We start from the raw sequence: 138,394 nt of genomic DNA on the forward strand, positions 1-138,394 counted from the left end.
TCCTGAGTAGACTATGGAACTAACCCTGAAACCGTTCGATTCCAGAGACTACAGAGTAGGTTCCAGGTTTCAAAAATTAGGAACCGATCCTGACATGGTAGGCTTCAGGTGAAACTTGGATCAACCCTGAAATCGCTTACCCTTCAATTTTACTAACCCATATATGACCTAACTTAGACCCGCCTCGAGCTAGCCAAATGGTTGGATTGAGTTGGATTTGGGTTAAATGGGCGGGTATGAGTATTATTGAAGTAATAGATCGATAATCGTGGCTACGTTCAATCTAGTTCTAGAATAAAGAGAAAATCGAAATTTTACGAATCAATCTCCACTCTTCATAATCCTTATAATTAGCACGTAGAGCATAGCAGAAACCGAATAAATGGCTACAACACGAAAACGAAAAAGGTCATGCGAATCAAATGGGCCTTGAGGAGCTAAGGCGTAGAAGGGAAAGGAAGTGCGATGCAATCCCTATATGGGCTGAGCCCACGGCCCGTGGCCCGACCCGGGAGCCCGGACGGCCGGGCATTGGCGCCACTCGGCTCGCTCGTTATTTACCGAATCCCGCAAAGTGGCGCCAAAACAGCAATTTCCGCGCGAAACCTCGCGGGCTTAAAATGACCCCCATGCCCCTCGACCGCGCTCACTGTACGGCCACCTCTCTCTGTCTCCGTCTCTGTCTCTGTCTCTCGTTCGCTCGCGTTCTTCGAGCTCACCGACGATCATGTCTCCATCGACGACGACGACGACCAAGACGCTGCTGGGTCGCCGGACCCGGGCGCCGAAGCCGCGCTCTCGACCCCCGTTCGAGGAGGACGACGGCGGCGGCGGCGGCGGCGACCGCTACGGCGACGTGCGGTGCGAGAGGTGCGGGTCGGGAGATTCCGGCGAGGAGCTGCTCCTCTGCGACGGGTGCGACCGAGGGTACCACCTGTTCTGCCTCCGGCCGGTCCTCGTGGCCGTGCCCAAAGGGTCGTGGTTTTGTCCCGCTTGCGCCAAGCGCAAGCATCTCAAATGTATGTTCTTTGGCTTTCGTTGCTTTAGCTCGATTTTTTTGTCGCTTGCTTGATCTGATTCAGGGTCGGTCTTGTTCGTTGTTTTGATCTGGGTTTGGCTTGGCTGGCTTCTTGAGGTCTGTGTTTTTTCTGGGGTTGATGTCGGGCGATTCTCAGTCGTGTCCGATTCGTGGAATTGGTTGCTTAGCTCTCGAAGATTTGATGGGTATTTTATTAAGATCTTGCTCAGGTTGATTCCAGCTGGATGTGATGCGCATTTTTCCTTTTGAATCGCCTTGGTGGTCGGATTGATAGATATACAGATCGACTGATGGTTCTCTTTACTTGTTGTTAGCTAAGAACTGATGAGATGCCCCTAATACCATCTCTTCAGTAGACCCTGAATTGAAACTATGTGATTGTCCTCTTTCAATTTTCAACCGCTAGAATGACAACTGAAAAAGGACGTGGATGCATTGAGTTGGAGCGATTCGGTTCTCTTTAGTATTCCTGTAGGCTCTATGAATGACCAAAAATGAATAATTGATGGGTTATGTAGATGGCTTCTCTTCATCCTCGAAATGACCGGATACAGAAATCTCTGCTCATTCATTGCCATCAATCTCGTTTTTGCAAACCCTTGTGCGTTTCTAATATGATTGTTTTGATGCAGCCTTTCCTCTTGTTCAGACCAAAATCATCGACTTCTTTCGCATCCAGACGACAAAGGAAGCGAGCCAAAAGTCAATTCATGGTAAGAGGATGTTTTACATCTCGCTCTGTGTTCTTCTGCACGCACTGGCGGCCCTGTCTCATGATTCACTGATATTTTGGCATCTTCTTCCATTTGCTTTTAAGATACCCATAAGAAGCGTAAGCGAAGCAGCAGCTTAGTGGTGTCGAAGAAAAAGAGGAAATTGCTTCCGTTCAATCCGAGTGAGGATCCTATTAGGAGATTGAAACAAATGGCTTCACTGGCAACGGCATTAACAGCTACTGGAGCTGAGTTCAGTAATGAGCTTACTTACGTGCCTGGCATGGCGCAGAGATCGGCCAACCAAGCAGCATTTGAACAGGGAGGGATGCAGGTAACTCGTTGACTAGCTATTTTAGGAAGAGATTTGATGCAATCGTGCAATGCGAGTCTTCATAAACCCGACTTTAGACAAGAAACCTGAATTGTATTGCTGATCTGCAATGAAAACTTTTCCCAATAAAGCAACAATAAATCAAGGGAAATACTATACAAAGCAAGTTGACTAATCCTTGGCTGCTGTTAAGCATTTTCTGTGCAAATTCCTGCTGGTCAACAATTATTGAACTTCTGGACATACTTGAGAATTTTGGTCTTCAAGTGATTATGCTATGTGGGATTTATGTTGTGTTGCTTTTATTTTCACAATGCGTAGAGTACTTTCATGTTCGGCAATCCATAGTAAAAACTTGCACATTCCAGGTCTTGCCAAAGGAAGATGTTGAAACCTTGAATTTGTGCAAGAGCATGATGGGAAGGGGGGAATGGCCGCCGCTCATGGTTGTGTTCGATCCTCAAGAGGGGTGAGAGCATACTTCTTGTTTACATTCATTGCCAATTTGATGTCTGTTCCTTTCGACGTGGTAGTTTTTCTCGATGCTTGCTACTCACAGCAGAATACTTAAATTAAATGTCAGGTTTACTGTCGAGGCTGATAGATTCATCAAGGATCTAACTATCATAACAGAGTATACTGGTGATGTGGATTACTTGAAGAATCGGGAACATGACGATGGGGATAGCATGATGACACTGCTTTCTGCTTCAAATCCTTCAAGAAGCCTTGTCATCTGCCCAGATAAGTGCGCCAACATAGCTCGATTCATCAATGGCATTAACAACCATACTCCGTAAGTCCATTACTGGTCGGCAATATATCTCTTACGGCATAACTATTCTAATAAACTCCATTTTGATGCAGGGAAGGGAAAAAGAAGCAGAACCTCAAGTGCGTGAGATTCGATGTTGATGGGGAGTGTCGGGTGCTACTGGTTGCTAACAGAGATATATCGAAGGGGGAGCGATTGTACTATGATTACAATGGACATGAGCATGAATACCCAACTGAACATTTTGTCTAGCCTCTGCTGCCGTTGTTCTCTGTCATAAGATGTAGGAAGAATTGACAACTAACAAGCCAATTGTATGCACACACAACACAAGGCACAACTCCACCTGTTGTTTATCAATTCACAATCTCAACACTGATAAATCAATGGCAAGAGAAATGAGGACCTTTTTGGTCAGACCGGTTTCTTCCATTTGACTGTTGTATGCGTTCTGTCCATCCTCACAGTGGATTAGCTCAGTCACATCATGACTATGCATGGGAATCATTATTCAGGCTATCTTGAGATCGTTTTACCTCACTTTGTATCGAAACTAAACACAGCATGTCCAAAGTTGAACCGGACATTAACAGGTGTATGTCACGCAGCAAACAATGGAACCATTGCAGTTGCCTAAATTCTCTATCAATTTCCACTGCTCTGCAATCTGTGATCATGATGCTGTTAGGGGACAACGTTGAGGCCCTTCTAAACTTGGTCCTGAACTAAATACACACAGGTGGTCGATTGCGGAAAAATGTTAGTGGCAACTTGATCACTGAAGGAAAATATTGTAGCTAGTGCATGTGAGTGTACCATTGTACCTCATGATGTGAGATCAGAATTGCAACATACAAGTTAGAACCAATGAGTTACAGACCAACTTTATTCTCAAGTCCACGGTCTAGGGCAATCAATAGCTGGGAATTGCCTGGCCATGTCGGCCCCAATGACTGCGCCACATTATGGGCCGAACTATCAACTTCACCAGTAATGAATCTGGGCTGATCTTTTGTCGAAAACTGGTCATGGTCATTCCTACAGTTGCTCAAGTTCTTGGCCCAACAAGAGAAGATGCAGTCTACTTATCGTTGCTGTGGATGGAGAAAATTCAGTGAAGGGACTCGTTGGATTCCTAGGTTGGGAATGGCGATGTGATTCATTCATGCATCAGTAATTGAGTTGTACAAAAGTGACTGTCAGTCCACTGAAGCACTTTCCTGTCCTCTCTTTCTCATGATGATGATTATTGATCAAATTTTGGACCACCCTGATTGGGTTCAAACCCAGCGCTCCTCTTATAGGGTGGTCCTAGAGATGGGCGACTTACCCATAAAAACCAAATTTGTACAAAATACGTAGCTGGCAGAAGCAAACTCGCAAGCACGGACGTAGGCTGTTATTAGCATTTGCCATTGGATCTGATCGTACATCAGAAAGCCATGACCCCACTTTGAGATGGAGATGGTCCCATTCGATTTTGTTGTTGCTGTGGAATTGAAAGTGGCCAGCGTTCGCCGTCCGATTTCGATCCGAATGTCGCAGCGAAAAAGAACTGGTGGTCCAAATTGAAGTTAGGATCTTCAGAAATCAAATGTGCTCTGTTTTTTCTTTTGGGAGTTTGGGTGTTGCATGGTGCCGGTGGCGGAATGCAGGTGATATTATGTCACTCTGAGAGACTTTTGATTAAATCAGAAGATCAGATCCCATTGACTATGAGCCCTCTTGCGCTTGCCCTTCGCTCTAGATCTCCTGTTTGTCTTGGCCCAAAATGACAGCAGAGTCCTTTTGTTTTGCAGAACTCTGTGCGGCTCCATAATTGCTGTTGGTTCGTTCGGGACAAAATGCTGGAAATCATGGGCTGCTGGTTACAATCCTGTGAACACTCGGTAACATCTAGTAACTGTACAAGAAAAAAGAGCATGGTCGTTAAAAAGTTCTACGCGGTTTACTTGGTCGTTTCGTTTCATGTGAACGAGTCCTAAGCGATAAAAGCTATCGTACGTTATCCGTTCCGCGATTACTCTAGTTTCTACCTAGGTAAACCAATAAATTCGTGTATCAATGACGTGACGTAGGTTCAAATTCTTCAATGTTTCTGCAGCATCTTTTCCCGATTCAAAAATGCGCAACAGGAAAGGAACACTTTCGCGAGAAACAGAGTGACAAAAGGTCCCAAATGGTTAAAGGACAAACGAGTCGGGTATGAGTTAGTGGGCAGTGGGCACTCATCACATTAAACAGAGCACTGCAGGCAAATGCACCCATCAACCCCACCACCTCCTTTTTAGTGGCAAACCAGCAGTAGTCTCCAAGCACCACCACCACCACCACCACCACCACCACCAACACATGTTAGGCACCACGGTTTAGTTCCTAAAGAACTGTTCAAGAAAAGAACCGCAAAAGCATGTAATCACATGTTTCTTTGGAAATCTCCTCCGGTTAAATCGGATCTTTACACGCGAAAGATTCTATACATTATGTAATGTAACCCCATTAGTTAAAACAGATGATGGGACTCGGTGAATATGGTAATGCGAAAATGGGTTAGAGAAGCACACAGAATAACGAGAAGAGATGGTGTCGATAGAGGCGATATTGGGCATGGCGTTTGACTAGGCCTATCTGGGCTCAAGAAGTTAAATTTTTCCTTTTCGGTCCGGCCGCCCGCCCGAGTCCGATCAGTCTTATGTGGAAGCTTTCGGTTTCTTTGATCACGGATGGGCCCAAGCAAGAATTTACAATCCTGGTATCAGCACTTAATCGGGTCTAAAGTATTCGAACTCTCTAATTCCCGTTTAAAATACCGCGTTTTCCTATAGTACGAGGCATTCAGGCCTTTCAAACTAACATCATCACATGTTTCGAGTCATGAAGTGGACCACAATGCCATATCAAGCATGTGTTTGGCCATAGGACGCATCCAACCGTGGTATGTGCTAGGCTCGACTCGCTTTACACGTCGATATCAAAAGATCTCTCTCTCTCTCTAAACTTAAACTTGTAGTTCTGCATCTTGCAAGGCATGCTTTTTTTCCTTTTTTGCCTTTGTAGATGAGGAGCATCCGTGCCCACAATGAATTCTTGTCTAAAAATAGGAATGGGAGTGGCACTTCGCCCTAAACAGATGTGGGCAATCTCCGGAAAGTCAACTGTTTCAAGCTGTCTATCGGCCGACTGTCGATTGATGGACGTATTCAATGCATTGAGAGTACCCCCCCAAGAGCGCCAGCTTTCGTGTAGTTTTTATCATAGCTTTGGAAGAAGGTAGTCCTTGGGTTCGAGCATGCATGCATGTGCTTGGTCCCCGTCTCTTCTTTTTAGGGATACAATCCCTCCTAGTTGGCGCAGTCGATTGAGACGACGCGGGCATTTTTATTTAAGGATTGTAGATCGCAAATTTGGACCCTACCGGTCACGCGCAAGCTGCTCTGGATTAGAGCCACCTATATTAAGTCAAAGGCCCGAGCTTAATTTAGCCCATACAAATTGCGGCCCTTGAGAACTATTGTGATATGGACACCGAATGTGTCGCATTCAACGCATTCAACCCGATCCCCCGAACTTTGTAGGTTAGTTACTTTCCGTTTTTGAGATAACATTAGCAAAAATACTCTTACCTATGATCTTCTGGATAGTTTTTTTTATCTCGTGACCCATAACGAACCTAAGTTCTACCTTCCACGTAAACATTGGAATCCCAGATGTGAGTGGAACTTCTTAAGTGGTTTTGATATACCTTTCAATTGCCTCTCTTTCTAATCTTACATTATACACGTCCCGTCTTATTATCTTTTTTTTTTTAAGTAACAAGATACTCTCTTTAAACTGTCAGTTCAATCGAATGTTAAACGGATGCATGCAAGCCGCTCCACTCACCCGCATCAGATAAAAGCTCCATGCGTCCGTAAACTGATGAATGCGAGAGTTTATTTTGACAGATTAGACGTCGCGATTTAGACACAAAATCTGGAGCATCCAAATCGACCTCTCGACAAGCCCTCCAAGAGATGATGACATGGGATGGAAAAAAGGGTATTATTCCTAAAGCTCCCATCTCCCGCAGTATCCGACGATAAGGCTTGACTTAAGAGGTAGATATCCACAGCAGATATATATTAATGAACAGAAAGCTAGATTTGTCTCCACCCAGTTCAGAACAAACAAAGCTTTTTTTTCCGACTCGAATAACGCTAGGTCACTGACTGAAGGGAGCGCTGTCCAATGTTTGGTTGGAACATGTTACCGAAGAGTCACTGTTCATCAATCAACCTGCGGAAAATGGAAGCGAATCGCACCTCCTCTTCTCTTCATCGCATCGGCCATTTCTTTAATGGTGTCGGCTGCCAACTTTGTGGAGTAGATTAGGGACATTCATGTGGCCTGTATGAACCCTTCGTAGAGAGAGAGAGAGAGAGAGAGAGAGAGAGGGGATAAGACGAAAACGGTGGATTCATAAAGAAAGAGGAGAAAGAACGTAGGGGGTGGTGAAGAGGGGACCCGCAAACCCTAGAAGAAAATCTTCGCGATAATGCAATCTCGAAATTTTTTTTAAAAGGTGATAAAAAGGAAAGAAGAAGGAAGTGGGGGTACCCGGAAAATAAATTTAGGAAAGGGAAAGGAGGAAACCTCCTAAGCAAGAGGTAAAACTGCTTCGTCTGAAATCTCATCCGCACCAGCAAGAGGATATTCCTTCATTATTCCATAAAGTCATGTGCAGAATTTTCCGATCTATCTTGGCTAATGTCCAAATTTATATTGATTATATCCTCCTTTACAGCCCCGATGAGGATTCTCATTAACTGTTAGACGAATGGTTGGTTGTAGTAAAAGTACTGTAGCATTGTACTGTAGCAAAATACTGTAACAAAGTATTGTAGCAGTCACTGTTAATTACTGTAGCTATACAAACATACAGGGAGAGATTAGGGAGTTGGGCATGCGGGTACCGGCACGTTAAAATAAGGAACACAATCTGGCAGCCCGCCGCCTTAATGGACAGGCACATACAGCCCCAATTGGTTAGAAACAGCCCCTGGTCTGGTGAGTTTATCAGTGTGAAGAGGGGATCCGCAAACCCTAAAAAAAAAAAATTCATGTGATATTTTTTTAAAAGGAGATAAAAAGAAAGAAAGAAGTGGGCGGTTCCCGAAAAATAAATTTAGAAGAGGGAAAAGGAGGAAAAAAGAAAAATCAAAGGGAAGTCAACCGTGGGGATCGAGAATCTGGTGCTGGTATGATCGAGCAAAAGCATTGCAGCACGAACAGGAACGAAGTACTCCGAATATGCGAAGACAGATTATTAAGGCTAGAATCTTGGGAGGGCGTGGATTATACCAAAAGGATAAGATTTGTTGCTTTCAAAAGAAGGCATACTGAATTTAGGGTTAAATAGATAATTATTCCGTGTGCCGACAGTGGAAACGACCCTTTTTCGCGAAACCCATGTTCGATTCGGTTAAAAAAGAAGAAGAAGAAGAAGAAGAAGAAGAACGAGTTGGTGTTCGATGAACGGAGTCGGTGTGAAACGACCATTTCAACTTATATGGTGAAGAAAGTATGTAACCTAAGTACCGAGGTACATGTTGCTTATAATCTTTGAAGATGTAAATCCTTGAACATGTGGCGGGTTCTTGTCCGAAAGTATATATGGAAAGTCGACACTCCTATCATTCTTATTCCAAAGATGAGGTGCGATTTGAGCTTTAGCTTGAGGCTTACGCCCACCAATGAATTCCCATTTTTGTCGTGCCAAAGACACGACAGCATCGCCAAGGTCTTAATTCCCCTAAAGCTAGCTTCATCATTGTGTTATTTATATCATCGGCATCCATAAAAGTAGGTCCAGTCACATGGTTTGCGGCCTCGGATCAAGTAAATGAAAAAGACACAAGAAAAATTGTCCAAACGGTCCTGTACCTATAGTATAATCGGTAATTCAATCCTAAACTTTTTAATTCGACAAAAAATGTTGGCTTAACCTTTTGACGGTTTTTCAATGCAATCCATTTGGCCAATTTTTTGTCAGAAATCGGTAATTAATGTGAAAGTTCAGTCAGTGACGACTGTCTTACGTGGCACGATTGATGCTAATGTGGACGATTTTTGCAATTCCTTCTAAGTTTTCTAAATTTTTTCTTTTTTTTTTCTTTTTTTTTCTATCTTCTTGTTTTTCCTATTCGTCTTCTTCCCTCCGCTGGTCATCGGGGCCTCAGCAAAGATGATTTAATTATTGTTGATTATGGTTTGAAATTAATCTCAATTGCTTTGAATTCAGACCCATAATTGACGTGCAAGGATACCCAGCCCCATTAAGAAAGTCCAAATTGAACTCTTGCTAGCAAAATAGTGATGCAAAAAGGACAAATTAATTTTCCACTTACTGTTTTTGACTTATTGAAGTTGAAGTCTGTGGTCAATAGGAATGGCTCATAGGTTTTTGCATATAAATATTTGAGATTGGTCTGGTGTGCATAACGTGCGTGCTTAAAATGTGTGAAACTCGCGACACATATAGAGGATTAAGACCCGTCATCCAAGAGTGTCAAGAGTGCGAGAAAACTCGTTTCTTGCTCGGGATTGATCTAGGATTTGAAAACACTTATATAAGTGAGTATGCTTGAGCGATTGTATTCTCGTATCTGTCGATTACAGCGGAACCATCTCGTCGATCTCTTCCCATGAATTGGCCAAACTGCTGACAGAACACGCAAACCCGCTCGTGTTCGGTTCTTAATTCCCAAATTTATTTCGTACTCGAATCGTTTCATCCGCTCGCATTTTCGCGTCGGTCATAACAATTAAGGAGATAATTATCGTAACCTCAGTACCATAGTAAGGCACATGTCTTCTTCGTTATTTCGAAACTAGGGTTTTCTCTGGTCTTGTGGGTGAGTTGTCCTCCTCTATTGAAGAGGTGATGACCAGTTGTTGGGAGTTAAGATGCATTTGCTCAGGTGGCTAGCAAAACCCATCTTCTTGTCGTTCGGGCGAAAGCAACCAACATCCCTTTCGTCCTTTGAAAAACGTCGACAAAGATGTGCAAAAAAATTTTTTTTTTTTTTTGGGCACACTGACATGACCCGATTTTACCCGAGAAATCGACGTGATTTGATCAATTATCTTACACAACCAAAAAGGACATGGGAAAAACGATGATGGGTTCGCCGTTGCTCCATGCGCCTTTGCCGACAAAGAATAGCATCGCTCGAGGCAGCACCAAGAGGAAGAACGCGACCCTAATTTGGGTTAACATTCGATCTTAACCTTATTTAATTACTCTCCCCCTCTCTCTCTCTCTCTCTCTCTCTCTCTCTCTCTCTCTAAGGTAATGCCAAGAAGAAGCTGGTTCAGATATTACGGTAACCGCAATTAAGAATGCGTTTATTTCACATTTTCCATGAAGATCGTTTTAGAGGAAATTGGTTAATTTTCATCTGTTTGGTGGATGATTTCCTTCTTGTCAAAGTGAAAACTTGTTTTTTTCACCGATCTAAACTTGTTGTTTTCGGTTATTGGAAATTTTTTTCCGTAAATCGGTTAGTTTTTTGTCATCCAGATACCGGAAATTAGCAAATAATTTCTCGAAAATAGTTTTCCTTCAAATAGACGGACCCTAAGAGTTGTTTTCAGTCCAGTTTTCCTCAATATTTCAAAAAAATTTCCCGAATATCAAATTGGATTCGGAATCAACAAGTTATACGGGCCAGAAAACCATGTCAAAGACCGGAAGTAGAGTTGAGCCGGTCCGACTGAGATTATTAAAACGGAAATTTCCCTTCGATACTCGTGGATCGTGTATCGATCTCTCTTGGCTTAGGCCCTTTCTTTCGAACTTGTACCATAAATCCGGGTGCACATTTCCTCTCAAGTTCGTATTATGATGTCTCCGCATCACCCCCGTGACGTCATAAAAGCAGCATGTAAAGAAAGGCGAGATATTCGTCTCTTTGGTTTGTTTTGCTGACTTTTAGGAGCTTAATCGAGTCGATTTCATTATCAACTTAAGACCAGAGAAGAAAGAGAGAGAGAGAGAAAGAGTTTGGAGAGACATGGTGAAAGCAATTGGTCGGATTAGTCGGGAACAAAGTGCTAATTATTCACCCTTTCGACTTTATTAACTTGTTCTTTGTATGGCTCTAATGGTGGCATAATCCCTTTGGCCCCTTGACTTAATTAGCACTAATGATTAACCCGATTCGAAAGCTCCCACGTATTCCAATTAACTTAACGCCGACCTCGGATTATTGCGATAAAGTCCCGGCCGACGGTCCGAAAAATCATCAACATCGAAGTGGGGTCGGTGTCTGCTGGCGCCCCGGCTGTCGCGATCTGGCTATTCGACCTCCCAAACTTTTTTCCCAGGTCCCAATTAAAGACACGAAGCGATCGATTCCCGATGATCATTGGTGAGGATTACGTGGCTAATCATTTCCAAACAAAATGATAATCGATCTGTCAATCGCGTGTGTCATTTGTGGTCCGCCGAGCGTTTCGTCGCTCCGTTGAATAATGCTCCACGATGGATGTATGTCGCAATGTCGCGCCGATATTAAGCACCCACGTATTCAAATTACCATAACGCCCACTACCTCGGAAAACTGTGGTAAAGCCATGGCCGACGGTTCGAAACATCATCATTATTGAAGTGGGGTCGGTGTCTGCTAGCCCCCCGGCTGCCGTGATCGAACTATTTCATCCCCAAACTTTTTTCCTGGTCACAAGACCAACACGAAAGTGATCGATTCCCCGGGATCAGTCGTGAGCATTACGTGGCTAATCATTTCCAAGCAAGACGATAATCGATCTATCGATCGCATCTGCCGTTCGCGGTCCGCCGAGCATTTCGTCGGCTCTATTGTGTAACGCCCCACGATGGACATACGTCGCAACATGGCGCCGATATTAAAGCGCCGACGCCGACGGGGGTATCGCCGACCGACCGAGCGTTTTCGCTAGACGGCATACCGAGCGATGTTGATAATCGATAACGTTATGTCCTGGCAAATCGGAAATTGATTTAGCGTCCTATCGATGTTGGCGCGCGACACGAACGTGAAACGAGGACCCGATGATTGATTGTTTCGGGACGATGTGGATGGGCGAGACGTCCCAGCCCATGCCCTGGAAAAAGACGACGAGAAAGCTTTGACTTGACAGGGCGGGTCATTTTGGGTATTATTTGGAAATCCCCGGGGACAAAACTGTCAATGAAAAATTGTGGTGGGTTTTGTTTTATGGAAAATTCAAGATTTCCGAAAATATTTTTCGAAAAATGATCGGTTATATTGTTTATAAAAATTAGTAAAAGAAAAATATTTTCATTATTGATAAGGACCCTTTATTCGTTCATTTTTATAAGCGATATAAGCAATCGTTTCTTCGGAAAATGTTTTCCAAATCTCGAGTTTTCCGTGAAAACTAATAGATTCGCCGAAATCTTCTTCGGCTAACATAAGATCGGAACTTCGTCGGCCCCGTCAATTTTCCGATAATTCGAACTCGCCACTTAAAAGCTCGATTTTCCCGCCTCCTCCGCGTCGCCATGAATTTTCAGACACCGAATGTCTGATTTTTATGAACACACGCGATAATTGGGCTAACATGGTTTACGAAGAGAGCGGCTAATAATTGGCTCGATTAATCCGGCACCATACCTACCCACTAGGAACGCGACCCGGCGGTAATAGATTGTAAGGAGCGGGAATATTTAGTTTCGGATGCGGGGTTCGACTTTTACGCTCTGCAAAGAGGCAGAGTATAAGTCCGAGAGGGAGAGGGAAGAGTTAGAGCATGACAAACTAAAAAAAAAAGATCCGGAATTATACCTCGTAATTAAGTGACTAACCTCTCCTTAATGCACGCCTACGTACATGTACTCATCCCCATCCATCTCCATCTCCATTCAACGCCGAGTTCGGAGTCAACGTTTTTGACGCTTTGACCCTAGGAGGAGAAGGAGCTCGCTTTTGCTTTTTTGCTTAGTGGGGAGCAAAAGTTCGTCGTGCCCACCCACTTGCTGATCTCATCTCGCAGTCCAATTCCACAGTTTTGTCTCTTCTCTCGGGCTACGTTCGTTTGGCGGAAAATATTTTCCCGAAAGTCATTTTTCTGAAAAATATTTTTTCGGAACATAATTTTCCGGTGTTTGGCGACCAATATGAAAAAGTTTCGAAAAATATTTTTCGCCGGCGACCGGCGGCGGCGGCTGGCGGCTGCGGCGACCGGCGACCTTAGTGAAGAAGAAGAAGAAGCTCCGGAAAATGATTTCCGTTTTTTAAGAAGCGGAAGTCATTTTCCGTAGACTTAGGCTATTTTGTGAGGGGGGGAAGGAAAATATTTTCCCACGGAAAACGTTTTCCGCCCCCCGAACACCGGAAAACCCGGAAAATATTTTCCGGGAGAATATTTTCCGCCAAACGAACGGAGCCTTAGCCACTTCCGCTTCCACTTCCGCATTCGTAAAGTTGCCTTAACATATTGCCGTGGTCCAAAACTATTAAAGAGAGAATATAGTTTCGAATTTTCAACTATTCGCATGTCGAGGAAAAAAAATGATTTAGATGAACGTGTACTGATATGTGTGCGCGCTCGCGCACCGTGCAATGCATATATATTATAGGGAAAAAGCCGCAAAAAGCCCCCAACACTATGTCTATTGCGACATATTCACTCTGGAATTTTTTTTTTGTGACATCAAAAATCCCAAATTATTATCGTGACACGTTTACTCTAAACTTTTTTTTGTGACATGGAACCCGAAACTTGTATCCACGTGATACATTTACTCTCCGTTAAGGTTCCGTTAGATGGTTTCTCAGCCAAAAACAACGCCGTTCTTATTTCACTTAAACCACGTGAGCGCCATGTTAATACCGTTTACCTTCTGGGGTCCATGCAAGCGGCTTTTTAACGGTTCTAATTGACAGAATTTTGACGGAGGATAAATGTGCCACATGGGTACAAGCTTGGAATTCTCGATGTCACGAAAAAATCAGGATAAATGTGTGAAAGCAGTCATAGTTTAGAATTTCTGGTGGCTTTTGACCTATATCTTATACGATTGAAATAAATCACGACGAGAATTTCTAATCTAAATGCCATACTACTCTCACCTCGGCTCATATCGTATGTAATAATAATTATAGCTTTATTTCAATAAGATTTGGCTCTTCCTTGCCGTCTTTCTTGAGTGTTGAAACACTTGAAGTTAAATATGATAAACATGCTTTCTTTTTCTCTTTTTTTGGTTGAAGGAAAAAGGCCATATTGTAGTTAGTAATTAGTATATAGTTTCACATATGTATTGTTATATCTTAGTTGAGCGGCCTGATTGGGAAGGTAATTGCATTAGGCAAAACTGTAAAGGGGAATTTTGAAAAATAAAGGAAAGTAATATGAAAGGATATGGAGTTAGATACACTAAAGATCTTACGACTGAAATAATTAATCTCTCGAGTGATGCGACGCATTTTAATTCGTGACGATTTACTTATACGAGATATAAAATTCACACGCCGGACAATATATCCGGTTTGAATCCGCGACATCTTAACTAACCAATGGAGCATGGGATACTAAATATGATGTCGCTCCAGATTTTCGAGCAGGCAAAGCTGATTTACCGTTTTTACATCCTTAAAACACAATAGAGCATACTTTTTTCGGTGCCTTCGAGCAAGAGCATACGAAGGGAAACGGAATCATTCAAAAACATTGTTTCGAAAAATTATAAAAATGTTTGAATATTTCGCGTTATTAAGAAAATGCATAAACCCATGTGCCAATGTTTTTATACCGTAATTTAGTTTTCTTGGTTTAAAAAAGAGTCGAAAGTAAAAAAACTTGCACAAAATTACTAATTTGTAGAAGGGATGATTATACAGATGGTCTATCAACTTTTACTTAATCCCGTTCTTGAATTTTTAATTTATTCAATGTGATTCTTGAACTTCAGCCTATCTTGCAATGTCGTCCATGAACTTTCAATCTGTTTAATGTGGTCTCCCAAAATTTCGGTAGATATTCAACCCATTCCTCAGATTATATGATAATATTCAATATTAATCCCTAGACTTGAATTAATAGAAGGACAATATTGAATATTTTCATATATTCTAAGGATTATATTGAACGTGTATTAAAAGTTCGGGAACCATATTGAATAAATTGCGCTTCGGGCTAAAGTTCGGGGACCATACTCAATAAATTAAAAGTTCATGGACGACATTATCCGTTAAGCTAAAAGTCAGTGATTATTCGTGTTATTTTCTCTCTTCGGAACGCTTGCTAATATATCTCATTACATGATCAAGAAAGGAAATTCTCGACCAAAAAAAAAATAAAATCAAGAAAAGGGATTTAGCATTAATGACGTCGTTTTAAGAAACAAAAAAGCAAGACGACCTTTTTCATGACATATGGTAAAAATATCGAGAGCCGGACACGAAAACACAAAACATCTACTCGCGAAATCTCGTTTCTCGGGCCAACCCGTTCACGAAAATCAAGGTATTTTTAATTCCCCGTTTTCCTTATTTGCCCCTCCCCCCTCTCGTTTCCTTTCCTCCTTTTAAATCCCCAAAAAAAACAAAAAAACAAAAAAATAATAAATATATATATATATATATACATTTTTTTATGTCCATTGGTTTTCGTTCAGTGTCTCTTCCTGCTTCCTCCACAGACGCAGACCGAGAGGGAGAGAGAGCGCAAGAGCGAGCGAGTCCCGGAAAAGCTCCCAGGAGAAACGCCAATGGGCGCTTCGATCCGCGCCCTCCTCGCTCCCGAGGGGACGCCTTGACGGTGGGGCAGGCTCGGGTGAGGGAAAAATCTCCTTTCCGTCTCGCTCTGGGAACGGCATTTCATCTTCGTTATGTGGTTTGACATTCTTGCTTGCTCGCTCGCTTGCTTCTTTTCTTTGTTTCTTTCGGGTTCTGGATTTCTTTCTTCGTTTGCAATTCTGCCATGTTCGATTCCGGGTACTGGGTTTCTTGATCCTCGCGGTCCGAGGGGTGCTGGGTACATACACCCTAGTTTGCTGCACATACTCTGTTCGCGGGTGATTCTTTATTGCCCGAGTTTTGCGTATAATTGCGGCTTTTTCGCGGCGTGGGGGGACTAGGTTCAATGGGTCTGGGTTGGGATCTATGTTGGATCTTATTGAGTTTTGTTTTTTTAATAATGGGAGGAGATCAGAATTGCTGGGCTTAATATATTTCTACTGCTTATACTAATGCTGGGATCTGTGCCCTGTGTTTTTTTTTTTCTCTTTCTTTTTTCTAGTCTTGCTGGTTGGCTTGTCTGTGGGGGGTTCCTGATCACAGCACGTTGGCCTTGGGTATTTAAGGGGCTATTTGGAGGTGGGGGGTTTCATGGGTTGAACTCGAAGAACGATGGAGAGCTCCGGGGAAGAGGAAGATTATCAATTTTTCGATGCCCGCGAAGAAATTTCGTTCACAGACAATGTACATGGCGATCGCCTTTGTGGTGTCGAGATTGCTGGTTCTCGTCATGTCCTTGGTGACAGTGCCTCCACAACTTTCGCGTATGATGTTTGGATGCATAGCCCCTGCAGTGTAGAAGAGCGGCGGACTAAATTCTTGAACTGGATGGGTGTCCGTTCAGATTCCGTTGCCTGTCAAAGCTCAGCAGATGTAGGTAGGGATCTGCCGAAGGATGTGGATAGAGTTAAAGGGAGTAGTGGGGCCGTGTTGAGGAACTCGGGTTTCAAGGACGAGCTTTGTTCCAGTAGATCTTCAGAGTCGTCTTCGTCTAGTGATAATTCAGAATGGGCAAGAGAGTTAGTTATGGGGGAGGAAAATTTTATATGTAGAGCAGGGAATGGGGATGGGGCAAGGGACGGTTATGTACATGATCTGGATGTCAAGATGAGTGAAGGTCAGGATATGGGATCAAATTGGTTAGATAGGGTCAAAGAGACTGAGAGCAAAACTGGTTCATCTCCACTAGCAAACCAGTTTGAGGAGAGTGAACCTGCAGAAGCAAATGGCAAGAAGGAGGTTACGAAGAAACTTAGAAAGAGGTGGCTTACTAAATTGCGTTCCGTGACTTGTGTCATGGATAGGCAGGTAGAAGTGTGCTCCAGCAAAAATGAGGCATTAGAAGGTCTGAGGGTTCGGAGGGTGAAGGTTCGGCATTGTAGGAAGCGATTGAAGGAATTGTCGGCATTGTTCATGGGGCAAGACTTTCAGGCTCACAGTGGTGCTATTTCAAAGATGAAATTCAGTCCTGATGGGCGGTTCCTTGCAAGTGCTAGTGAGGACAAGCTCGTGAAAATATGGCAAGTGGTGGAGGACGACAGATCTGATGATCTAGACATTCCTGAAATGGACCCATCATGTGTATATTTCACTGTGAATCATGTCTCTGAATTAACTCCACTCTATGCCGAGAAAGAGAAAATGGGCAAACCAAGGAGTTTGAGGAAGACATCAGATTCCGCATGTGTCATTTTCCCTCCAAAAGTTTTCCGGATTTTGGAGAAGCCATTACACGAGTTCCGGGGGCACAAAGGCAAAATATTGGACCTTTCGTGGTCGAGCGATAATGTAAGCAATTGTATGCAGTCATGATTGAAAGACAATAGTTGGAAAAATTTATCTTTAACTCATTCTTTGATTGATGGTACAGTATCTGCTTTCCTCTTCCATGGACAATACCGTTCGTCTGTGGCAAGTAGGGTCTGACAACTGCCTCAGAGTCTTTAAGCATACAAGTTATGGTGAGCACCTTGATGTACCGCGTTTTCCTAAATCTACTCGGTCTGGGCATTGTCCCTACTTGGCCAATACTCTTGATTTCCTCTCTTTTGTTCGAAACAAAGACTCAGGCCGTCTTTTCATTTTTTTTGTTGCTTGTATGGTACAGTAACTAGTGTTCAGTTCAATCCTGTGGACAATAACTACTTCATAAGTGGTTCAATAGATGGCAAAGTGCGCATATGGGCGGTTCATGATTGCCAAGTTGTTGACTGGACTGATGTTAGAGAAATTGTGACTGCTGTTTCTTATCGTCCAGATGGACAGGTATAGAGCTCTCTCTCTCTCTCTCTCTCTCTCTCTTATATCGAAGAAATGAGAAATTTGGGATATAGAGGTGAGAAATTCCTGCAAAAAAATGTTCCATCTTAACAGGGGATGATTGTTGGGTGCATGTCGGGAAGTTGCCGCTTTTACAGCGTGTCAGGTACATCCTCTTAATTACTAATGCTTTTTCATTCTTTCATCAAGTTTGGCATGGCAGGCAGTATCTTGTTTAACCCCTCTTTTCCCCTTCTATTATTTTGTTTTTTCTTGCCAGAACTCTTTTCTCCTTCTTTGCTCAGGCAAATTTTGTGAACTAATAAGTGGTAGCTTAAAGTGTTGATTGAGGGTAGTGCAGTTTGGCTCTTTTGGCTTTTCTTTTTTTGTCCTTTTCAATCCCATCAATGGTCCGCTGATAAGTTTTATTTTAGCCTGGGGATAATGAAATTGCTCTAGTCTTGCTGCATTATGATGGAGTTGTTATTTATGGTGCCTTTTGGTCCCATCGTTTCACAGTAGACTGTTGCTTGATGAGATAATTATGTCTGTTTGGTTCAGATAATCATTTACAGCTGGAGGATGATATATTTCTATGCAGTAAGAAGAAGTCGCTTTGTAAAAGGATAACGGGGTTTGAGGTAGTGATGCTTGCTTCCTTGCTGCTTCTGGTTCATTCTGTTTATTGCATTTTGTGGGATTGTGTTGAAATCTGTCTTGTGATTCCATCCAGTTTTTCCCGCACGATTCAAGCAAGGTAATGGTTACCTCCGCGGATTCACAGATAAGAATTCTAGATGGAATTAATATAATCAGCAGATACAGAGGTATGTTTTTTCTGTTTCTTTTTAGTATTTTATTTATTCGTCATTCCTGATTATGTTTGCTTGTCTCTCTAGGAGCCTCATAACAGATTTATGTCTCATTGCATATCTGACAGATCTGTTTTAGTTGGTACTTCCTAAGCTTTTGTTAAAACAGAACAGAGTTGTTGTAAATGTTGGATGCAAGATTATTCCTTCTCGCCTTTGAAGTCTTACAGTAGTAGTTCGTTCATCTATGATCATTGAGTTCTAATCATGAGATCTTGAAATGCTCTGCTGATTGCAGGTTGCCGTGGGGCTGGTAATCAAAACTTTGCATCTTTGACGTTGGATGGGAAGCATATCATTTCAGCATCTGAGGACTCAAGTGTATATATCTGGAAGTGCCTTGATCAAAAAGGGCTCGTTCCTTCTGAGGCTAAAGTCATCAGATCTTGTGAACGTTTCTCCTCTAATGCATCGGTGGCAATACCATGGTGTGGGTTCAATTACAGTAATTCACCCGATGGATTGAAGTTGGATGACTTGGTTGGGAAGTTACTGGAAGCTCTCTCATCCTCACCAGCTTGTTTCTCCCAGGGCCCTGAATTTTTATTGGAGTCTTTTCCCAAGGGCTCCGCCACTTGGCCCGAGGAGAAGCTTCCCACTTCTAGCCCATGGGCACCATCACATGCTATGCACAAAACCCAGTCCAAGTTTCTGAGGAGTTCTTGCCAGAGCACATCGAATGCCCACGCATGGGGATTAGTTATTGTGACCGCTGGTTGGGATGGAAGGATCAGATCCTTTCTCAATTATGGGTTGCCAGTCCCTCATTGAGATTTTGAGTGGCTTTTCTAAAAGTTCCTTGGAGCATTATGAGTAGCCCTTAAATTGGCTTGTTCATGTCCTTAGTCTATCTTTGGTAGACAACACCTTGTTCTGCATGTTCAAATGATTGGTGTCAGCTGGTTCAGGTTCAGGACTCATCGAGCATATTTTCAGTGTATAGTAATCCAAGTTGGCTACGACAGGTGTCAACAATTCATCGGTAGTGATCATAATCCAGCTAGGAATCTGCAAGTGGTCGAGGTGGGCTACTTGGATTGCTTGCTTAATTCGCTATTGATTCCTTAAATCTGAAAGGTCATGCCAGGCAGCCCTGAAAAGACGTGCAATACATACTGCATTCCGAGAGCCCGTCTCTGGATATCGTTGGGTTATAATGGATGATTGTGCTTGAGTTGTGGGGCCTAAATTAGGAGCTCTTCCTTATGCATGCCCCTTTAAAAGAAGATTGAGATAGGGCATATCCTGATTTGTGGTTGGAGTTGATACTTGAAAGAAAATGGTGGGGGAGGTTCACCATGGTATCATGCTGGCTGGTCTGATTGATTGAAGCAATTGTCTGCCATTTCGGTCAGTTTTCAGCGTAGGGTCAACTGCACCGGATCTTGTCCAGAAATGGGGTCGCTGGCTTGTCTTGGAGTCGAAATGCTTATATCTTGGGCCATGCTCGGACAGATTGATTTCTTGGTTCAGGCAAGCAGAGGACCGACCTCCATTAACGAGCTCCAAAATGTGCTGGAGCTTCTGCTAACTTAAATTGAGGATGTATGTTCTCTTAGATAGTTCCAAGTACATGGAATTTTTTCTTTTTCAATTCCAGTAAGTATAGGAGGAAATATCGTCCAGTGTAGCTTACATCCCAGTGTAATTCTCAAGTAGCTAGTTAAAATTTTAGTGCAGTGAAGAAGGATTGTATATGCTTGTCCCTTTGTGAAAGAGAATGGGTTCAGCAATTTTTCTGCTAAACTGGTGTCCATTTGCCTTGAATTACCGCTTTTGTAATTACTTACCGGGGTTTTGACTAATCACAATCAAAGCAAATGCAGAAGCAAGCATGGATATGAATCGGGATTGAATCTTTACGAGCAAGAGCTATCAAAAAAGAAGGACGTAATTAGCTATGTGTCGGCGCAATGTGGATAATTTCCTGCTCCTATTCATGCTCGATGCGAATGGTCATAGCACAGCAATTTTCAGGGTTTAGCATGTCTTGGGCATTAGGACAAAGCGGACAAGTCCACAGCATCATTATTAGGCATAAAGGGACAGACACAAGCCACATGAAAGGCTGGGGACGCCGTGCGACCAAACGTAGCTGTCTTCTCTTTTTCCTTGAGGTGAAGTGCCAAAGCCAATCGAAAACCACTGATGTTACGCAAAGATTGGTTGGCTATCGCGTGCTTTATCATCATTCATGGGCTTTTTTCGAAAGAGTATATTTCCTCCCCATTATATTTGGTTGATTAAGGCATAAGATGCAATGCGATACGTCGCTTTTAACTTAGAGAACGAGTGCGAAGCAGCATCCAAAGACCCAAATATCAAATATCTCGGATTCTTGATTGAGAAACTCGTTGGAAGAGATAAAGGAAACGAGAAAGAGTAAGAATGTCTAAGGCTGTGTTTGGTAACTGGCCAAATAGTAACTGATTCTATTATTTTGTTCTCAGAATCAGTTTTGGAACAGAAATTCGTTTAGTAAATTTTTTGTTCCCAGAATCAGTTTTGGAACAGAATCAAGAAGTAAAAAAAAGTTACTTCTTGATTTTGGGAATAAGAATAAGAAATGGAAAAGAAATTTTTTTTCTTCTTCTTCTTGGCCTGCGGCCGGTCGTCGGCCACCGGCGAGGGCGAGGGCCGCCCTCGTCGGATCTGGCGTGGGCAACCCTCGCCACCGCCCTCGCCTAGGCTGCTAGCCACCCTTGCCGGATTTGGTGAGGACGGCGGCAAGGGTCCAGCCCTTGCCAGATCCGGCGAGAGCGGCGACGAGGGTCCAGCCCTTGCCAGATCTGGCGAGGGCCACGACATCCTCGCCGGCCCTGGCCATGGCCAAGGAAGGGGAAGAAGAAAAATAAAAAGAAAGAAATATTAAAAAATTCAAAATATTATTAAAATATTATTAATAAAAAGAAATTTTGTGCAGTTGCCAAATGCATTTATGTTCTTTTTCTATTCCAAGAATAAAAATTTTGGGCACTTACCAAACGTTTTTAAATGCTTAAAATTATTCTTGGGCAGGGAATAAAAAAGAATCATTTTTTAACATAAATTATTTCTGAGAATAGTATGGTTAGCAAACATACCCTAAGTTAGTCCATTTATAAGTTGGGTTAGAGCAGGTTGCTTCACATGTACTAGAGCTGGAAGCTTTCCCATTAAACAAACATGGGTATTCTATCCATTTTGGTCGGAGCATGACTGTCTTAGATCAAGATCTTAATCGATGATTGAATGCATTCAGATTTAGTATGAGGACAAGAGGGGGGGTGCTCGAGGGTGATTAGGAGATCTAAATATAGATATAACAATTTCCCTTCTTAGGGCCCAATACGCTAGAAAAATCCCAACTTTAGGTCTGACCCCAATTTTACTGTAATTTTTTTTTGTCTCATAAAATATTATTAACTTTACTTGAGTTTTAAATCTGCCCCGTTAACCCTTTGCCGAAAATTTTTCATGGGCAACCAAGAGATGAAAAACTCTTGAGCGTGAGCTGTTTGAGCATCCCAAGCCAAGTGTCCTGAGTGTAAGCTCTCCGACCACGAGAGATTGAAGACTCCCAAGCACGAGAGATTAAAGACTGAGCGCAAAATCGAAGATCCTCAAGCGAGATGGAAGGAAGGCTCTCTTAAGAGTAAGAGCAATTGAAGAAAGCTAACCTCAATTGCTCCGGTTCGTCCTCAAATTTCAAATCCAAGAAGACGTTTTTTTGGATATGAATTTTCATGTCAGCCCAAACCACATCTTCTTAGATCTGAAATTTGGGGAAAAACTAGAGTAATGACGTGAAAATGCCATGTAGGTGCAGTAAAGCCGATCTTGAATGGAGGGTTAACGGGGGCTGATATGAGACTCAAGTGTAATTTAATAGTCTTTTATGAAACAAAATAAAGTCAAGTGAAGAATTGTGAATGGATTTAAAGTTGTGAATCTTTTATAAAATAAAAAAGAAATTTAGGGTAGAATTGAGACTGAAGCAAATATTGAGGATTTTTTAGGGTATTCGGCCGATGGTCATTTGCCACTCCTTGGGACTAGCTTGGTACAGTACCTATTAGGCCTCCAACTGATGGGGGCCTAGAACAACAACTTCAACAAAAGTTCAGAGGGTGAAGCCCAAAGTAGAGAGAACTGCCAGATACATGTGTAATCTGGATCTGAGAAAAGCGACCCAGAAGAATCTTTGACGGTTCAATGTGATATCTAAGTGGAGAAATTAAAAGACTTGCAAAGCTTGTACAAAGAACGAATAGGGAAGAATCTGGTCTCCTAACCTCGTTTGGAAGTTTCATACGATCTGAGAAATGTGGTCGATTTCCATGGAGACTTTGAGTACATTTCACAGTAATTGCGCCGGACAAAAAAGGACCGGCGACAGACAGGTTCAAAGTGAGAAAAGCTCAAAAAGATGCCCACAAAATCTTCCTAAAGCAAATTCCCAATTCAAAAGAACAAAGCTCTGTCTTTAAGCATCTGCAGCAAACACTCAATGCAAAGAAAAGTATCTCAATTCCCACTTTTCTGGCTTTTAGACATGGAGATCAAACTTGCCATTCTCAAATTGTCATGCTACGCCTTCGTTCATCCTTTGCACCCTCACATTTGCAATTGTTATGATCACGGAGATGGCAATGATCATCCCCAAAATGTTGTCAGATTCAGTCTTCGGCATTGTCTTCTTGCTTCTTTCTTCATCCTTCTTCATGCAAGGTCTGTTCTGTCTCTCTCTTTCTCGAACCAAAAGTTGTCCAAATTTGTACTTTTAGCGCTGCAATTGTAACACCCTTGACTAATAACCGAATGCTCTCGTTTTTGTCTTCAGGAGCTCATGCTAACATTGGGGTCAACTATGGCACGGTCGCAAACGACTTACCTCCACCTGCCCAAGTGGCCCATTTCCTCCTCGAGTCCACCACGATCAACCGCATCAGGCTCTTCGATGCGAACCCGGACATAATAAAAGCCTTTGCTCACACCGGCATCGCCGTCACCATCACCGTCCCTAATGACTTCATCCCTCAACTTACCAAGCTGAGCAATGCCCAAGATTGGGTGAGAACTAATGTCGAGCCTTATGTTCCCGCCACCAACATAGTTCGAATTTTGGTTGGAAACGAAGTGCTGTCGACTGCAAACAAGCTGCTGATAGGCAGCCTGGTGACGTCGATGCAGATGCTGCACACAGCCCTCGTCGACACGTCACTGGACCGTAGGATCAAGGTTTCCACGCCTCACTCCTTAGGAATTTTGTCCAGTTCGACCCCGCCATCCAGCGGGAAGTTCCGGCAGGGCTACGACGTGCATGTTCTGAAGCCGCTGCTCAGCTTCCACAGGGAGACCGGCTCACCTTTCTTGGTGAACCCATACCCGTTTTTCGGCTTCTCTGAGGACACTCTCGATTATGCACTGTTCAGGCCGAATTCCGGGGTGGTGGATGAGAATACCAAACTTGTTTACATGAACATGTTGGACGGGCAATTGGACGCCGTCTACTCAGCGATGAAGGTGCTGGGCTTCACCGATATCGAGATCGTGATAGCCGAAACGGGATGGCCCTCGATGGGCGACTCGACCCAAGTCAGCGTCAATACAAAGACGGCGGCAGAATACAACAGTAATCTCATCCGCCATGTATCATCGGGTGCCGGCACGCCCCTCATGCCAAAACGGACATTTGAGACCTACATTTTTGCTCTCTTCAACGAGAATTTGAAGCCGGGACCGTTGTGTGAGAGGAACTTCGGACTCTTCAGGCCGGACATGACCCCGGTGTACGACGCCGGGATCTTGAGGCCCACGGTAGCCGCCGCAGCCGAGAGTTACCGTCCTTTGTTCCTGTTAGTCATCGCCCTTATAAGTATGCTTGTTTGATTGCTTTGTCCACTTGGCTCTGGCAGGCTAGATCATCAATTCCGGTTGACCCCGTTCCAGTCCCGAGCTCTGTGACACCGCCGACAAGTCCGGCGTCCATGTCACCGCCCAACGGAAAACAATGGTGCCTGCCCAAAGCAGGAGCAGACCCAGATGCTCTGCAGAGAAATATCGATTACATATGCGGGCTCGGGTTGGACTGCAGACCGATACAAGAAGACGGCGCGTGCTTTTTGCCTAACACGGTCCGTGCTCACGCGGCATACGCCATGAATGCGTATTACCAAGCCATGGGAAGAAACGACTACGATTGCGATTTCAAAGAGACCGGAGCTGTTACCACCCTCGATCCAAGTTAGTCCATGGTCTTCCTCATTGCTGATTATTCAGGGTAAGATAGATTTTCATTGATTTTCATTGACTGTTCTGCTTCTTTATCATTTTCAGGCTATGGAAAATGCACATACCACGGATGATGGAGTTTCTCTTACTCAAAGATTAGCAAGAAGAACAACACAGAACATCCATCTCCTTTTCTTCTCCAATTTTGAGACAACTACATCTCTCATCTAGTCCTGCTACGTAGCTCTAAACTCTACATTTGACGTCTCATCTGTCACGGTAGATTCAAGACAGTTAGAAAAGGCAAATGCCACGAAAAGTCTGCTAGCCAAATGGAATTCTAGTTCGTAGACATAAATTTGCACTTTCTTGTTTCGCTTGGCAAATCGGTCTCAAGTCGCTCAACTCGATTAGTCACGACGACTCGTTTTTTGCGATGTAACTCGTTATGACGACGGTCATATCGGACCAGCCTCAATGCAATTAGCAAAGGAACTTTGTCTGCAATTCAATCTCTCTTTATCGTATTTCACTCGAGCATAGGTGCGATAACTTAGGCTGAATTCTCAATCGATTGCTTTCTATGGAATTATAGGAATCATAATTGACTGGCAAAGGGATCAGCAGAAAAAGGAGAAGAGAAACAAAAGATGCACTTGAAATGAAAATATTGGTGCATGAAAAAGAAAATATATGAATCGCATAATTCTAATTTTCTGCACCATACAATATGGACTGTTTTTGTGTTGGTAAATTTCAGTAAGTATTGGTAAGTATCGAAAAACTGTCAGTAAAAAAATGATAAGTGACTTTTTTTTTAACTTGCCAAATTTTATGAAATTACCAATTTTTTATGGTATGGAAATTCCTAACTCGAGTCAATTACAATGCAAGTCTTAAATCTTGTGAGGATGATTTATTGAAATCCTAAAACTTTCAATTCAAGCATTTAATTCCTAAAATTTGCAACTTTGTGGCACTTTGGGTCATTCCATTGATCATTCAATTTCAAGTGAAGGAAAAGTACAATGTGCCTTTATTTAATATTTTTTTGTCCTATGTGGCCGTCAATAAATAATGCCACGTGGACTTTCCATCCATTGACAAATAACCGAGCGAACCGAAAGACTAAGGTGGGTGACCGTGATAAATTTTAGGACATTAATGTATGAAAGGAAATTTTAAGGACTTAGATACATCATCATGACAGGTTTTAGGACTCATGTTGTATTTGTCTTTACTAAATTTTATATTAACTTATTAACTTTTATTTACATAACTTACTAAACTTTAAATTTACTAGCTATTATATGAAATTACCAACCTTAATTAGAGCCACTTACCAATTTTTATCGCATTGAATAACTAGCTAGTTTTGGATTATCACCTTTCATTTGAGCTTCCTTGTCAATGTTCAGTTTTTTTAATTTATCAACTTTTCATTGCCCTGGATGTCAAACTCTCAATTGCCAATTTTTGTTGTCTTTTATAAAATTTTGTTTATATTTCTTAACTACACCTTATATTTACATAAAATCACTAAATTTAATTTAAGTGAATTATCGAATTTTCTCCAATTAAGTTATCAACTCTAATACGAATTAGCTACCAACAGTTATTTGTTTTTTTTTTCCAACTTTTCTATTAGGTTACTTAATCGGGAAAAAATTGGTAATTCACTCAAAGAAAAGTTGGTAATTTCATATCAGAGTTTGTAACTTTAAGGCGTTAGTAAGAAGTAAATGAAAACTAGTTAAATATAAGAAACCTTTTTTTTTGTCAAAGAAAAGAAAAGTCCATAATTCAGAAAAATTAAATTTAAGCTGTTGATATGAATTATAAATAAATTATTTTATAAAAGATGAGAGTCGGTAATTCGAAGAACGTAAGAAAAAATGGTAACTTTTTTTTTTTGAAAGTGCCGGTAAATTTTTCCTGAAAATCGATGAATGACAAATACAGTTTCTTGGCACTTACCAACTAAGAAACATGCGACAAGAAAAAACAAACTTTTTCTTTGAAATTGGAAAGGTAGAACATGTTCTTGCCTTCGGTTGAACATGTCCGACGAAGTATGAGGACTTGCCTTTTACTTTTCCCGCTTTCTCCGTCAAGAATATGTTCTTGCCTTCGGGAAAATGAAAGAGAAAAGGATAAAAAAACAAATGTTCAGCTTCGAAACTTTGTCCTCAAAACGTGCACAGAAGCCTCAACCCTCTCCTGTTAATGATCAATATGATCTGTCATCTTCCAAGGTGACAAAGGTCACTGAGAAAAACGCAACAACTCTTGTTGGGACTCCACACGAATCCAGTCCTAAAAAGAATATTCGCGTGGCGACTTTGCCCGGTTGAGTTCCTACTGAATCAAGCATTATCGTTCCTGCTTCGGCTCAGCACGGAAAAAGGCGATCCCGGAACACGACGGGCACGATAGCTTGCCAACAGGGAGGGCAACAGAAAAGTGGGGCGCGAGTGGGAGATGTCGACATCGTCCTCTTTTGTGGTCGAAGCGGATCGAAGAAATAGAGAAGCAAAACGAGAGCGACATGCTCGTGCTATAGTAGTACTGCTACAGTTGAGCGCACACCAGTATGGGGAAAGTTCCTCCAAACATGGATAAACATGGAAGGGAAAGGGACACGAATTTGGTCTTTCCTTCCTTAGTGGCGTGGTTCAGATGTGCCTTTGTGGTGTGCTCTTTGCTTTTGTGACATGACCTTCATGCTACAACCTAACCAGTTTCTTTTGATGAATTTGGAACTTCTTATGTGGCTCAAATTCATTGCTCCCATTATTTTCGAGTTTCCATTCGTTAAATCTCACTCCGTGTGAGCTCATGCTGTGTCTGTGCACGACAGGGATGGATGAAGAAAGCTGGGACGTTCAATGGAAGAAACGAATTCAAAGTAATAAAGAGAGAAAACCGAAACCCTAGTTTTCTTTCTTGAGTCAGCTTTGGAAGTGAATAGCACTCACCATTCACTTGTGGGCGGTGGCGTTGCCATTGCCATTTTTCTATGCTCTCATTTGCACAATTGCATGCGCACCATGTGCTTTGTCCAATTTCACAACACTTTGTTTGTCAGCTTGGCATGGATTTGACTACAAGCAAAGTATACGCTCCAAGAAAAATCAGAACAGAAGTCCGTTAGAAACTTCGCAGGTAAGCAAAACTAAGTTACGACGAGGGCGGCGACGACCACTACGGCTTGATGACAGGGGTCCATTTGCGTGGCTAAATAAGGTGAATGTTTAATGTACATGTCATTGATCCGACGTAGCTCGTCAGCTTGGATAAATCTCATCATTTACCGTCCACAAAATAAATGTTCAAAATCAATGTATGCTCAGAGGATGGTTATTTGTTAATTTCTGATCCTAAAAACAGTATATGTTAAGAGTTCAAAATCCTTATTAGTAGGGCCCGTCAAATGGGTGGGATGAGTTGGGTCGAGTCGAATAAAAAATGGCCCGATCTAATTTGACCTATTTATATGTAATACAAATTCAGTGACCAATACCGGATCCACCATGTTACTAAACTACTTCCACACTTAATCCAACCCATGAAAATTCATATCCACTTATTTAACCCACTTTAATCTCTTCATGTGTTTATGTTATTTGCATAAAATCGCTATTTCGACTATAATATGTTAAATAATTGGATTTCGACATTACATGGAATTTTCAATTTTTGTATTGATTCACAATGAAGGATAAAAGAAAGTTAGTACTTAGTAGAGAATTTATAAAATTACAGCAACAAATAACGTGAAGGAATTGAAATTTTAATTAAATGGAATGTAAGATATTGAAGAATATAATTTATGCTGACCATGGATTAAAATAATAAGATTAAGATTAGAATATTACTTAGAAATAACAATGCCAAATGCAACCAAGAAAAGATATACTCCAATAACTAGCAAACGAAACTTTAATAAAAATAAAAAACAACGGGAAAAAAAAGAAGCTGTCTTGATATTTTTAATAAGGGTAAAGTTGAGCTCACCTTGCGGGCCCACCAAGACTTCTTTGATCTTGGAATTGTCCAAGGAGTCAATTATTTTCTCTTAAAGGGTGAAGAAATAATCATAAAGGCGAGTTGAGTTTGGGAAAATTTTTTGGACTTTGCCATTCTAAATCCATTTGCTGAACATAGTTAACCCATATAATAACTCAATCCATCACATATGAGTTAAGAAATAGGTCAATGACCCATTTTGACAGGTCTACTTATTATGTTAATGCTTTCCATAGATTTTTGCTTGCTGCAAACTTTCAATGCTTATGTTTTTCTTGTCACCTAAAAATGACATTAAGGGTCCATTTTTCTGACGGAAAACTGTTTCGGGGAAAGTATTTTATGATTTTCCAGTGTTTGGAGCACAGAAAACTAATCAATTTACGGAAAATATTTTCCATGGACTAAAAATAACAAATTTAGATTGGGGGAAAACAGTTTCCTCTTCTGGCAAAAAGGAAATTACTTTCCTTAAATCACCAAACAAATGAAAGCTTATGAAAAACATTTTCCTTTATTATAAAGGTTTCGGTGAAATAAGTGTGCATCCTAAGAGGAGAAATATGTAAGGATAAAAAGTACTAGCTTCATTGGAGTAGCGTCAAGTGATTTCTAGGGACGATAACACTATATATTCTATATTCGTTTCAAATCATTGGCTAATTCGAGGGATAGTCACTTAAGTTCCTAAAGGCTTCCCCTTTGATTTTGTCCTCTGTATTTGTAGCCCATGGTTGCCAACTTTTATTTTCTCATAATGTCATAAGAAGCCTAGATATGAGGATCACAGGTAGACCAGCTCGAATGGAAGGCCAAGTTAGGCCCAAGGTCAAACTTACCTTTTTACCCTTAGTGCCTCACTCATTTATAAAGAAGAAGAAGAAGAAAGAAACATACATATTTTTGGCATAATTCCCTAAAGAAAACCCCAAACTTTAGGTGCAAACCTAATTCTATCCCAAACTTCTTTTATCTAAAAAAATCCCCACATTCACTTTAATCCCAAATTTGCCCACTTGTAAAAAAATCGTTACTAATTTCTTTAAAGTTATCAACATCGATGCCGATTAGAGGTTTATTATCAGAACCGATGTCTTCATCAGCACCTTTGCAGTCATATGGAACAATAACAGCCTCCCGATGCCAATAATCTTTAAGAAATCAGTGGTGATTTTTGAACACGTGGGCAAATTTGGGATTAAGGTTAAAGTTGGAGATTTTTTTTAGACAATAAAATGTTTTGGAAAAAATTAGGAGTGGACCTAAAATTGGAGTTTTTCTAGGAAATGAGGCCCATATTTTTAGAGAGAGAAAATGAACTATGCATAGTTGGGTCGAAAGTAAATTAGAAGATTGGCTAGCTTCGAGAGTACATGCAAACGGAAAGTAATAAAGGGGCGATTGAGTCATTGACCCATTATAATTGAGCCCTTTTTAGATTGACCTAATAGAAAAGCTGGCCCATAATCTAAGTCCCACCACGTAGCCCACATTCTTCCTCTTTGTGTAATGGTCAATTGGAAGTTATGGAGTCATGTACAGGGCAAAGAGAAAAAAAAAAGACGTGAGGTATGGATGGCTTCTCTCTCTCTCTTAACTCAATTAGCTCTCTTTTGCTTCTCTCTACCTATGTTGACTTAAGCAATGAAAGGTCTCGTAGTGTAAATTCCGAGAATCTTCCCTATTTATGACGAGCAAGATATAAACCTGCAAAGTGCTATCACTGATCAATCAACGACTATCGAGTTTGCGCGTCAAATTAGTAATAGTGAAGAAAACATAATCAGCAGGGCGGAACTATGCAAAGTGCTCCCTGTGGTGATGTAACGTGGGAACAGTATAGTTGACTCTTTGGTGCCTGTGACACAAAGAAGGTAAAGAAACAAGGAGTTGCAATTTGCGCTGAAATTGGTGGGGGAAGCACAGTCGCCATCACAGCTTTTATGTGTTGCTGCTGAGTTCATATAAAAGAAGACCCTTACCATCTCCAGCTCCAATACGACTCAACATCGAGAGAGAGAGAGAGAGAGAGAGAGAGAGAGAGAGAGAGAGAGAGAGAGAGAGAGAGAGAGAGAGAGATTGCATTTGCACGAGCCATGGCTCTGAAGGCCTTCCCTGCTGCCCTTCTCGCTTCCCTCCTGATCATGAGTACTCTCTCTTCAGGTGCAAGTCAAAAAGCATTAGTCAGTAACTTAAAGATCATGTTAAGATTGAGCTTGCAGCACATAGTTTAAACATCCTTTCCCTTTTTCTTTTCTCGAATGCAGGAAGGACAGAACTGGATGACAAGATCTCTGGCTCTTCACTTCATAAGGTAAGCACATACCATCATAGTTTCTATTGCTAAGAATACAAATAGAATATCTCTTGCGCGCGCCCGAATTATCCTACCACACCATTAAGCCATTACGGCTTTGGGTAATAGAAAATGTTCGGAACTCCAAGCTCCGGACATGGAATATCATTATTTTTTAGCACATCGTATGGTCATTCATTCATGTCAATCGTCAGATGACAAGTGTTATGAATTTTCTCATTTCCCAATAAAGGAAAGGGTAAGAGCCCAAATATATTTCTCATCGCTATGCAATGAGATGATGCGATGCTTACCTCCGGATTGTGCACTGCGCGAGGAAAACACTTAAGAATCGTGGGGGTACAGTACAAAATGCATGCATGCACGCCTTTGTCAAAAAGTGGGAATTTTTCATATCGCCAGTAAAGGTGAACATAACATAGCGGGAATTCATTAGTTTCAGCTGATAACTAGCATCTCTCTCTCTCTCTCTCTAAAGGATGGCGTTGTTGCTGGGATAAAGGGAAGGAAGGTGATGGGGATGGAGGCGATGCCGGATTATGACGACGTCTGTGCCAACACCAAGCACGATCCCAGGAAGAAACCTGGTTGCTAGAATCCTTGACGCTCATCATTTATCTCACTCTCACCCCCACCCCCACCCCCACATTATTAACTTCCTTCTCTCTCTCTCTCTCTCTCTCTCTCTCTCTCTCTCTCTCTCTCGATATATATATATATACTCTGTTTTGCAAGGCATTCTACAATAAACGACCCCGACGAATAATAATTTGGGTGAGTGATGATACCCCAATACGTCGCACGTTGCCTATATGCAGTTGTGTACCTCTCTGTAATATTTGTTTTACGTGTATGAAGGCTCAATAAATGTTGATTTTGATTGCTTAGCTTTGATACATCTCAGTTCTCTCTCTGGAGATCTCTCTCGATCTCGATCTCGTAAGGTAGTAAGAAATCCTGAGTCTGTATCCGTGGACTTTGTACATGCTAATAATAATACTTCCCAAACAAATATCAATCTGTCAAAAATTACCCAATAGTGAAAAACTCGAAATTCATTAATAAAATATAGACCAAATACTGTGCATACATACAAGGCATACTTGGAAACATGAAGTGGTAAACGAGATGAACAAAGACAAGAACGTCAGTGACTGTGGCGGTGATCAACCATACAAACTGTCCCGAGTATCGAACAAAAGATGTGTGGCATGGTTCTCTTCGTAGGTTCTCTTTGTCGGTTTTTCATCCACATAGTACGTCGTCACGGCTTCAGAAATTATGGAAGGCGGTAAGAGATCCTGAATCTGTATCCGTGGATTACAACCTAATTACTTATGTCAAATTTTACTTGAGCATGATAGAAGAACTGCTACGCCATGTGAATTTGACGGAGATGATTTACGTTTTTGAGAGTTGATGGGTGTTTGGTGGAGCCATCCCTCCCGCAATTTCACCTTCTCTCGGGATGAACCGTAATTTTCAGGGCCCTCTTGATCTCTCAAAAGCATCTCGCATAAGTTGTCTATGGAGTTTCAATGGGTATTAAGTCCATGGAATATCCCTAACCTATCAATTTAAATTTTTGGGTGGGAAGAATTTGTGTTAGTACACTTGATTTATAGCCTAAACTCCAGCTTTCTCCATAGCGCAATCTGGAACTGAGGATAGGATGGACCACATATAAACATACCTTCATAACTATGGAAAAATTGCATGAAGAATTTTGTATTGTATTACTCTAAGATGCGCTATATAGCAGGTTTAAGTGAGGTTATCTAAAATAATATTACATGAAAAGAGCAAAAATCGAAGCTCTATGTCGACTTATATACATTTGGGGAATTGAGCATGCTCCAATTTCATCAAGACAGCAGGGAAAACATCCAAATTCCAAGAGACACGAGACCAACAGTGGCAAAAGCTTGGCCGAATTCAAAAACTACATTTGGTCGCTGCACTGGTAAATTGCGCCAGTCCGTTCGCCTACACAGATTGATCAACAACAAGGTTACAACAGACGTGCAAAATAGAAACCGTGATAGATTTTATTATTTGAATTCAAGTCGATGACTCAGGTAGTTGAGAACCGATTTGATGTTACTCAACAAGGCATGGCTTTTCTTGTAGTCCGGTCATAATCAAATCCAATCCATCTAATTAAGTAAAATAAGTACTAAAATCATGTAGATCGACGATGCGCATACCCCAATTCAGCAATCACAATGGTGATATTATCTTGTGAGCGCCGGTCCTGCAAATGCATGCATTATCGAGTTAGTGGCACTGCCTTGGAAATTATTTCTAGGAGATGGAATAGTTTTTGCTGCGAGTTATAATTACCAGAGCTGCTTCTGCAAGTGCTTCAGATGCCAGCTGCATTAATGAAAAGAAAGGAACTTACAGTAAGATCAGAATCAACTATCAAGCATGATAGGGAAAGGAGACGATCAGCAAGTAAAGTAGATTTAATATACTGAGGAGTCTAAGGCAGATTCGTCATTGAAACAACATGACTTAATTACCTGAACATTTCCATGTTGCCGAAGTTGGTTTCTGACAAATTCAATGGCATCTGAGCTGAAAAAAAAAACAAACGATAACCAGAAAGTTATTTTTACCTCCTCACTTAGGAAGAAAGAGAAACCAAAAAAGAAAGAAAGAACTTCACCGTATTACTGTACTTCATCAACAAATAAAGAGCAATACCTATTCATGTAGTCCCATAAGCCATCAGATGCTAGCACTATGAACTCTGCATCAGAACCAAGAGCTACCTGGTATATGTCTGGAGATGCAATGACCAAGTCCCCATTGAACTGAATGCTGAAACAGAATTAATTGTGTCTGTGGTCAAAGCTATGAAATCTAAACCGTCAGCAACTAGGAAAAGTTACAGTCCAAGTGTACATGTACACCTGTTGCAAGCTTACAACTACCAAAAGGATTATTGCATATTTAACAACCCGTGCTCATTTTGAGTTCATCAAAATGAATGAGCAATAGTTACACAATAAGTTTATGAAGGTGCTAATCACCCTTAAGCCACTGGGGCAAAAGGCACACTAGATTGGTCGAGAGCATCAGAACACATCTTCATCCTAAAAGCATCTCTCAGTGAAATGAACCAACCAACTCGCTTCAACTGTGTTGCGCTACAACAAACTTCAAGATCAATTCTTTAGATATGCCGTTTGTTTGGTTGGAGGAGCAATAGAGTGAATTCACGAAAAGACAGTTCATTTGAACCCCAAGCATTCCGCCTCTCCTCAGTAGGGGGGAGCGAACAATAATGAACAGTTAGGTGGTTACCTACCGAGAAATAAATTTCTCTGACCATCTTCCTTCCTTGACTCCCTTCTGAAGCATCCTTCTCAATTATCAAAAAACGTTATGAGGTATGATAAGAGGTCATTGTTTACGATATTGCACAAACACTATCAACATAAAAATGAGAGTTGCAGAAACTAACTCGATCTTTTTTGTCTTGTAACGTATGTCACCAAAAGCTCGAGAGACGGAGATGTCGCCACAAATCCTTCCATTACTAACCTACGGTCCCCGTGCACAAGAGTCACCATCCACATATTGTATAGTAACTATAAGTACTACAGAAAAAAAACACAAATTCTAGAACTGGATTGAAAGTCATTTATGACTTATGTGAAAGTCATGATGCTTCAAATTACTAGCCAGAGAATCATCCGCAGTATTACTTAATTAAGAACTCATAACCAGAGAAAGAAAACAATGATAAAGCTAGAAAATCCAGTCTGCTTACCATCAAGTAGGTACTTTATGAGTTCAAGATTATGCTCTAATTATTGGACACAGAAAAAGAACTTATCATTGAGAAGACAAAGCAAAACGGTGTACAGAAAAACACACCCATCCACCTGCTTCTCTGATTCTTCTGATTTCGTTAAGAGAAACTTTGCTGCTTCCATATGGTCGATGGGGATTTGTTAAAACTTCCGGCTTTCCAGAACGGGAGAGGACCTGAAGCAGAAGTTCAGAGGGTTCATTGTGGTTGATGCAATCAGACAAATAAAAAATGACATCATAATTAAACGCTTTTGTGCCAGATATCGTTATCGGGAGCAATGTAAAGTTCATTCAAGAAATTTGCTATAACAGAAGCAAATGCAACCCTGCATTATCCAACACATTACATATCTCACATTGGCCCGATACATATTTTGGAATACAATAAATTCCTTCAATTCTGAATTCCATAAGCCTGGAGATATTATGACCTATTATATATTCACGAAAAGATTACGTACCACACATGAGTCCCCAACATGTGCAATGAAGATCTTATCACTCCCAAGGAATATAGCAGTGGCTGTTGAACCTGATTCATCTTCTTCTTGTGTCGTCTCAAGCCTACCCAAAATGAAAGATCATACAAAACTTCAATGCCACGACTTGAGAATACTTTATGGGGGCTTATTCTCTTTGGTTATCAACTAAAACCGAACAGAAACAAAGCTTACCAATTCACTAATTTCGCATCTGCATTTGCAAAAGCCTCCCGCAGTGCCTCTTGGATGGAGTTGATGTCCTGTTTACTCAGGACCAAACCACCTTGTAGGGACATGACACATTCTTTGAACAGTTCGTCCCTGTACTCAGAGCATCAAATTTAAGCTAAGGATTGAATTGAAAGCCTATAATATCTCTGCAGAACAAATCAAAACCCGAAACAACAATGTCGCCAACTCTAGATTATTCAGGCTTAGATGCGAAACAGAGTTATGGCAATTTGAAGGACAACATCAACGGCAGCTTCAAACTTGTCCAGAAGAGCAGTGTCGATCTTATTTACGTGCCTCGGACGAACAAAGTGGTTAGAGTGAATTGTACGCGTGCTACGCGCTCCACTGAAGCTCGGAAAGAAACAACAATTGAAAGCTAGCTCTAGCACCAATTCCAGACAACACATTCTCGCAGCCAGAAAATCGCGAGGTGAAGCAACTAGCATTACCTTAAACGAAAGAACAACAAGTGCATTCGCACTCATGGTCGTCAGGAAAATATAGACTAAGACTACAACGGCATATTATCTTAACCTGAGGAACTTGGCTGAAGCGAAACCTCCGTGGCCATCGAAGACGGCGGCGAACGAGTAGCCGTCCAGGCCCTCGGTCCTCACGACGACGTCGTCCTCCATCTCCTCCCGGGCCCCCTGCAAGCTCGCGTAACCCCATCGGACGCCGGACACTTCCGCCAGCGACGGCGGCGCGTCGATCGCGATGGCGGAGCAGCACCGGCTCTTCGGCCTGGCGGCGGCCTTGGCCGGGGACCTGGAGGCCGGGTCGCGGGCGAGCTTGGCCGAGAGGAACCGCTGCAGCCGCGGGCTCAGCAGCGCCATGGATGGACCGAGTTCGAGGACCGAGTTTGTCCTGGCTCCCGGCGGATTTTGAGGAGCAGAGCAGAGCAGAGGAGAGATTCTTCGTTTGTGGTGGGTAGGGATGGGGGGCTGTGGAGAGATAAGAGAAGGAGAGGAGGATGCTTGGCCACTAATAACTGAAAATTTTTTTGTAACCGATTTGGAGCGACGGAGGAGATTCTCGTGCAGCGTTGGACAGTGCCGAGTCGGACGGGGCTCGTGTGGATTGCGGGCGAAATTTGAGTATCCCATTCGGCTGTCACTTTAGATTTAGATGCTCACCTTATCACTTTAGGAGAAAAATATTAGGTAGACACCGGTCTTGCCACGTAGGCGGTAGGACACTCCGCTCATTAATCGCCACGTGTTCCGAACGAAGCCCACGTTTTAGATTTTGTCTCTTTACCTCTCTCCCTCTCGCTTCCTCCTCCTCCTCCTCCGCCTCCTCTTCTTTGCACAGGCAACATCTCTTTCTACATCGCCGGCTTCCTTCTCCGTTGTCGGTCCACTCATTGATTTTTTTTGTCCTCATCCTCGCCCTCGCCCAGGCTGCGAAGGTCAAGTCTAAGGCAGCCCTTGCAAGAGCGATCCTCGATGGCAAAGTACATGCCATATGCCAAAGGGAAAGAAAAGAAAGAACAAGAAAAAAAAAGAGTTAATACCACGAAAAACCTTAAATTGGTACACTTGTGACACATTTACCCCAAACTATTTTTTTGACCATAAAAAATCCCAACGTAGACACTGTGACAATTTTATTCGAACTATTTTTTTGACCATCAAAAACCCCAAATGCCAGTACATCTCGTGACAATTTTACTCTTAACTTACCACAAAAAACCCCAAACTGGTACATATGTGACAATTTTACCCTGAATTAAAATTTTAATATTATTTTTTATTTTTTTCGAATTTTTATTTATTTTTTTATTTTTTTCCTTTTATTTTTTTTTTCTTTATCTTCAACCTCTGGCCGGTCGCCGGTCCAGCGACCGGCCAGAGGCGGAAGCCGGCGAGGGCCGTCCTCGCCAGATCCGGCAAGGGTGACCCTCGCCGGTATCGGGCGAGGGCTGCCCTCACCTGCGTCGGGCGAGGGCCTTCCTCGCCAGATCCGACGAGGACCGCCCTCGCCTGCGTCGGGCGGGGGCCGCCCCGCCGCGTCGGGCGAGGGCCTTCCTCGCCGAGATCGACGAAGCCGCCTCGCTGCGTCGGGCGGGGCCGCCCTCGCCGGCGTCGGGCGAGGCATCCTCGCCCGCCCGGGCAAGGGCGATCCTCGCCCGACTCGGGCGAGGGCGACCCTCGCCGTATCGGGCGAGGGCCCTCCTCGCCGTGATCGGGCGAGGGCGCCCTCGCCGTATCGGGCGAGGCGACCCTTGCCTGCGTCGGGCGAGGGTTGCCCTCGCCGGCGTCGGGCGAGGGCTGTCCTCGCCCGCCCAGGCAAGGGAGACCCTCGCCCGGCTCGGGCGAGGGCGACCCCGCTGCGTCGGGCGAGGCGGCCTTCGCCGGCCGGCGAGGCGGCCCCTGCCGGGCGGGCAAGGACGGCCCTCTCTTGAGTCGGGCGAGGCGGCCCTCGCCGGCGTCGGCGGGCGGCCCTCGCCGACAGCCGGCGAGTCGCTCTTGCTAGATCCGGCGAGGGTCGCCCTTGCCGAGTCGAGCGAGGGGCGGCCCTCGCCCGGCGGCTGAGGGCGCCCTCGGCGCTTCCGCCTACGGCCAGGTTCTTTGGGCCGGCTGACAGAGCCGAGGTTGAAGTGAAGAAAAAAAAAAAAGAAAAGAAAAAAGAAAAAATTCAAAAAAATAATATTAAAAATTAGTTGGGGTAAAATTATCACATGTGTACCAGTTTGGGGGTTTTTGTGGTATGTTCGGGGTAAAATTGTCACAGGTGTACCAGTTTGGGATTTTTTATGGTAAAAAAAATAGTTTAGGGTAAATGTGTCACAAGTGTACCAGTTTAGGGTTTTTCGTGGTAATAACCCAAAAAAAAAGAGCCTACTTGGATTGGGTATTTTACTGCTTACGCGGCAAGACTGACCTTTCTAATATTTTCTCGTCACTTCAGTCATCTTTTTGTAAGATCCTGGGAGGGGTGGCCAGCGGCCACGGGAAATATGACAAGTCCACATGCTGCCCTCGGGCACGATTGGCCCAACCCCAACATTTTTATAAATTAAATTAAATTAATTGAAGAAAAATTTGAAAAAAATGATAAGCAAATTTGAATTTTATAAATTGCAATATGCAACACATATAACTACAGGTGATTGGTTTCATAGTGGGTCGATTCTTACTCTGAAACCTAGAATCACGGAATTGGCCCACTCTGTCCTAGAACGGACCCATTTGGTTTGGTCCGGTTTTAGGGTTGGTTTCGAATCCGATGATTTTTCCTTTTTGGTTTTTTCTATTCCCTACAACTAGGAGTTTCCCGACATTAAAAGAAAGAAATAAATTACGAATTAGGATTTGCTTCAAGATAAAAAAAAAAAGTAACAAAAATGAAGAAATCTTGGGACCGGTCCCTCTAAGAACTACCTTGAATCGACCTATCCGGTTCGGTTCATTTCGCATCCCAGGTTGGATCGGGATCGACGCACAACCCTACGTATAACCCGGAAAAAAAATTAAAAATAAATACGAGTGAGTGAAGTACAAGTACGTCTTGAATTACCCCGTAAATCTTATGGGCCCGCAGAGCAAAAGCATGTTCGCCTGTGCTCAAACCGAACCGCGCGATCATCTCGGCCCGGTCCGACCCTCCAAAGAAGAAAACGGGAGGAACAGAGACCGAACCGTGCAGGGGCTTTATCAGAAACCTATCAATCCCCAATCCCACCAGGCCTACCTCGCGCGCTGTAGATTCGACCCTGCAAATTTCTCCGTCCCCGGAAGATGGAGTTCCTCTGTTCTTTGACCGGCACGGCGACGCCGTCGTCGTCTTCTCCTCTCCTGCCTTCTCTCCGCCCCAGCGCCTACAGGTAAATCCTCCTCCTCCTCCTCCTCCTCCTCTCCACGACGACCGCGTCACCGCTTCGAAGGTGTAACGGTCGGTTACCGGGACGCCCCGGATAGCTGAATTCCTCCTCCTCCTCTGCTCTAAAAACCATGGTTTTTCCAGGACGAGACCGCCGTTTCCGGTGGCCGCCGCCGCCGCCGCGACGCTGCTCTCCGTTGCTGATCTCCGGCGGCGGACGTTCAGGGGCGGGGTCGTCGCCGGTCCGATTAGAGCCGCTGCTAGTTCCGGCGTGACGAGTAAGGATCGAGGCGGCGGAACAGCGGCTGACCTCGGGAGGTAGGGACTATCTCCTCATCCTCGGCTTTTGAATACTGTGTTTGATTGTTTGAAGTTCTGTGGTTAGAAAATGTTCCGAGAGTGCGTGGTTTGGGAGTGCCCGAGGCGTGACGAGTGCGGTCGGTGTTCGATGTGTGAAAATTGGCAGGTCGGAACCGTCCGCGGATTCCTCGGGAGGCGTGCACGAGTTCGAGAGAGAGTTGCAGGAGTTGTTCGATGAAGTCAAAGGTATGATTGCCGCAGGGAAGCATGAGGATGCCATAAGCCTGCTTCGAGCGAATTTCGAAGCTGTAAAGGGAGAAATAGATGCAGGTTCTAGGAGCATCGAAGAAGCTGCTGTTCTTGACGTTTTAGCCCTGGGGTACATGCGCATTGGAGACTTCAAAATGGTCGAGACCATACTGGAGATGGTAATCTTTATTTTTATTTTTATTTTTATTTTGAATAATTGCTCATTTGCAGGGTGATGCACCCGCCCCTGGGGAGGGGGGGTTGATTAGGTGGAGCTTTAGAATGCATTTGATATAGAGTATTTGTAGTTGCTTTCATGTTACACGGGGAAAAGGTGGTGCCTAAGTATGATATAATTTGTCAGGTGCCTTTCTTAAGAGAAATAATCAACAAATACTTATGTATGTTTCTGTTGTATATTCTCGCCTGTGCTGTTCTGGAGGTTGACTGCGCTGTTGTATGAGGGAGATCCAACGACTTGTTGCCTGGCTAATTCCCCTTGTGATTAAACTCTTCATCTCAAACTTGAAATGATGATGTTGTGATGGATTCACCTAGATCTGAAGCCATGCGTTGGATGCTAAAGCACATTAATCACGATGTTTTTCTTCAATGTTTGAGGCCGCGATTCTTCTCTTATCTGTTGTTGCATTTCATGCATGACCAGATGAACGAAGTTGTTGGCAATATATACGATGATGGACGTCTTTTTGGATCAGTACTTATGCATATGGGAAGCATGTATTCCAGTTTGGGGAAGTTTGAGAAATCAACAGTCATGTACCGAAGGTCTATTAGCATTCTTGAACAGCTATATGGTACGTGCGATGTTCAATCTTAAACTCTACGGGTTTGCTTGGGTCTAGCTTAAAGACCAATAGGATAGCTCTGTTGGTTGGTCTTGCATGGATGGTTATGTCGCTGACTTGACTATGTTGGACTAAGCAGCTAATGGGTGGCCATAATGTTGACTGCAGCTGCATGAACTAGTTGTTAAAATCATATGTTTGGCAGTTTGTCTATTTTATCTGTTTACCTTGTGCTAGTATATTGATGTGAAGCGATTTGAATGCCATTTCACGTTTTTGAAGTAAGAGGAATTGCTATTATCTATCATTTGACAAGAACTTGCATTGCATTGAGTGCAATTTATCTGAACTCATGTTCATCAATGTGTTTGTTATGTCTCCGTAATATCTCGGATTTTGTCTGAGGTTATGAATGTTCAAAATGAAGTTATTTGAGGTGATTAATGAAAGATGTGGTGCATCGCAAATTTTAAAAAATCATCAATCTAAACCTTTGGTAGTTGAAGAAGATGGATGTTGTTTCGTTTTCAACTCGGTTAATATTAGGATACCTCTTGAGTCTTCACTACCAAAAAAACATTATCTTGATTTCCTAAACGTACTACTTTTGTTGTTTAGGATGTTGGTATCAAAGTCAACAATTTGTTACTTTAAATTTTATATGCAAAAAAAAAAAATTCAGATTAGGTTTGCTTATTGCTATGACATGTGTAATGGGCATGTCCATTGGATTGTGCTGTTCAATCTATTATACACTAAATATCATTTAATCCTTATAAGATTTTTTCAACTGTGTTTGTGATTCCACTACCGTTTCCTAAGCTACTTTACAATTTTAGATGCGATCTTCCATTACAATTTTAAGCACCCTAGCAGTCCTAGAGAAAAACGCGATTTTGACTACCTTGATTATCTTCTGTCAATACAAAAACACGAGACTTGTGATGAATGCACGGTGCTGTTACACTCTCACTCTGTTGCTATTTTGTATAATGCCAATTCTTATCTTTCTCACAATTTGGAGTTCACTTAGAGCAGAAATGCTAAATGTCAGCAATTGTTCTTCGCTTATTTTTTATTTGTTGAACTGTAGGTGAAACTAGTACTTTTCTTGTCATGCCATTACTGGGAATGGCAAAGGCTTTGGGCTCTATTCAAAGAACATCTAAAGCTACAGAGATATACCGTCGTGCAATTAGCATTCTAGAATTAAGTAGAGGCCCTGAAAGTGAAGATTTGGCAGTTCCTTTATCTGGTCTTGGCAATCTTCTGATAATGGAAGGGAAGGTTGACGATGCAGAGAGTCCTTTTGCTAGGTTTGCACTGAATTCTGCTTGCTGATGTGTACTACTTATTAAGCAGTAGTGAACCCTGCGATATATGTTTAACTTGCCTTCTTGATGTTTCTGTTAGAATTGTAAGCATATATAAAACCTTATATGGAGACAAAGATGGAAGAGTTGGAATGGCATCATCTTCTCTTGCCCATGTGAAATGTGCAAAAGGTAATTTCTTACTCTCTCCTACTCTCAATATGGATCTCCCTCTTACTCCCACTGTAATATTTTACTTTGCTTCAATACTCTAGCCTTTTGATAGTTGAAACTTAGTGTAGATCAGCCTGGGTGATGAGAGGGCCATGCTTTGAGAAAAATGAAAGCGATTATAGTGGGTGATAGTAGAAAGTCCTTTTCTGATATAAGCTTTCCAGCATGTAGAAAGCGAGTTTTGTTCTGTGTATGACTATCCTATTTCTCACTAATTTTTCTATTAAATATTTTCCTTAACTAATGTTAAGTTGCATGTTTACAGGAGATGTCAATGAAGCTATTAACTTATACAAAAGTGCCCTTCAGATCATTAAGGATTCAAATTCTATGGCTTTGGATGATCCCACGATGGAGAAGATGAGAATAGACCTGGCCGAATTACTTCATGTTACCGGAAGGTTTACATTTACTACTCTATCTGGCCGAATTACTTCATGCTATTATTGTTTTGTAATCTGTCATCATAAGATGCATATTCAGTGTACTTTTTCTTAACACTTGGTCTTAAAATATTTTGAACTTCAGCTGAAGTTTTCTTTGTCGTACTTATTATAATGCTAAGAGTATTAAGGGGCATGTTTATTGGATTCCTCAGATAATCATAGAGCTTGCCTGTCTTTCTTCCATCTACCCTTTGCCATAGAGAATAGTATGTAGATGGCTTTCAAGGAAGTACTCTTCCGACATGCTGACTGAGGATGTGGCTTTGACATTTTTAGGGGCAGGGTCAACGTACAAGAGATGTTCATAAGTCTTTCATTAATCTCTTCTGGTAAATTGTCTAATCTTGGCCTGCAAAGGGGGCAAGCTGAGGGTTTAATAGGGCCTATGGTTGTTGGGGCTTTATGGTGTTTGTCCTTTAATTGGTATTTCATAGTGTTTAATTTGGTATTCTTGATAATGAATATGGGTTAATACCCTCGTGGTATTTATTCGAATATCCATAAAGAAAACATTCCCAATCTGACAGTTATCTGAGTGTATAATAATTGATTATGCATTTGAGATATCACAGAATGAAAATTTAAAGAAAACAACACTATTTTCCGGGCAAGTGAAGGCAGCTAGTAGTTCGCTTTTTCATTTGATTTAATGTGGCACTTGCAGGGGTAACGAAGGGCGACAGCTGTTGGAGGAGTGCTTGTTAATTTCTGAGAAATATAAAGGAAAGGATCATCCAGATTCTGTTAGACACCTTCTAAATCTTGCAACATCCTATTCTCGCTCAAAAAACTTTGTGGAGGCAGAGCGCTTGCTAAGAACCAGTTTAGATATAATGACGAGGACCTTGAGGCCTGATGATCCCTCCGTCAGCTTTCCTATGCTTCATCTTGCAGTGACTCTATACCATTTGAAAAGGGATGAAGAAGCTGAAGAACTTGCCAAGGATGCTTTGCTGATTCGCGAGAAAGCATTTGGAGAAGATTCTCTACCAGTTGGTAAACTCCAGTTTTTCCTGTCTTCGTTAATATTATCTCTATGCATTGTCTCTGTCTTCACAGGAAACATTATTTTGTGGAGTTACATTATGCAATGTTAATCTTTACACAAATGGACTGGGTGGCTTTTATGGACATCTTGAAAACATTGGGAATTCCCTATTCTATTGCAGGCTGGCAGCTTATATTCTTCCCCTCTGATTTGTCTTGCAGGGGAGGCTCTTGACTGTTTAATTTCGATCCAGACTCGCATGGGAAAGGATGATGACAAGTTAGTGGTGCTTCTCCAGAGGGTTCTAAAAATCCAAGAGAAAGAGATAGGTTATGAGAGTGAAGAAGTCGCAGTAACCCTGAAAAAAGTTGTGTTCTATTTGGAAAAATTAGGAAGAAGGGATGAAAAAGTTCAGTTGCAGAAAAGATTGTCTGTACTCAGGATGAAATACAAGCAAATGATACATTATTAGTTTCTTGGCACATCTGCTTCCATCTCCTTCAGGGTGATTTGGTATGTACAAGTGGGACCATTTTGAAAATCAAGTGAATACCTCTACATTATCCTGACGTTGTGATATTATCAGGAACTCGTGGTTTAGGTAGATGCCCTTATCCTGCCTTGTCAGATAGGAATTTTCGGGCCATAGTTGTTGAATTTATACCTACTTACTCAAGCAACTTGTCGGAAGATTCATTTAATTACTGGCGGCTGTGACTGGGATGGGCATTCTATGAGGACGGCAGTTTCGTTAAACAGACAGAAGAGCCAATTCATCTAACTATTGGTTATTGAGGTAGCACTTGATTCCCTTCTTGATCTGCTCTAATTACTTTAGATTCCTTTCTTGATCTGTTTTAATAACTGCTTTCATATCATCTATGATCACAGCAGTGAAAAGGCTTTAAAGGAAGAGTGATGCCTTGTTAATGTTTCTCTTTTCGAAATCAGAAAAAAATACTTTCTCTGAGCATTTTCGTGCGAAATCAGTCATCAATTTACTCTTATATTGATTACCCCTATCAACAAAAATGTCCAGCGGAGGTTACTGAATTGGCTGCAGACAGTTCTAATACTTAAATTTATTATAGTCATATTTAAATTTATGGGCTGCAGCATTCATGTGTCAAGTTGCCTAAACTGTTGTGATGGCTGTGACACCTAGTTCTGATGGCTAGTACTGTAATACTATGGTCTATACTGTGATTACACATTGTTCTCAGAATGTCATGCTTTCGGAGTTATTGCATTCTAAAGAAACCATAATTTCAATACTGAAATTTAGTTTCAGATGATTTGATCATGGATGGAAGAATGTTAGACACAAGTAATCGATAGAAAGAACTTCTGCTAGTTGTTAGCTCCCTGTAAATTTTGCTAAAACATCTATCTGCCTCTTTGATCCCTTTTCAGGAGCAAGGCGATGTCAGCAACAGGGGTTTCTTGGCAACAAGTAGCTCACCAAGGCAATATCCGAAAAATACATCCCTACATACGACAGTCACCACCTTCTTCATAATCAGTAGTGATGATGCAACGGCAGACTCGGCGGACCTGCAACTCGATAATTTGTGGCAGGGTGTGGAGTCCCTATGGTTACTCCCAAGGGAGGTAGCTAATTGGTTGCTCCTCTCACCGTTTTCAATTTTAAAAAGAAAATTACTAGTGATAAGAGAACCTTCGACTGGTGCTAATCATAGTGGATAACAGTTGAGATCACCTTCACCTGTTCTTTGTACAGAGAGCCTCTTGCACTTATAACTTGACATAAAGGGGAAGAAGTAGATAATTGTGCGACCCGACTCAGGGAACCGGAAGGGATCATGTTTTGACAGCTACAAGGCATGGACGCTAAATGTGAATTTTTTGGTCCGACATATAACTGCCATGTGGAGCCAGTATCAACTGCAGTGGTAAGTGGTTCTAGTCTCCACACTATTTGTTTGAAGAATGGTGTTGTGCTCTTTCCAAGTAGCTGTCCAGGATGATAGTCTGCAGATGACACTGAAAGGAAAAGAGTGGGAGAGAGTTCCATTGCTCGGATATAGGTCCTACCTTCTTACTGAAATTTTAAAGTGTTTTGCCTCAATGAAGAAGCCGCTTTCTCCCGACATTCGATGCAATTGGTGGGGAGCTGGGAAGAATGACTCATCTTATTCGAGTGTCAATTAATTCGAGTTGTGAGTTGGAATTTGTACCGAGGATCATCTGACATTCACTCGTGATATTAGATACTCTCTACCGGGACAATCTCACGTTGGTTTTAAATTCTTATCGATGAAGGTAGAATACTAGCTATCAAAACAGCAATCATTGATATTGGGGCTTTTTTCTATTCCGGTCCGGCACTGATTATCTATTATTCTACAGTTACCGAACTTGCTTCCCTGGGGCTGATCCATATGGTGTTTGTTTGGTTGGTTGTAGAAGAGTTTCGAGTTCTGGGCCAGAATGTCTGGTCTCAGAACGGACATTTAGGTCCTGCTCTTCTCTTCCTGCATTCTTTGTGACGATGACGGCCGCCACGGCAACCTAGTCTTTGGGCTGGTTGTTGTTGTTTTCCCTTTATTGCTTTGGTTCGGTTTGATTCCAGAAGTAATCAGGATCCCACGTCAACTTCGATCGGCCAAAGCCTACCCAAGCTCTCCTCTCCACTCATATATTCATACATGCATGTAAATTCGACATTATCTAAACATGCGGCTTGGTTCTCCAATGCTTCTCGTCGTCGGCTAATTTTATAATGCAAAAATCTGCCTCAGTGTCCAACCGTTTCTCACGCAAACGTGTTTAATGGGTCGAATCAACACGCGAGTTGGCCACGGAGAAACTTCGCGGAAATCAATTTTGGCAAAAATGATTGGATTTGACCCATGTGTGGCCGCCGATTAACATACCAATTAGGACTTCGATTAAAGAAATAGTTCGAAGGACGTGGACTAGAAGGAGGAGCCCACGTCCCCGGTTGGGGAAGAATTAGTTGACCGGTCCTTGTACGAGATCATTGCTACATGGGTACATAGTTCAACTTGCTATTGAATTGTTAACTTTCCCAAAGATCAAGTAATGAACATGGAGACATGTTGTTGTTGCTGCAAATTGACTAATTTTGTTAATCACGCTTGAATTGAAGTCTTTGCTATTATTGGGTTCGTGCTTTGTGGTGAAGGAGCTTAGCTAGCAAGAAACTGTCGGTGGCAACTCTTGATCATATCTCTCTTTGCCTTTAATTAAGAGAAAAAGAGATATAAAATTTGGTCTAATCCCTTGAAAAAAAATCCCCAATTTCAGGTAAGATCCCGATTTTGCTGAGGACTTTTTTTTTTTTTGGTCTAGAAAGGAATTCCCAAATTTGCCCACGCGTCCAAAAATCGTCACGAATTTCCTCAAAATTATCGACATGGAGGCCAATTTGAGGTTCATTATCAGAATCCTCGTCTCTATCAATACCATTACCTTCGTATCCTCTCGTTATTGATAATCTTGAAAAAATTAATGGCGATTTTTGGACGGATGTCCATTTACGACGAGGGAGGACTTGTGCATGTAGATAACAATGATACGTAAGAGTAACTTACGGAGCTTCGGAAATAACGCACATGATATTCGTTTCGGTCCAATCCCCCTCCGATCCTCCACGTGTCGAAATTCCAGCGCCTTCCGATCCTGATCCCGAGGAGTGGTCCCCCCTGTGGAACTTTGACTTTCGGCCGGCCCCACCCCCCCGACCATCCTACGTGGCGAAAGGCCGCTGCTTATCCGCCACGTCCGCAGCTTCCTTCCTCCCGTCCCTTTTTATTGAACATTCTTCATTCTCTCTCTCTCTATCTCTCTGTTCACACAGAACCATTACTGTGCCTTCTTCTTCTTCTTCGATCGTTCTCTGCATTCTCGTCGTTCTCGCTCCGTCGATCGACGTCGCTCTCTCGCGTGGGAGGCAACAATGCCGCACTGCCCCGTGGACGACAGCGGGACCGACATCTTCTACCGGACCTACGGCGGCGGCCCTGTCAAAGTCCTCCTCATCATAGGTCTCTCCCCCCGCAAAAAGAAAAAAAAAACTCCGCTTCTTTGGGATTCCGAGCATGGTGTGCTTCTTTCGCTTTCTGGGTCAGTTTCTGTTTCGCCTGATGTGATGTTTTTCGGTGGTGGGTAACGAGCAGGGTTGGCCGGGACGCACGATTCTTGGGGACCCCAGATTCGAGGATTGGCCGGCACCGACCGGCCCAACGACGAGGCTCTTGGGGGAGCCGGCGCTGGCGGTGGTGATGGTGGGGTCGAGGTGTGCGCGTTCGACAATCGTGGTGCGGGCCGGAGCTCCGTGCCCGCCGACAAGTCGGAGTACACGTGAGTCCGATCGACGCATACCGTGAGCTTTCTAGTTCGTTTGAGTGTGTGCTGCTTCGTGGAGTTTCTTGAATCGGGAGTGTATTCTCCGGAGAAATGGTTGCCAGTTGGTGCAAAGCTAAAATGCAGCTTCAGCTTTCCTTGGGACTAATCGTGGACATTGGATGGCTTTCTTAGTCTTTTAGTTTGATGATAATTTGGTGTTGTTCCAAAAACATTTTAACGAAAATTGACTTTGACTTTCAATGTGATTTCTGGTGCAGGACAAAGATTATGGCGAAAGATGCGATTGCTGTACTCGATCACCTGGGTTGGGAAAGAGCCCATGTCATTGGCCATTCAATGGGTGAGTTTTGAATGACCCAAATTTCATGGATGCTTATTTGGCTCTGTGGTTCATATGAGATTTTGAAACAACCATTCTGATTGCACTATCTGGATGCCTGGATTTTTTTTTTTTTGGTCAGACTGGATGCCTGGATTTATCTGGCCTTGTTATAAACTTAATAATGAACTAAAGCTCACATCCATGACATGTCTACCTGTGAGTCCAGATTGGGTTCCTGTTTGTTTCAGGGTGACTAACTGCCTCTTTGGCTGTCAAAACAGGAGCTATGATCGCTTGCAAGTTGGCTGCCATGGTGCCCAACAGAGTTTTATCTTTAGGATTGCTCAATGTGACTGGTGGAGGTTATGAATGTTTCCCAAAGGTATTGCATCCATTTCAGTATGCGATGGTCCTTCCTTTGAATAGAGATTGACATTTTTCTCCATGCAAACTAAAAGGGGAAAGAATGTTCTTCCCAGTTTCTTTTATCATTGAAAGAACTATTTGTTTGCGTGGGTGTTCGCTGTTCAGTACTTTACAGACAGGTTGTTCATTTATCGCATGCTGAGCCTGTTCCATGCTCCTATGCTTTGCTTTAACCACATGAACAAGAGGAAATTGATGTTTTTTACTGACATACTGCTTAGAAAGGAGCCGTTATGAACTTTTACTGGTTGGTTACTTGCGGATTTTAATCCATGTCAAGAATGTTCCTTATTAATGTTTGCGCGCAGTAGCAGAAGTTGCTTTCACAGTTTGCATCTCTTGAATGTCCCAGTCACAGCTACCGTACAAAATCATTCAGATGGAAAAATCTTCAAAAGATCTCATTGCATCACCTGAATATCCCAACCATAGCTACCGCACAAAATCATAGAGATGGTTATTTTTTCAAAAGATCTCTCGTTGATTAGCTACAGGAGTCCTTTTCCTTGTGAAAATGAGAAGCAATGCAGAGACATAGGACTTAACCTTGGATATTGTGCGGGAACAATTATTTTTTGAAATAGAGATTCTAGGAAAGATCAATATCTAGCGAGAGCCTTTCTGCATCGCAGTTGCAGTCTTCCTGAGATGATTCCGTGTTTTCATATAGGCAAAAAAGGGTCCTCTCACAGTTTGCCTTTTAATGGTGAAACTGCTTATTGTTCACTTGAATCCATTCGGATTCTGTATCTTGACCTCACCATATGATGGAACATTGTTATCGGGGGAGCGGAAGCTGTTTTGACTTTCCTCAAGAAAATTGGTTTCATTATTACTTTCCCACAGAAATTCGCGTACTTGTATTAAGTAACTAGTTGTGCTATTTACTATGTAGATTAAATTAGTTTAGATGATGCAATTGCTTTGTCGCTTAAAACAAAAAAAAAGTTGAACCCAGTCCTGATATCGCATTTGAGCCACTATTTGAGTAGTCTAACAACGATATTTTGATACATGTAGATTGACCGGCGAACCATCTCAATTGCAATCCGCTTCTTTAGGGCTAAAACTCCTGAACAAAGGGCTGCTGTTGATTTGGATACCCACTACTCAAAGGTAGGCAGTACTTATGTACTTAAACCGTCATTGTAAAATCCACTGCATCCTTCTTCCATCCCTGTCAAAGGAGAAATACTTAGTCTTTCTCCATCCCGAAAGAAACAAGGATTTTAGGAGAACAATCAGTGGTTCCGTGATAGTATGAATTAAGGACTCCAGTAAATTCAATTGTGTTCTTATGATTGGAGTCTTTCTTTTGGGATATCGAAGTGCATTGATGTTTTAGATAATCTCTATGTGTGTGTGAGAGAGAGAGAGAGAGACAGAGACAGAGAGAGAGAGAGAGCAATCCACAGGGTAAAGCTGTTTGTCTATTTTTCTTTCTCTTATGGAAGCGTAATGTATTATGTGCAGGAATATCTTGAGGAATATGTTGGATCTACCACCCGGAGGGAAGTACTCCACCAAGTAAGAAATCTTGAGAAATCTCAAGTTTCTTTGGTCTAGCATTAACTTAATGGAGTTAACTCTACATGGTCTTGGTAACTCTGTGTTATTTAGAGACTTCAAGAGGGTTCTCTAAGGTTTAGTAAGTGTTTATGTCTACAAGTGTTTTCCAGGTTTAAATGCACAACAATGCCATATAAACAAGTGCCAAACTATCATTGAGTTTTCCTATCCTTACGATTTCCAGAGATGCATTTGCTTTGGTGTTCACAGTTAAATGGATCTACCTCTGAATAACCATGGTGAAATATGGTATTTTACCTAGGCAACTTTTTTTCACTTATGACTATACACCTTTGCTTGGAGTTTATTGAAACTGAATGAACTTAATAAGAGATTACTTTTCTGAAAATTGCCATTTTGTTGAAGCCAATAATTGGTTTTTGACTAGTTTAATTTTATAATTGTAGTATAACATTGATAACTTGACTAAGGACTAGATCCAATCACTTGCAGGAATATGTAAAGAGTATTACATCAACAGGACTGCAGTCAAACTATGGCTTTCAAGGTCAGATAAATGCTTGCTGGAAGCATAGAATGACAAGAACAGAGATAGAATTAATCTGCTCGGCTGGATTTCCTGTATCTATCATTCATGGAAGGTATATGACTAACCTTATGAACTGACATGACAAATGATAGTGGCAGTTCACCAGGAAATTTGTAAGAACATTGAATGAGAACATTGCAGTAGGTTAAGGAAACAGGAATTTAATGGCACAATGTCCTCAATGTTGATATTTACCTCTCCTCAATTAATACGTAACTTGATGATGCCTCCTGCAGCAGTATCCCGGTAATGATAGAGGGACATGAACACCTTTGGGTGTTTCCCAACATCAACCATTTGCTTTCATCACATTTCCACAAGGACCAACCAAGATGTATAGGTGATTTGACAGAATCAGTTATCACTGTCAATAAGTATTAGTTCCTGATTTAGTGGAATGGTTTGAGTGGCGTTCTCTCAACTCTAAATTTCTTCAGATAGTTTCAAATGCTTGTTGCAAACAGTGTAACTCTACTTCAAAGATGATTAAGATTTCTCTATTATATTCAATTGCAATCCGTGTCATTTGGCAGAATGTTGGCGATTTTGCTGTATGTTTACCTTGTTGTATGCAGGCATGACGTTGTTGCTCAAATATGCCATGCAAGGAGTCTGGCAGAGAAATTAAAGCCTGTTGCTAGAATGATAGAGCTTGATGGAGGGCACCTAGTGAGTCATGAGAGGACTAAAGAGGTACTTTATTTGGAACAATAATTGGAAAGTTAGATACTTTTTTTTAGAGGGCAGTTTTTCTGGCACTACTACATGCTTGCTCCATGATAATTTATAGAGGGCAATTAGGTTTTCAAAGTGCACTGGACAAACATGTGAATAAGTTGGATGAAATCATTCTAGACAGTGCTTATAGGTTTTGTGCTAATTATCAATGAAATGGATATACTTTAATTCTTTCAATTGACTTGTTGTGTGTATGAATTGAGATCAAAAGGAATTTGTAAAGTTTATTCAGACTCGAGAGGTTTTTAGATGTGGCTTCTGAACATATTATTGCAGTCCAGAGTTTCTCAAAAATGAGGGAATCACATCAAACTGTTTCGGTATTTTAGTCATGCAAGTTGATTTAATTGTCTGGGCTTGATTGTTGAACTGCAAAAAATGGATTGAAGCTATGCTCATGTTCAGGTTAATCAAGCTCTTCTCGAGCTGATCAAGGTATCAGAAATGAAGGTCGTCCAGCATGATTGGACTGACTTGCCTACCAATAGCCCTGGTGAGTATATCCATGCTCAGAATGATTTCCCGGTCTCATTTATTCATTCTCTGAAGCATTTGTGCACGTTAGATGCATGTGAGGTCACATGTATGTATGTAAATGCGTGCATATACCATACGCACAGGTGTATAGGCACATGCCCATCATGTAAAAGACCATATGGGCCAAGCCTAACCCCATTCATTGGCATTGATCTTATCTAAACAAAAATGACACTTGCACTACGATATCTGTTAGGTTAACTATGTTTATGCGTTTCCGAAAGAACTGCAAGTGCTGATATCTACTGATCCTTTACAGGATTGCCAGAGACAAGTATGCCTATTACAAGAACACATGCAGAGGGAGACTTACTTATGTGTCTTGTTAATGGCGTTATCGAAAGGCTAAATTTTTTCCTGTGGCACTTTTTTGGTTGGTTAATGATGGGATTTGAGTCTGGAAGAAAGGCAATGGAATTCCTAAAGCCTATCAAGGTCCAACCTGCCCTCACATATTCACAAAGCTATTAATGCGCAGGACCCTCTTTCTGACTGGTAATGTCATTTCTGTCTCCAATTTAAGACCCGAGTTCTTTTTATGACATGCGGGCGTAGTTAAATTTTTAGGTACCGGAAAATCAATATTGACTGTTTATTTGCTCCCTTTTACATTGCAGAGTTTCTTCCACCAGAGTAGAGTGGCTCCTGTAACATGATCCTACTGAAAATACAAGAATTTGACTATGCAATGAGACTGACAGAAGTGTCAAGCCCGTCCAGAGAGAAGCCAACTTTTAAGGCAGATTTCTCTAGGATAGGCAAAGAGGGAGACAAATTTGAGAATTGAGAACCCCTCCCTTTCAACACTAAATTGTATTTCATTGGAGTATCAGCAAAATTTGTAACTATTGACTAGAAAAACTATGTTTCTTGATATCTTTAATGAATCGATGCGGTTTCTTAATAATATTCAATGAAGTTTCTCAGTCCGTCTTGTGTGGATAATGCTTCCCCACTCGTGGAAGTGCTCCTAACGACCTAGACCTTGTAGTTTATTTCGCGTGTATGACTAATAACATGAAAGTGCTTCATCATTCATGCGAATGATACTGACAAAACAGTAGACTCCAAGTGAGTTTCAAAGTAATCTATAAGATAAACGTATCTCTCACGAGGTTTCCAGGAATAGCGGTGTGACATTCGATTTCTTTTTCATTAACTGTTAAAATTTGGAGTGACAATTGCTACATGTTTCTGCTTTTCTGGATAAAAGGATGGCCCGGCGATGGTCGGTTGTTATTAAGATCTCCAGACATGGGAGGTCCTAGATCTGACGGATGGCTATCATTCCCCGCACCTTATTTCCTTTAAGCCCGACCTTTCGATGGAGAGACCGAGGAACGCGGTACCGACGCTTGTGAATTGGTCTGAAAATTTACTTCGTTTTTCAGACCCATGCATTTTAACTCTAATCTTCGAGGCCATGTACATGCCACTACAAGCAATATCACCAGAAAATAAGACGTCTAACTTATGAACAAAACACAACCGTGGGAGACGGGAGTTTCTGTAAAAAGAAACTTAGTAAATTTATACAGAGAGAGAGAGAGAGACTTGCCTGATTGATACTTTTTCTGAGAGGAGAGAACCTCTGTGAAGAGATCTTGCAGTTGCAGGATGAGGAGAATGAAGAGAAGGGGGAAGAAGTAAGGAAAGAGTCTTTTAATAAGATGCCATATGCCGTGGAATATTATTTCTTGGACAAGGGAAACATTCCAGTTATACCTGTGGAATATACCAATATGCCTAGCTTCTTTCAGCTTCACAAGCGAAGTCGAGCATCGCCTCTCTACTTCCTTTAATGCCGTCCCTTTTGAGTATACCGAGTTATTTCCCTCGAGAATCGTTTCATATGAAACTAAATACCATAAAAGTGTTTTATAGCAACCTGATGTTTTAGAGAGAAGGCACCAGAGGCAAGGTTAAAGTGATTAATTACCCAAATAAGTTTCGGCATGAGTTGCTCTTCCGAGCTGACATATCTCCTCAGGTTGAGATTATATCCAGTCACATGAATTTGTGTTGTGGTTGCAACTATGCATAATCCTATACAATGTCGAGTAACTGCATACATATATTACAGAGGGTAAAAGAGGTAAAAGAAAGGGGAAGCATGAGAAGAAATGGTTGATCCCTCCAACACACTTCACCTAGAACTCATCTCTGTTTCATCTCATCGGTTATCTCCTCCGATGTATTATCCCATCGCAAGCTAAGGTTCCTTCAAGGTCCCCGATGATACGAGCTATTCGGACTTCCAGGCCTCTTTGGACTTCTTGAAACAGAGTCCTCACACTATCGGCAAACCGCTTTATGTCAAAGCTGGCAGATTTTGCGAGTTCTTCAGCTGCTACAACAAATCCGACGGCGATCTTTGATTGTATCTCCGTCAATTTCTGTCCGGTCGCAACCATGTACCGTTGAAGCTGAAACGTTTCCTCGAGAAAATTCTCTAGTGTTTTAGTCTTTCCCCTTGATTTCGGGGCATTGGAATCCACTTGACTCACATCCAGATTGTTCTCGTGCTGAAAATTTAGATAAGGATCAGATTACAGTTAGTGTCATTCTAAGTAAGCACAGAGAGGCGGAAAAAGAGAAAGCACTGTAGAGATTTTAAGGGGAGGACTATAAAAATTCTCTCTTTTCCTTTTTGGCTTGTAAGTCTTGTGAGAGTAATCTATTACTAGATAAAAGACAGGAATTGGAATCTCTTCGCTAGCTAAAAATAGGAACCGGAATCTTTTCAGATGAGTGTTAATATCAAACTTGCTGTTGCTGATGCTAAACAATTCATTTATTGCCTGGCAATAAAACAACCATCCAATGGGAAAATCAATTAACATATTTCAATGGATTAGGCTTCACCATATGATATTTCTGTCAGTACCAAGTCCATAAGTTGAGAGTGCATTATCTATAGGAGAAGCTTACCATTCGCTTGCAAAGATCATCGGCTTTTTCTTGGAGCGACTGATACCGGCCGACTTGTTTGGTCAACAAAGAAACAAGCGAAAGGAAACCTTTGTTGCCATTGGGTCCATCATCTTTGCTTTCGACATTTTTGCTGCTTTCTTTCTTTCCCATCAACCTCTCAAGCATGAGAAGTTGCTGCTTCAGCCTCTTGATCTTGTACGAAACTCCAAGAGCTTGAAGATCTATTTTCCAGGAAGAACTTTTTGTCTTGCTTGAAATCTGGCTCACAGACGGTAAATTTTGGAGAGTGCCCAAATCTGTGGAACTTCCACTTTCTTCTCTTATAGGAACAGAATCACCAACATCCTCCTGTACTTCAGAAACTTTTTGAGGAGATTGGACCTTCATCACTTCGGCGGGCTGACAAACTAATGCAGTTTCAACTATTACTTCTGCATTTTCGTCTCGAGAAGCTTTCGCTGCCGATCTATCTGCTTTTTTTTCCTTATGCCCCGGTCTTCTCTTAACGATCTTAACTTCAGACCAAATGGTACCTTCAACTAGCTCAGGATCATGGATAGATGGATCATTTAAAGGCCTCTGGAAATTAATATGATTTGATTGTGAAGCGAGCTGCAGTTTCAAAGCACCGAGCTCGTCCTCTCGTGCAAGCAACAGGGCTTCCAACTTCGTATTAGTGTTTTTGAGTTGAGATATGTCTCTATTCAAAGCCTCAACATGGGACCGCAGTCGCTTAGATTCAATTTCCATGCTCAGCATCCGCCAACGAAAAGCTTCCAATTTCTCATCTTTGAGCCTCATCTGTTCCACGAAGGCATTTAGCTCAAGGTGATGCCTTTCCTCGACTAGAGTTGCATATTTCTCTGCTTCCGAATGTACCCAGTGTTCCAATTGCTTGACATCAGTCGTGATAGCTTCAAGGACCAGAACAGATAAACAGTTAGGAATTTCAAAGAGAGGCAGAAAAAGTAGACAGAAAACATCCTAGCCAAGAATTTCATGATGAGTTATATGTAATTCATGTTTCAAGAATTAGCAAGAGGAAATTCACAGAAAGCCAGGAAAGAGACTATGGCTTCTACCTAGTGCCTCAGTTTGTTCTTGAGAATAGCTATCATAATCAGGAGAGCATGCCTCTATCTCCCCAGAAAAATTGGGATTCTCGTATTCAAGAAGATTATTTGCCTGGAACCTGGCCTTTCCAATGAGAGACGACCCCGTCGCACCCGAATTCAGTTTTCTTGTTCCGTATATACCTTCAAGTTTTAGATTGACTTGGTTAGCCAACATACTTCTCAACGAGTGTCGCCCATGTTGGGCCTTGGACACGGACCTCAATCTTTCTGTCTCTAGTTCTGCCTGTTTCCTCTTAGCTTTTGACAACTTAATCTCCTTCAAAAGCATCTGCTTCTCCGCCGTGTCCAACTTGGACTTCCTCAGCATTGCAGACAGAATATCGTCTTTCTGTTCCATGTCCCTTTGCATCTTCACAATCTCCACGGACAATTTTTGGGCCATCAATTCAGACTCCTCCTTCTGCTCTAAAACCAACTCGAGATCTTGCTTTGTGGTCTCCACTTGCCTGAGGGCCCTACCCATCTCGGCCTCCATCTGCCGTTGGTTCGACACGAGCTCGATGAATGCGGTTTTGTGCTTCCAAATTTCAGAGGCATGCTCTTTAGCCTCTCGCTTTGCGTTCTCCCTCAATTCTTCCGCAGTATTCTCGGCCTTCTTGATCTTTTCTTCCAATTCCTTTCTCTTTAGTCCCTCTTCTTGCAATTCTTTATCCTTTGACTGGACCAGAAGCTCCATTTCCTTCAATCTTTCATTCAACCCAGAAATTTCTTCATCCTTTCTTTTCCCACGGACCCTCACCTCATTCACGAGTGCTCCGATCTGTTGCTGGAGCTTCTTCCTTTCATTAAGCCATCTCTGCTCTTGCGCCGCAAAAATACCGACTACTTTCTCGTTAGCTTTTGCATCTTCATGTCTAATTCTCTTCAACTCGTCTCTCTCTCGCTCAGCCATCTCTAGCTTGGCTAAGAGCGCAGCTTTTCCCTCATCATTTCCCTTTTTCTGAGCTTTCCACACCAGCAAACCCAACAACTGAGCGCTTCCTCGGAGTATCGTGTTCCATACCTCAGACCATTTGTCATCATCCGTCTCTCGACTGGGCAAGAGTCTCAGGGCAAAGTACGCGCACGACACTCCAAAGTATATTGGATACCAGTCATTGACCTTTTCTTCGCATAAGAACAAGGATGACAAACAAGAATGTGGAATCTTCCTCTCATCCATTTGTCAAGAGCAGGAACGCGCTGCTTCTCCCTTGAGAAACATGGAGAGGGAGCCAAAAGTCAAAAGTCGGTTAGGAAGAAACATTATTTCAAGCAGTTGCTATCGACAATAGAACAATTCACTCATTTGAAAATGATCACAAGATACCCAGTTTTTGCAAATGCAGGCACAGACAACTAAAATCATACAAAAGAATTTTAATGAAGGAAAGCCAATACAAAGGCAGAGACAAATGAGGCAAGTGAAAAGGGATAAAGAGAGAACTCACGAGAGCAACAGATTCAAGGCTTCAATTGAAACCCAGTTCTGAAGGACTCATCAGGAGTAGATCTCAAGCATCAGCTGGACCCAAGAACTGCAGAGAAATTGTGCTGCAAAAATGAATTATGAATGAGCTAGAGAATGACAAAAGCATGAGGGGTGAGTGGAATTTACACGTGTGAGAGACTGCAAAATCTGCTCAAAAAAGGCGCTTTAAGCAGAAGAAAACATGGAAGAAATAACAGAAAGTGTTCCCTGGTTTTCAGTGAGAAAACTGACCCACCTCCAATAAAATTCGTCTGCTCTTTCATCTTTCTCTTGGTGAGTCACGACTGCAACAGCAGGAAGCAAAAGGCACTAGATTCCTGCTAGTTTTGTCAACGTTACTGATTAGAAAGAAAGGGCTGCTCCAAAAAAGAGAAACAAAGAGAAAAGAAATGAACTTCCTTGTGAGAACAGTCCAAGAAAGTTTGTATTATTCCAGGGTGGATCACCCAAGTAAACCCAGATAGGTTGAGCATAAAAGTTCTCTCTCTCCCCTATAAAATAATGTTTCTTGAACGTGCTGCAACACTAAACAGCAGTGAGCAGATTCTACTTCCTCGTTAAGTTTTCCTTGATTTTCGGGTTAAAACAACACAAGAAGAGATATTTTTGCAGAATTGAAAAAGAAAGGTCTTTGGTTGACCAGCTAGACATGTGGATTCAGGAAAATAATCTGCGGGTGATGTCAAGTGGAAGGAACCGCATAAAAGATCAATGACAAGACCTTGGACCTCATAATCAGCAGCATTATGCAGGTGAGACCAGTATCAAATGCAAAATCTTCTCTTGTAGCAATCTAGACAAAAATTCAGAGACACCCCATCACAGGTAATAATTTTTTAGGCGACCCCCTCTGTTTAATGCTAAGCACCTACCCACCCCCACCCCTCAAGCACTAAAAACAGCATTTAACATCGGAGCTCATCGAAGCTAAGACAATTGGAAACATTATATCTCAGTTCCGCGAATGAAATTGGGTCGATTGACGCTACGCCACGCGCGGAAACCAATTCCCATAATTGATGAACGCGACGTCGAAAAGGAAAGACACAAGTTTCGAAGGAGGACCCTCCACGTACGTAAAAGTAGACGAATCTGCCATGTGATTAAGTTTTGCTTAAGGCCCATATTTGCCAAGGGGGGATCACGCTATGCAAATGGGGAGAGGGGTTTTAAGGATAGGGGGGAAAAGGCAGGAAAGAAGGTCACTGTCAGTGGATTGTCATGATGGATGCGAGGGACCGGGAGGAGGCCGCCAGGCTTTCATGGTGGACCAGAGCGAACGAGCCCCTCTTTTCATATGGTCCTCAAGTTTGGCTTCCTTTGGCTGGGGGAGGCCCTGTAAAGCAGGCACTTGCTCCAGAAAGTTGGTACATGAAGCATATAATCATTTGCCTAATATCAACCAAAAATAACAAGAAGAAGAAGGAGAGAGAGGGAGAGAGATTGAAACGTTGTGTGGTACTAAGTTCGGTCTGCAGGATTCCATCACTGTTCTGATTTTTTTATTTAGAGTTGTCCAAGATCCGCCCTTGAAATCTGGGCATTGTTTCGCTGGCTTCATCATTTACTTATACTTTAGAAATATGGTTTCGAAAGCAATCTCCCCACTCCTGAATATTTCCAGGAAACAAAATATGAAGAAAATGGTCAACCAAGAAAAAAAAAAACGAACTATAGCGGGGTGTTATGATCCGGTGCAAGACACCCGATGTTCCCACATAGGGGAAATTTGCACCGATTGAACTCGATGGTGATTAATCACGGAATTACGATAATCAAGTCGATAGATAAAGATAGGATATCGGGCTTGATTTTCACGATTTGCTTTATAACGCGACATTCATTTTAACTCGAAATGCACGAGACTTTCGTGATATGCACAAATTGACTCGTAAATATATGTATGATTCTTTTCATAATTTTTTAAAAATATAGATAATATTTTGAATTATGACAGAATTTATGATGGGAGGAGAGAGGAGGAGATAGGAGCAATGGTGGCGACCACAACGACAGTGACTGACAGGATCGTGAACCGGCCCGAGTCCTATGTAATCGTTGAAAGGCAAGGACAAGACGCGGAATCGAAATCTGCGAGCGATGATCGGTTCGAAACTCGTGTCCATTTTGCTTGGCGATGGATCCAACAAAGGCATGTGCGCTCGCCTCTCGTGGTGGGATTTCGTACACATCCTTCGACTCTCTCTCTCTCTCTCTCTAATCGAGTCATTAAAAGCAATTGCGCGATCCCGTGGATTGCTGTCGATGATGTGCCGGTCTCCCTTCCTTTTGTTCTCTCCTCAACTATCTCGTAACATCGCATTCCTAGGGCCATCGACGTGTCCGATAGGATACTGGGGATTCTCTAAACACCCGATTCGACTTCTGTCGCGTAAGGCGATCCACTTGTCACGCGCATTATGGGATTCTCAGGGGCGTGGCGATGTATCTGCATCTTTGGAGAGAAAAGCAAACACACATGTGATATGAAGAACATGTGGATTGTCCATGTCAAACATGAAAAATAATTCTTGGCATAACATGAACACGATGCATCGACCCAAATACCAAATAAAGAAATGAAAAGCTATTCGGTCAAGCGGCACTCCATCTCTCTCGTTTAAACCCTACAGATCGTCGTGCTTGTCTTTTCCGATTTCTATATCGACTCGGTCCAATGAGGGCGGGGAGTGGTCGCCGAGGTGAGAAGACCCGGACAATGAGCAGCTCATGGTAAACTTCTAGGATGGGAAATGGGTAGAAATGAACCGAATTGTACACCAAACAAGGGACGAACAATTGTAAGATGTGCGTGTATGTGAAAACTGAAATTAATATGCTTTGCTTTGGAATTCCAAAATTAAGTGTGCTAAGGCTAAAACACTACCAGGATGGGTGATCTATTGGGAAAGTGTTCTCCTGCACGCCAAAGGACAAAACCATGAGGCTCGAAATGGGACAAGCCAAAACGGACAATATCTCGAGTAACTTAATCTATGAATGTCAAAATATGGTATCAGAGCAGCACCCTCTCCTATAAGTGTATGGTTTGGGGACGAACCACGCGGAAGCTAGTCGGGCCTAAAGGACCTAGATAAGAAGCGGTCCCTGGCAAACTTCTAGGATGGCAAAGGGAGCATGAATGAATCGAACTGTACACCGAACAGGAAGAGAGCGATTATGAGATTTATATATAATTAACTCATAGAGGTGCCGCGATTTTGAAATGTATGTGTATGTGTGAACACTGAAATTAACCAATGAAGACGCCTTTTGACGTAACGACAGGCTTTGCTTTAGAATTCCAAAGTTAAACATGCCGAGGCAATAGTACTACTACCATGGATGATCTCCTGGAAAAATGTATGCATGTACACTAAATGACAAAACTGTGCCAATTGGGATGTCACAATTTCATCATAATGCATCTCCATTTCTGACGAAACAAATAAAATAAAAATAAAGCATCTCCATCGTTTTGTTCAATTTGATGTCAAATATTTTTGTTAAATCGTTAGGATCGACTATCGAGAGTAAACCTGTTTTGATTTGGGTATTGACCGGAACAGTTTATATGGTTTGATCATACCGGAATAAGGACCGGTTTTCCGGCTCGACCCATGGAACCGGGTATGTCCGATCCGAGCAATGCAATGAGTAGCTACTTTTCCTGCGACATTATATTGCCCGCGGTCCCTAATTTGGGACAATAATTTATGAAACTCTCCATCATTCCCTATCATGAGAGATCATAGTCAATTTTTAAAATGATTATAGAGCCTATCAACAAGGAATGTTTTGTTTTCCAATTTCTTCTGGTTCTTGTGTGGAGCCAAATCGGAAAAAAAAAAAAGCAAAGGAAATTATTTTTCTTAAAATAGCTTATATGGTTGCACAAAAGAAAGGGAACATTGCTCCTTCTTCTTTTTCAATAGGTTTTTACAATGAAAATAGCTTACACCAATCGACATGTCGATATATGTATGCTTTCAATTTTTTTTAAAAAAATATTTCAAGTGAAATAAAAACTAAATTATGAGAACTCCAAAAAAGATATAATCCTAACCAAGCAAAAACTCTAAATAATACCTATAGTTGGAAGTTCTTTTTTATCGAAAGAAAATTTCATTCATATCTTATAATAATATTTGAGAGGTACATATAAGTTTTCAAGCTTAACAAATCCCAAATAATTGCTGAACAAAGCAAATGCCAAAATGCAAATATTAAAGCACGGTATGCAGCTAGAAACATACTCTTATTCCTTAAGAACATATCTGCCACCGTATATTTTCGGCGGCCGATCACCAAATTCAGTGATGAGCAAATACCGAGATCTCCCGCTCCATTTGCAATAGCTTGCAGTGCGTCTCTAGGTTTAATGGAGATACCGACATCAATATATTGAAAGAACACAGATCAAATACCTGTAAGAAACTCCCATATCTATATGTAGATATAGTTCGCAAGAGTAAAATTCCCAGATCTAGACCTAATTCTAAATTGAAAGAGGAGAGCGGCCTAATCTCAGAGATATTGTGAAGCTATGTCACGAACATCCTCTTCAGTTGCTGTTAACTAGACGAATGGCCGAACTAATCTCCATATAGGATTTATACAAATAGTCAGAAGTTGCAAGGCAGAAAATGTGGAGTACTCTCTTTGATTGCCACATAGGTTATACAAATCCACTCACCGGTTGTCACGTGTGCAAATTCAGGCCAACTCATTTATTTTTTTATTCAAGATGCAAATGTCAAGTGGGATCCGTTCCGCACAATTTGGACTAGACCAAGAAATTGTGCACAACTAGGACTAGACGAAGAAGCTGATGTGGTAATACTAGTCATTTAGCCTTTCTTCAGCTACACGAAAAAGATCTGCATGAAATCTGCTTCCTTTTGCTCTTCCTCCTTGGTGCTTCCTTTTGCTCTTCCTCCTTGGTGCTTCATTCAAAGGAGCAAACTTTCTCTTCATTTCCTTTTGTTCTATCTTTCAAACACTTCCAAAGATTTTCCTTACAAAATCATTACTCCTAAGAGAGAAAAACAAATCGAGCTCACTCACGCCCTCAAATCGGAGCTTCTCTCTTTTTAGAATCACTTTTGGTTACAATCCCGGCGAATATTGTTAATATGTAGCTATAGATCTAAAGCAGCTCACTACAGTTTCTTCATTTTCTCTCTCGAGTTTTGGACAGTTATATGAATCTGATTGGCTTGGTTTAATTGCCTTTGAAGAGGACAATGTTTTGGACATTAGTGATTTTCAGGTTTTTAGGCACGAATCTTTGGCAAACCAAAGTGCTATTGGCGAAATAAGGCTCTCTTGTACCGTAGAATTCTTGCATTTTTTTCAGTTATCAAACCCAATTGAGGGTTGAGATTGCTTAAATTGTGGTCATGATGTCATCTAGAGTTGGGTTCTGTATATAAATTAATGGCGATTATGTCAATGTTATGAGTGCAGTGTCTTGCCTGTGCGGGAGTGATTTGAATGCAAGCTAATGGTGGGAAGTTGTAGTGTGATTCTGTCTTCTATTTGCCTTCCTGAGTAGAGTAAATTTGTAGGGGAAAAGACAGCAAGTTAGTAGAATTCTTGGAATTCTTGCATTTTTCTTGGAGTGACTATGGAGCTATGATATTTGGCGATAGGATTTTTCTTTTTACCGAGCAAATTGGAATGATTCTCTTGTCAATGAAATTATGATCGTGTCAACTAAAACACTCTTACATGTATCGAATATCATTTTTCCAAACTTTATCAAGTGCTTTGATTTTCTGGTTTAGATGCATGATTATTCTGATCAGATGATAGTATAAATTTTTCTAGGTTTAATAAATGTCATATGCTTGATCTTGTACTTTTACGAGCTTTGAAATCATTTAATTTATTTGTGGTAGTGTTCATTTTGATTCTAGGGCACCAATGTGAAAGGGAGAGCCACGAGGGAGACGTGGTAGAGAGATGTTGCTGAGCTGTTGTTCTCGGTGGGGGATGCTTGGTGTGGTAGGGGAGCCACCGGTGTTTCCTGATGGATTGGATGGAGCGCTTGTGAGTCCTGGCCATGGATCGATAAGGGATCATCGATGCACACGGTCGGACGATGCACGACTATGGGCACACGGCCCATAGGCACGATGCAAGGCACAAGGACACAATGCACGGCAATGGGACACGAATGGTCCACGGGCAAATGGATGGGGATCACATTCATTGTGGCCGAGGATCGTGTCAGTGGATTGATCATGAATTGTGGCCGTGGATTGATTGGCGATCATGATGAACACTCTTACAAGTATCATATATCATTTTTCAATATTTTATCAAATGCTTTTGATTTGCTAGTTTAAATGCATGATTATTCTCAGCATACATGATAAATTTTTCTAGGTTTAACGATATATTGACAAACCATAAAAACACTAAAGTACATCGTGATCTTAAGTTTCAATGACTAGAAAATTATTCCAATTTGCTCAGGAAAAAAAAAATTCTATTGCCAAATATCGTAGCTTTATGGTCTCTCCAAGAAGAATGCAACCCTCCTACCAACTTGCTATCTTTTCCTCAAACAAAATTTACTCCACTCAACGAGGCAAATGGAAGACAGAATTCCTCAGGCCGCGAGCTTGCATAACACACGTGCACTTACAGCACTGCATAAATCACCGTTAATTTATAGAGAATCCAACAAAACATGACATCACGGCAACACTTTAACAAATGTAAACCCTTAATTTGGGTTTTTATCTGGGTTAATATCACGAAAAACTCTAAAATGATATTACTGTGATAAATTTACCCCGAACTAAATTTTTTACCACAAAAAATCTCAAATTGGTATACTTGTGACAAATTTATCCTCCATTAGTTTCCGTTAAATTTTACCGTCAAATTGTTGAGTTGGATGACACGTGGCAATTGATGGGTGTACCAGTTTAGGGTCAATTTGTGATTTTTCGTGATATTAATCTAATTTAATGGAAATTAATAAAAGGTAGCTTTGTCACAAGTATACCAATTTGGGATTTTTGGTGATCAAAAAATTAGTTTAGGATAAATTTATCATATATGTACCAGTTTGTGATTTTTCGTGATATTAATCCTTTTTTTATTCCAACTCAACTTGGGTTTGATAATGAACAAAAAAACAAGAATTCTATGGTACACGAGCCATATTTCTTCAACAGAACATAGCTCCGTAAATGTCGGAGATTGGAACCCACAAGCTGAAATTAACTAAATTTCCAAAAATCCATCCTCTTCTTCGAAGACAAAACTTTCACAAACAATAAAACAAAGGCCAATCAAATTTAAATGACTTTTTTGGACCAAATAAAAATTTAAATGACGGTCCAAAGCTCTCTAGAGAATATGAAGAATCTGCAGTGAACTGCACTATAGTCAACTCTTGATCATTTTTATAAACAAAAAACTAAAAATTAAAAGCCTAACTTATGCTTTGCAAAGATAAAATTGATGTCCTTTTTTTGATTTTCACAACTTTGATGAAATGTTGACCAGTCCACGATTGTCTAGATCGCCAAAGCTGTGTCCATGGCTGTCCACACTCGAGCTCTATCTCTCCTCCATGGCCATTCAGATCTCGATGAGATCAACGGTCATGGAGTCTTGTCGTCTCCAAATCTAGGGTTCTTGTAACCGGAGATAAATCTCCCATCACTCGATTGGGTTTCTAACTAACCCACCAAAAATGCTTGCTGGTGACTTTAGATAAAAACTTAGATTAATAAAAAGGATACTGTGCGAGGTATGAGATTTGGGAGCGCTTCCATTCTTAAATAGATGAGTCTCCGGTTTACAAATTAAGACTCTAATGAACAACTTTTTAGTTTTGAGTTTTTGCAAAAAAAGACCTCAAGTTCATTAAAATTGCAAGATACTTTTGGACGTTCAAAGAAACAAATTCTCGTATCTGAGTGTCGAACGACCAAACGAACTTCAATTTCGATGGAATTGATATCATTAGAAAGCTCCTATTAGTTACTAATGAGCCTAATATCCTAAAAAATCTCTAACTTTAACTCTTATCCCAATTTTACTTTATGTCTCATAAAAAATCTTCAACTTTAGGTCATGTCCTAATTCTACGATAAACTTTTTTTTGTTCCATAAAAAACTCTCAACTTTAGGTCCAGTCCTAATTCTACCTTAAACTTTTTTTGTTCTATGAAAAACCCTCAACGTTAGATTATATTCCAATTTTACCCTAAAATTTTTACATTCACATAAAAAATCACAAACTTTTACTTGAATCGCAAATCTGTCCCCATTAACCCTCAATCCAAAATTTCTCATGGAAAACTCCCAAGCATGAGTTGTTCGAGCGTCTCAAGCGCGATATCTCCGACCGCGAGAGATCGAAGACCTAGCGCAAGATCACTAAGGGCTATTTTGACGGAGGGTTAATGGAAAGCAGATTTGGAACTCAAGTAAAAATTGGTTATCTTTAATGATGCAAAAAAAAAAAATTAGAGTGAAATTGAAACTGAACCTAAAGCTGAGATTCTTTTATGAGATAAAAAAAAGTTTAGGGTAGAACTGGTTCTAGACCTAAAGTTGATGATTTTTTATGAGACAAAAAAAGTTTAGGGTAAAATTGGAACTAGATCTAAAGATGGGGTTTTTTTATGGGACAAAAAAATGTTTAGGATAGAATTATGACATGATCTAAAGTTGGAGACTTTTTATGAGACAAAAAATAAAATTGGGACAAAAGCTAAAATTTGAGGTTTTCTAGGGTATTAGGCCGTTACTAATGCAATCGGGAGTTTAAATTGCAGATTGTGTGTGCATTATGTAGTGCTAAATCGACTAAACATGCATTAAATATAAAGCAATCATCACTTTAATATAATCTCAATCATTCATTTATACGTTCGAATACTGACTACAAAACAGGGGATTTACAAATACGCCACTCCTTGTAAGTTGTAACGCTCAACCTACAAATTTTGCAATTACATATTAACAAAATTCTTTGATTCGGAGATTGTAGCAATGACTAAACGTCCTAATACTATCTGGTTCAAATTGTGCAAGTTTTATCAACATAAATTGTGCAGAAAGAGTATCAGTGGTCTAATAAAAAAATTGAAGTAACTAGATTTGCGTAAATCGCATGTGGCATTCAATCCTCGATTCCTTGTCCAGAGCCATTACTTGATTGTCCGGAGCCACTACTCGAAGCGGGAGAGGAAGGTCGGCTGCAAAGCGTTCATGGCTAAAAAGCCCTAATCCTAGAGTGGTCAAGGTTGAGAGTTGACTCCTTGGAGTTGCGAGCAAGCCAAGGATGGATTCCCAAAGAGGAAAATGCGATGGAGAAGGATAACGAGTTCAGCAGTAATGCTGATTTGGGGCTGGAGAGCCTTCTTTCGGCGACAAGGTTATACAGCAGAGAAAGGCAGGGTCTTTCTCTCAATTCTTGATTCCGCAACTTTTTCTTTTCAAATTGTTTGTATTAGAAATTTTTGTTATTCTTAAGATTGAAATCATTTTCCGAACACAGAAAACGTTTTTGGCCATATATTACTAAACAAAGAAAAAGTAACCATTTTTCTAAACAATGATTTTCCGGAAAATATTTTCCTTTATTAAGGAGTTTTCCTCCGAACAAACGCACCCTTAAAATCAAATGGAAAGAATTCTATACAAGTTGCAAGTCTGCATAACTTATTTATGCACTTACGACATTGCAAAAATCACCTTCAATTTATAGAGAACCCAACAAAAGATGAGGGCAACAATTTAACAAATCTCAACCCTCAACTTGGGTTTGATAATGAAAATAATGCAAGAATTCGACGGTACCCAAGAGCCCTATTTTCCCGAGGGAAGAACAGTAGAAGTGCCAAAACTTGTGTACGGCGCTCACTTTAGTGCAAAAGTTTTCGCCGGCTCACTTAAGTGCCAAATTGGAGGAAAAATGATCACTTAAGTACCAATGGCGAGAAATTCCGGCCAAATTAATCTGTGGCTTTCATAATTAAAATCTTAATCTAAGTTGGATGTTTATATTAAAAAAATCAGTCTACGTGGCATTTTCATGTGTATATTTTGATTTTTTAACTGGCCACTGGCCAAAGGTTGAAGAAGAAGAAGAAAGAAAAAAAAAGAAAAGAAGGAAAAAAAAAAGAAATATTTAAAAAATCGAAAAAATATTAAAATATTATTAAATATTGTCCCCATCAACGCCGACGTGCCACGTAGGACTGAGAAATTAATAAAATATGGCCACGTCAGATTTCCGGCAACCCGAATCGGAGTTGGCACTTAAGTGATCGTTTTTTTTAAAAAGTTGCACTTAAGTGATCTGAAAAAAAATTTTAGCATTAAAGTAAGCGCCGTACACGAGTTTTGACATTTCTAGTGTTCTTTCCCCTATTTCCCCAGTAGAACATATTCCGTAGATGCCGAAGATTGTTACCTAAAAACTGAAATTCACTAAATTTCCAAGACGAAACTTTCACGGACAACTAAACAAAGGCCAATCCTTGACCAAAAAAAAAAAACAAAGGCCAATCAATTTCAAATAACAGTCCACAGCTCGGGAGGAAATAGGAAGAATTGCAGTACAAGCGAAATTACATATTAACAATATTCATTAATTCGGACATTATAGTAAGGAGTTTAACTTCCTAATTTAGATAGAGGGAGAGATGAATCCAATATTGACAAGTAATGATAAAAGCTCTGGTTTAAGGGCCTTAGCGAGCATTTTTTTTTCTATTTGGAAAAGATGATTTTTAAAAAAAAAATATTTACAGAGTTTGAAAGACAGAGTAAAAGAAAGGTTAATACAATGAAAAACTGATACATTTGTGATAAATTTACTTCAAACTAATTTTTTAACCTCTAAAAATCCCAAATTAGTATACACGTGACAAATTTACCCTAAACTAATTCTTTGATCACCAAAAACCCCAAACTAGTACATTTGTGACAAATTTACCCTCCGTTAATTTTCATTAAATTGGATTAATACCACGAAGAACCACAAACCGGTACACCTGTAATAAACGGAGGGTAAAATCCCAAACTTGTACACTTATAACTACCATATGTCATTAAACTTAGCAATTTCACGATAAAATTTAATTGAAACTAACGGAAGGTAAATTTGTCACAGGTATATCAGTTTGAGATTTTTTATAGTTAAAAAATTAGTTTGTGGTAAATTTATCACACATGTATCAGTTTGGAATTTTTCGTGGTATTAATCCTAAATATGAAAAGAATTTTGCTCTTTCTAATGCATAGCAAAAAGAAGAAATTTCATGCAATTCTCATTGATTTAGCTTGAGGAAGCTAACATGTCACTTCTATCTAATCCCATGTGGCATTTAAGAAATACCTAATATTTTTCTCGTTGCAAGAAACTTTGGAGCTCCTCTTTTACTTGCGTGTCAAAAGATTTTAGGCCATTTTAAAGCAACAACAAAAAGCAATATATTTATGATAATCTCCTGATTATGATTAGCATCCTAATCTTTTACCGATCAATTTTCTAATAATTAATCCGTTCAATTTACATTTATAAAGTGAAGCATTATCTTTAAAAAAAAATTCAAAGACTCTAAATAGAAGCTCCAGTTAAAATAGAGATAATGACACAAATAATCTCTGAACTTTGACCCAATATGCAATGTGATCCCTAAACTTTTAATTTGTTCGATGTAGTCCCCGAACTTTAACTCAATGCGTGCAGTGTGGTCCCTGAACTTTTAATTTTATTCAATATGATCAATGAATTTTTTTGTACATATTCAATATAGTTCTTGAACTATATTAAAATATTTAATACAATCCTTCTATTATCAAAAGTCCAATGACCATATTGAACAAATTAAAAGTTCAGGGACCACATTACACATTATACATTGAGTTTAAGTTTAAGGACTACATCGAACAAATTCAAAGTTCAGGCACGACATTGCACGTTGGACCAAAGTTTAGGGACCGTTTATGTCATTTTCTCGTTAAAATACACGGAACGCAAAAACTTGAAAACGATAAATAAAAAAAAAATAAAATAAAAAGTCTCCTCCACCGATTTCATCTGGGCCTAGAAACTTCTAAAGCCCACGCGAATTTTCTCATCCCTTCTCTTAATTTAATCTTATTTATTTATTTTCTAAACCCATTTTCATCTCTCTTCGTTTTTTGCCTGGCGCTCCGATTTCTCTGCAAGCAAAGCCCGATTTTTCCATTTTCCATTCGATTTGCATAGAATCCCAGCAATCTGCGAAATTGAATTTCGAGTTCTTCCTCGGTTTCATTGGCGCAGACCATCGATCGAGTAGTAGGTTCTCGAATTGTTGGCGATGGGGGAATTGCAAATGGAGGACATGCCCTTGCCGTCCCTGTTCGAGCAGTCTCGCAAGATTCATCTCGCCGCCGCGGAGTCCGCCGTCGATCAGGTGAGCCGAGTCTCCGGCGTGCCGGAGTTTCCTTGTTTTTTTTTTTGGGGTCTCGTTCGTTTTCGCGAGCTGCTCCGTGAAGAATGCGGTCGCGAGCTCTTTGCGTTAACTAATGCGGTGGGTGATGTATTTCTAGGATGCTGTGAAGAGAGGAATCGAGGCTTTGCGGAAGTGCGAGGACATGATAAGTAAGCTGGGATTGTTCTCGGCCAACGAGACGAAGGATGATATCAGCACTTCTAATCTCAAGTATATTCTGGTGAGCAATTGCTTTCTAGCCTTTTCTGTTTGATTTCGTGTAGGTACGATGACTACGATGCTACTGGTAATCTTCATCGATGCTTTATCCTAAATCTCGCGATAAAGAAGTAAACTTGAGATTTTATTTACTAATTAGCGCAAGAGCATGATGGAGCTGGCGATGAATAGGGGTATATTCGCATTTTGTTAGAGACGGGCATCAATTGTTGCAAATGGGATTGTCATCTATCATGCTTAGGAGCTGTTTGTGCATTCGTTTGCGTGCTGAGTTACCGCAGAGGGTGGTGGCGGTGCTGTTTTTTGGGCCACGAGTTAAAATGTTTAAGTGGGATTCTCATTGTGTTCTTCTTCGCAGGTCCCTTTTTATCTGGCCGAGTTGACAGAAAGGGTTGCTGCTGATGATAGGGTACCCATTATTAAAGCCTCTCAGGAAAAACTAAAGGTTTGTTCTGTGGTTCTAATTTACTTCTTTGTGGAGGACGTTTTGAGATTGGGATATGCAGACTATAAGGAGGGGGGCTTTTGCTATGTTAATTAACTTTTTTTGGAGTTCTTGCTGGAGCAGGGGTATACAATGATGATGAATTGTGGGTGCCATGTCTTGCAGGAATTTGTGTCTTTTTGTGAAGCAATGGAACTTTTACCCAAGGAAGAGTTAGAGACATCTGTGCACGGAGGTTCAAATCAAATGGTAGATCGAAGAGCTAGAAAGGTACTGATGCATATTCTTTCTCACCTATTGTTTTTACTAAGCACTGCTTGGCTTCTCCAAATGGGGGTTAAGATTGATTAAAATTTTCGGACATTTGGAGCTGTGTGCTTCTCTGGTGCTGAATAATTTTTGGATACTTCCTACATTGAAAGTGATAAGTATGGTCATAGAGAAGTATGAGGTTTTTTTGGTGTATCATACCTTGACCAATGGTTCACAGAAACATCAACAAGCTTGATTTGGAGGATTAGTTCTGTATTCTTGTCTTGGTTGTATTGTGTTGGGAGTTTGGTTCATTTGGAAGCTTTTCTTTAGTTCATCGTTGTTGCATGCTATGCACAGTAGCAGCTGGGAGTAGTTGGTTTTTTTTATAGTGTACCCGGTCAATTGCACATGGAAGCAATTGGGAGGCAAAGACAAATGGTGCTGTTGGTGAAACAAAGTTTGTCAGGATTGAGATCCTAAGTAGGATCTATTGGAGGTCTTTGAGGATTGGAATTCTAAATAGGATTGGATCGAGGATCATAAGATCTTCGAAAATTAATAAATTAATGGTTCATTGTTGTTGCACACTATGCCCAGTAGCAACTGGGCCTAGTTGGTTTGTTTAAGATTGTACTTGGTCCATTGCACATGGAAGCAATTGGGAGGCAAGGACAGTGGTGCTTTTGGTGAAACAAATTTGTCAGGATCGGGATTCTAAGTAGGATATTTTGGAGGATCGGAATTTTAAGTAGGATCTGCTCAAGGATTGTAAGATCCTAGAAAATTAATGAATTGATACCTAAAATGTAATTTTTACATTGTATAATCCAATCACATGCCGATTTTTTTTAAAAAGAGAGAGTAAAGCCCAAGTAAGGTCAAGTTCTGAGTTTTGCATTCTCCAATCTCCATATCCAACTTAAGTATGAAGAAATTGACAAAACAATTTTAACCAAATGAATTAAGTGCAAGCTATTCAGAAAACACCAATGAGAGTTATTACCTTTCTATTCAGCGAGACAAAAGAGAGGAAAAAAAGATTCCCAAAAATGACTCACCCTTAAAATCCTCATCTTCGGGCTTATCATCTTCCCATCACATTGTAGTCCTCTTTATTAAATTCATCCTCACCAACATGGTTATTGTTCAAACTCTTGAATAAAGCAACAATTGATAATCTAATTCAGCAAAATCAGTAAAGAAATTTTAATAAAAGAAAACAGGGAAAAACTTCAGAAGATATGTAGATTAGAGCCACACAGCAAACAGAGAAATAAAAAATTAAAAACCGAAAGAATGAAGAAAGCTTCAAAATCAGAATGCAGCTTTGACCAGCACGTAAAGGAGAAGTTCGAAGGTTGAGAAGAGTCAAGTATTTAAAAAGTAAAAAGAATAGAGAGGAAAGCTTCAGAAAAATGGTTCAATCAGAATGTGTTGAAGTCTGAAGATTGATGAGTGCGTCATGGAGGAGAAGTCAGCGGTAGGCAGGAATTTTCAATCTATACAGAGTCTATTTGAACCAGTTGTAGATTCGTCAGCCCGATTTTGCTAAAAAGCCAAGTGATGTGTTCCCAAAGAAAGGGTGGGTTTTGGACTCTTGGACTAGTAGCAAGGCCCAAAATTCTGTTTCCTTTAGCTGGAAGAATGAACACTCTGTCTTGACAAGGATCATTAGGATCCTTGGTAGGATCAAGATCCTACAAGATCCCATGATCTTGGATCCTGATCCCACCTATTTGCGAATGTTGCTGCGATCCAGACACGATCCTAACAACCATGGGTGAAATGACCATTTAATAATGAATACCTCTTTTATTTTTTGGCAGATAGTACGTTTTAAACGTCAAAAAGCTGCTGAATCAAAGTTGCTTGAAATCAAGGAACGGAAAGAGCGGCGTGGGAGGTCAACCAAAGCAGCTGCCTTATCTACTCCTGTGGAAGCAAGAGAAGAAGAAATGGTTGATGACGACAGCGAGGAAGAGCGTGAGGTTGGTTCTATATGGCAGTTAGATTTTCGAGTTGTGAGCAAGAGCTAAAGATGCTTAGATGCACTGGCTCGGCATATGTCCTCCGCAGCTTATTAGTGCATTAGGTAGTTTGCTTTGCTGCTTAAGGTTTCTGTGTCTATGCATATGTTGGTTTGTGTTTGACATAGGAGCTTCTCAAGCTATCTTCTAGAAAGTCAAGTCACATAACTGCTGAAAGTTTGCCTTATTGCACTTAATTATTTCAATACTTTCAAATAAAAAATGAGGCTAATCATCATGTTGGATGCCAAATACTCGTGTTTGGAAGTCCATCACGAATCTCATGGTCAAAATTTCCTGATCTTGACATTACAGATGAAAAGGCAAGTAGTTTCTGATGTAGATTATCTTTTTCATTTCTTGTTGATGCTGAGATTGGTTATTTAACATTTAACATGTGCTTGCCTTTCCTCTGTTACCCTTCCACGGGGTGATACTTAATATTTTTATTCTAAATGTTCTTTCTCTCGCAGGCTTGGCTTATTGCAATCTCTCTAGCGATTTGTAAGGTTAGCTTTGTCCAATTGGTCATTAAGACCAATTTGGTCATGTTTGGTTATTAGATACTCTTCTTTTGGTTGTTTACTGCTTATGCATTGATGTGATGAGTATGCTCTTGCCATGGACATTGCAGGCTCTGGATTTACTAGAAATGCTGAAGAAAGAGGAAGAAATGCTTTCTGCTATCAAAGAGAAGCAGTCAAAGGTATATTTTTGTAGATTGTGCTACCTGAAGAATATTTGGACACATTGAAATGCTGCATCCTGCTGGTTCAGTCCCTAGAAAAATTAGTACTTCCTACACTAACGGGGTGCTGCTATACTGTTTTATCTAGCAGTTCTTCCGTCTTAATCATAGTTGACGTACTTTCATATATGAAATTTATTTTTTTGGGTGTTAAGATTCCTAATCTCATTTTTTTGAGCATTTCATGGTACTGCTTGCTTGCATTTATTTTTTATTTGTGGTGAAGAAGCCATGCAGGGAATTCCTTTTGTTTACTGGGTTAGCATGTACCGAATGAACATGTGATAGCTGAGGGCACCACTATGCCCCACTGGTCCTAATCTCAAGGTTCACCACCTTGCTGTGGATTGTTAGTGCTGACACAGAGAAGCAAAGGAAAGATTTTCAAAAAATAAAGTAAATAAAAATAGAGGGTGATATGTTGTTCTTCATTTGATTTGGATCTTCTTCATACATGTTGTTTAAAACTGAGGAGCAGGCTAAGCAGTATAATTAAGGAAAGGTATTGAATTTGGACCACGACATTTGTGGCTGTAGTTCTCCCAGTTGCGGGCATAATACGTTTTGTGCATTAGATGGATATAAAGAAGTGGTTTGTATTCACAGGAAGGGCAAAAGGAGTTCTCTCGTGCTATTCTGGATGAGCGCACGAAGACGGCTGAAGCTTGGCACCGTAATGCTGCAACTCGTGCACGATATACTAAACCGGCACAACCTATTACATGTGCTACTTTTGCACAAGATGTTTTGGAAGGTAGGGCAAACGTTTCAGATGTTCATGAACATAAACACCAACCCCTGATATTTGGACCTGCGAGTCTCGTAAATGGGAGTCTGACTAGCGAGAGGGATAGAATGGCAGCACAAGTGTTTCAACCAGGTCACCGGTATGCACCACTCCTGATGTTGCTCTTCTTTTTATGAAACTATTAGGGGATCCTTGGATGTTATCTTAGTCCTTGAATATTGATACTGTTTTTTGTGTATATTCCTCCTGCTATGTACCTGCGGGGTGGTTTTCGTGTGAATTGAATCATTTTGTTTGCATGCATCAGGATGCCAACCATGAGCATAGAGGAAGCTGGCTTGAAGGAGATGCAGATGATGCAGAAGTTTCAAGAGAGAAATGCCAAGTTCATGGAAGAGGCTAATTCCTCGTGGTACAAGGAGCGGAAACAGCCGGGGCCAGTTGAAGATGAGGACGAAGACGATGATGCTGCTCAAGAGAAGGCAAGAGCCTGGGATGACTGGAAAGATGACAATCCTCGCGGGGCAGGAAATAAGAAACTCACACCTTGCGGGTGAACACGGGGGGGATCCGTTCTACGTTTCCTCTCTTGCTGGTGAAGCTTCTCCTGCATGCCTGAACGATACCTTTTGCTTTTTCTTTGGTAAGTTTTGCAGACGAGAATCTTTGTAAATTATCACGGTTTCGGGTAAGATCGTTATTCTTTATGCCTTTCCAAGAGTTATGTTGCTGGGTAGCATGTGATTTCGGATGAGATTGTTATTCTAAAGCTTAGCATGTCTCCTGCAACGTTTAACACTGTTTCCTGGTGAACAACACAGCCTGTTTGATTCTAGAGAACCACGACAGTAGGGCTGATAAGGCAAAAGACACTTGCATTTTTATTTTTACGGGAAAGTCTCATAACGTCAATCCATAAACTTTTACATTACCATAAATTTAAAGTCTTATGGACAAATAAACAAGAGAACTCTTCGCTCGTTGTCATAATTGTTCAGCTTGATGTATATACCCAGAGACGCAAGAACACCACAGGATCAACCAAAATCGTGCCTCCATGGACGCCCAACAACGGGTAGCGTCCAGTCATCAATGCCCATATGCTCGGGGCTGTAACCTGCGATTCTCCTGCCTTGGCCCTGCGGCCCGTTAACTTTAAGGCTCGGGCTTCTTGGTGCTGGGTAGGTTGTCGTCCCTCCGCCGGAGCTCGAGGAATCACAGCCCGTTTCGGCGCTCGGACCTTGCTTAGTCGAAGGGTTCCACTGAGGCCCTAACGGACTCCGCTGCTTGGCCGGGCCTTGACCTCTCACCTTGGCCTTGGCAGACTGAGTAGGGGCCATGTAGCTCGGGATGTTGTTCGAGCTCGATTGGCGTTGATGCCGGGCGGGGTATGGGCTGGTATCACCGGATTCCCTACCAAGAAAGCCCAAGTTCATGTTCTCTGGGGTCACCAAGTCCATTTCCACCGTCTTCTCGGACAAGTCGTCCGTCGCGGTCGTGTTCTTGGTGATGGTGGGAAGCGCCATGTAAGGGTGGTCCTGCACCCCCAATTGCTGGACGTGGTACGGCTGTGCTGCCATCCAACGCTCGAGCCAGTTCCATCCCCACTGTGCCTTTTCCCTTTCGTTAGCATAAAGTCCTTCGTCCATGTCGCTCGGTTCCGGTCGCATCGGTTGTTGTTGCTGTGGAAAAATGGAAGAAAAAGCACATTAATGAACAATAAAAGTGAAAGATTAATCGTTTCAATTGGCTTTGGTCCTGAGATTACCATCGGCAGATCTACAGAACGAATTACAGTGAAAAGAGCCATTAAGGACCATTGAGGAACCTGCAAGTGTATTGTATAGTCATAGATATAAGAGCTATATGGCCACTACGGACCTGAATGCTTATGGCGTAAGCAAGAGCTCGCTCCTTCTTCATCACACCTTCACTTTTCCTGGAAGAATTCTCCCTCATCTTCTCAGAACTCCGGCGCCCGCCATCCCGGTTGTCCGACGATATCTCGTGGTACTTGCTCTTCGGGACGGGGCTGTTGTAAGGTTTGCGGCCCACCTCAATCGGTGCTCGCCGCTGGCCACCGTCATCGGCCATGTCGTGAACGAGCTTGTCAGGGTAGAGCTGAAGCCGGGAGGCTCGGACCCTGGCCTGGACTCGGACCAGGGCTTGCATGCACCGCATGGTCATCTGGGCTTGCTTGCGCACGTTGTGGCCTCTTACCAGCGCTTGTAGTCTCACCAACCCCTTCAACGCTCGCAGCGCACGCCGTGCCTAATCACAATCGCACATACCGTCGATAATTGAAGATGGTAAAATCAAATTAATTTCCTACCAATTGAGGGTTCATACAGACCTAACCTATACTATGTACTTTTCTCTCTCGAGCACATAAATTAATTAGATTAGGCACACAAGGTTCTATTCCCTAATCACGCTCTCAATCATATTAAACCACTTTATTTAATTCCCGTTTTAGAAGAGACAAGATGCGTGACATTAAATCTTACTAGGTAGCCTCTGTAATAGGACTGAATGAGGGTAGCGGCTCTCTCTTCCCTAGAATGCCGTCCGTAACCAGCCAACCTAACCACCTTTGCCGCCGCCTGAGCTGCCGCCACGGCTGCTTCCGCGGCCGCGGCGGTCGCCACCGCCACCGCGATCGCGTGATTCCTATCCTCGGTCACAGGGGTCGAAGCCACGCTCCCGTCGTTGGTGATGTCCGGCGAGCTCTCGGTCGGGAAATGCTCGACCGACACCACCTCCGGAGCGTCGTTCCGCCATCTCTCGGCGCCACCATCTTTCTGCAAAATCGAAAAAAATCAACGTCACATACAACCATATCGATCGATTGCGACTCAACTAAAGTTCAAATTACTCCCAAAGAATGCAAGATCCATGGAGGCCTGATGGTGATCTAACGTGAAGGAGCACATGAAAGATGGAAAAAGATGATTTTTTTTTTTTTTCTGGTGGGACGGCTTTTTAGATGGTCCGACAACAACGCTTCATGCCAGGGGGACCATGGGAGGTCTCATGCCCCCATGACCTCAAAAGGCAATGTCTTGGTAGGTGATATGGTTAAATGCTGCTTCTGCAAGATAGTCATTGATGATCTGAAAACCTCGAAAAGAAAGAAAATAAAAAAAAACGACACCCACCGAAAAAAAAAATTCCTTCCTAGCATCGACCGTTAAGCAGATCACATCACGGGCTAGTCGATTCGATTATTAAACGTTAATATAGTTTGTAATTGGGACACATGCTGCTTCAGAAGACACTAAGTTTCTGTAACAATTCAACAACCTGCTTCCAGTATCCAAACAGTTTCCTAGTCCGTGAATCTGCCAGGAAGCTGTCGAATTCTTTTGTTTTAAATGGTTTTGTGGAAGGATTAATCGGCACGAACATGTTTAAAAAACGTTAACTTGCACCACAAGATTGTAAGAGAATGGTAGAAGTTCCTGCCGCAGTTCGGACCGTCACGCTACAGCTCGAGGCCGGTTCCGAAAATGAAAGCGCAACCAAATGACGATTCAGGCGCAAAGAAGGGGAGATCATATGGGTTTTTCCCTAGCTTTGCTTGTCGGTTGCGATGAACGAAACGGAGCATGACGAGAGATCAATGGAGGAAAAAGCCAAATTACCCTCTTCGCAGGCAACTCCTTAGGAGAAGAAGATCTGAAAGCCTTCTTCACGGACGAGAACCAGCCGCTTCCTTTCTTTCCCATCTCCTACACGGGAAAGATCAATGCTTTATCCTTGGATAATTGCCTCTCGTAACCATTACTGCATGAACCAAAACGCGCGGGAACATACAGAAATCTGGTTAAAATCAAGAAGCATTGCGCGAACCCCGGAGACCGCACAAACCCATCAGGAAAACGAGACACCAAATCTGCTCAAAAGCTCGAAAAGAGACGGGGACTTGCGACAGTCCCACCTCAGATTCGACCGAACCGAAACGCCTCTGCAATACCCCAAATGCAGGTCCAAACTCACACGCTCCCGTCGACGAAGAAGATCGAGATGAAGGTAGAAGAGAGAGTGGACGCAAGAGAAGGAGACGTGGGCGCACCTGAGAGATTGAGTGGGGCTGGATGCACTCAGAGCACGATCTCGCTCATTCGACATGCATTCGGGGGACTGTCGCTCTGATCCCAGAAGCGCATGCAGAGCGAGGCGTGTCAATCTAGATCTCTAGTGAAGCACAGAGAGAGAGAGAGAGAGAGAGAGAGAGAGAGAGAGAGAGAGAGAAGAAGATGAAGATGAAGAAGAAGATGAAGAGGAAGAAGAAGAAGGACCAAGGAAGGTATGTGAGAGCAGTAACTGCCGTCCCGCGCGCTCGCCGTCAGTATTTATCGGAGTCACGAGCCGGCCCGCGAGCTCGATCGCGCGCGCGCACCCGGGGCACGGCCGAGGGCCGAGGCCCAATGGGCGGCCGACACGTGGCCCCCCGGCCCTTTCCTTTTTCGGTGCCTTGAGTCATCTCGAAATTTACAAAATGAAATAAAATAATAAAAAACCGGAGAGAGAGAGAGGGGAAAAAAAATCCGACAGAGGTTGGACTTTGAATGCGGACGCACAGGTTGCCTTCCTCGTCGTATGCGATTTTGGCACAATTATTCTCTTCACGCTAGTTGTTTTTTCTCCTTGGTTTTTTTATCTTTATTTTAGGGAAAAAAAAAGGGGCAAGATGTAACGTGTTTTTTTTTGCCCTTTCATTACCTCCCTGAATAATGCGTATTTTTTTTTAGGGCTAATTCGAAAAAAAAATACCAACTTTACCTTGAGTGACAATTCTGGCCCGAACTTCTTTTTTGTCTCGATAAAAAGCATCAAATTTTACTCGAATCCCAAATCCGGCCCCCCTAGTGTAAAATTTTCAAATTGTTCGAGCTAGATTCGAGATTTAAGTAAAAATTAGTGATTTTTTACGAAACAAAAAAAAATAGTTTTGGCCAAAATTGCCACTCAAGGTAAAGTTGATGTTTTTTTTTTTTTCGAATTAGGCAATTTCTTATACCCTTTTTCTGGTCAACTTTACTACCTAGATCATGTCAAGTAAATGAGGAGAGAAATTTGCTCCTGTGGTTACTCCCCCCATTGCGAGCCCTTTTCTCCATGATTTGATCTATAGCAAAAGGGAGAAAAAAGGGGGAAAAGAAGGATAATCTTTATTTGGAAACTTGTAATTATGCGTAAGCAGAAGGATGATCATATCATTTCTATCTAGATATGGAAGCCACCAATATTGAATTATTAGCATAATATTTCTCGTTTCTAGTTTTGAACCTTATGACCAATGACTTATGCATTAAACAAGTGAATGGATCTTGCTAACATGATCTTGACTCGTGTTGTTAGATTGAGTATGAGTGGAGTATAAGACATCTGAGCATCATTGTATTGTAAAATATTAGAGGTAAATGGACAGTGCAAAGTAATGTCAACAACACATTCAATCAATCCAAAAAAAAAAATCTAGAATTTTCCTAAGTTCTTTTCATATCTACTCTATTCCCTACCCCTATTAAAATTTTTTTTTTTCATCACCCATTTTGTAGGAATTTCCTTTTTACTGCTCCCTTTCCTAAAGCCCATTTTGAAAGCACTACCACTTTTTTTTTTTTGGGCCCATTTTCATATATATTTTCTTTTAATTTGTTGACCAAGAAAAAAGAAATCTTGAATTCAGGTTGCTGAGCTGCGAAGCTTGAATATATTTCCCCCGCGGTTGCAACCTCTTTGTGCGTGTGTGGTTGAGGTTCTTCAAAAGGTGTGAAAATGAAGAGATTATATGCGAGTAAAGTTAGCTGATATGGTGCAATCGCTTTCGTGTAAAGGGAAAAAAAACAATAATTGAAGCCAAAAAAAGGGAGAGGGAGGGTTACATTCATTAGGAAGGAGAAGAGTCTTAGTTTTGCAACTTACCTCCTTTTTGGATTGGATGGAGAGAGTTGGGTAACACTCACCTCTCATCCGAACCCATTTATTCGATTTTGCTCTCTATGTCATTTGCTCTAAAGATCCACAGTTGCAACCATGTATATATTTTGGTCCTAGAATAGCATGTGTATGAATGGTGTATTCAATCTCTTTTCCTATCTGTTTCTATTGAAATCCGAATGGCGAAATGAAGTGATATCGATTCCTTTTGCCTCGAACCTTACTTACTTTGGGATAAACCCGGTGGCAAGGGCGTTTCCATGCTTTTGAACCGGTAATCGATGATTGCAAATCCGATCCTTGCCTTGAGAAAATCCAGATTTAAGTGAGGGTCGACATGACTATGGATTGTTGTGCTAGTTCTCTTTCAGGTAGCCGGTTAATTGCAACAGTGTCCTTAAATTGTAAGGATAGAGATTTTATTATAAAAAAAAATTTCAATGGGGCGACTCCACCTCAAGGAGTTTGAAAAGCTAATTAGACCTATTTGAAAATTTTAAAAATAAAATCAATGAGGCTACTCCACCTCAAGGAGTTTGAAAAGCTAATTAGACCTATTTGATATTGTGGGGCACAGACATTTAATGAGCGGTGGTCAACCACCTAAAATTGGAAATCTCAACTACTAATCGTAATTTTAGCTATTGATTGGACATTAACACCTTGACCAATCCCCAAAATTCCCAAATTCCTTTGCTTTTTTTGCCTAGTAGTGCATGAGATATTGTCTCACCCATTTTTTTTATTCCGAGCCAAAAACCCTATAATCTAATCGAATCCCATCAACACGCCATTTTCGGTCAACACAACAAGCTTATCCTCGTTATCTGAAAGGCATACACACCTAAATGAAATTAAATGAAATGACAAGCTAGTACTACCGCACTCGAGGGACACCCAATTACTTCGGCACGTAATTAATAATATTCAACAGGCTTTCCCGACCCCGGCATGATCTACACACCTTTTGGACAAATGGGCCTTTCGACGGGGCGAGGCCCCGACCCGAGAGAGGCAATAAGTGGAGATTAAAATTTTTTTAAAAAATAAACCACCACCCGAGTTTTTCTCTCTCTTTTCCTATTTTCCACTTAAATTACACACATAAAAAAAAAGAAGAGCTAAATGCACGTGATTAATAAATTATACGAGGAGAGTGCCGGGGGGGCTGAAATTTTGTACATTAGAAGATGTCGCAATTTCACCTAATTTTAAACGAAATAAAAATAATGAAAAATGACCCGAAAATGGTCTTCTCTGGCACGCTTTTCCGTCTGTCACGTCGCACTGTGCTTCGTCCTAACAAATAATGATTGTTAAAGGAGCGAGCAGGCCAGCAAAAAAAAAAAAAGCGGTAAAGGACACCGAAAATGGCACGCCGTCCGATCAGAATCCCCGCTGGCGACATCGACGGCCATCCACATCTCTCTGTCAGCGCGCAGGGAGAGAGAGAGAGAGAGAGAGAGATGCGAAGGAGCCAACGAAGAAAGGAACCTCCTTTCCTCTCGAGCAGCGAGAGAGAGAGAGAGATTGTTCGGGTGCGGAGGCGTCCATCCGTTGCCTCCCCTTCTTCTCCATCGTTTTCTTGCCTTTCCCCGTCCCGCCGGATTTTCCCGGAAAGTAAGAAAGAATTTGCAGAACGAGAAGGGAGCAGAACAAGGACAAGGACAAGGACAAGAACAAGAACAGCCGACACGAGTCCGATTCTGGTTCTGTTTTTGAGGTTCGGTGAAAGGAAGAGAGTAGTAGGTGGGTTTTTCGTGCATTTTGCCGTCGTGGGTTTGTTTTTCCCTTTTTCCTCTTTGTCGTCCTTTATGAATGGATTTGGACAACATTGAGTGCGTGTCGGTTGTGGATGGGGCGGACGAGAGCGAGATCCACAACCTCCACCACCACCACCACCTCCACCACCACCCCCACCTCCACCAGAACAATCTCCAACCCCCGCCGCCGCCGCCGCCGTTCTCGTCGTCGAAGCCCCTCAATGCCAGCCCGCCCCCGAACGGCATTCTGGGCCCCGCCGCCATCGCCCCGGCCACGAGCGTCCACGAGCTGCTCGAGTGCCCCGTGTGCACCAATTCCATGTACCCGCCCATTCACCAGGTTTGATCGCGTAGTTTCTGATGACCCCTTTGCGTTTTGAATGTCTGTCTCTCTTCGCAGTTGATGTCATTGCGGTGTTCTTGGTTTCCTAGGGTGATGGTGTTGGTAGGCAATGCGATTTAGATGACGGATTCGGATTTGTTGGATTTCAGAGAATCTGTGTTGCTCCGCATTCGTTTCAGAGTAGATCGGGGTTTGATCATGCCAAGCATGGCGATTCGGAGAATTCCCCGTTTTTCTACAAGCAGATCTAGGTCTAGATCATGCGATACCGATGGCAAGTGTGTACAATGTGGTTGCTGTGTAGGGCTACATAGTGTTGCACAGGTCTAATTGGTGCTCTTAGGTTTGGCCTTTGTAGACAGTTTTAGGTCTCCTTATCTCGACTTCGGAAGGGGATCACTCAAAATTCTTTTCAGGTGGGCTGCAAGTGTAGTCAAATGCCTCGGAGAGAATTGTAGTGGAATAGGTCTCTATATACCTCTGAGATTTGGTTGGGGTTGAAGTGGGTCTTGTAGTATAAATTGGCTGCTCTGAACTCATTTTTTCCCTTCCAGTGGGACAGACTTAGTACCTCAATGTGGCCAGTTGTGTTGTCTTAATTCAATCTTCACTTCTAGGTTTGTCGCTTAGTCATCATGGCCTGGATATTGCATTTCATACCTCCATGTCACATGCATCTATAAGAGGCGAAGGAGAGAAGGTCGAATGTGACTGAAGGGCTTAAAATGAACACAAGGCTTTGAAGACCAGACCAAGAAAATCACGTGTTAGCCTCTGGTGGTTTTATCGAGTATGAGCCAATTGTGCCTTTCCTATTTTTGAGATTTTACTCCTAGATGGTTATAAAAATTTTGAACGTTTGAATAGGCATGGTCAGATTAGAAAAACCATGTCGGCATGACACATGAACTCATGTGCTTTTACATCTTCTCCCATCATAGAAGTCATTTAATTTTCATTTTTCAAAATTCTAAAGAAACTGAGTACTAATACGTTCATTTCGTCGATTGGGCCACGAGATATGTCATGAACTTTTGGTCTGTGTGTATGGGGAAGTGAGCCACTGAAGTACGCACCAGTCAAGGCTTTCGTGATGCAAAGGTACCATTGCAAAGTATTGAGAAGTTTAGTGCATCGGTTGTAGATTGTGCAATTGCATGAAGAAACTTCACCTAAAGTCAAACAAACGTGCAGAGAAACTTGCTAAATTTTAGTTGTCATTGCCAGGTTCATTGGTGCATTGGCTGTTTTGATAAAGACTGGGGGGACCATTCCCAGTAACCTAACCTATATTTAACGTTAGTGATGTTTTGGTTGTTAGTGTAGATTAGTTGGTTACATCTCCTAGACTTTGAATTTTGATCTGAGAAACTAGTTTTTTTCTTTTTGGCAGTGCCACAATGGACATACTTTGTGCTCGACCTGTAAAACGAGGGTGCATAACCGTTGCCCTACCTGTAGACAAGAGCTCGGTGATATTAGGTGTTTAGCATTGGAGAAGGTGGCTGAGTCACTCGAGCTCCCCTGCAAGTATTATTCTTTGGGATGCCCAGGGATATTTCCATACTACAGTAAACTGAAGCACGAGGCATTGTGCAATTTTAGGCCTTACAACTGCCCGTATGCTGGATCAGAGTGTTCTGTCGTTGGCGATATCCCATTTTTGGTCACACATCTGAGGGATGATCACAAGGTGGACATGCACACAGGATCCACATTTAATCATCGTTATGTAAAATCCAATCCTCGGGAAGTAGAAAATGCTACGTGGATGCTAACTGTGAGTTTCTCCTTTGCCCTCTGATCTTTTGCTAGAGTTTATTTGTCTAGGCTATACTATCCCGTTTGTTTTACTTATGGAGGAATGGCAATAACCGTGGAGTAAATGACTTGTAGTGTGGTTTTCGCCTAGTTGGTAAAGCTGTAGTTTTTTTGTCAGTGTGTTTCGCATAGCTGCGACAGCTATGTTGTAGAGCAACTCTCCTTGTGTGTGATGAATATGGTGGCATGGCAAGCTTATTTGCATCTTTTATCTGAAAAATGTTGTTGAAACCTGTGAGTACATTGTACATTCGTTCAATAGATGATGCCTGAGTATTCATTATCCGGAAGACTTTGCATCATTTCTCCCTACTGTTGTTGGAATTTTTACTCAAGGATGTACATTGCATTGCTATTTATCTGGTAAAAAATCTGTATCTTTTGTCAGGTATTTCATTGTTTTGGTCAATACTTCTGCCTCCATTTCGAGGCGTTCCAGCTTGGCATGGCCCCTGTTTACATGGCGTTTCTCCGTTTCATGGGCGACGAGACTGAGGCGCGGAATTACAGCTACAGCCTGGAGGTTGGAGCGAACGGCCGGAAACTCATATGGGAGGGGACCCCACGAAGCATCCGCGATAGCCATCGGAAGGTCAGGGATAGTCACGATGGCCTTATAATCCAGCGAAACATGGCACTTTTCTTCTCGGGTGGGGATAGGAAGGAGCTGAAGCTAAGAGTGACAGGGCGAATATGGAAGGAACAACAAAACCCAGAGACTGGAGTTTGCATACCGAATTTGTGTAGCTAAGACCAAAGTGATTTTCGATGCAATTTTCCGAATTAGAATATTTGGGAAAACTGCAGTCCTGTTGTACCTGTGAAAATTTTCTGTTGATTGTGATGTTTATTGAAGTTTTGAGAAGTCTCTGAGGTCTCTCCTGTTAAATGGATGATAAGCATCTTGATCATCATCGTGTGACTAATAACATTAGGCTCTGGAGTTGTACTCCACATATTGCAAATTGAAGTCATCAGGAATTCTCTCTTCTCTATTTGATTTGCTGGTTCATAGGTATAGTATTGTTTGTTCGGCGATTCAAACATTTGTCGAAACAGTTTGGCGGGAAATACGTTAATCCAACTTAGTAAAGTACTTCGCCGGCGAGTTAGTTGAGGTAATAAAGTGGCGTAAATTCCGCGCTTTAAAATGCTTGAGATCTCACTTTCAGATTTTGTTCATCTCCTCAAGTCTTGGCATGAGTTCTTCATTCTTCAGAGATAGGGAGAGAGGACCCACTTCAACATCTTATGAGTCAAATCAAAGAATAGAAGGGGGACTTAGAAAATCTCCATCGAACTACTGTACCAGTGCTTCAGTCAAAAGCAATGTTCCGCAAAACAGGCAACCTTATTTGACCCTGCCCTGGCCCCATCCATATATTGGAAGCCAGTCTTTTTCAGAACTTTAGGGATCTGGCATGGCCATCTCGTTTGCGGGACAGCTTAGGGAAGTGCCAATACAGAATAGAAAGGATCTGGGCAGAAGTGCCCAAGTAAAATAAAAAAGTAAAAGCCACCAAAAACCCTATATTTGAGCCGTTGTGACATATTTATTTTAAACTTTTTTTCTGTGATATCAAAAATTCCTAATTTATATATATGTGATACATTTACCTTCCGATAAAATTCTATTAATGAGAACCGTGAATGCCGAAAAGCAAATAATACTGATATGGCGCTCACATGATTTTATAAAAATGGCATTGTTGGAATTTTGACGGAAGGTAATTGTGTCACATAAGTGTAAGTTTGAGATTTTTTATATCACGAGAAAAAGTTTAAGGTAAATACGTCACAATAAGCATAATTTAGAAATTTTTTTTGCGGCTTTTTCTCAAGAAAGGAAAATTCCCAAAGTCTGGACAAAACAGCTGAATTTTCAAGTCTCGAGAGAGACCTGTGAGGCCAAGCCATAAGAGAGCAGCCGCCCTTGGCAGTCTCTTGACAGTGTCGTGGATAAGTTCGGTCAGATGATGGAAGATGAGTGGAATGTATTGCTCAAGAAGGCATAGTTTCCACAGATAAAAGGCAATTGGTTATCTAGTCAGCTCACTGGCTACACATAAAACAATAAACAAAGCAAAAGGCAAAGGAAAGAGAGAGAGAGAGATAGGTGACAAGTTTGAGTGGCTCTACGCTAAACAAATGAAAGGAGGCTGTAAAGGGGAAACCTTTTCCGCTCCTCGACAAAACCGCTTTTCATATGGTGAAAGATGTGCTGTGAGATTTACAGAGACTTTGAGGATGATGTGCGGCGTGCACCTCGTATACAGGTCAGATCTTGCGTGCTTTGCTTACGTATTTTACAAGGGGTACCCGTTTTTGCCGAAAGCCGACGATGAAAAACCTTTCAAAATGTGAGTAGATCGGTAAGTGACCCGACAAAGGTTGCAAAAGGGTCTTTGTTGATTTTGAACGGGAAAGTAAGAAATTTGAAGGTACGGAGACGAGAAGCAATCACGACCAGCCATGTAAATTGCAAGAAAGTAAAGATAATGATAATTTTGAATAAGAAGGTTGAGTTCTGTGATTGATTGGAGGTCCTCACAATGAGCCGACGGCTAAATACAAAGGTTATTGAATTTGAATAAAGAGATAACTTCCTAATCCTATCGGTAGTTACCGGAAGTTACAAGATCTCCTATTATTTAGCATACTTATCTATAAGAAGTTATAAAAAAATCCTAAATTAGAGGTAATAGAAATATGCATCCAGCAGTTATATTTTTATGTCCATTGCTCGCTGTCAATCAACTTCTCAAGTCTTGATGAAGGCTCTCGTCGATAACTTTCAGGATGTTGTAGATGACTTCCCTAGGGAGTTGTCGATTCCATTCAAGTTGTCTGTTGTTTTGTTCATTATTGAACAAAACTCTGTTCTCAGCGACTAAATCTGATAATTGTCTATAATAACCAAAAGTTGGCAATTTTAAGATGTCAACATATGTCCATTTTAAAAGAATGGAATGATTAATCGATTATTCAATTTTTTTAAAATTAGATAATGAAGAGTTATCGTATGCCCATTTTCATTGGTAAATTTGATTTTTTTTTCTTGCCAAATAGCTTCTTGAATTGTTTTCTTGATACAATTAATCCATGAATGGTGTCGCTTGCAATATTTTTTGTTTAAAAAATCTTTTTTACTCAAGAAAACTTGGTCTTCCGTTAATCTTATAAAGCCATCTTTTAAGAGTAAATTGAAGATTTCATCCAACTTATTAATGTTGAACGATTATACTTGATTCTTTAGCCCAAGCTATGTTTTTATTATTATTTTGACAGGCTTTAAGGATCAACAAATGCCAGGCTTGTTGAACATCATTTTTGGCACATTTTCAATGCTTTCATTCAGATCGGATTCATACTTTGACTCATAAATTTACATTAGAGCCATGTTTTGTGTAAAGTATTCATGTGATTCTTAATTCTCTCTTTTAATGATTGCTCTTATTTATACACTCTCGTTCTAATTGAAATAAATCGGCAAAGTATTGGCCTTCAAATCTTTCTCGCATGTTAAGCTTTTAACTCATTGAAAGCTAAATTCGTGAATTCTTTATCTAAGAGCGAAGTGAGGCATCTATTTTTAGCCTTTTTAAATTGAGCAACAAATTGATCGACTGGCTCACTATTATATAACCTAGCCAAATCAGCGATAGATACTTCAAGTATCGTTCTATAAAATCGAGAATGAAATTATGTTTCCTTTTTTGCCCAATTATACATAGAATTAAGTTGAAAAAGTTTTTAACAAAGACAAAGGAAACATCTTAAGTTTTAAAACTCATTCATCCGTACTTTCCCACATTGGGCTGTAAATTGAACAGTGTATTCAACGGTAGATTGTTCTTCTTCGCCAAGTCAGGGGTTTTGAAACCTCTTGGAAAATGCTAATTAGCGACCCACTCGGGATGTGGTTTCCTAAAAATATGTATGATGATAACACCCATGTCTAATCCCAGTGTTGTCGAACTGTTTCGGCCAATTGTGAAGAGTTTAAATGTGGATTTGGTTAGCCACCTTGGCCCCTTGGCGGTGATGCTAGTCATGTTGGATTATAAACGTTAATCAGCGTGTTAGGCTCAACAGGAATATTCACATTGGGTGGTATCCATAGAGCTGCTAGCCTTGCACTTTCAATAAATGGCAGTTACTAGCTGCTGACCAGTTTAATTTGTCAAATTATTGTTACCAATATGGTTATTTTGACCAACATTAGCTTGATTATTCCCCTTATTCTGACCTTGATTAGAAGATTTGGGCCTTTGCATAATTCTTATAGGGGTTGACTATTTTGACCAATATTATTAGCGTCAATAAATGGAAAAGTGCTTGGAACGTACCTGTTGGACAATCTTGGCCTCGAGAGGCCATCGTTTACGGCATTTATGACAATTGACTTGATCACATCGAATAAATAACTCACAATGTAGTTGGCCATATAATTTTGTTGCTCTTCAAACATTCTTTTCACGGCAGATACTGTGTTAAAATTTAGAGCAACATTCTTCATTAAGAAGCCTTGGAAGATCAACTTCTTTGCATCGATTTCCTTCTGCTGCTCTTCCAGCGGCCGAATGTATCAAAATGCGTGGCCATCTCATTACCACCTCGGGGTAACGGGTTGTTGTTGCCAATAGTATTGTCAAAATCTTATTGATTTATAGTTCTTGTCATCATAGTCTCCTCAAATCAATAAAATGTATCCAAGGCATGGTAAAAAATGTTTCACCGAAAAATTGACGGGGAAAAACTTTTCAAAGTGTGGATAGATCGATAAGTGAATTGATAAAAGTTGAGAAGTGTCATTTGTTAAATTTGGATAGGAAAGTAAATGACAAGAAATTAAAGGACGGAGAATGGAGGCAATCACGACAGCAATGTAAATTACAAGAAAGAAAATATAAAGATATATTTGCAGAACAAGTTGAGTTATGTGATTAATTGGGGTTCTTATGATGCATACACTTGGGTATTTATGACCCTCTATCGATAATTATAAACAATGGTTAATAAAGTTGAATAAAGAAACAATTTTTTAATCCTATCGATAGTTACAAGAAGTTATACAATCTCTTATTATCTAACACATTTTTCCGCAAGAAGTTATAAAAAAAATCCAAAATTAATGGCAATAGACATAACCATCCAGTGGTTATATATTTCTATGTCGATTGCTTACTGCGATGACTTGGAGTTCTTATAAAATACTGTATTTATGACATTGCACCGATGATTACATACAATGGTTTTTAAAGTTAAATAAAGAAACAACTTCTTAATCCGGTAGTTTTTTGTCTAAAAAAATCCTGTAGTTACAAAAAGTTACACATTTGCTTATATTATCTAGCACACTTATCCACAAGAAGTTATAAAAATATGCTAAATTAGTGCAATAAACATGACCATCGGGCGGTTATATATTTATGTTGATTGCTCACTTCAACGACTCTTAAATCTTGATGAAGGCTCTCGTCGATAAATTCACGATGTTGTCAATGACTTCCTTGGCAACTTATCGATTCCCTTTGAGTTGTCTATTGTTCTTTTCATTGTTAACCAAACTATGCTCTCATCAACTAAATTCAATACATGTCGATAATAACTAAAAGTGGATTATCTTTTGGTGCACACAGTAAGTGAAACAATCCACACTCTATGTGAAGACTAGACTTAATGCAACTCATTAATTAAATATGAATTAAAATGTTGCATTTATTTGAGCTTGAAGCTATCGTCTCAATTGCATTTTGTCTCAAAGTTCAGGACCACATCAGTTCAAGTAACAATTGATTTAGAACCGATTGTGCAGCATAATATATCAAATCATGTGTGAAATGAGCAAGGATGGAAGCTAATTGTGAAATCGCCTAGACGAAAGACTGTCGTGGAGATAAGATACCAAATCATACCATAAAAATAACGCGCCGTGACGTGATCATAATTTCGGAACACATAGAACTCGATTAGTTTTATATGAACAGTTATAACAATAACGTTATTCTCTCATATGATTAGGCCTCTGCGATTCCGATTTTCCAGAAAAAAAAGAAAAGCAAATAATGTCATTCGCAAAGGTAAAAGGGGACCTAACTAACGAGTACTCCGAGCTAAATATATTTGTTGAGATCTCCAAAGCCTTGGAATATTATCGTGCACTTTATACGTGATCATATCTGTGTGCCTAACTCACGTACTATACAATTTATTTTTTTCAAAAAGAAGTTGGTTAAAAGGGTACATTTTTTTATTATTTATTTTCAAGACATAAAAGTACACAAATTGCGAAATTCTATCTGTCAAGAAAGACTTTAGAGAGTCGAAAGGGTTCTCATTAACGAGCGCTCCAAGTATTGCAACCGGTTACTGTATGTTGATTAGGGGTGTCAAAACCAAACACAATACCCGAACCGAAACACAAACCGACCCGATCCGAATACGAAATTTTTTTATTAGATCGGGTTGGGTTTCAACTTGTTTGGGTAACAATAAAGATAATTGGGTATTGTTTTGTATTTATTGGGCTCGGGTACCCAAGCCCAACCCAAACAAGGAAACCATTTAGATCTCTCTTCCACGTCTCTCTCACTCTCTCGCTTCTTCTGCGTTCTCTTCTGCGATTTCTGAGTCCTCCATCCAGGGCTTCCGCAGCCTCGCCGAAGGCAAGACCATCGAGTTCCCGATCGAGTCCGACGGCAACCGCACCGGCGACATGGCCAACGCCAATGCTGCGGGGGGCGCCCCCTCCCCCGCGCGGAGCAAGCCGGCCGGCGGAGAGGCCGGGGGCGGCCTGCTCGGGTCGGGCGCGTGGCCCGCCCTCCCGGCGCCCGCTAGGGCTCCCACTCCTTCCTCGTCGAGGTCGTCGCCGGAATCCCCCGCGCTGAGGACTTAGCTGATGGGTTGTCAGAGCTGTTCGTATCGGAGGTGATTTTTTTTTTTTTGGGCTTTTCGATTTTCTTTTCGTTGCTCTATTTGGTTACCTGAGACGTGTCTTTTGTATCTGGACATTATGGCGATCTTCTTTCGCTACTGGATTATTACTGGAGAGTGTTAGGAGCGTGATGCGTTGTGTATTGGATTTCTGCTGTGTGTTCGTTCAAATATGCCTCTGGAATTGTAGATCTTCTGCTTCTTAAAATAGAGCATGAGTGAACATATAATTGAATGCATAGGAGCAAGATAATGGGGAGTTGGGATGGATGAGAAAAGGTTCGTTTGGCTGAGTTTGAAACACGGAACCCGACTCGGCCCGACCCGGATCGACCCGACCCGATCACTTAGCTATACCTTGTTCGGGTCTTGTCTTGGGTCGGGTCGAGCACACCTGTCTAGTATTTTGGGTCGGGTCGGGTATCATGTAAACGTGACCCGATCCGACCCATTGACACCCCTAATGTTGATATAAGAACATGAATAGGAAGACGACACAAGCGGTCTCCGAACTTTGATCCAATGTGTAATGCCGTTCATGAACTTTGATTTGTTCGATGTGACCCTTAAACTGTTGTTAAATATTCAATCTAATCCCCGGGACACTATATGAAAAATGTTCGATGCCATCTTTTCGTTAATTTAAGTTAAATGGAATCTGCCTTACGTGGCTTTCAATCCGTCAAGTTTGAATTTTGTTGGCCTACTATGCAATGCCGTCCCGTTTATTTTTCTTTTGTAAAGTAGATGCGGAAAAGGATGGACACGTTGACCCGTCAGTTCTAAAAATCCAACTCAACGCATAATAATCCACGTAATCAAACGATGTTCGATTTGTCGTGTGTGAGCCAACGCAAGAATTGCATCAAACATTTACCAACAGTTCAAGGACCAAATCGAACTTCCAAAGACGACATTGCACATCATGCAGGTCCCAGTTCAGAGACCATCCACGTCGTTTTCCCGGCGCGAATCAAATCCGATGGTGTTCGAGCCATGGGCAGAGCCTGTCTTGCAAAACGAACAAGGAACTGGGCAGTTCACTTCTGAGAAGGTCGTATGTGAGGCGTTTGCTGCCTGATTCAACCCCAACTCTACCAAGGGCCCCAGGTCTCGTGCCCTCTTTTTTTGCTTAATGCTCGAATTATGTCCTTAATTAATCTCGAATGTCGTAGGAAGTTTCTCCATCGTACAGCTTGGAGAGACAAGGGTCTACAATTATGTGCGTCCCAGGAATCTAAATGATTGTTTTTATTTATGCGAGGCAATGCAGCTCCAATTCGTTCGGGTTTGATCATGTGGGGTTCATGTACCTTATCATAATGCAACTCTTTTTCTTTTTCATGATTGTTTGCTCCGCATAATTCGCATTTTTTAATGCTTAGCTTTGAAGCATTATTGATTTAGTGATAATATACCTGCACGAGGTACGTCATTCTACTATGCCAATTATGCCCGGCACAACTAATTTTAGTCTAATTTCAGGAAAATATTTTCACTTTTTTCGGGGAGTATTTTTGTCGATCTACTTTCTCCTAAAATAACAGATCTTTTGAGTGAATTGAATTGCGGGGTTATTAGGAAAATTCATTAGTCTTTTTTTAAGGACCGGTAAGTTCTGGGTTGGGGCGGTGGGACAAATTTCATCCGATTCGCGCGGCTAATTTTTCGCAGTTTCGGAAGAAAAGGGACTCTGCGTACAAAATAAAACGACGGGGAATGAGATGAGATCCTGAATATTAAAGATGAAAATTTGGGATATGTGCACTATAAGTCCTAGACTTTTCAGGAAACTGTAACTGAATCCTAAAACTTTTAAAAAGTACAATCAAGTCCTAAAATTTGATAAATTGGTGCAATCAAATTATTTGGTTAACTCTATTAAATTTGGCTAACAATAAATGTTGGCGTGACGTTTTTTTTTTCTCTCTCCTACTTGGCATCCTACGTGGCACTGAAGTTAAGTAAAGCACTAAAACGAACTTGTTTTGGGTCGAGTCCTAATTTAGGTTAAAAAAGTCCAAAAGTTTTTCCAAATAAAAGACAAACTAAAAAAAGGTTTACAGGCGGGAGAGTCAGGCCCACCACCGCCTGTGGTTTTTTTCTTCTTCTTTTGTGTTTGTTTTAACTTTTAGCCTTTCCTTTTGTTTAGTTGGTTTTTTCTTTTTGGAAAAACTTTTAGACTTTTTTCAACCTAATATAATTAAGATTTTGTGTAAAAAAATTAGCATTTGTACCAAAACGACATCGTTTTAGTACTTTAGTTAATTTTAACGCCACATAGGAAAGAGAAATAATAAAAAAATCGCGTCAGCATTTTCCGTTAGCCAAATTGGACGAAGTTGACAATATGATTTGATTTCACTTTTCTGACAAGTTTTAAGATTTGTAGTGCAATTTTCCCTAAAAATTTTAATTAACTAGGAAAGTTTCGTTTCGTCTCACTTTCACTTTATGAAGTTTTCATATGATAATGTAGCCTATGCTCAGTTTCGTGATATATCAAATTTCACATCAGATTAGAGATGGGCAGCAGGTCCGGTTCTTGAGTAGATTCGGACCGAACCAACAGGGATCTGTTCAAGCGAGAACCAATTTGATTCCCGGTTCTGAGAGCCTATGACTAGGGTTGAATCGATTTTGAAGCCTCTTTTAGAACAAAAAGGAAACACTTTTGCTTCCATAAAAAAAAAATAGAAGCATGATTTGCAACATGAACAAAAAAACAACATAGTCACTCGACTATGTTTGTACAACGAAATGGTGCAACTTTTATATTTTATTATAAAAATTTGATTTTATGAACAAAACAAAAAGTGGCCGATTCTTGGGTTCCATAACCTATTCCAAAAACTTGAAACCAGGAATTACAAGGTCAGTCCCCATTTCTAGACCGTAAACTGGCCTACCCAGAAGCCAATCACCTCTATATCAGATGTGTATCATCATAAGATATTAATTCATAAGCGAAATTCACCTGACCGACTATCACACTCCATGACTATTTAGAGAACTTCATTTAGAAATTTGATCTACCTAAAATTAGTTGGGTTACAAAATCGATTATTTATTTTCCCTTTTTGTCACGTTGTCTGCTGTATGACTTTTCTTACTTCTTTTTTTTTTGGTCGAAATTCTCTTTTCTTCATTTGGGAAAAAAAAAAACAAAAACAAAAATTCTCGTAGGTAAGAGCAACTGAGCAACAAGTTGTGGGTTTCGCTATCAAAATCCGCATCCACTTGTACCATCATGTCCGAGGACTCCCGTGTTTGCTTAGACTTTTCTCCCCTTTTCGGGCTTTTACTTGGCCCGTCAATGATAAATATACTAAATTCAATCCGCTAAATTACTTAACTAGATAATGCGACAGATAGTAATTGAAGTGTTAAATACGCGAGTCACATCACTTAATAAATCGATTTTTGTATACTCGATCTTATTCTTTCTTTTGGCCTTTTTAAGTGTTGAATTTGGATCGTGGTTACGGTTCGCTGCCCTAAGTTTTAGCCTTTTGGCTTGATATTCACCACCTCGATGCTATAAAAAAAAGAAAATTCATTAATGCACTGCTCTTCCCGATGACATGATGCCCGTATCGAAGCAATATTGAACTTTTCCTCTATTTTTCCACAAGCCCATTTGATTAGACCTATCAACGGAAAAGTGTTTAAACACGATTAATAAAAAATGGATTAATATTACGAAAAATTCAAAATTCATATATTTGTGATAAATTTATTTCAAATTAATTTTTTGACCACAAAAAATTCCAAACTGATATACTCATAATAAATTTACCTTCCGTTAGTTTTCGTTAAATTTTATCGTCAAATTGATGAATTGATGACACATGACGTATAATAATTTGAGGTTTTATCTCCGTTGGCACCAGTTTATGATTTTTCGTGCTATTAATCAAATTTAATAGAAACTAACATAGGGTAAATTTGTCACATATGTACAAGTTTGGAGTTTTTGATAGTCAAAAAATTAATTTGAGGTAAATTTATCACATATATATCAGTTTGGGATTTTTGGTAATATTAACCCATAAAAGAATAGCAACTCTTTTTATTTTTCGTTTTCTTAATGAACACCCACTAATTGAATTTTCTATATGAGAAAAAAAACAAAAACTACATGTGATCTTAAAAGGTCAAATTTCCTCGACTTTCACTCTAATCCAAGAACTGCTCGTGCGTCCAAAAATTACAACTACTTTCTTCAATAGTATCGATATCGGAGCTCGTTAGAGATGCATTATCAGAACTCGCGTCTTCGCCAACACCGTCACCGTTCGTATACAACAGCAACAGCCTCCTGATGATATCGATAACCCCGAAGGAAACCACGGACCGATTTTTGGGACACGCGGGCGTATTTAAAAGCGTCAGTAGCGATATTTCACGAAAGGTCTCGGTGTTTTCCGGATAATGCAGGTCGTCAATTATTGACTTTTCAACATCATCAAGAAAAGGAAAAAGGAGCAACACAAAGAAGAACACAAGGAAAAAGGGAAGAACAACACAAAGAAGAAAAGAAAAAAAAGAAAAAGAAGAAAAAGAACTCATTCTCGAAATTGTATCGAGAAACAAGAAGAACTTTTTTACTTGCTTTCATACAAAACTGCTTTCTAAAGACAAATTTTTGCAAAATGTGCTATTTTAATAAAAAATTTACCAAACTCATTTTTGTTATCAAATTATTTCTGAGAACAAAAGAACAGTAATTTTCGCTCTTTGGTCCGTTACTTGGACTCAAAGGGAACGTGTCGAACGTGTGTCTCTGTTTCTCTCTCTCTTCGTCTCTATAAAAATACGCCATCGATCCTCATCTCCCCCAAGTTCAGTTCTTTCATCGAAAGCTCCGGCCTTTCTCCATCGAGCTCCAGCGCCAGCTTCCCCCCTCGCAGACCCTCTTGCGGTAGATCCACGGAGCGACAGGTGGAGCGCGGAACCCACCTGGGATTTGCTCCCGCGCGCTATTCTCGGGTCCAGGTGAGTTGGCCTCATGTTCCTCCTCGCGCGAGTCCGTCCTTCCGGGGACACGTCGGTGATCGTTCGCTGTGCGCCTGTCATCGATTCGGATGTTTCTTCCCCCTGTTCTTCGGCCGTGCGATTTCGATTGCCGGGTGTGTTTGTTCGGGCTGTTCGGACAAGCTTTCCATTTTTAATGAAATGGGGACGAGCGGGGATTACTTTTGATGTCCGGGGGGCCTTCTTGGGTTCCCCGTGGGATTGCTTGGAGGTGCGAAAAGGATCGCATGCCCCGTTGCTTTCGTGGGACACGATGGTCGCTCGAATCGTTCCTGGGTCCGAACAGATGGGAGGCCTCCGAGCAGGACTGTTGCTTGCAGACTTCTTGCTTTGCGCCGCGTTGTAACGTTTGGAAAAGAGGGGAAGAATAGCGATTTCTTGTTTTTTTAAATTAAATGTTCTCGCCGGTGGATGCCCGACACTTGTCTAGGATGACATTGCGTTCTTGATTGTCCTTTTCCTTTCGCGGTTTCCAGATCTTACTGCACTAGTTTTCGCCTCTAGCAACAAATTTTCTTTTCTGTTCTCTTTTTTATATTCGAGGATTCGGACGTCTTACATTGACTTGAGTGAAAAAAAACAAATGAACGATTTGTATTTGGCGTAATGTGCCTCGCTTGGTCCCTTCAGAGATACGACAACGTTTCTTAATCTGTCATTTGTTTTACGGACAATCGGCTCACATTCTGTCTGCTACTGAACGTGAACATTTCTGGAGTTGATCGATTTTCTATGCTTCTATATAATAATCTGGGTACTTTTCTGCTTCACCGAAAGGATCACGTCTTGTGAATTTATTATTTGTGCTCGTTAGTTGTTCTGTGTTGGTATTTTTGTTTCTTGGCGAACCAGTTTGGTTGTAGAACTACTTTAGGAGTTAATTAGGGGAGGTCCAATCTGCTTAGGAGGCTTTGCCAGTGACAACTACTTGTTAATTATTAAAGGATATTGGTCTTTGTCACCCGCAAGAGTCTGAAATCTCCTACCTGTCCTTTTATTTATGCACTGGATACCATATACTCGTTCTTAAAATATACTACTAAGCCAGTGATATGATGTTTCGTGGTCTCATGGGACTTGTCGTCGAGAGATATTCCTTAATTCCACTTAAGGTTGATAATTTCTATAAATGATCTTAGTGTTCCCTGCGGCTAATATCGTTTGTGATCCGAATCTCTCTCATTTTGGCTTTGGTATATGCTACTAAGGACAGAGCAGATGACCCCATCACTTGAAAAGTCGCTGTAACAAATCCTTCTAAGAGTATTACCTTAGTCTCGTGCCCATGCTTAAAAAATTACTTGATGACCATTTTCCCTACTGTCCAGATACTCTGCTCTTTTTCTTTCCTGCATTCAGATTACATGTCCTGTTGAGCCAGTTACTTATAACTGGCGCCATTGGGTAGCGGTCTCAACCATAGCTGTCTCTTTCGAATGATTCCAGTGTCTCTATGGACATGTTGTCTTTTTGTCAATATACAAGCACAATACGTGTATTCAATTGGCTGTCTATCGTAGTGATGCACAGCCAGTCGCTCAAGTTTCATTCTCTGGGTTGAAGTTATCTGTATCCATCGTAATAGGCTTTATTGCGGTTTGGTAATCAACCTAAAAAATTCGGAGGCATGCAATAGCTTCTTTCCTGTTTCTATTATTTACTTTTCTTTTCTCTAAATAACGCATACTGTTTCATCTTTTCATGACTAGATATGTACATCCACGACTCTGCTTTGGATGTGATTGTAGGTTCCTTGTCTTGTTTGGTTGATGTGTTACTGTGGATAGCCCTTGTTTCTCCTTTGCTTATCAGGAGCACAGAGTTTACAGAGACGACTAATATGAAAGGCTGGATTTTAAGCTCTGTTATACTTTCTTTTCAGGAAACAGACTGCATATTGTGGAATTCGCAGGTGTTTCTTTGTCCAGTCCTACAGCACGGTTGTCATACTTTTGATGGAAAGATAGTTCATGGGCTGCTTTTGCTCAAAAGGTGTTAAGCAGACGCCTGGGTATGAGGAGCCTACTGTTCTGGCTTCTGAGACACCTTGTGAGTATGCATTTATGTCGTAGAGTTAAACGGCCACAACGGCTTGATTTTGAATATGCCTATTCATTTTGAGCATTACTTCAAGCTAGGATACAACCTGAGACTAATTTAATCCATCTCAATTCTCAATGTATCTTCAATGGGGAACATAGTCTTGGTATAGATGGATGAGGGAGACTTCTTTAGATCACTGGACTTATATATATGTTAAGTACAGAGTTCAAGATTCAGGTGTTGGCCTGCTCAACAATTTTTTATCAATGAATGGCGCTTTCTTTCTGCCTCATGGTATGGTCTTGTATTAGGAAACTTGATGGTCTTTAATAGTGCATGGTTATGGAGGTGATGATTTTTTATGTTCTTTGAATGTAACAGCCACTTTTAGGGATTCTACCCCTAAGGAAATATTAACTTTAGCCAACGTTATTTTTGCTAAAAATATCATTAGTTCTTTTACTCGTGAATCCTCTTAAGAGTCGGTATCCAATAAAGAATCGTTTGTCTTTTTTTTTTTTTTTTGTATTCTTATATCAGTGTGTTCATAAGGTTGATGGCTTAATGTGACTTTGATTTTATGCACTCCAGTTACCGTAAGCGAAGTGGAGGCGTTGTACGAGCTCTTTAAGAAACTAAGCAGCTCAATTATTGATGACGGGCTTATTCACAAGGTGTGCTTTTGTTTTTGAACATGGAGGTTATAAAATGTTGGTTGCAGTTCCTATCTCGTTAATAGGTCCATTCAATCATTTTGTGATCAAAGCTCTCATATTCATGCTTGGTAGAACTGGATGATTAATTTTCTTTATCGCAACTTTTGCAGGAAGAGTTCAATCTTGCTCTTTTCAGGAACAGAAATAATAGGAATCTCTTCGCTGACAGGGTCTGTTTGCTGTCTCATTTATTTACTTTTATGATTCTTCGGACTTAAGTTTGTATCTTGTTGACCATGAAAATGATGTATCCCCTGAAATGAGTACAAAAGAAACGAACAGATGGCTAATGGTCTACTTTTAATATCTCATTTGCTGCATTTAAATTGAGTGCAACTTTTTAGAGAAAGCGTAGTTTGAAGTTGCTGCAGTTTCAACTTGGTCTTCGCTTCCTGCTTTTGATTTGTTAGCGTATATACATGTTCTATCTCTATCTAAATACATATAAATTGTTGATATTTTCCAGATTTTTGATCTATTTGATGTGAAGCAAAATGGTGTCATTGAGTTTGGAGAATTTGTCAGATCTCTGGGTGTCTTTCACCCAAATGCACCAATAGAAGACAAAACTGCATGTAAGAGGAGTCGCATTTTATCTTTGATTCTACTTTTAAATCTTATAGTTTCTTCGCTTTACGTAGTTAAATGAATGTGCTTTGGCTAATTTCCGAGGATCTTTCTATCAGTTGCTTTCAGATTGTACGACTTGAGGCACACTGGATACATAGAGCCAGAGGAGGTGAGTGCTGCCTACAGTTCCAATACGGACAATCGTGTTCCTGTAATTCCTTTTAATTTTGTTTTGGTTTAAGGAGACTGAACCTGTCTGAATAGCTTTCTCCAATATATGCCGATCTGTTTGAGCCTTCTGATGCCCCCATTTAGAAATGAATATCTTCTATATTACATCTCTCTGCTCATATAATTTGTGGTTGGCCTGGACAGTTGAAGGAGATGGTAGTGGCACTTCTACATGAGTCAGATCTGGTTCTTTCAGAGGATGTTGTTGAAACAATTGTGGATAAGGTGCTCATATTTCTTACATTCTGTTTCTCTTCAAATCGAGAGAGGTCAAATGAAAGATTCGTGCTGATATTTTATTCTTTTCAACAGACGTTCAGAGAAGCAGATGCCAAAGGTGATGGGAAGATCGACCAGGAAGAATGGAAGGAGTTTGTTTCCAAGAACCCTTCGCTGATCAGGAACATGACGCTACCATATTTGAAGTGCGTACTCATAGACTACACACTTAATTAAATCTATATGAAATGCTTGATTTTTGCATCTTTCTGCCGAGCCCGGTCATCATGATGCACGAATTATGCGAGGCTCAAACGCACATTCACAAATTCTTAATCATCCTATGCACTTCCTTGTTCATGGCGAGGTCCCATTCATGCTCACTAACCACTTCACTCGTTTCATTTCCACCTTGCGGTGTTTGAGATTTTCGGGTCGTGCAATAGTTGGCATAATTCCTAGTGGGACATTTCTTGAATAGTGGGACAATTCTTGAACAGTTTCGTTTCTTTTTGCAGGGACATTACGCTGGCGTTCCCGAGTTTTGTGCTTAGTTCCGAGGTAGAAGATTCAGAGGTGTAAGCTTCAGATAATAGCTGCATACTGAAGTTAATCCATTAACCGCCATGAATGAGTGCAAGCAACATCGACGACATCTGTCATCGGCACAAAGAGAGCATCCAACACGGTGCGGACCAGCACGGTCACTGAATCATCCATCAATCAGCCAGTGCCGATATCTCAAACTCTTGCGGATGAGGGTGAGCTCTCCAGAGAAGTTATACATGGGATGTGAGGGTGCAAGTGATTCATGTCATTTAAATGCAGCTTTCTTGCTTTGTAATTTTAAGGAGCTTAATGGGGAAGTTGAAAAAATATCAATAATGTCGAAGTTAACTATATTCATACACTCCTTACCAAAAAAAAACAAAAAAAAAACTATATTCATACATCTGGTACTGTGCATGCTTGTTTGTTGATTCAGTGAAGTGTTCAATGCAGTTCATCATACCACTAGATTGTCATGTGTTACACTCTTTTAAGAGGTTGAGCACGGTGGTTAATAACATATTAATCATTTTGCGATGTGATTAGCAAATTTTCATTAAGAAAAAGTAACTTTAAACCTCTTAAGTAAGCGAAAATTCTTTGACACGATTAGTTACTTTTCGTGTGAGAAGTAAAGCTTGATATGTTAGCTTTTCCTAAGTTTGTTTTCATCATGCTCAGTATCTTGATATTGGAAAGTAAGTACCTATCTCCTTTGCTGATAGTTTTTCTCTCGGGATCATAATTTTTCATGAGTTTTAATTATCTCAATTTTTTTATTATTAACATCTTTCACGTGATTAGGAAGTAATCTAAAATCAATGTAAAAAAGGGTATATCCCTAGCCATTAATAAGTTGCTGCGAAGAAATTTAACCTATGAAACATTACCAATTTTTATTAACTTTCCATATCAATCAGCCAGTCTCAGCTTCTAGTTTCCTCTTTCAGTGCTCCAAATTCTTGTTCTGCAAACACTTAAAAAACCTCGAATTCGGGGGGATCTTGGGGTAATTCGATTACGACCTTACGGTCCATGAATCATTCGCGACGACAATTTGAGGTTAGTCTCACTACATACAAGGAGCGTTGTTGAAGGATGTCGACGGCTCGCGGCTTCGATTCGTACAGAAGTGACTCGGCTCATCTTGCGCATGTGTCAAAGAGTTCCAACTTAAACCGGGGCCGGAAAACAGAAGCAAGATGACTGATAAGAGTAGTCTCGGGCTCGATCTGTTTCATCAGCAGATAGTTTTCATTCAATAAAGATACGAAAATTTCCAGTCACAGACATAAGTCCGGAGCTCTGCAGACTACAAGAACCATGCAAATCTATCGAGAGTGGTTGGGAAATGTCAGTGACCCACTTGACTTGAGCCGTGAAGAAAGTAAATGTCGGTGGCTTTAGCCCCCGCCACACCCCCCCGCCCAACCCCCCCCCCCCCATGTCCCAGCACGCCCCATGAATTCAAAGCACTTTGCGCTCCCCTGGTCAGATTCATGGATCATGTTCAAAACGGGGTGGTGGGTCATCAAGAAAAAGGTGGTTCACAGATCACAGCATTCATTTTTTCCGTCGCCACCGACACCACCCACATCGCAGGCCTCTCGTTTCCGAGGCAAAAGTGGTCACAACCCGACAAGATTCATGCGACGCCCGAGTTTGACTTGCGCGCAAGTACCTTCTCTCTCTCCAATTCAATCTTGCCCCCGAAATTGTCTTTGCTGTGTTGGATTTCTTTCATGATGATATGGATGTGGAGACATACGTTACGTATCCAACGAAGGGAAAGAAAGCGCAGGATCGTTCGTTCGTTAGTCCCGTAGGTTCTTCAATGGAAATGAGCGCTAAACATGGCAACGAGAAATGGGCAGCGACGTTGTACAATTATTATTAGTACAGCTTACAAAAAAAATACCCAAGAAAAATAGAAAATTTTCCAAACTATACCCGTCGCATTACAGAGAGAACCCACATGATTTTTTTTCAATTTTTTTTCTTGTTTTTTCGAGAACCGTTTGATTAGATGGTTAGCCCGGCCAAGAACGAGACGCCGGTGGACGGCAACCAGGAGGATCCGAATATGAACTGTCCAACCGTGAATTTGCCGGCCTCCACGGGCGATGTGATGACCCGGTGCCCGGTCCAGTTGACCCGCTGCCCGACCGCCCCGCCCGGCCCGTAGTTCATGTACTCGCCGTAGTAGAGCGTGTCGAGCGCGAACGTGGCGTTCCACTCGAGCCAGCCCCGCGGGTGGATGTGGCTGCCGATGTAGGACATCATGTACACGGTCCTTGAGTACAGCTTCCACGGCCGGCCGAGGAACGAGAGGAAGCTCCCGTTTGAGGCGGCGAGGTCGGACGCGGCCAGGATCCGGCACGCGTGGATGGAGATGCCTGTGTTCTGGTTCGGGTCCTTGCGGTTCTGGGCCGTGACGGTGTTCTTCTGCATGGGCATGGGCTTGCGGGCGTAGAGGCTGCAGTTCTGGAACACGACCGCCGCGTTCCCGAAGATGAAGTCCACGGTCCCGTACACGTCGCACTCCCGGAAGAACTGCCGGTTCGAGTGGACGTACAGGGTGTCTTGGTACCCGATGATGTTGCACCTGTAGACCACCGCGTGATCCGCCCCGACGCGGAGCGCCACGGCCTGGTGCTTCGCGGGCCCGGCCCAGTTCTCGAACGTGATGTCCCGAGCGATGAACCCGGCTCCGGTGGCAGCTGCACGCGGCATATACCAAAGCACCATCATTAAGCAATTCACGGGACATTAAAAACTCATCATGGCAACAACCTTCTGTTCAAGTCATCGATTCATCTGGTTCATAACTCCTGGCCGCATCTAAGTGAAGACAAGATTGATCGACACTCGTAAGGAATCATGATCACGTCCCCACCTATACGAGAAGTAGATGGTAGTCTCTTTTCTCACATTCTTTTTCTCTACAGCTTCGGGTTCCAAGTTGGGACCGACAGCGCAACATCCACTCAGAAAAACAAAGGGAAGAAAAAAAAAGAGAAAAAGGAAGACGGGCTCGCAATGACGACGTTGATGATGATAAGGTCGTGCAGCACAAGGAAGATGGGGGGTGGTGTTGGCCTCATCTTCATGTTGAAGATGAACGTGCGTGGGGACTCTGTAGGGAAAAAAACATAAAGAAAACAAACATTCTGATTTCTCTATCATCGCATTACACGAGCTTTAGGTCTAATGTGCTTTCTCTTTTTTTCGATCGTGCGACTGTCTGTGAAAGTGATCTCTGTCTACTTTCACTGGCGAGGAACATGATGCCCTCCGCACGAAAAGCTTGACAGTTCATATTGTTAAGTGACTGCTGCTGCGCCATGCACAGGTGAATCTTCAGCTTTAATGAGGCAATTTCTTGAACGTGGACAAACGCGAAGACGACATCCCAATCGTACGACAAGCAAGAGGAAAAGAAAACGATGGAAACCAAGTTCTGATCCCACCCTCAGGCCTCAAACGACAGTCCACGTGCGTTTTGCTCGAGTCACATGACCTCTCTGTCTGTACCTTTGCCTTCTTTCCTTGTGTTATTATTATAAAAATTTTAGTCCAGTGCGCTGGAAAGTCTCAAAACTAGTCACGAAAATGCAATTGAGTGCTAAAACTTCAAAAAAATGCGATCAACAGAATGACTTGATTGGATCAATTTGACGAGTTTTGAGACATTATTACACTTTTTGAAAGCTTTTAAGCTTAACTGCGCTTTCGTGATAAGTTTTTGGACATAATTTCGTTTTTTTAAAATTTTAGGACTTAATGGCATTTTCGTCGCAAGTTTCGGACTTCCAATGCATTTATCCCAATATTTTTTTTAATCCGATGGTGGCTTACGAAAGTCCGATGAAAATACGGGGACCCAAACGGGAAAAAGGGAGGGATTTCTTTTTTTTTTTGTATTACCGAAGGACGCGGTGTGGAACGTCGTCATGTTGTCGAAGACGCTCCTGCAGCCGGAAATCACGGTCTTGCCCTTCCCGTCCCCGACGAACATCAGGTTCGTTTTCTTCCTCCCCACCTTCAGATTATCTTCCTCGTACCTGGATCATTAAAATACGAAAATCCAAGATTATAAACCAGCGACCATCGTTAAAAGCAAAGGGAAAGACAAATGGACAAAGCCGAGGCGGCGTTGTCCGCCACCGCTACTACCCGAAAAAGGAACGGATCAATCATTCGAAATTCAATATGCATGGTGAGACAAGTTTCCCAAAGTGAAAGTTTCGAAAGCTGGGTAAGTCACCTTCGGTGGAAAGTCAGAAAAGGTCAAAAAACTTAGAAAGCAGCGAGTTCACGAGCGGAACTCATAATTGCACGACTCCAAAGTTAAAAAAAAAGGGAGGCTGCAGCGTTAGTGCACGGCCGGTGAAGTCAATCAGTACTAATGGACCGATGGTGATGGAATCCAGAGCATGTAGGCCCGGATCGAGAACCCGAAATCTACCCTATCACAGGAGGTTCCCGATTTTTAGACTCGGGTATCGAGTCGGTCCCCGTGAGAACCGGCCCTAGAACCGAACCGACTGATTCCGGGGTCGAGCCGGGGAAAACCGAGCCTAACTTTGAATACATCGTGGGAACAATTTGTGGCGTAGTGATTGAGGCACTGACACTATCTTTTCATTAAAAGCATAGTACAAACAGACTAACTTATGGTCCACAGGGGGGCGGAATAGGATCCTTAAAAACACTCTACACGACTGGAAAAATTGATCATGAACATAGTTTGGAAGGAGATGACATAACTTGTTTGGAAAATTTAAAAAAAAATAATTGTATGAAAATACTAATGAAATTCTCATAAAAGAATGTTAGCTCGCCACAAAAAATTAATTAAAATATGTACCCATTTTTTTTTGTCGAAAGAATATTAATACCTTTTTTTATTTTTTTGGTCGAAATATATTAATACCTGGCGATGCACTAAATATATCATGTGCATGTATTGTTAATAAACTCTCTACCTTCTTGCTAGAAAAGAACAAAATAAATTAATAAATAAATAAATTGAGAAGAACAATGAGAGTGACAACTGAGAAGACTCAAGCCCCAAAAAATGCCCCTTAAAATGCTAAATAATATTCCGAGCTAAATTACAGCAATAATATAATTTCTGAAAAGTAGTGCATATATTTTTTTTTGGGATTAATTTTAATATTTACATGCTTACATGTAAGTAGCAACTAGCAAGGCCAAAAAAAAAAAGAAAAGGAAAAAAAAAAAGAAACGTTTATTTTTACCTCCCAGCTCGCACGTAAATGATGAACCGGCGTGTACCGTAATCCGGCGCCCTCTTGATGGCCTCCGAGATCGTCTTGCATGTCCCGTTCCCGTCTTGCGACACCGTCACGTCCGCCTGTATCGCCGTCGCCGGCATTTGCAGCAACCTCCTCTCCTTCCTCCCCAGCCACCCCGGCATTCCGTCGCCGTCGCCGCCGGAGCTCCCCATCAACCTCCTCCTCCTCCTGTTCTGTATCGGCACGCCGTCGAAGTCCTCGCCGGACGTCGCCGAGAAAATAGCCAGGCAGTTGCTCACCAGCTCCGACAGGTCCCGCAGCCTCTGCGCCATCAGCTGCTTCACTCCCCCGGACACGTCGGCGAACCCCTCCGTGCACGTGTCCTGGTTGGTCATCGCCGCGCTCAGCCACGTCACCACGTCCTGCACGCAAACGGAACGGGGGGCTGTCAGGTTCTGAACCCCGATGGAACTTGACTGACTTGACAAGGCGAAACGCGAGCTCCCGGCCTTACCTGAGCCGACCCGGAAGAGGACTTGGCACCGCGAGGGGCGACAAAGTAGAGGGAGCGGCGGAGGGCGTCGACGGAGTCGTCGAGGAGCTCGAGGCAGTCGTCGAACGCCGATCTCACGCGCGGCTCCATCTGGAGGTGACCGATCGTCGACGACAAGTAGAGCGCCTTGCTGAACCGCTGCAGCGTGACGTTGAACGAAATGTGGACCATGTCCTGCTCGCTCGCGGCATCGGCGCCCGGGAACGCCGCGAGCGCGTCGAGGCACAGGGCCGGGTACCGCGTCAGGCCGCACGCGCGGGAGACGGCTCTCGTGGGGGCGAGCTTCGGGCCGGACGGGCCGCCGGGGCGGAGCTTGAGGAGGAGGACGGTGGCGGCGGCGGCGGAGGCGAGGAGGAGGGCGAGGGAGAGGATGGTGAGGAGGACTAGGCGGAGGGTGCTGCTGCTGCTGCCGCCGCTGCGGCTGGGGGCGTCGGAGTTGTCGTAGCGGTCGGAGCCGCCGGGGTCGGAGGGTCGGAGCCTGCCGTAGTTCATTTGCTGCGGCGGCGAGACTGCTGCGGTGGTGGTGGTGGTGGGGAAGAGAGAGAGAAAGGCAGATGGACAGACAGAGAAGAATGGTGGGTTCTTTTCTGACGTGTTATGCGTTGGTGTAGTTGGGGATGAAGAGTGAGAGGATGGAGGTGGTTCTTATATGGTGGTGGAGGGAAGCGGTGGCGGTGGCGGTGGTCGAGGTCGTGGCGGAGGAGGAGGAGGAGGTGGAGGAAGGAGAGGAGTGTGGTTGGTAAGGGGTCTGTGTCGGGATGCATGAGCTGTCTCCTACTCACTTACTACTATTGCACTCTCTCTGCTCACTTCTACTTTGTAGCACTGAAACTCTAGGCCAGTCAAGGTACGCAGTTTGGGACTTTTCACACTGTTCATTTATCAAATTTTCCTTTCAATTTCTACCCTTTAGAATATGGAAAACATTTTATACATTATTTATAACTAATATCATGATTATAATAAGTAAGCTGCTTAGAGAGAACTAGCACGATAAACCACCGTCACGACACTCTACCCAAATCTTAAGTTTTCTGGGACAGAAATCGAACCCACAAACCCCTCCAATCCTAAGCCGAAAACATTGATATGCCCTTCCTACATAATCGATTTCGAAATTGCGTGTATCGTGATTCATGATGCGATTAAAATCGTTTTGAGGCGTGTTTGCTTCTATTTTTATTTATATAAAAGTAAAAGAGTATCTTTCATTTTCTTGTCAAAATTCAAATTACGACTCGAATTTTAGAAATATTAGAAAATTATATATGAATTTTCGGGTCAACACTTAAGCGTTTGGATTTCAAAAAAGAAGAACATCACAGGTTGCCCCTGTGACGTTTGTCAAACATTATTAATTGTGTTTTTGGAAGTGCAGAGGATTCCATCTGATGTAATTAAGCCCCCTACAATGCGTACCTTTTCAACTTTCAGAAACTCTTGCAACAGTGCAATTCCAATTTTCACTTAGTTTGTCAACAAGACCTTTTGAAAAAGTTTGAAGCGCATGAACCACGACGTTAGATTAGACAAAAGCGAGAAGTGAAAGTCAATTAAGACATACCCTTAATATGTACGAAGCTCATGTGGGTTTCATACGAAACTCTTGTGATCAATAAACCCCACCTAAACAGACTTGGGTCTAAACAAATGTTTCCCCCATAATAAGATTACTTACGGTCCTTAGAAATCTTTTGCTAGCCGTAACATGATATGGTCATACAAGTACCACTGTGATTTAAATGTAAAATATCGTGACATGTAAATTCCATAAAAATTTCTATATTCTTATATCACGCATTTAGATTCCAAACATATGTTCATTGTTTCATTCGCCAAGGGTAAAAGACTCCATGAACGGTACAATCATTGACGACGAGACGCCGCTTTCATAGAGATCGACTCTTAAGACACGACGTCGGACTTGCGAAGCGCGTAATACGTTCTCGACCTCATATCTCGTCTTAGTACTTCTACAAGCGAAATCCATGTGCACATTCGAAAAATTTAATGATTGACAACGATGACCCTTGGTCCCTCGCCAACCATACACAGTGTGCTCACGCTACGAAAGTCGTAATGGTCCATTGACCGGATCAAATAAAATAAATAATTTGCCTACTACCCAATGGAGAATATTGTCCTTTGGTCACCAAGGAATTCCCAAAATATCCAATTGTATAGTTAATTAGTGTAGAAGATAAATTATATTATCTAATTCATTATAAAACTCAGACTCCCGTACTTCCGATAAGCAGCTTTGAAGGCATTCTGGATAAAAAATTCCCTCCCTCCTATCATTAAATTGTCCCTCAAAAAAGGCATTAACTTCGAGGGTAAAATGGCCGTTTCAGTTTCGGCTCCCGGTGCATACCCCTTATTATTAGTGCGAGAATGTATGCGTGTCCCCCGTCAGATATGACGGGACTTAGATATATTAATGTCTTAATGCACTTTTGTATGTATATGCGGTGTATACGCATTCTAGATGCGCATGACTTTACCGACAATATGTATACAGTAGAGCGGATTGTCGATACGCCCGCCCGTCTCGACCAAAACGAGCGATGACGTGACGAGATCCGGAAAAACATTCGGGCAAAGTTATGTGCTCGTTGGTGACTTTTGTCAACCAAAAGTTTCTACATGGAATGTTAATAATAATATGAAGTGATTATCGTTCGGATGCCATCTCACATTAGGTCCTTCAAAAGCTTTTATTCTCTCCGTAATAGCTTCAAATTGCAAAAAGAAGAACAAGAAGGAGAATCATCATCTTCTACATATGTCATCAACACACCGCTTTCTTGTACGAAGGAGAATCATCATCTTGTCGATCCTTCCAGGTTTCGACAATCTTATTGACGACGCCCTGTTCGAACGCCCTTTGAATATTGTCCGAAATTAGTGCGGGATTTGGAAAGGGGAAATGCCAAAAGGGCACCACTAAAGACGACCCCCACACACCCCAAATGACATAAAGCCATGCCCACTTTTCTCCCATCTTGGATCAATCATCTTCGGGATCGAGACAATTCGAGCCTCCTATCCAATCCTGGGATCCAAAGCTCCACGTTACTCACTGAGGCTTAATTTAATGGGAAAATGACATAAATAATTTATGAATTTTGACCCGATATATAACATGGTCCACGAACTTTTAATTCGTTCATTATAATTTTTGAACTTTAGCCTCATGTGTAATGTGATCTTTGAACTTTTGGTGCATGTTCAATTTAGTTCCTGAACTATATGAAAATGTTTAATGTTGTCTCTAAACTTGGATTAATGGAATGACGATATTGAATATTTTCATATAGTTTAAGACTAAATTGAACATATACTAAAAGTACATGAACCACAATGAACAATTTAAAAGTTCAGAGAACATATTATACATTGGGAGTAAAGTTCAGGGATCACATTACATATTAAGCCAACACTCATAAATTATTTATGTCATTATCTTCACTTTAATCGATTCAACCCATTGCTTTTAAGTAACATCAGCGGACATCAGTCGTGACGTGACGATCCACAGTAAAGAGCAAGTCCCACAGCACAGCCCCCCTCCATAATCATCTTCTCGAACAGAGAAAACAGCGGGAGAAAAAGAAGGCAGGACATGAATTAACGTGGGCACCCAAAAGTCGCTCCAATGTTTGTTTAATCCAAACCCCAAAGCGTCGCTCATTCAGACGGATGAAATCGGTGGATGGACGATCGATCTTTCGCCTTTATTGACCACCGGGCGCGCTTTATGGCTCTCTTGTATTTATGGCCTTCACCGACACCTTTTGGCGACAAACAGTGGACCAGTGGTGTCGCGAATGCAATGGACGACGAAACCTAGGCTGTCCGAGCCCTGTGGGCTTTCCTACCATTACGCTGATTTGTGTCGTCCAAATTTGTCGCGCCTACATTGCTTGTTATCTTTGGAAACAGATTAGAAGCTTACCCTTTTTCTTTTTCTATCTTTGCTTGTCCGTGAGCACACTAATTACTTTGAAATTCCGATGATAACACGAGCGATGAGAGTATACAACCGTCTTCTCCTCTGCTTCCCGGACATAGATTGATGCTTTTCCCCGGGTTCAATCCGGTAAGTAGGGATCTCTGTTTCTAGGAAGTCGTTGGACGTCGGTTTATCGTCATTGGGTTCTCGAAAATACCACGAATGCCCTCTGTCCGGAGAAGAGACGAATCTCATTCCTATCATAAGTGAAGTCTGCTCCCACAATGCATAAACCCCAAAGAAGAGTGTTAACGATACTAAAATATTGTTCGAAAAATTAATCCATGGAGCGATAATGGAGGCTCTTACTAGAACATTAAATATTAACCACGCTATTTGAATAATCAATTTCAGGGTGGATATATTCCAGATCTGAAACATGTAACCTATGTTGCTACCCGATTAAAAAAAACCTACTTTGCTAGAATCGATTCACAGTTTTTGAAATCCAGAACCTACCACGTCTACCCTGAAACTGACTCTGGAACCTAACCTGTTTTTCCGGAACCTGTTCTTCTTTTGATTCTTTTTTTGGTTTCATATTTTACAAGAAAATAATATGAACAACAAAACGGTTCAAATTAAAAGATGAACGGGGGCAAGCGAGTAAATGCGGGCTAGGAACGAGCGAGGGTTGCGAGCCTCGAACGAGCAAGGGCAAGCCGCGAGTGAGTGACGAGGAGGTTGAGTCGCGAGGGAGAGAGAGAGTCGTGAACTGTTTGAGTGAAATTGGAGAGGACAAAGAAAAAGAGAGAGACTGAGAAAAAGGTGCCAAGAGAAAAATTAGGGTTTTTAAGCTTTATAAAATCGGTTCCAAATTCAGTCCGATTCCCTGATAGTTCTTCATTCGGAATAGAGATCGAACCGGTTTTCAGGGCAGTCCAGTCCGATTCTGTGGTAGAATTAGTCCGATTGCACAACCCTACAGTTTACCACGTCATTTGATCAATTATTTCTATAAACGAGAAACATCTTGGGATCATTAGTGCCACCATAATCGCCTTTATCAATATCTATTCTAACACCCATCCTAAAATAGACTAGACATTGTTCACTTTGAAGGACGAACTTTGCCAATGTGAATTGTAAAGCTTTTGTCGGGTAAAATCTCCCTCGCCACATGATTGTTCTCATCCAAGTTTAAATTTACCTTTTCTATCTAAACTTTAGCCAACGTGTCGCGGGACAAGACGGGCTTTGCTGACGCTACTGCATACTTCTTTCTCTAGCGTCGGGTGAGAGGGGCAAGTTGACAAAGGGTGATGGCGAGTTCATGGAGGAACGATGAATTGAGGCCACGAACCGATGCAACAAGGCACGTGGATACCGTCCATGGGTGGCGGTGGGGGGCACACATAGCCATGCCCCCATGCGAGATCACATGATCCTGTTGAGCAACTTATATCATAATTATTTCTTGGGATAATGACATAAATGATCCACAAATTTTGATCCAATATGTACCGTGATACATGAACTTTAGACCAATGTGTAATATCATCCATAAACTTTTAAATTATTCAATGTGATTCTTGGACTTTTGATACATGTTCAATGTAGTCCAATGAACTATATAAATATGTTCAGTGTTACATTGGGTTAAAGTTTAAGGACCACATTGAACAAATTAAACGTTCAGGCACCACATTACACATTGAGCAAAAGTTCAGGAATCACTTGTGGCATTTCCCTTTATTTCTTAGCTCTTTAATGTCTTGTAGCCTCAACTAACTAAAAATTATTCAAAGGACTATGTGATTTATTTAGCCTATCCACTAACTTTTTAAATTGACACGAAAGGCTCGTGATCACTCCAACCAGATAATTATTTCGTGACGTGAGTTAACGTACCTAATCGAGCTTATGGACCTGTTAGGTGCCGTGATTCGTGTCCTGCTCATTCAATTACCACATGATTGGTTCCATCATGCTCACAAGAAGAAGAAGAAGAATTAAACCATGATTGGGTTGGTTGCAAAAGCTAATGGCCAATGCTCAAGTTGGAGTGGATAGGCATTGGGGTTAATTGGGGAGGAGGACCACTACTTTTTAAGTTCAAGCACCAGATCAGTTTTGATTAGCCATTGCCATGAGCTTCTCAAGCATCCGCCCGCTGATATCATGCTTTCTTCTTTATTACTCATTTTCCTATGAAAAGAAATAAACTTTAGAAGGTGGAGAAGCACTCATCTCGTGGGATTGCAATTATTCAATGTGGGGCTCGTCCTTAGGACTATTGAAAAGGAAAGCAATTAAAACATATAGATGAGATGAAAGGGGCACCTTAAGAAAAAGCACTGATCTTGATGTTTACATCTTAGAATGCCCACTAATCCAACTTAGTAGTGTAACCTTATCACTAAACATGTTCTGGTCACATCCGGAGCATGCCCGTCATTTGAGAAAAATTGTCAAATCAGTCCTAAACTTATTATACGGATGTCAATTCAGTCGCAAATTTTTCAATTTTGTCAATTTAGTTATAAACCTCTGTATGAAATTTCAATACAGTTCTTCCAGCCAATTTTCGTCGAAAATCACTAATATGACGGTATATGCCACGTAGGACGACTGGCAATGACTGGATCGCTATGTTGACAATCTCCGGAGAAAACTGATTAGAAGGACTACGGTGGAATTTCGCACAAAAGTTTAAGATTAAATTGACAAAATTGAAAAGTTTATAACTGAATTGGTATTCGTACAATAAGTTTAGAACCGATTAGGTAACTTCTCCGACGATACATATGTTATTTTTTTAGTACTTAGTGATATGAGGCACTAGTTTTCCACTAGCGGTGCTAGGTGTTGGACTCCCAACGCTATCATTGTACATAATTCACATATTCATGACACATTATATCCAATGCTGGCAAGTGTTGACATCCTTTTTTCCCTGACCTACACTCTATGTAGGTCGATAGCAACTGGCCATAATATGATTAGAGGCCCACATTTATTTTTTATGTGACTTGAAGTCTTCGATACCCCCATCCACCTCCAGTCAACATTGCAAGCAAAATTCAATGGGGGATGCAATCAACAATGATGAGGATGTTGTATTCTAGTTGAAGACGTAAATCAAGTACTGGGCATCTTTCATCGTACCCTAGTGCCAACAACATATAGGTGAGTACAATGTCGGTTTTGTATAGTCATTTATCTAGGGTTCCTACCGTGTCCCGATATTATCCTCGTGAAAAAAAAAATGAAGAAAACCCATCTTTTTATAAATTCATAAATTTTTTTTGTTTTCCACAAGGTCACGATACGAAGGTGCTACGCCAGATTTTTTTGTATTACGGGCACGATGCGGGCTCAAAACCGGGCACTTAAATAGGGTTTTTGAACTTAATGAGGGACTGTGACTAGGGGGGGAAAAGGTTATCGCTCAAACACGAGATAAAGAAGCAGCTTTCAATCCAATCAACTGAATTTGACAATGGACTTTAAATGGGTGTGTGTATACATAACATAATCAGCAAGTCATTTGTTCTAATAGCTTAATAGCCACACAATCTATGTATAACTTGGGACAAAAAAAGACATTTCTGCATCTGATTTTCCTCAGAAAAAAAAAGAAAATCTTGGCGTGCAACCTTTGGGAGGTTCTAATAATTAGTGGACAAATCGAAGATCATGATGTTGATATTGTCTGTGTTTTTTTTTTTTGGCCACTATGGCCTTGCCCTACATGGCAAGACTTGGCGCCACCCCGTAATGTCAATGCTTCCTTTTGACATCCACTTGGAACTGAACAGCAACAAAGCAACAAAAAAAGAACACGTTATTATCAATCAGTCGGTTCAAGCGTCGCGTAAATCAAATCCAGTTCGCTGTGAGTAGTACCGTCGCGCTTAGGTCGGTATAGCAGACACTGCATCGACAGACATTGGTAGCTGCCTTTTGAGGCCCAAAAGAGATTTTTGACAAATTTTTGGGCTCGGACTAGCCGAATTTGTCCAATTTGGGGTCTGATGTGCCTCTGCTTCAGCTACTTGCTCGACCACATTAACACGAAAGAACCAAATTTGGCCCAAGGCCTAAAAGGTCCTCAATGGTCTAGTACTCTTCCACGCTTATGCCATGGTTGATCCGGGGGTTATGGCTTTCCAAAACACTGTTGAGAAGTTTTCTATTGGCCAACAGGAGGCAGCAAGTGATTCCTGAAGCCAAGTGGGCTACGGTGATACTGGTAATGATATCACATGTTTTTTTTTGCACTGAATTTTCCACAGTGTAATGGTAAGCCCATGGATTGGACTTCATGTCTTGCAATGGGACACTTGCAGTTCAACGAATATGTTACATATGTGTCTCTTAGACTGCTAAAAATATATTTAGGAGATTCACCGTATCTTCATTCATTCTCCATTTCTCTCGGAATTGTGAATATTGTTGACATTACGTCTTAAGTTCGAGTTCGTAAAGGAAATCTGATCTGAGTAGGTTTTCTAGCTATGGATTCCTAGTTTGAGTAGCTTTTCTTATCCAATTCTTTCTATATATAAGAAGTGGGTTTTCTTCGTGCTTCCTCATGAAGAGCTTCCAAGAGTTGACTTCTTCATGAATTACAGCTAAAGCAATATGGGAGTGTTGAAGCCAATAATTTTTGTACTAAGATTTGTGAATTCCTTTGTGAGATTGGGAGATTATTTATTAGGAATTGTGAAGGCCAAACACTACGTTAATTAATGAGTGTAATTGGGGATTAGGAAAATATTGAGAATGTTTGAGAGATCGAGTGTGATTGTATTTGTCACTGTATGGCTTCATCTATAGCGGAATACTGTGCTGCTCTTCTAGTAAAGTAGGTTCCATCAACCAAACCAAGTTAATCCGATGTTTGGTTTATTTTCTTGTTTTAATTATCTTAATGTTTCATCGCTTGTTTTACACAACAATTGGTATCAAAGCCGATGGTTGATTAATGAACCATTCTCAATATGTATCAAAGTTTGGTGAATATCTCAATGAAGGAATTTGTGGATAACACGGTTTCCACTTTCTGGGCTATCTTCATGGTTTGATTTGGCGAGAGAGACATGGGGTGAAGGTGGGTGTTGTGGTGTAACAACGCAATCCCAACAACAGTCTTTATGGTTTGGTTTGGATAATGAGACTTGTTGACACCTGAATTTTCGTCGACCATCCAAGCATCCATTTCTTTGGCAAGATTATAAAGATAGAAATTTTCAAAAAAAAAAAAAAATCGTTTGGGCCTAATTCATTCGTTGGCCCAACCCCGTGAATAACCATTTCGGATATACGAGACATCATTGTTCTTCGCTTCGGAAGCTCGAGTTATTGTTGTTCGTCGTTTCTTCGCCGTGCCGAAAGACGCCTAATTCCGTTGCGGTCCTTTTCGTAGAAGATTGTGAGGACTTCGCGTTGCTTCCAAACCAGACGATCGTGAGGACTACGCGTTGCTTCCAAACCAGGTAAGACTTCTTTCTCTTATATGTACTGTTTTGGCCGAGAGAAGTTGATTCGATTTTCGAGTTTGTGTGAAAATCTCATGAAATAAGGCTATTTGTTGTAGAATAATATGATTTAGGCATCTGTATATCACTTGTTGATTGAGAATCATATCGAAATCAAATCGGAATCTCGTTTTTCAGATCGCATATCATATGTTCGACAAAATGCTTGAAAGAAGCACCGAATTGATTTTTGTGAAATCAGTGCGTAGAATTCGTTCTTTTATGCTTGATGTGTTCTTAGGTTGATGAATCAATACTGAATCTGTGTTTTTCCTTCATTTTGTGGCATATTCATCATTTTTCCGAGTCGGCCATTGATGGAACCTTCGACGGAGATTCATTCCACTTTTGCCGGAGCGATGCCTGCGGTTAGAGGCCGCTTCAGTTAGTCCATCTCTCATGATTTGATTTGCATATATATCTCCTACGTGCGATTGAGTCTCAGTTTACGTGATTTTTGAGTTTGAGAATTTCTCGCCGGATTTAGTCCGACGATGTAGAAACCGTCGGCCAACTAGTGGCCGGTGGTTATTGGTTGGCCGTGGTTATTGATGTTGACGATTGAAGTTTGAGGCCGACGGTGTTATGAAGTTAACCGGAATAATTGTTCTCAGTGAAGGCGTGAGGGAAGTGAGCTTTCGGTGAAGAAGACATCGAGGGAGAAGACGATGCAGAGGGGAAGGCCAAAAGGAAATAAAAAAATAGAAAAATAAAAAAAAAGAAAGAAATAAAAAATTAGAAATAAAAAAGAAGTAAAAAGAGTTGATTATTATGGAGACCGAGTCACGTTCTGATTTAGGCGGAGCAAAAGTGTAAAGGGCCGTCTGTCAAGTCAATTGAATGGGCTGAATTGGAATTGGGCCTAGGTTGATAAAAACTGAAATTTGATAGTTTGAGCCTTATTCCTATTGGGCCCAAGAACTTGCCCGAATTGACCAAGCCCGGACCATCAGGGTCCAGGCCGGACTAATGAATCAAACCGGGTTCTTAGACCCGGTATGAAATCCATTTCCCAATAAAAAATAAAAATAAAAATAATAAAAAAATCGGAAAATTCAAAAATAAAAAATAAAAAATGTGTGAGAAAAGCTAAAAAAAAAATTGGAATTCACTTAGTTTAGGGCTTTTAATAAACACTTTAGGTTTGAATAAAATTTGTACCCAAAATTGCATAAGCCTTTAGGGCTTTACCTTAGGGATTTTTTATTGTTTTTTTTAGAGACGATGCTAAGTTGCTGTTTGTGCACTTTCATTTTGATTTCATTTGATTGCGTACTTTAAATTCATTTATTGTTGTTTTCCCCTTTTAGAATGGTTATGATGAAAATTCAAAATTCTCGATTAGTACAAGACTGCCGTGATATTTTGGTTAGCAAATAGTCGAGTTTAGGTACCGAAAGGGCATTAGTTGAAAAACTAGTGTAATCAAGTCCCCGATCCCTAATAATCTCTGGTTGCGTATGTTTTCGAGATGACACTCCCACATCTCGATTAGGATTTCTAGCTAACCCTTAATCATGGCTAGTGGCGGCTCCTATTGAACAAATAGATTTAAACGATCAATGTCACGCGAGATATGGACTTAGGGAGAGTCCAATAAAATACCTCTAAACCTATTTCTCCCGAGGAGGCCCTCGAGGGTTAGGTCGTGACAAGACTAAGGATGAAGTGGGAGTTGCAATCCTCACAAGGCAACAAACTGGAAATTCAAGTTAAGACATATTGAGACAGAAGAATATCTAAATCAAGAGCGTTTCTAATACTGAGCTCTCACATGAAGGCGAGTTGTGTTAGAAAGTCTCACGCTATAGTATTTGTGTGGTGAAGCAATAAATATACCCTAGTTGGCCTATAACATTGGCTTCATGTTTTTAGTGAAGGTGGATCCAATTGTGACAGGCTTAGATTTTGACTCTTCCTTGGTGAAGGCATCATATGCATGCTCTCAATACAGATATCTTGCTTAATTGTGCATATCCTTGATTGATCGTAATTGCTTGTTACCTCAAATAGTCAAAGGGTAAAACCTATGAATATCTAATATACTCTTTGTTTCTGAATATGCAAAAACTATCCGATTCTCTGTTTCTTATATTACTAATGTCTTTCTCTCATGTTGATCCTCAACATTGGTCATCTCCTTTGATGGTGACGTCAATAGCTATGGCCCATTTTAGTCTGTTGTCACCTAGCCTGCACCAAGTCAGACTCAAACACGTATCTGCCACATTAGCGGCCATGCCAACCTATGTCAAGTAGCTTGCCATGTCAACAACCACGTCAACATGTTGTAGTGTAGTTTGTCCATGTTAGACTCAAACGTGCATCTGCCACGTCAGCTGGTTGTCGCAACCTGCCATGTCAGCCTGATGTTGTGTAGCCCTACCCAAGTCAAACCCAAACGTGTATCTGTCACGTTTGTAGCCACGTTACTCTGTTGTCGCGTAGCTTGCTATGTGAGCAGCCATGTCAACTTATTGTGCAAGTCAGTTGATCGAATCGGTTCGCGTAGCCTACTGGACCATGACGTTTTTAGGCACATCCAACAGAGGATCTTTTTTTTTTTTTTTTTTAAATTCCAGTTGATCCGTCTATCTCAGTATGAGGGACATGTTAGAAGATTCATCATATCTCTTCGAATGGTACATATATCTTTCTGGATTGTATATGCTTTCTTGCTTCTAATTATTTCTTACCTTAGATAGTAACGTAAAACTTATATCTATGTCAATTAGTCTTCATTATTAACTATATAGAAAGTATATAATTTTCTTTTCCGCATATTCTTATCTGACATGATTACTATTTGCCTCACATGTTTTTAAATTTCCTCTCAAACCACGAACTAATCATGACATTAAAATAAAATACAACAGTTTCCCTCCTTCATGGTACATGAAAAGTTGACTGATTTGGGGTACCATTGCTCCGCCACTGTCCGAGGCTGAGGGGTTGCACTGTGCTAAAGAAATGGAGTCAAATTGATGCTCAGATGAGCTGAAGGAAAGATGTCCTGCAACTCCGAATCCTCATTCCTCATTGCCAATAAAAGCAGACTGATCAGTGAACTCTGTGTAGCAACTCTCTCTGTCCCTCCTCCTCTTCCAATCTCTTCGATCCTCTTCGTCTGCTCAGAGTTCCACGACTAGCCTTTGCATGTGTCATTATGTGGGTTCACAAATTGGTTGGGGACCCATGTGGTCAAACCTTCAAATTGTCCATCCATCATGGGCTTATTGTCACTATAAGTCCTCATGCTGTTGAGAACTCGTGTTCTGATCATGCGGCTCACGAATCAAAAGCCAGCTTTCAGCTCGCAGTTCTTGATCAGCTCGACCGGCGCAGACACAAATGGCCAATTGTAGAGGTATGTCCGAAGAGGAAAGCCAATCCTGGCCAGGTTCTTCCCCACAAGCAAAGGGATGGCTTAACCTAGAGATTGTCCCGCCAACCAAACGTTTGTGATGCCAACAGAAGTGACTCGAGTCTCTGACTATTTCTGCGGCTATCTCGTAGCGTGAACCCTTGTGGAGCGCGTGGAAGATGCTCATCAGATCGAGATTGACGTTACTTAGCACCGACCTCATTTCAAGCAATAGTGCGTTGTACTGGGAGCTTTATGTAGCAGTGAATGACAAGATGAAGCAGAAGGGTTGGACATGAAAATGGCACTGAAAAATGTGGAATCAACATCGTCCGTAAGAACATGATGTAAATGGAATTCAAAGGACTCCCGACACAGTGGAGCAAGAGCCTCGGTTGCCAGCCGCCTCTTTTGGCAGTCTTTTTCAATGACAGACTCCATGAACTAGGCACGCAACAATCGCTCTGGCCTGATGTATGACATTCCTGCAAGATGCTCTGAAGGGTGAATAGCTTGCATGAAGTGTAGTATACGACAATTCAGGTTATATGCTCTAACTCTCGTGGCAGATGAGAATTCGAGCAATGACGATGCTCCAAATAGCCAGTAAAACAAGAAGATTTTCTCTGATGATAGAAGGAAATTGGTGTAGATTGTCGAAATACTAGCCAATAATAGTAAGATGTGACGGCACTGAACATGTAAATATTTAACTCTCAGGGACCACGACTCAATTATCCTCTGCTCGTCCAGCGCTATGGATGATAACCCTAGAAGATCCACCTCACCTGCGAGGACAATAATAGGACAGTAATAGAAACTGGTAAACAAACATCCAAACGTTTTGCTAGTTCATCAACTGTTGTAACACATGCAGGATTATTTCACAATGCTAGTGTATAGCCTGATTGAACCATGCCAAATCACCGAAGCTATCATATCCCCCACAAATATTTTCGATTTTCTCCAAATTCAGCTGCTTCACAATCACTGTACTCCTATTGATTAGTATTAAATACTCTTTTCTTGACGTCCTGTTTTGCTTCAACCATTGCACTGCATGAGACCAAGACGAATGGCGGATTGAAGAGGAACACCCTTCCTGGCCAGGTTCTTCCCCACGAGTATCGGAAGGCTGCTCCAAGAGAGTGCCCGCCAGCAGTCACCGAGAGAGATTTTCCACCGTTTGTAGCGCGACCTTGCAGCACGAGCTCATGTGGAGCTTGTCGAGAGGCACATAATGTCCAGCTTGAAGTCCGTTAGCACTGTGGCTTGCTGAGGCATTGCGCCTGTATAGGCTACAACATAAGTCGGGGCAGATTGTACAAAAGGCCGAGCCCCCTGCTGGGTTGGAATCGGGAACTTGTAAAATGGCACCAAAGATGGTGGAATCGAAATCATATACGCGCACACGATCTAATTAGAAATCGAAGAATTCCCACCACGGTGCAGCAAGAGCCTGCGGTCTGTGCCGTCCTCATTGACTCCTTGAACTAGGTTCACGGCGGTCGCTCTCTGGTGATATGTGTCGTTCCTGCAAGAACCTCGGATTGTCAATTACCTTTCGGGGATCTGCATTATTGGGAATGTGGAGATGGAATTTGGCTAGGCTACATAATTTTAGTACCAAGTCAATCACACTGGGATGTGAGGTCCCTGAATGGCTAAACATGTTCCTCTTGGATGGATCACTGGTGATGTTCCTATAATTTGTCATAACTCCCAATAGCTCTGTTTGAAAATGGTCACCTCGTTGACACCAAAAATTGGAAAAAATTATCAAAACAGTCATAAACCTATTGCAATTATGCAATTCAGTCCTAAACTTTTTTTTTGTGCCAATTCAGTCCTAAACATTTTGCATTTGTGCCAATTCAGTCCATCTGGCCAAATTTGGCCGGCGAACGCTGACGTGGCAATTTTAAAATAATTTTTTAAAAATAAGTTTAATTAATTTTTTTCTATTTTTTCTTTTTTTGTCCATCATCTTCTTCAACCTCTAGCCAGTCGCCGGAGCAGCGATCGACCAGAGGCTGGGGCCAGCGGGGACGAGACCTCGTTAGATCTAGCAAGGCTCATCCTTGCTCGCATCTGGCGAGGTCGAGCGAGGCCGTCCTCGCCATCGCTGGCGAGGGGTCAACCTCGCCGACAACTGGCAAGGTCGGCCTCACTTGAAGCGACTGGCGAGGATGAGACCTCGCCATTGCTAGGCAAGGCCAACCTCGCCAGCCCTAGCCTCTGGCCAGTCGCTGATTCGGCGACCGGCTAGAGGTTGAAGAAGATGAAGGAAAAAAAAAGAAAAAAAATTCGAAAAAAGAAAAATATATATTTTAAAAATTGTCACGTCAGCATTCGCCGGCTGGCCAAAATTGGCCGGATGAACTAAATTGGCACAAATGGAAAAGGTTTAAGACTGAATTGGCACAAAAAAAATGTTTAGGACTAAATTGGCACAATTGCAATAGGTTTAAGATTGTTTTGGTAATTTTCCCCCAAAAATTACCAAGTTTTTGGTTATTATCGACAATTATCAGACTTAGTCGATTGTAGCAAATTTTGGTTAACGATGAATATAACAATTGACAACTTGAAGGGAATCGACAACTCACTAAAAAAGTCATTGACAACATCAGTTATGTGAACCTTTATCAAGACTTGAGAAGTTAATTGACAAAGTTATCTGAAGTGGGCAATCGACACAAAGACATAACTGCTGATAGTTATGTTTTGTTGCCGCTTATTTAGGGATTTTATAACTTTTTGTGGATAAGATTTTAGATAATAGGGATAACACAACTTCTTGTAATCATTGGAAGTTATTTATTTATTTGAATTCCAAGATTGTAACCACTGCATGTAACCGTCCATTGTGGGCTATAAATAGCCAGATCGTACTCCACATTATACTCTTCGTAAAGCTTGCTCCGATCAATCAAAGAACTCAATGTTCTCGCAAACTTATTTTTATCTTTACTTTTCCGCAGTTTAAATATCTTTCAATTCTCGTACTTTAGTTATAGTTTCAGATATCTCGTCGTCGATTAAATTCCGGCGCGTATCGTAGTTGTAGTTTTCAAATCTTCGTCGTCAATTAAGCTTCTCTCCGCTGCTCGCCACTATTTCAGCCTCCACTTCCTGCATTTACGCAGGACACCAGGCTCATGAATGTCTGCATAAGGAACAATTCTGCACAATGAATTAAAAAGCTTTTCAAGTCAAACCCCAAGCTCCAATCAAGAAAGACTTGCATCTGGTTTCACAGTACATCACAGCGAGACCTTGTGATGGTTGACTTGGTACGCCTAAAGAGAGCCGGGACTGAAGCTGAAGAGCACATGCCATTTGTGATTCTTTTCCCAAAAGTCTTATAAGTTGAATTAGTCAGACTCAACTTTTCTTGTTCTATCTCAGAGTAGCCATTCAGTTGCACGTTTGGCCAGTATATCGGATTGCATGTGCAGGTCAAAATTTCGAAAGAAAGAATGTGAAGGAACTAAGAAGGCCGCTAGCTGTTAGAAGCCACTTCTGATGCTGATTGTATATGGAAAACATAACAAGTACTCGACATCTTTCATCGTATTCGCGTTCTCACAAATCAAGGCGAGCATTTGTCTTGCTCACTGAAATCACGCGTTACTTTTCCACTCCTGCTTTTTGTCCTCGCGAATAAATACTGACTTGTCGAAAAAAGAGATTACGCGCTATTTAATCTAAGAACGATTTTAGCAGCAATTGGTGAAATTCGACATATTCTCTCCCACTGATATACGTCTCCAGTCTCCACAAGAAGCAGGGAGCCATGTAAAGATCTCTTGCTAATACAAACAATGTCTTTCCCATCTCTTTCTAATACTCCACTTTCAGTTTCTTTTTATGCTAAGGACTCTGATCAAGAGAGTAGGTTGAAGAAAAAGAAACGGACGATGATAGTTCTTCTTTATATAACAAACACAAATCACATTTTAGCACATAATTCTAACATTCGGTTGAATACAGAGTGAGTGAAGAGAAATGATTAAGGATGATGTTATAACAGGATTCCACATGCATGGAGCTCAACGTTTCACAGTTTCGCAACAACTTTCCGTCCACGCCCTTGCTGAGTGTGTCTTGGAGGCATTTCGATCATCTCAAACTTCCTTTCCTTTGGCAAGAACCTATGCAGCACGGACCGACATTGAGTACGATTATCCCACCACTGCTCAATGCCATGCGCCAGTTTAAAATCTGGAGATGGACACAGATTGGTAGTGAGACAGGCTGTAGGGAGGGTGTCAATTGATTCTGCATCCGAATCCCTCCTGGCCAGGTTAATCAGTGAATTTTGCATTGCGATCATCTCTACTTTCCCTGCTCCGATCAATTCCATCAGTGTTCGAAGCTCAAAGTAACCTATGTAACCCGAACAGAGATCATCTTCAGGATTCACAAACAGGTTGGGTTCCCAACAAGCTAAGACTTCAAACTTGTCATGTACTAGAGGCTCATTTTTGGGAGGGTTCAGAGCGCCGGCAGTTGCAGCTTTAAGTAACCTGGCTAGGGTCATTAATTTGTCTCTTAAGTTGCGGTACTTGATACGTCCCAGCGGCACGGTCATGAACGGTGGATTGAATAGGTATGTCTTGAGAGCAAAATTCTTCCTGGCCATCTTCTTACCCACGAGTACCAAGATGGCAGCACCGAGAGCATACCCTGCCAACCACACATTAGGTGCCCGGACCGAATGCAAGAGATGCTCCACCACTCCTAAAGCAGACTTGAAGCGGGAGCCCCTGTGGAGCATATTCGAGACACACATCGCAACTAGCTTGGAATCGCATGCAGAAGTGGCCGGCGTAAGCATCACTCCTCTGAGGGCGATGACATAAGCTGGGGCATTTCTTGCCCGATCAGGAAGCACGAATTTGTAAACGGCGCCAAAGATAGTGGAATCAACCTCATCTACTAAAACGTGACATAACTGGAAATGGAAGAACTCCCACCATGGCGGAGCGAGAGCCTGGGATCCCTGCCGTCCCCTCTGGCGATCCCTTTCCATCACGTAAACTCCATTAACTAAGCTTGCAACAACAGCTCTGCAGTGATACGCATCGTCCCTATAAGATCCTCAAAAGTCAGATCACTGTTTTAACATCGGTTAATTGGAAATTTGGAGATGAGGGCAGATTAGATGGATTTCATTACCAGTCAATGCGCCTGAGATGTGATGGCCCTGAATGGCTAAACTCATCCATCTTGGGTGTATTACAGCCGACGCCCTTGAGAGAAGGTACTGTTTCTGGGAATGAACGGTCACATGCAACAAAACTATATGACCTTCATTGAAAAGGAACAAAACAACCGAGTACCTCAACGCATCAGAAAGGGGGTGATATTTCAAAGACACCAACTGGTCATGTAAATACGTACCAGTGACATTTTACTTTGCTTCTACATTAGTTATGTTTCTATCACCAACCTAGGGGCATAAGGTGTAACAATCTGCACTTTCTAAATATCCTGACTTCTGATTTCTGAAATCTGCACTATCTTCTAATTCTCACACATGTTTTTTTCCATGATAAAGCGAGAGCGACCCAAATGTAATTAGACTTGTACCATTAAGAAAGGAATGTTCAAATGTGCATTACTATGGAAGAGAGAAATGTTGTTCAAATGTGCATTACTAAGGAAGAGAGAAATGTACAGTACACACAGTTACCTGCTACAGGTGAAATGTAAACGATGTGTAGAATCACTCTTAGGGGGCTATCTTCTGCAGCAATGCCACTTCTACCTCCCTCATTTCCTGTATTTATGGAGGCCACAGGAGTTGATGACTGTCAGAGAGCGAGAACTTTGCAATTTGTACAAAATTAAGGGTGTGTTTGTTTTGTGGAAAAATAAATGATTTGTGAAATATTTTCCTAAAAACGATCGCTTGAATTACTAATAAAAGAAGAATGAACAAAATATATTTTGATCGTTCACGAAAATATTTAAATATAAATTGTTATTGATATTGAAAACATTTTTCATCGATCAATTACTTCAAGAAGCGATTATTTTTAGGATTTTATTTTTCGCAAAATAAATGGAACCTAACAAAGCATGTAAGTCAATGTGCAGTGCATGAATCAGCCATGTGATGCAGAAGGAGAACCGAATTCGAAAGTCAACCAACATTAATTTTCTCTTTGACTAGTTAAGTGCACGTTTGGCCAGTGAATAGGATAGCATGTGCTGGTCGAAGTCAAAGTTCTCAAGTAATTAGAGTATATACTGTATATCATTGTGTGCTCACAAGATCCAAACCTTAATGAATATTTCCCAACCAATTTGATCACCTTTCGACTTAATGCATATCTCGCTCGGGCGTATATTAATTCAGATGCATTAGCACCTCTTGCGCAGCCGTAACGTTTTCCTGTTTTTTTCCAATATTATACTGATATTGCTTGGTGTCGAGAGACTTTATTACTTAAAATTATCTGTTTGGATAAGTGTACTGAAAATCCTAAAATTTATCACGAATTACAATTGAGTCATAAAACTTACAAAAAGTACAAATTATCAAATTAGTACAATCGTGTCGTTCCATTAAGGGCCCAATTAAAAAAAAAAGCACCAACTTTAGGTTGAGTGACAATTCTAGCCCCAACTTTTTTTTGTCTCGTAAAAAAGCACGAACTTTAGGTCGAGTGATAATTCTGACCTCAACTTTCTTTTGTCTCATAAAAAATCACAAACTTTCATTTAAATCCCAAATCTAACGCCCTTGACTTAGAACTATTGATTATCCAACTTGACTATTCCACCTCAGCAATAAATCCACGTGGCTTGCTGAGTGAATTTAAAGCACTATTCATTGTCTTCTTCTCCGAGCCATAGCTTGAAGAATAACGGCGAAACTGTTGATCTCATTCACTTCACTAGCAAATCAAAAAGATCTCCAGATTGAATCTCTCTTGTCAGAGTTCGTCGTTTTGTCATAATCTGAAGTTATTGACCACCGCCCGTCGACAAATGCCATAGACGAGATCTGTCAAGCTCACAACTATAAACTTTTTTCTCAAATAAGGGTGACTTCAGAGAGAGAGAGAGAGAGTCAAAGGGGGGCTAGATTTGGGATAAGTGTGAAAGTTGGTGATTTTTTATGAGACAAAAAAAAGTTGGAGCCAAAATTGTCACTCGACCAAAAATTGGTACTTTTTTATGAGACAAAAAAAGGTTGGGGTCAGAATTGTCACTTAACCTAAAATTTGTGCTTTTTTTTTGGAATTAACCATTTCATTAAGTCCGTCCAACTTTGCTAACAAAAAATGCTAACGTAGTTTTTTTTAATATTTTCACTTTCTTACGTGGCAATGACGCGGCTAAAACATAAAGCATATAGTTAAGATGACCTCGTTTTGGTCCAAATCCAATTTTTTTCAAAATTATACGTATATTGCTTGGTATCGGGAGACTTTCATAATTTAAATGGTTTGTTGGGAGAAGTGCACTGATAATTCTAAGAAACCCACTGATCATGTAAATACGTGCCGGTGACATTTTACTTTGCTTCTACATTAGTTATGTTTCTGGCACCAACCTGGGCGCATAAGATGTAACAATCTGTACTTCTTTCTAAATATCCTGACTGCTGATTTCTCAAATCTGCACTATCTTCTAATTCTCACACATGTTGTTTTCCATGATAAAAGGAGAGCGACCCAAATGCAATTAGACTTGTTTTATTAAGAAATTGGAATGTTCAGATGTGCATTACTAAGGAAGAGAGAAATGTGCAGTACACACAGTACCTGCTACAGGTGAAATGTAAACGATGTGTAGAATCACTCTTGGGGAGCTTCCTTCTGCAGCAATGCCACTTCTTCCTCCCTCATTTCCTGTATTTATGGAGGCCACAGGAGCTCGCGACTGTCGGAGAGTGAGAACTTGGCAATTTTCACAAAACTAAGTACGCATTTTTTTCGCGAAAAATAAATGATTTAGACTACATTTTTCTGAAAACGATCGCTTGTATCGCTGATAAAAAAAATGAATAAAATCTAACTCCATTGTCCACGGAAATGTTTATTAATGAAAATATTTTTTATAGACTAATTATTTCAAGCGAGATAAATGATGATGTTTATGAAAATATTTTTCAAATCATTCATTTTTAGCGAAGGAAATGGAATATAAAAAAAACTTGTAAGTCGATGCGCACTGCATAAATCAACCATGTGATGCAGAAGTAGAGCCGAATTCAAAAGTCAACCAACATTAATGTTTTCTGACAAGTCAGGTGCACGTTTGGCCGGTGAATTCGATGGCATGTGCTGGTCGAAGTCAAAGTTCTTAAAGTAATTAGAGTATGTACGAACGCACAAGATCCAAACCTTAATGAATATTTCCCAACCAATTTGATTACCTATTGACTTTAGGGTGAATCAAAGTGGGGAGCCAATGCATATCTCGATCGGGCGTAAGTGGTTCAGATGTATTCGCACCTCCTGCGCAGCTGTGACGGTTCAATATTACACGTACGTATATTGCTCGGTGTCGAGAGACTTTCACACTTTGAATTGTTTGTTGGGATGATAAATGCACCAGAAGTCCTAATATTTATCACAAAACTGCAGATGAGTCTTAAAACTTATAAAAAGTGCAATCAAGTCCTAAAACTTATTAAATTTATACAATCGAGCCCTTCTATTAACTCCGTTCAACTTGGCTAATAGAAAATACTGACTTGGCTTAAACATGAAATATAAGGCTAAGACAATGTCGTTATGGTCCAAATCTGATTTTTAATGCAAATTTAAATTTAAATTAAATTAAAAATAAGATAAATGAAAACCCTAATTTCGTTGGCCGCCACACGATGAAAGTTGTCCCATCGTTATTCCGCGAAATCAAATCGTCCAACGCCGGATCGTCCACGAGCTGGTAAGTCTTCGTGAGTAATGGGGTCAGAAGCGACTTTGTGAGTTGCTAGCTGCCAGCGAATTCCCAATCTGCTCCCCTAGCATCAGTGAGGGTCGCGGCCACTGGCCGGGGCCCGAACCAGCAATGGTGGGGTGGCAACGGCAAGGGCTGATTCCTAGCCCCCACTATTTTTTTTTTAATTTAGCTTTTTTTTAATTAATTTAAATAAATTTTGTATTAAAAATCAGATTTGGACCAAAACGATGTTGTTTAAGGCTTATGTTTCATGTTTTAGCTATATCATCGCCACGTGAGAAAGAGAAAATATTAAAAAAAAGTCACGTTAGCATTTTCCGTTAGCCAAGTTTGACGGAATTAATGAAAAGACTCGATTGCACAAATTTGATAAATTTTATGACTTGATTGCACCTTTTACAAGTTTGAGATTCAATTGCATTTTCATAACAAATTTTGAAATTTCCGATGCATTAATCCCTTATTTGTTAGTACTCTTTTTCTCTGTTTCGTTGTGCGGATTGATTCATGAACCAAAAACCATTAGGTATTTGCCAGGATGTCATAGAAACTGAAATGAATCTAATCGAGTTCTACGTTCCATCCTTTCTGAACCAAGCGCATCTTGACTTCCACAATAAGATCCCTGTAATCCCAAATTAATCATCCATTTGAGCAACTTCAGTTAGAGTCAATTTGTGATAAAAAGCCACAACTTCGGTCAAATAAATTCCCCTTTTTTTCTTCTCAGGCCACTTTGCAGAAGGTCTTCAAGTTAGCTATTGATCCTTTCCCTAGCTAGAAACATTCCTCATGCGGATGCAGGCCCGGCGAGTGTGTTTTGAGCGATAATGGAAAGGTGTGTGATAGATGAAAGATGGATTACAAGGCTTAAAGGATGCGTCACTAGCTAAGGATAAAGATGACGAAATTCACCAACAAGGTTGATAAAGGATTTCGGGATAGAAGAAGCTCACCAACAAGACTTGAAGGATAACCACCAATTTCCCCGGCCAGTCCTAGCATTTTACGATATATAAAACAAAAACAACCCTCAAATTACACTAGCGCGAGAACACGCGGCACTATATAACAAAATAGAGCAGCGGCCCCCGGAGGCCATCCTCTCCTATTTATCTATCCTATATTATCTCCTTGATCGAGAGAGGAAAAAAAGCCTAAACCCTCTCCTCCTCCTCCTCCTCCTCCTTCCTCATTATCAGCAGGCCACACTATTCGGCGCTCACCACCTATGATGTCTATAACACACGCACACATGCGAACCAACTGAAAGCGCCCCCGCACACCCCGCACGGGGGGACGGGGACAACATCCATCGAACGACCGAACCCAACTACGATCGATCGATCGATTGAACGATCGATCGACGGTCAAAGTTCGATCCCGGTCGCGCGGGCGCGGGACGCCCACAGAGTGAAAACGAAGATGCCGTTTCCATGCCCACCAAAATCATTGTTGTTTTCATTGGAAAAGGCAACAAAAGACTGACCAATGGCCAACTAGCTCGACATGTAGCTTTGAAATTCTCCACCATCTACCTGATAATTTTTGCTTCAGAAGCAAAATTTCGGCGGATGTAGTGGTCGTAATAATTTGGGACCCATACCAATACCATCTGAGGATAGGAAATAGATCTTTCAAAAAAAGATTTGGAGGAAGCACTCAAACGCCTTATACGGTTCCTGATATTTTGGTCAAATTGGTACTCAAGAGGAGTCAATTGACAGTAGAGTTGCATTTTTCAAGAACTTCGCTTTTTATGTCAGCTTTGACAAACTTGAATCCATACAAGTTGATCACAGAGCACTGCCTCTGACTCTGAAAGGTGCCACCATTCATCACATGTCACTCAAAGTTGAAATGCCTCGAAGCCAAAGGCTCCAGGTAAGCCATATTCCAACTTAAGATGAGTTAGGGTCATGAGATTAAATCAACCACTGCTATCCCAACTAATGACCGTGCAGGAAAGAAGATCTAAATTGTATTAACTTGTGAGATGATACAAATGAAAGGAGGAGGCCTCTATTTATATAAGTATGGATTGAATCACAGCCGTAGATTGCTTCTTCGATCTAACGGTGGAGATCTACCGCTTTATGTACATTTAACGTATTGCCCACCCTTAGGAATATCCTAAATAATATGCTAGGTATCTTCTAGGGAATAATTTAGACAATATTTTGGAGTATAAAAATAATCCAAAAATACATAGAAAATTTGAGGGTCCCACTTCTTTTTGAATTATCCACGGTCCGGAGACCGTGCCAATTGGAGCTGCCTCTTGAACTGAAACCCACATCAACTGCATCTGTGGTTTTTCACTTTTTTTGGGGGCGGATTTTGCGATTTTGAATGTGGCTTTGTTTTCGAGCCATTTCCCTTTTTCTTCTTTCTTTTTTTTCTAATGAAGAAGTCATCTTTGGAGTGACTTTCGCTACTTTATGAGCTTTAGCAGTTGTTTGTTCTTGTTTCCTCAGTAACAATAGCTTCCTATACTTGTCATTTTGCTTGGGTTGTTCACAATTGGTTCAAGGCAATTAGGAAATGTGCCTAGATGTTTATAGCTAAAATAAAAAATCTGGGGGTTTGTTTGACTGAATAATTCAAAATTGCTCTAAAACAAGCGTGCTTGTTACAAACAAACGTGATGTTTTAGTTACTTTTCACTTTTTGCTCCATACTTGTTGAAGCAAATTTAAAAGCATAAACACTAACTCCTCACATAGAGCTAGTCAGGTTAATGTTCCGACAACTGAAATTTTCTCGGAAGGGATGTAGTCATCAATGGAAATGGCCTACCCGGACCGTATCTCCAAGCAAGTATTTATATAGACGAGGTCTGTTGAACCAAATTAATCATATTTCATATAATCTTTCGAATACGCAGCTCAAAATATGATAGATCACATCATCAAATTTGTAAAATATATCATCATTTCATTTGGGGCATTAAGTTTGTATTTGGAATTGGTTACGAACTTGGCACTACAGTCATACCATTGCTGATAAATTAATTTGTTAGATTATAGATTGTACTAGTTGATAATAGTTCAACTAAATAAGACACTTAAGCTTAACCTGATAAGAATGATCCAAATGCAGAAGATTTACTGCGTTTGTGGGTATATTTCATTATGTTCAAGCGGATTTATGGGCATTGTGGCACGGCCTGAATCTGGGTTTATTGGAGATTACTATTGATTTTCTTGGACTCTAAAACCATTTTGGATCTTCTTTTCAATAAAAATTTGGATGAATGTGATTCTTTGCCACTGCTTGGGGATATATCTCGATTCGTTCATGGAGAATGGAAGATCGAACTACATCATGTTACGGATGAGATTACACCTCTACTTATAGAGGAACTAAAGTATAGAAATAGCCAAACATGTAATGACATGGGAACTAGTTAAACATTAAAGACGTGGGAACAACCCTAATATTAAAGACATAGGAACTAGAAAGTCCAATACAGATCTAGGAACTAGAGAATAAATTAAAACACAAAGAAATTTAAACTTTGACTTTTCCAAATTCATGCACCAGCCTTGGAAATGGAACAAACACCTTCGGCAATGGCAATCGACCAAAACAATTTCTTATTGCTAGGTAGTCAGATTAGTAGCCTCGAAATCGACAACAAAAGGAAATCAACAACTCCTTTGTAGAATCGACATCCTCAAGCAAGGACCCATCGAATCAAGTCGTGCCCAAAATTGGTCTTTTCACGCACGAATAAAGATTGAGTCGGATCAATCGACGAGGTCGGAATTGAACCTGAGAGTCGATCGGTGGAAGCCGGTGCTCCCGCATCAATATCCTATACTAGAGTGGCAAAAGGCAAGCTAGGGGTCTACTTATAGAGTTACCAGCTTGCGATTCCAATACACCATTCGCAGCGAAGGACAAAAAGGGAGCCGATCTTTCTATGGGTGAGCCTAATCAAGCCTACACCAACGGATCAATCGCAGTTATTACCTCCTCTCCAGAAGTTAGGAACTGCTAAGACCAGGTACTACTTTGGAGCTAGGATACCCGTACAGCAGTGAATGAGTTCATTAATCTGATTAATGCCCAGCGAATGAAAGAACTCCCTCAATTGTCCGGTTCTAGGAATAAAGCAAACTAGGTGGGCTCAACACTACTGGAAGCTCCAGCTCTATATAAGTCAGTGCAGAGCAAATTTTTTGCCGAGAAGAGCGATTACTTGCACCATTTGAAAGCAAGACGACGATCTCAGAGGAATCAGGGATGATGAGAATGAGCAAAGCCCATGTTGATCTTTCCCCCATCAAGATAGAGCAAGAGATGGTGAAGAAGGTGGACAAAGAGGAAGTCGATGAGCCATTGAGTCCGAAAGCTCGTCTGTTCCATGCCCCTGGATTGAACTGCTGCGTCGTATCGATGTTGGGCAGTCGAACGAAGCTGAACGTGGATGCCATCAAAGTTGGCTTAGAGCACCCTCCGCATCCTCACTTCTCCACTGTCCTGGTAAATCAATATGCAAATAAGCCGTGATGGTTATGGCAGCGATAATTTCCTCCCAACCATCCGTGAATTTTAAAGAACTGCGAATGAAAATTTCGTTATATTCACGTATCAATTCAAGTACAATCGCCTCGTTGAACTTGGGTTTTTTCTGGACGTTAATGTGCGGAATAGAAGTCCCTTAACTAATTGATAAGAGAGGACTCTAAAATTTGTTTGTTCATTATATTACTTTTTAGTTAGCATAATCAGACAAACATTTTCTCTCTACTTGCACAAACAAGATGAAACATGAACAAATATGATGATCAATGTCAACGTGAAGAGAACTGTTGTGTTAGGTCATGGATGACAAAAGGCGAGGGGAGATGAAATGGCGAAAAACCAAGATTGACGTAGATAACCACGTGATCGTCCCGAGTATAGACCCCGACAACATCAAATCTCCGGACAAGTTCGTGGAAGACTACGTTGCCAACCTCACAATGACCCCCATGGACCTGTCCAAGCCACTTTGGGAGCTCCACCTCCTCAACCTGCAGACCTCTGATGCCGAGGCCGTCATCATCCTCCGCTCTCATCACTCCATCGGCGACGGCGCTTCTCTTATGTCCTATCTCTTTACCAGCTCTCACCGTAAACCATCTCTACCTCATAAGTCGTCACTCAAGGATAAGAAAGAAATCGAGAGAGTTGGTTTTTGGCGACGGTTCCTTGATATGGCGCGATTGAGTTTGCAAATGATTTGGAATACATTCGTCGGTGTTTGTTTGTGGCTGGCGACGGCACTCTTTCTGAAAGACACGGAGACGCCAATCAAAGGAGGCGTGAGGGTGGAGCTCAACCCTAAGAGGTTTGTCCGGAGGACGTTCACTTTGGATGACATAAAGCTAGTGAAGAATGCCATGAACGGGGTACGTGTAGTCATACGTGCTTTTCTCTTTGTTTCCAATGCTAATTTATATCAATTTGGTCGTGCAAGAATCTCATTCTCTTAAACCTTTTTTCCATGCAAACTCCCTGGCAACATTTCGCGCTATTCTGCCCACGGATGATATACGCCAATCAGACCGTGAACGATGTTTTGCTTGGAATAACAGAAGCCGGTCTTTCTCGCTATCTCAACAGAAGATATGGTTGGTCTATCTTACTTTCCCCTTTTTTGCTAACAGTTCTGGTTGATGTTGAACATGCAACATTCGTTTTAAAGAACTACTTCCACCATATCGGATTATCTTAATTTGGGTTATTAGCACAAAGTCTGGATCACGTATATCACGCATTGTTCTTGTGGGATGTATGATGGATCTCGCTCTACCGGCTGTTTTTAATCACTTCATACATACATCAGCAGGAGAGGACGACAAAGTTACCAGTGCATCAGCCAAGAAGGACAACCTTCCCAAAGATATACTTCTCAGGGCAACACATTACGTGAACTTAAGAATACCACCCACTGAATCAAAGGTATGTTTCCACTGGACACAAAGATGAACATTATTACCATAATCTCGATGAAATATTGTATGGTCTATAGATTATGTGGACCAAGCCCATCTCCATTTGGTCATTGGTCGACCTTTCATGTCTTAGTTGATTGCGCAATTTAAGCAGGCTTCGGCTCATACTGAGGATGAGAAAAAAATCAAGGTCGTGACAGGTACTAAGGTTGGGTATATCCTCCTCCCTTTCTCCATAGCCATGCGAAATGACCCTCTTGAATATATTCACAATGTAAAATCCGCCGTGGATCGGAGGAAGTCGTCCCTCGAAGCTTCCTTCTCATTGTACATTACAGGCATCCTCCTCAAATACTTTGGCTTTAAGGTACTATATGTTCCAAGCTAGAAAGAACAAACTGTGCCCAGAACATAAAAAGAATAGCACGAAGTTTGAACTTCTGGTAACATGATTGGCAGGCAATAGCTGCACTGTACTACAGAATACTCTCGAACACGACGATGACATACACAAACATGGTCGGATCGTTAGAAGAGGTGGATTATTTAGGGCATCCCTTGACTTACATTGCCTTCGGCACTTACGGTTACCCACGCGTAAGCATACATCATTAACTAGTTCTTGCCATGATAGTTGAAACGTGATCTTCTCTTTCCCTGCAAAAAATTCATTTATCTGTGCTTGCTGGTGCTACATTTTTCTGGTGCACAGACATTGTCGATTCACTTCATAAGCTACATCAAGAAGATGACGATGCTCATAGCGGTCGATGAGGGCGCGATTCCGGATCCTGACCAGCTCTGCGACGATATCGGAGCGGCTCTTCAATCGGCCAAGGATGCAGTGATTCAAAGGGGGCTCGTCAACTAGTCACCAGATATCATCTTTTGCATTTTTGAAGTCGTTTCTTAGTAGAATCTCTTCTTGTGTCGCTCATCTTGAAGTCGAAACTCGTGACTTCCATTTTATTCCCACGAGTTAAGTACACATCCACACGCCTAAGGTACCATGAGATTGATCAAGAATTAAGGATGGCTCCTTTTTATGATAAAATTGTGATTAGTCCACGTATATTTCTATACCTATATTACATATTTATGGTAAAACATATATTTTTCTCGGTTAGTCTATGTTTCATTACTGCCCTTGCATCAAAATATATAATAATAAAAACAATCTGTTACTCTATTTTTACAAAGTAACCACCAATTCACAAATTTGATGACTAGCCACTGGCCACTAGATCCACTCGATTACATAATCACCCAATTTCCGTAAAAAAAAATGATTTCTTTTTTTAATGCACGTGAGTAGCGCTAGTCTCAACACTAGTATTTACTTGAAAAACTTATAAATTATCTTTTGAACGATGCGAGAGTTCATCTTTGGAGCCAACTATCGGCTTTCCGCTCACTACTGAACCAACGACGTACAAACATCTTACAATGTGTATATAAAAAAGACACACGAGAACCAATATTCATATTCAGGCTCCAATTGTTTTGCCAAAAATAAATAATTTGGAAAAATGAATGAACGAAAAAATATTCATCTTCCACGAAATATTTAGATATAGGTTGTTGTTGATAAAAATACTCTTCATTGACTAATTATTTCAAGCGATATAACCTATCATTTTTAGGAAAATGTTTCTAAAAACATTCATTTTTTTGCAAAACAAACATAACCTCAAAGTTCAAATATTTTCTTGAGCTGTATATAATTCGATGTTTAGTACTTGGTAACCTCCCATATATGCTATGTGAAAGTTCTCTTTAGAAAGATCTGCCTTGAATTGAATTGAAGTACCTTGCTTTTGGCTTCGGGCCTGATAAAAGTGAGGCACCCCTTTTGCTGATAGCTCTAAGCTTAAGGTTGTAAATTATAGATTTTCAATTCCTTAATTTAAAATTTCAAAATTTCAAAATTATCAAATTAATACAGAATTTTAGCGTTTTAATATAAGGAATTCATTTACAAGTGCCTCCATGACATTTGTTGAGTAATCAAACAAAGAAAAATTATAATTTTCAATACACTACTTTCCCATTTCATGTATAATTAATGCTTTAAAAATAAAGACATTTGTCATTAAGTATATACTTGTTAAGTGTATTATGGCACTCGTTAAAAAAGACTCTTATATTGGCTAGTACTTATGATTTTTTTTGTAATATAAGAATATGAAAGATAAAACTATCTATTTCAATTATTAATTCGAAAGTTAAAAGAATATATCTCATTCCGAAAATAAACAGATATTTTTCCAACTGATAATGTTTCTATTAGGAGGAAGAGTAATAGTAGGATGGAAAGGATGTTTTGACTTAATAAGCTTACTAGTCTTCATGTACGCACTACTGTGGCAACCCTTCCGTAGCAGTTTGGGGAAAACAGGTTTAGAGATAATGTCAAGTGAAGGATCAACAGTTCTCAATTGGCGCAAGTTCTTGCCAAACTCTTACCTTGCGTGACGTTTTGGGATTTTCATTGTAATTCGATTTAACCTATAAGGATTTTATAAAAGATGCCACTAGCCTATTGGAGTCGGCTAGAAACCAAGTAAGGCATGAGAGGATACCTTACTTTCTACATAACAAGAATTCTAGGGTTGGGGACTTGGTTACGCTAGTTATTCAAACTAATGTCATTTCGGTACCCTAACTTAATTGATTTGTTAACTAAGTATCCACACAGTCTTTTTACCAAATTATAAGTCCTAAATATCTATCCATTAAGCGTCCATGCACTGTATTTTTGTGTTTATTATAATCCTAAAAATTTAACATAACCATTTAACTAGAACAAGCAAATCATGATGCAAAAGCAATATAAAAAGGTTGCAACCAATTCATCGAAACATTAATAAAAGAAGAATGAGAAAATGACACAAATAATCCATGAACTTTAACCTAATGAATAATGTAGTCATTGAACTTTAACCGGATGTACAATGTGATCCCTGAACTTTTAATTTGTTTAATGTCATCCATGAACACTTGGTACATATTCAATTTAGTTCATGAACTATATGAAAATGTTTAATGTAATTCTTCCATTAATTTAAATTCAAGAACTACATTGACTATTTTTATATAATTCAAGGACTACATTGAACATGCACCAAAAGTCTAGGGATCACATTGAACAAATTAAAAGTTTATGGATCACATTGAACATTAGGCTAAAGTTCAAAGACTACATTGAACATAGGGGTTTCAAAGCCAAATCATGTACCTGAACCCGAACATGAATCGACCCGACCCAACCCGAAATTTTCGGGTCCTCCGGTTCGGGTTTTGTTTGTGTTCGGGTATACGGCTCTAAAATGGGTATCGTCATTGTTTTGGTTCGGTTCATGTTTGTACTCAAACCTAATCAAAACATGTTAGAAATAAAGTTGCGTTGCCCGCATCATATTCTGGGAAAGAGACAAACGCTATGCGTAGCAATGCTAAGGGCGCGCATGGAATCCATTATGGAGTAGAAATTCTGCTCCAGAATGCATTCCGGAACAGAAATGCGTTTGTTAAAAAATTTCCGGAATGCATTCTGGAGCAATTTTTGCATTCTGGAATAAAAATACGTTTGTTAAAAATACTTGATTCCAGAATGCATTCTTGATTCTAGAATGCATTTTTTGGCAAGAAAAAGAGAATCTAC

The 138,394-nt window shown here is 41.2% G+C and overlaps 14 protein-coding genes across 24 annotated transcripts; 9 read left to right on the plus strand and 5 right to left on the minus strand.

Moving 5' to 3' along the window:
• Positions 1-640: 640 nt before the first annotated feature.
• Positions 641-3,293, plus strand: LOC115680615 (histone-lysine N-methyltransferase ATXR6). Its single transcript, XM_030604432.2, has 6 exons — positions 641-1,019; positions 1,672-1,752; positions 1,857-2,086; positions 2,455-2,555; positions 2,670-2,882; positions 2,954-3,293. Exons 1-6 carry the CDS (start codon positions 728-730, stop codon positions 3,111-3,113), a joined length of 1,077 nt encoding a protein of 358 aa, XP_030460292.1. The 5' UTR covers positions 641-727; the 3' UTR covers positions 3,114-3,293.
• A 12,239-nt stretch (positions 3,294-15,532) lies between these two features.
• Positions 15,533-20,523, plus strand: LOC115680733 (uncharacterized). 5 transcript variants are annotated; one of them, XM_030604565.2, is made up of 8 exons: positions 15,533-15,743; positions 16,149-17,434; positions 17,517-17,607; positions 17,754-17,911; positions 18,020-18,071; positions 18,467-18,546; positions 18,639-18,732; positions 19,016-20,523. In XM_030604565.2, the coding sequence occupies exons 2-8, from the start codon at positions 16,259-16,261 to the stop codon at positions 19,546-19,548; spliced, it is 2,184 nt and encodes a 727-aa protein (XP_030460425.1). In that variant the 5' UTR covers positions 15,533-15,743; positions 16,149-16,258; the 3' UTR covers positions 19,549-20,523. The 5 variants fall into 5 exon arrangements, with proteins under 5 accessions (XP_030460425.1, XP_030460424.1, XP_056159626.1 ...); XM_030604564.1 differs by having other exon boundaries at positions 15,533-15,683; XM_056303651.1 differs by having other exon boundaries at positions 15,533-15,668.
• Positions 20,524-23,100: 2,577 nt separating this feature from the next.
• Positions 23,101-25,522, plus strand: LOC115680609 (glucan endo-1,3-beta-glucosidase). The gene is made up of 4 exons (XM_030604427.2): positions 23,101-23,487; positions 23,600-24,576; positions 24,675-25,002; positions 25,096-25,522. The coding sequence occupies exons 1-4, from the start codon at positions 23,391-23,393 to the stop codon at positions 25,122-25,124; spliced, it is 1,431 nt and encodes a 476-aa protein (XP_030460287.1). The 5' UTR covers positions 23,101-23,390; the 3' UTR covers positions 25,125-25,522.
• Positions 25,523-33,048: 7,526 nt separating this feature from the next.
• LOC115680690 (protein phosphatase 2C 57) lies at positions 33,049-36,819 on the minus strand. Its single transcript, XM_030604509.2, has 11 exons — positions 36,412-36,819; positions 35,836-35,964; positions 35,623-35,725; positions 35,225-35,335; positions 34,809-34,888; positions 34,653-34,706; positions 34,046-34,162; positions 33,862-33,916; positions 33,680-33,712; positions 33,544-33,590; positions 33,049-33,322 (listed from the first exon to the last, which is right to left on the minus strand). Exons 1-11 carry the CDS (start codon positions 36,711-36,713, stop codon positions 33,202-33,204), a joined length of 1,152 nt encoding a protein of 383 aa, XP_030460369.1. The 5' UTR covers positions 36,714-36,819; the 3' UTR covers positions 33,049-33,201.
• Positions 36,820-39,505: 2,686 nt separating this feature from the next.
• Positions 39,506-46,317, plus strand: LOC115680689 (uncharacterized). Of its 3 annotated transcripts, XM_056303667.1 has the most exons (11): positions 39,506-39,706; positions 39,847-40,020; positions 40,088-40,430; positions 40,919-41,069; positions 42,154-42,376; positions 42,474-42,565; positions 42,873-43,008; positions 43,718-44,049; positions 44,263-44,837; positions 45,455-45,652; positions 45,783-46,317. In XM_056303667.1, the coding sequence occupies exons 1-9, from the start codon at positions 39,621-39,623 to the stop codon at positions 44,511-44,513; spliced, it is 1,788 nt and encodes a 595-aa protein (XP_056159642.1). In that variant the 5' UTR covers positions 39,506-39,620; the 3' UTR covers positions 44,514-44,837; positions 45,455-45,652; positions 45,783-46,317. The 3 variants fall into 3 exon arrangements, with proteins under 3 accessions (XP_056159642.1, XP_030460367.1, XP_030460368.1); XM_030604507.2 differs by having other exon boundaries at positions 45,455-46,317; XM_030604508.2 differs by having other exon boundaries at positions 39,531-39,706; positions 40,169-40,430; positions 45,455-46,317.
• A 1,602-nt stretch (positions 46,318-47,919) lies between these two features.
• LOC115680705 (uncharacterized) lies at positions 47,920-53,443 on the plus strand. 2 transcript variants are annotated; one of them, XM_056303623.1, is made up of 11 exons: positions 47,920-48,072; positions 48,205-48,410; positions 48,652-48,734; positions 48,998-49,098; positions 50,163-50,258; positions 50,616-50,669; positions 51,165-51,313; positions 51,837-51,954; positions 52,405-52,492; positions 52,796-53,031; positions 53,154-53,443. In XM_056303623.1, the coding sequence occupies exons 2-10, from the start codon at positions 48,310-48,312 to the stop codon at positions 53,005-53,007; spliced, it is 1,002 nt and encodes a 333-aa protein (XP_056159598.1). In that variant the 5' UTR covers positions 47,920-48,072; positions 48,205-48,309; the 3' UTR covers positions 53,008-53,031; positions 53,154-53,443. The 2 variants fall into 2 exon arrangements, with proteins under 2 accessions (XP_056159598.1, XP_030460391.1); XM_030604531.2 differs by having other exon boundaries at positions 48,205-48,388.
• A 165-nt stretch (positions 53,444-53,608) lies between these two features.
• Positions 53,609-58,961, minus strand: LOC115680703 (uncharacterized). Of its 2 annotated transcripts, none has more exons than XM_056303622.1 (7): positions 58,718-58,961; positions 58,313-58,394; positions 58,037-58,139; positions 56,553-57,798; positions 55,468-56,384; positions 54,106-55,061; positions 53,609-53,971 (listed from the first exon to the last, which is right to left on the minus strand). In XM_056303622.1, the coding sequence occupies exons 4-6, from the start codon at positions 57,766-57,768 to the stop codon at positions 54,717-54,719; spliced, it is 2,478 nt and encodes an 825-aa protein (XP_056159597.1). In that variant the 5' UTR covers positions 57,769-57,798; positions 58,037-58,139; positions 58,313-58,394; positions 58,718-58,961; the 3' UTR covers positions 53,609-53,971; positions 54,106-54,716. The 2 variants fall into 2 exon arrangements, with proteins under 2 accessions (XP_056159597.1, XP_056159596.1); XM_056303621.1 differs by having other exon boundaries at positions 58,313-58,433.
• Positions 58,962-70,266: 11,305 nt separating this feature from the next.
• Positions 70,267-75,712, plus strand: LOC115680601 (PP2A regulatory subunit TAP46). 2 transcript variants are annotated; one of them, XM_030604420.2, is made up of 9 exons: positions 70,267-70,520; positions 70,657-70,779; positions 71,137-71,223; positions 71,389-71,493; positions 73,305-73,466; positions 73,979-74,014; positions 74,140-74,211; positions 74,860-75,140; positions 75,309-75,712. In XM_030604420.2, exons 1-9 carry the CDS (start codon positions 70,425-70,427, stop codon positions 75,556-75,558), a joined length of 1,212 nt encoding a protein of 403 aa, XP_030460280.1. In that variant the 5' UTR covers positions 70,267-70,424; the 3' UTR covers positions 75,559-75,712. The 2 variants fall into 2 exon arrangements, with proteins under 2 accessions (XP_030460280.1, XP_056159610.1); XM_056303635.1 differs by lacking the exon at positions 73,305-73,466.
• A 144-nt stretch (positions 75,713-75,856) lies between these two features.
• LOC115680600 (protein IQ-DOMAIN 21) lies at positions 75,857-79,231 on the minus strand. The gene is made up of 5 exons (XM_056303634.1): positions 79,077-79,231; positions 78,646-78,732; positions 77,509-77,802; positions 76,883-77,272; positions 75,857-76,683 (listed from the first exon to the last, which is right to left on the minus strand). Exons 2-5 carry the CDS (start codon positions 78,727-78,729, stop codon positions 76,039-76,041), a joined length of 1,413 nt encoding a protein of 470 aa, XP_056159609.1. The 5' UTR covers positions 78,730-78,732; positions 79,077-79,231; the 3' UTR covers positions 75,857-76,038.
• A 3,212-nt stretch (positions 79,232-82,443) lies between these two features.
• Positions 82,444-85,839, plus strand: LOC115680602 (E3 ubiquitin-protein ligase SINAT5-like). The gene is made up of 3 exons (XM_030604421.2): positions 82,444-83,050; positions 84,447-84,833; positions 85,263-85,839. The coding sequence occupies exons 1-3, from the start codon at positions 82,766-82,768 to the stop codon at positions 85,623-85,625; spliced, it is 1,035 nt and encodes a 344-aa protein (XP_030460281.1). The 5' UTR covers positions 82,444-82,765; the 3' UTR covers positions 85,626-85,839.
• A 12,188-nt stretch (positions 85,840-98,027) lies between these two features.
• LOC115680681 (calcineurin B-like protein 4) lies at positions 98,028-101,536 on the plus strand. Its single transcript, XM_056303705.1, has 8 exons — positions 98,028-98,896; positions 99,482-99,564; positions 99,717-99,776; positions 100,073-100,181; positions 100,293-100,345; positions 100,552-100,632; positions 100,720-100,832; positions 101,145-101,536. The coding sequence occupies exons 1-8, from the start codon at positions 98,818-98,820 to the stop codon at positions 101,206-101,208; spliced, it is 642 nt and encodes a 213-aa protein (XP_056159680.1). The 5' UTR covers positions 98,028-98,817; the 3' UTR covers positions 101,209-101,536.
• Positions 101,537-103,029: 1,493 nt separating this feature from the next.
• LOC115680680 (probable pectinesterase/pectinesterase inhibitor 34) lies at positions 103,030-107,795 on the minus strand. Its single transcript, XM_030604496.2, has 4 exons — positions 106,951-107,795; positions 106,440-106,858; positions 105,103-105,239; positions 103,030-103,895 (listed from the first exon to the last, which is right to left on the minus strand). Exons 1-4 carry the CDS (start codon positions 107,479-107,481, stop codon positions 103,198-103,200), a joined length of 1,785 nt encoding a protein of 594 aa, XP_030460356.1. The 5' UTR covers positions 107,482-107,795; the 3' UTR covers positions 103,030-103,197.
• A 16,119-nt stretch (positions 107,796-123,914) lies between these two features.
• On the minus strand, positions 123,915-125,085 carry LOC115680650 (GDSL esterase/lipase At4g10955-like). Its single transcript, XM_030604460.1, has 2 exons — positions 125,036-125,085; positions 123,915-124,947 (listed from the first exon to the last, which is right to left on the minus strand). The coding sequence occupies exons 1-2, from the start codon at positions 125,083-125,085 to the stop codon at positions 123,915-123,917; spliced, it is 1,083 nt and encodes a 360-aa protein (XP_030460320.1).
• Positions 125,086-132,994: 7,909 nt separating this feature from the next.
• LOC115680651 (wax ester synthase/diacylglycerol acyltransferase 11-like) lies at positions 132,995-135,798 on the plus strand. Of its 2 annotated transcripts, none has more exons than XM_056303698.1 (7): positions 132,995-133,273; positions 133,612-134,184; positions 134,340-134,406; positions 134,622-134,737; positions 134,885-135,097; positions 135,190-135,327; positions 135,443-135,798. In XM_056303698.1, the coding sequence occupies exons 1-7, from the start codon at positions 133,034-133,036 to the stop codon at positions 135,599-135,601; spliced, it is 1,506 nt and encodes a 501-aa protein (XP_056159673.1). In that variant the 5' UTR covers positions 132,995-133,033; the 3' UTR covers positions 135,602-135,798. The 2 variants fall into 2 exon arrangements, with proteins under 2 accessions (XP_056159673.1, XP_030460321.1); XM_030604461.2 differs by having other exon boundaries at positions 134,625-134,737.
• Positions 135,799-138,394: the final 2,596 nt, after the last annotated feature.

This window comes from Syzygium oleosum, unplaced genomic scaffold (genome assembly GCF_021117445.2).
Source record: "Syzygium oleosum isolate NSW1041296 unplaced genomic scaffold, Sole_v2.1 Sole_v2.28, whole genome shotgun sequence".
NCBI classification, from domain to species: domain Eukaryota; kingdom Viridiplantae; phylum Streptophyta; class Magnoliopsida; order Myrtales; family Myrtaceae; genus Syzygium; species Syzygium oleosum.

Excerpts from the sequence above, each read along its gene's own strand:
- LOC115680615 (XM_030604432.2), top strand. The coding sequence starts at position 728 with ATGTCTCCATCGACGACGACGACGACCAAGACGCTGCTGGGTCGCCGG. Across the intron at positions 1,020-1,671 it reads CAAGCGCAAGCATCTCAAAT|CCTTTCCTCTTGTTCAGACC; the intron begins GTATGTTCTTTG and ends GTTTTGATGCAG. Across the intron at positions 2,087-2,454 it reads TTGAACAGGGAGGGATGCAG|GTCTTGCCAAAGGAAGATGT; the intron begins GTAACTCGTTGA and ends TGCACATTCCAG.
- LOC115680733 (XM_030604565.2), top strand. The coding sequence starts at position 16,259 with ATGGAGAGCTCCGGGGAAGAGGAAGATTATCAATTTTTCGATGCCCGC. Across the intron at positions 18,072-18,466 it reads CCGCTTTTACAGCGTGTCAG|ATAATCATTTACAGCTGGAG; the intron begins GTACATCCTCTT and ends TGTTTGGTTCAG. Across the intron at positions 18,547-18,638 it reads AAAGGATAACGGGGTTTGAG|TTTTTCCCGCACGATTCAAG; the intron begins GTAGTGATGCTT and ends GATTCCATCCAG.
- LOC115680609 (XM_030604427.2), top strand. The coding sequence starts at position 23,391 with ATGATCACGGAGATGGCAATGATCATCCCCAAAATGTTGTCAGATTCA. Across the intron at positions 23,488-23,599 it reads TTCATCCTTCTTCATGCAAG|GAGCTCATGCTAACATTGGG; the intron begins GTCTGTTCTGTC and ends TTTTGTCTTCAG. Across the intron at positions 25,003-25,095 it reads TGTTACCACCCTCGATCCAA|GCTATGGAAAATGCACATAC; the intron begins GTTAGTCCATGG and ends TATCATTTTCAG.
- LOC115680690 (XM_030604509.2), bottom strand. The coding sequence starts at position 36,713 with ATGGCGCTGCTGAGCCCGCGGCTGCAGCGGTTCCTCTCGGCCAAGCTC. Across the intron at positions 34,889-35,224 it reads TCAGAGAAGCAGGTGGATGG|GTTAGTAATGGAAGGATTTG; the intron begins GTGTGTTTTTCT and ends CGGGGACCGTAG. Across the intron at positions 33,917-34,045 it reads TTATGGGACTACATGAATAG|CTCAGATGCCATTGAATTTG; the intron begins GTATTGCTCTTT and ends TTTTTTTTTCAG.
- LOC115680689 (XM_030604507.2), top strand. The coding sequence starts at position 39,621 with ATGGAGTTCCTCTGTTCTTTGACCGGCACGGCGACGCCGTCGTCGTCT. Across the intron at positions 41,070-42,153 it reads CATTCTTGAACAGCTATATG|GTGAAACTAGTACTTTTCTT; the intron begins GTACGTGCGATG and ends GTTGAACTGTAG. Across the intron at positions 44,050-44,262 it reads AGAAGATTCTCTACCAGTTG|GGGAGGCTCTTGACTGTTTA; the intron begins GTAAACTCCAGT and ends TTTGTCTTGCAG.
- LOC115680705 (XM_030604531.2), top strand. The coding sequence starts at position 47,985 with ATGCCGCACTGCCCCGTGGACGACAGCGGGACCGACATCTTCTACCGG. Across the intron at positions 48,073-48,204 it reads CAAAGTCCTCCTCATCATAG|GGTTGGCCGGGACGCACGAT; the intron begins GTCTCTCCCCCC and ends GGTAACGAGCAG. Across the intron at positions 51,314-51,836 it reads GTATCTATCATTCATGGAAG|GCATGACGTTGTTGCTCAAA; the intron begins GTATATGACTAA and ends TGTTGTATGCAG.
- LOC115680703 (XM_056303622.1), bottom strand. The coding sequence starts at position 57,768 with ATGGATGAGAGGAAGATTCCACATTCTTGTTTGTCATCCTTGTTCTTA. Across the intron at positions 56,385-56,552 it reads AGAACAAACTGAGGCACTAG|CTATCACGACTGATGTCAAG; the intron begins GTAGAAGCCATA and ends TGGTCCTTGAAG. Across the intron at positions 55,062-55,467 it reads ATGATCTTTGCAAGCGAATG|CACGAGAACAATCTGGATGT; the intron begins GTAAGCTTCTCC and ends CTAAATTTTCAG.
- LOC115680601 (XM_030604420.2), top strand. The coding sequence starts at position 70,425 with ATGGGGGAATTGCAAATGGAGGACATGCCCTTGCCGTCCCTGTTCGAG. Across the intron at positions 74,015-74,139 it reads TCTCTCTAGCGATTTGTAAG|GCTCTGGATTTACTAGAAAT; the intron begins GTTAGCTTTGTC and ends TGGACATTGCAG. Across the intron at positions 75,141-75,308 it reads GTGTTTCAACCAGGTCACCG|GATGCCAACCATGAGCATAG; the intron begins GTATGCACCACT and ends TGCATGCATCAG.
- LOC115680600 (XM_056303634.1), bottom strand. The coding sequence starts at position 78,729 with ATGGGAAAGAAAGGAAGCGGCTGGTTCTCGTCCGTGAAGAAGGCTTTC. Across the intron at positions 77,803-78,645 it reads AGGAGTTGCCTGCGAAGAGG|AAAGATGGTGGCGCCGAGAG; the intron begins GTAATTTGGCTT and ends TCGATTTTGCAG. Across the intron at positions 77,273-77,508 it reads CCTATTACAGAGGCTACCTA|GCACGGCGTGCGCTGCGAGC; the intron begins GTAAGATTTAAT and ends GATTGTGATTAG.
- LOC115680602 (XM_030604421.2), top strand. The coding sequence starts at position 82,766 with ATGGATTTGGACAACATTGAGTGCGTGTCGGTTGTGGATGGGGCGGAC. Across the intron at positions 83,051-84,446 it reads TGTACCCGCCCATTCACCAG|TGCCACAATGGACATACTTT; the intron begins GTTTGATCGCGT and ends TCTTTTTGGCAG. Across the intron at positions 84,834-85,262 it reads ATGCTACGTGGATGCTAACT|GTATTTCATTGTTTTGGTCA; the intron begins GTGAGTTTCTCC and ends ATCTTTTGTCAG.
- LOC115680681 (XM_056303705.1), top strand. The coding sequence starts at position 98,818 with ATGGGCTGCTTTTGCTCAAAAGGTGTTAAGCAGACGCCTGGGTATGAG. Across the intron at positions 100,182-100,292 it reads AATAGAAGACAAAACTGCAT|TTGCTTTCAGATTGTACGAC; the intron begins GTAAGAGGAGTC and ends TCTTTCTATCAG. Across the intron at positions 100,633-100,719 it reads TTGAAACAATTGTGGATAAG|ACGTTCAGAGAAGCAGATGC; the intron begins GTGCTCATATTT and ends TCTTTTCAACAG.
- LOC115680680 (XM_030604496.2), bottom strand. The coding sequence starts at position 107,481 with ATGAACTACGGCAGGCTCCGACCCTCCGACCCCGGCGGCTCCGACCGC. Across the intron at positions 106,859-106,950 it reads CCTCTTCCGGGTCGGCTCAG|GACGTGGTGACGTGGCTGAG; the intron begins GTAAGGCCGGGA and ends GTTTGCGTGCAG. Across the intron at positions 105,240-106,439 it reads ATTTACGTGCGAGCTGGGAG|GTACGAGGAAGATAATCTGA; the intron begins GTAAAAATAAAC and ends TTAATGATCCAG.
- LOC115680650 (XM_030604460.1), bottom strand. The coding sequence starts at position 125,085 with ATGGATGAGTTTAGCCATTCAGGGCCATCACATCTCAGGCGCATTGAC. Across the intron at positions 124,948-125,035 it reads CATCTCAGGCGCATTGACTG|GGACGATGCGTATCACTGCA; the intron begins GTAATGAAATCC and ends AGGATCTTATAG.
- LOC115680651 (XM_056303698.1), top strand. The coding sequence starts at position 133,034 with ATGATGAGAATGAGCAAAGCCCATGTTGATCTTTCCCCCATCAAGATA. Across the intron at positions 134,185-134,339 it reads TGAAGAATGCCATGAACGGG|ACCGTGAACGATGTTTTGCT; the intron begins GTACGTGTAGTC and ends TACGCCAATCAG. Across the intron at positions 135,098-135,189 it reads TCAAATACTTTGGCTTTAAG|GCAATAGCTGCACTGTACTA; the intron begins GTACTATATGTT and ends CATGATTGGCAG.